The sequence below is a fragment of the Amia ocellicauda genome, chromosome 3 (genome assembly GCF_036373705.1).
Source record: "Amia ocellicauda isolate fAmiCal2 chromosome 3, fAmiCal2.hap1, whole genome shotgun sequence".
Classification (NCBI taxonomy): Eukaryota; Metazoa; Chordata; class Actinopteri; order Amiiformes; family Amiidae; genus Amia; species Amia ocellicauda.
The window spans coordinates 32,054,360-32,196,829 of NC_089852.1; the positions used below are offsets into that span (position 1 = coordinate 32,054,360).

Genomic DNA, 142,470 nt, shown 5'->3' on the forward strand with positions numbered 1-142,470 from the left:
CTGAATCAAATAGCTTTTCAGTAGCAAAGCTCTTTTATTGATCAAGTAGTGCGGTAGCGTCCACACAAGCTACATTTTCCCAAGCATTTCTGAACCTCAAGCTCAAGGCTGAAATACAAGTGCTAAGGATCAGTAAGTGATGCCACCGCCATACACGGACCTGTATGTGGAGCAGACAGAAGCACTTCCGTATGACGGTGACATCATGTACCAATCCTTGTGCTGATGCCTGCGAGTATGTCCTGCTGCAGACCCAGGGACATTGGAATGTGGGAGGAGCAACTGTCAATCATTTAGTATGCAGTCAATCACTTTAGCGGAAATGCTTGTCAATCATATTATATGCAGCCAATCATCTGCAGAAGATACTTGTCAGTAATTTTGATGCAAGAAGAGACTTGTCAGTCATTTTGTATGCGGCCAATCGCCTTTCTCATTTATAAAATAAGGTGGGAGAAAAAAACGAAGAGGAGGGAGGAAACAAATACGTGATGGTGTGTTTCTTTCTGAGAACTGGCATTAATGTTAGTAAATAGTAAATGGATAGCGAGTAGTTTTGAGGTCGTTCATCGGGAGACCCAACTGCATATAAAGCAGCATGTTCCAGAATTTATACAATTAGACAGGTTTGATAACTTGTATATTAATTTTACAATCATTCGCTACATTAACTTTTTTTAAACAATGGAAGTTAGCTTTACGCATGTTATTTTTCTAATTGGACGGGTTTTATAACTTGTATGAGCACGGTGCATTGCTCAGTTAATATAAACAATAACTAATGTAAATATAGAAAAGTGTTAGCAAACTATAAACCCAGATGGCCAATGTTATTACAGGAATAAAAGGACTGATTTCACATTTATGAAAAACATCATGCTTTTATTAGCTGAACATTAAACTGTTACTTACAGTTCATACAATACAGCATGCGTGTGCATTTGTGTGTGTCAAGGTAACACTATCACAGGTCTGTGAGCAACATGCAGATGATGAACAGCTGTCATCTGTCACAACACTCAAGAAGGAACATTTCCATATCTTCTATTTTCTCAAATTTAGTAGACTTATCACTGTTGCAACAATGAATTTGACCAGAAGTGTATATCATATCCTATATTAACCAGAAGGTTTTATTTTATTTGTAATAGAAAATTAGCCTATAACATACTATGTAATGAGGTACATTTGCATGATGCCTGTGACTTTGCTGCAGGGGAATAAAAACACACGAGATTGAGGTTACTTGATGGAAAGATGGCAGAGGGTGAGGACATGTTTTTTTTTTTGCCATGTTGTTGCTGTTTGGAGCAGGTCTTTATTCTTTTGTTACTGTGGTTTGAGCTGAGTTACTGAGTTTTGAGTTAACTTACAGTTTGTCCTGCAAAAGTGCCCAAGTCCAAATTGAGCATACCCATGCAAACACAGGTGCGTACGCACACACATACAAATGAAGATACACACACTCTTGACACCTGGTTTTGTTATTATGTGGAGCACATGTTTTTTTGTTTGTTTGTTTGCAGCTTATTGTTTAATAAACAATTGAACTGAACAATTTTACCTGCCTAAATCTGATTGCAAATATATATATGAAATCATATACCATACCAAACATACCAAATAATTTATTGTTTACAAATTCAGATTTTACTAATATTGTATGTCCCTTACTTCAGACTATGCACTTCTCTGCTGCACACCCTCATAACTCTCCTGCGAATCTGATTCAGTTTCAAGCCATATATGAGGGGATTTAAAAGGGGAGGGATGAGTAGAAATTCCACTGCCAGGAAATTGCGAAGAGCCTGTGGGATGTTCCTTGAACCATATCGACTGTACATTATATCAAAGACCACAGTAATTGTAAAGTTGATTAAACATATTACATGGGGCAAACAGGTCTGCATGAATTTACTAATCTCTTCACTAGACTTTACACAAGCCTTAACAATGTGGATATAAGAATATACAATAAAAAGTGCTTGAGAAACATGTATAAGTATTACAATGTAACTATAGACATTGTTAATAGTTGTGTCTACACAAGACAGCTTTACAATTGACCAGTTTTCACAGTACAGTTTATCAATGTGAGATCCACACAGTGGGAGTCTGTTAGTTAAAAATAGCGCAAATGTTGTTTCACAGAAAGGAAGAATCCAAGAAATCAACAGAAACTTGCTGATAGTTCGAGCTGTCATAATAGAATGATATTGTAAAGGTTTGCATATTGCCACATACCTGTCATAAGCCATTATTATCAAAATGGTAAATTCACACAGAACAGATGTGTAGATCACATTTGCTTGAGTCAAGCATCCAGAGTATGAGATCTGATGAGAGTCAGAGAGGAAGTCAGCCAGGAGTTTAGGATACAGACCAGCAGTTCCATACAGTCCATTGACACACAGGTTACAGAGGAAGATGTACATAGGCTCATGGAGGGTTTTCTCAATAATGATTGTAATGATCAGTGTCATATTGAACAGACATATCAAAAGATAAGCCAAAAGAGTAAAAGCAAAAAATATGTATTTATGAGATGCCGTCTCGTTTAATCCATGGAGTGTGAAGAGTGTAACGCTGGACGAGTTCTGCATTGCAGTAAGGGATGTTCCAGGAATATATAAATAAACCTGTACCTAAAGAAGCAAAGAGTACCAAGGAGTCCCTTCATACATAAGTAGAAGATCAATTAAGTGCAAATACAATAACAATAATACGGTTGCAATATAACAAGCACTGCAATGAACCATAATGTTTGAATTCATTCTGGTCTTCTGTTGTTTCTCTAGATTTTCTACTTGACTGATATGAGTGATGAAAATACATACTTGTTAATCTGTGAAAGGGTTGCTGCAGAGAGAGCATAAGTCTCTGTTCCTTAGTCTGCACTTCAGTGTTACGCTTTATATATAGAGCTCCTTCAGGAGGGAGGCTACTGAGATTTGCAGCCTGAAAACAGACCTTTGAGACTGTGGCTCTGTAATACTGGGTTAATTAGCCAGAGTTAGAAGACATCACAAATAGAATTATTAAAACAAGCTGGGTTTTTATTTACTAGAAAGTGTGTGTATGAAATATAGGTACAGAAGTGTCAGGTTTGTGTAAGAGAAGATATGCCTTTTGAGTATTTCAAATTATCAAAAAATGCACTGTAAATACATAGGATAGAAAAGCAACGTGCAGCTATGTAATATACAGTGGTTAGTCCTGGAGCACCTCATAACATTGACCCACACGCCAATCACAATTAAATTAGATATATTGCTGAGATTTGCATTAGTGTCATGCTGTCTGTCTGCACCTTCCCCAGCTCACCCCCAGATGTCACCCTTCACCTATCTCATGTCATTCAATTATATCTTGCACCTGTTCTTGATTTCCCTCACTCAACTCCCAGTGCATTTAAACACTGCTGAAACCACAGATCATCGCAAAGTCATTGTTTGCTCCTGCATCAATTTCCAAGCCTTGTACCTGTTTCCACGCTCCATTGTGTTTGACCTCTGCCTTTCCTTGACCACGGTTTTTCGGATCTCCTTGTTGTCTTGTTTCTTGGATACCTGACCTTTTTACCTGCCTGATTGTGACTACATTTCTGGATTCCCTGCATTGACCTGTTTACCTGTGACTCGACCTCTGCCTGGATTTGCTATACCTGTCTGCCTGCTCTCTCCGCGCCTGGGTCCCCTTACGCCTGGTCAGTTCACCATGACAGATGTGACAGATGAATTCGCTGGCGCCGCGGACCCAGCAAAGTCCACAGACCTGTACGCAGCCATCTCCTCCCAGGGTTTTTTGCTAGGATGACACAAAGAGATATTAGAAGAGATCGCCACCACTCTGAATCAGCTTGTGTTGCAGTCACAGTCCCATCCAGCACCCACTTCGCCTTCGCTGGTTCATCTTGCAATACCAGAGAAGTATTACGGCTCCCTGGATCGATGCGAGGGTTTTCTCTTACAATGTTCCTTGTACTTCTCCCATCTACCAGCTGCCTTTCCTACTGAGGAGGCAAAAATTGCATTTATGATCACCCTCCTTACTGGAAAAGCCCTGCAATGGGCATTGGCCATCTGGAAACAGAAGGGAGAGATTACCCGGTCCCTGCCAGCCTTTCTTGCACACTTAAAGGTGGTGTTTCATCATCCGGCCGAAGGAAAGACTGCGGGAGAGCAACTCCTTACTTTCCACGAAGGCAGCCTGTCAGCTACAGACTACATTCTGTAGTTTCGTACTCTGGCAGCCAGTAGTGGATGGGACGAGCGAACATTACTTACGGTCTTTCGACAAGGACTACATGCCAACCTACGATCCAAACTAGTCTGTAGAGATGAGAACCTTGGCCTGGAACAACTAATCCAGCTTGCTGTCCGTCTAGACAACCTTCTTAAAACTAGAAGAAAACCGCCCACCTCTGATTATCCTCGCCTGCATCCTGCACCCTCTCACACTCCCACCTTCCAGCCCGGACCCGAAACAATGCAACTTAGCCGAACCCACTTACCTTCTGAAGAAAGACCGAGGAGGTTCCAGCAATGGCTCTGTATGTACTGCGGTCAGTCCAGTCATTTCCGAGGGTCCTATCCTGTCCATCCCAACGCACCCACGGAAGCCCCGGAGAAGAACGTGAGTACTAGACAATGCCCTCTGGTCTCTTCTGGTCAATGTTGTATCTGTGTCAAGCTATTACTGCACTCTGATGGTACAATTGTCTCTGCTCTCATAGACCCTGGGTCAGCAGGCAACTTCATAGACCGAGCATCAGTAACTGGACTACAAATTCCCCTTTCTCCTAACCCCCACTCCGAGACCGAGCCATCAATAATCAGCCAATCGGTTCCGGCCAGGTCTCTCATTCCCTGGTCGGACTCCTACACACAAACAACTCTCTCTTCTGGTCATCGATTCCCTGGGAGTAGATATAATTCTTGGACTTCATTGGCTCACCCACCATAACCCTACCATCTCCTGGACGGGGGGAGAAATCCTCTCCTGGGGGCCTGACTGTTTTTCTCACTGCCTTTCTCTTCCCTGCAGAGCCACCCACATCAAAAGTCCACTGCTGTCCACTCCCGTTGAAGTTCCTTCTGAGTATCAGAGCCTGGCAGCAGTTTTCAGTAAAACCCTGACCTCCCGTCTACCTCCCCATCATCCGTGGGATTGTGCCATTGATCTGCTGTCTGGTCCCACTCCTCCTAGGGGGCGCATATATCCTCTTTCTCTCCCGGAGTCCCAAGTTATGGAGGATTACATGAAGGAAGCCCTGGAGCTGGGCATTATTCGACAGTCTACATCCCCAAAAAGGATGGAGGACTTCGGCCCTGTATTGACTATAGAGGTCTAAATTCAATAACCATAAAAAATCAATACCCTTTGCCCTTGGTGCCCGCTGCCCTGGAACAACTTAGCGACCTGGATCAAAAAACACCAAAGCAGATGTCCTCTCCCGACAGTTCGATAATCAGTCAGTTCCCGTGTCCGCAGAACCCATCCTGCCATCTACATACATTGTGGCTCCCTTTCGCTGGAATATTATGGATCAGATTGATCAAGCTCTCACCACAGAATCAGCCCCGTCTACCTGCCCAGTCAATCGCACGTATGTACCCACCTCAGTCCACCCTCAGTTGCTTGACAGCAGCAATTTAGTCACCCTGCACTGCTGGTTAGGGCAGGGGAGGTCTTGGGGTTACACAGAGATGGATGGGAGGGACACTATGGTCATTGTGGAGCTGACCAGGGGAAAAGCTGCTAGGCCTGCTTTTTGTGCATCCTAAATCCGCCAGAAGGCCTTACCTCGATGAACAGGGGTGGATGGCAGCTGCTCCCAAGATGCAGGGACTTCAATCAGAATGTCCACCAGGAAGAGAAGGGCCATCAGAGGATGCTGCACTGGCTACCCTGAATCATATATGGAACTTGGGGTTACTGCGTCCTCCAAATCCAATCTACAGTGCACTGTAGGGTGACCAGGAATTCTCTTGACAGTGCCAGAGGGGGAAGGAGACAGACTGAGGCAGACATGGCCAAAGCAGGCCTGTCTTCCTCCATTCTCTCCAGTACTCCAAGGCCTCTGTGTCTGAAGCCTGGAGAGAAAGCACTTTGTCAGCCAATGAAGCCACTTCACTCCCACCCATAGAGGTGAGTGGGACCGGTCTTGCTCCGCTAGGGCTGGGGCTGCAGGTGAAGGTGGGGAGCTGGGGCAGCTTGGTTGGCCAGCTGGAGGTGCATCAACTATGCACCGCCAGCATCTGGTTCTACGAGGATGTTGAGACCAACAAGCGATGTGTCGCACGGTAAGCTGCAAGTGCTAGGGACCCTGCGTATGTATCTCGGAAGGGATAGAAATCCTGAAGGGGAGGCTGTGCAGAGGGGATTAGCTGAGTGGAAGGTGGCGAAGGGCTCAAAGAAAACTGTAAGATTGGTGCTGAAGCTGATGCACTGGAACTACTCCACAAGGATAAATGCCCAGAAGCCCATGTCATGTGCCTGAACAGAGAACACAGCTGGAAGCACATGCATATCAAGTAGGAGGAGGAGTCCTCCGGGGCTCTGTGAATGTGGTGCGGACCCAAGCAGGTCACACACGAGGCATGCCTGTCTTCTGGTGGGAGGGTGTTTCACAAAACAGTATATATACAGCATATCAATCAGGCGCATCTACAGTGAAGGAAAAAAGTATTTGAACCCCTGCTGATTTTGTACGTTTGCCCACTGACAAAGAAATTATCAGTCTATAATTTTAATGGTAGGTGTATTTTAAAAGTGAGAGACAGAATAACAACAAAAAAATCCAGAAAAACGCATTTCAAAAAAGTTATACATTGATTTGCATGTTAATGACGGAAATAAGTATTTGACCCCTTCGACTTAGTACTTGGTGGCAAAACCCTTGTTGGCAATCACAGAGGTCAGATGTTTCTTGTAGTTGGCCACCAGGTTTGCACACATCTCAGGAGGGATTTTGTCCCACTCCTCTTTGCAGATCCTCTCCAAGTCATTAAGGTTTCGAGGCTGACGTTTGGCAACTCGAACCTTCAGCTCCCTCCACAGATTGTCTATGGGATTAAGGTCTGGAGACTGGCTAGGCCACTCCAGGACCTTAATGTGCTTCTTCTTGAGCCACTCCTTTGTTGCCTTGGCTATGTGTTTTGGATCATTGTCATGCTGGAATACCCATCCACGACTCATTTTCAATACCCTGGCTGAGGGAAGGAGGTTCTCACCCAAGATTTGACGGTACATGGCCCCATCCATCGTCCCTTTGATGCGGTGCAGTTGTCCTGTCCCCTTAGCAGAAAAACACCCCCAAAGCATAATGTTTCCACCTGTCCCCTTAGCAGAAAAACACCCCCAAAGTCCCCTTAGCAGAAAAACACCCCCAAAGCATAATGTTTCCACCTCCAAGTTTGACGGTGGGGATGGTGTTTTTGGGGTCATAGGCAGCATTCCTCCTCCTCCAAACACGGCGAGTTGAGTTGATGCCAAAGAGCTCGATTTTGGTCTCATCTGACCACAACACTTTCACCCAGTTCTCCTCTGAATCATTCAGATGTTCAGTGGCAAACTTCAGACGGGCCTGTACATGTGCTTTCTTGAGCAGGGGGACCTTGCGTGCGCTGCACGATTTCATTCCTTCACGGCGTAGTGTGTTACCAATTGTTTTCTTGGTGACTATGGTCCCAGCTGCCTTGAGATCATTAACAAGATCCTCGCGTGTAGTTCTGGGCTGATTCTTCACCGTTCTCATGATCATTGAAACTCCACGAGGTGAGATCTTGCATGGAGCCCCAGACCGAGGGAGACTGACAGTTATTTTGTGTTTCTTCCATTTGCGAATAATCGCACCAACTGTTGTCACCTTCTCACCAAGCTGCTTGGCGATGGTCTTGTAGCCCATTCCAGCCTTGTGTAGGTCTACAATCTTGTCCCTGACATCCTTGGACAGCTCTTTGGTCTTGGCCATGGTGGAGAGTTTGGAATCTGATTGATTGATTGCTTCTGTGGACAGGTGTCTTTTATACACTCCCTTTAAGAGAGTGCTCCTAATCTCAGCTCGTTACCTGTATAAAAGACACCTGGGAGCCAGAAATCTTGCTGATTGATAGGGGATCAAATACTTATTTCCCTCATTAACATGCAAATCAATTTATAACTTTTTTGAAATGCGTTTTTCTGGATTTTTTTGTTGTTATTCTGTCTCTCACTGTTAAAATACAACTAACAATAAAATGATAGACTGATCATTTCTTTGTCAGTGGGCAAACGTACAAAATCATCAGGGGATCAAATACTTTTTTCCCTTACTGTATATGAATAGCGAAAGCAAAACAATAAACTTACGGATAGCACGATACGGAGCCCAGTGTCGTGAAAGCAATAATAATAATAATACTCTTAATATATAGTTGGTTATTACTTGCAACTGCAATATTTTTAAGGGGTATCTACTGGATTAATACAAGTATTACTGCCGATAGAAAGTTTTGCATTTTGCTTAGGAGTCCAAAAAGGAGAATCCACAATAGTGAGCAGCAAAAAGAGATTGAGTTACTGTACATCACAATAGAGTAGCAAGCAGTGGAGGGCTGCTTGAGTAACGGTGTACAGTAGCCTATAGATTGCTTTGTTAGACAAACTCGTTCACAGAGGCCCCATAGTAACGACATAGATCCCCTCTCCCATTGGACAGTATCCTCGATTTGAAAGATAACCCTGGTTTGAAAGCATTTCAAAAGTGTCCCTGGTGAAATACTACAAGCATCACATTGAAAGGAGTCATATTTATATTGTGTGTAGTTATGTCACGGATGGTGTTAATTATCTCCTTAATCACCATGAGGAACCCTGGATAATGTTTTATATAAAATGTGTAATGTTTGAAATACTAATATGTCAGTAGAGCCAATTATATTAATTGTCAAGCATGCAAATGTTTTTACTAGTGCTGACGCTGCAGAAGTCACTCCCAGCATCTGCGTCAAGATTTCTGTGGCTTATCTTAAGGTTGGAGAGGTCACCTCATCGTTATTGATCAACAGTTGTTTTAAGGACTATAGGACCAGACCTCTCCCAGTAGAGGAGAGGGCCAGAAACCTGATCTCAAGACAACACTTTGGGAAACATGTGACTGTCCCTGCCCACAGACCCACATGCCATGCATTGTATAAAAAGCTGTTAACTTCTGCTGTTCAGTCTCTGCTGAGGTGGAGAGCTTCCATATCGGGCCCTTCTAGGCCCGGCATGTTAAATAAATACATATTATCCTCTGTGCATCAAGACGTGGGAAAGTGACGACGAGCGACAGCAAATGACGGCAAGCGACGCACCAGGGTCTACCAGCGGTGGATGACCAGAGAAGTGAGACACTGCAGTGGTCATGAGGTTTTCCAACCAGGGGAGGCTAAGTTAACTTATATTGGGAATTTATACCCTTATTTAGGTGTACAGGTGTTGTTTTAGTTGGGAGCTGTCACTGCCATGGACCTGCCCTCTCCCTTTCCTGAAGCCTCCCCCACTCCTGTAGAAAGGGAAAAGAAAGATTACTAAGTCTGAGAGGAACTTGCTTATGAACAGTGACACATATAACCCAGACCTTTTAGGGCCAGTGGAGTTGGGATCCCTTGGAAGACAGATGTTTGTCGGCCTGCTGAAAATGAACCTGTGGGGAGAGAAACATGATTAAAGAAAGATGGAAAGGGAAGTAGAATAGTGGAGAAATAAATCAGTTCTCATCCTGTTCGCAGAAGTGATTCAAACAACTACTGTGTTTTCTGTGATTCTGATCTTCTGCTTTCTTTCTCTCCCCATCTCCTCCCGGAAGCAGTGTTTGGAGCGGCGAAGAAGACAGAGTGGGGAGCTGTATATCAAGACAGGGGTCTACTCCACTGGTTTCCAGGGGGAGATAGCCCTGGTTTGAGTTTCCCTCGCCAGTGGGCATTCGAGTGCATGACTGTGATCGGACCAGGAGGAAGGCAACACAGAGTATGGAGTGGTACATGCAGTCTTCTGGCCAAGGCAAGACTGGGGAGAATCTGGGTTGGACAATTGACCTCCGGTACCGGGTATAAGAGTTTGGGTTACGGTTTGTTTTCTTTATTTGTTGTATTTAGTTGGGCTGGTTTTATAGATAATTTTTATTAGAATATTCAATTGCCCATTTTTATTCTTTTGTTTCATTATTTTTATTTTTGTTTATTGCCCCTAGATTAAAGGCATTTTACAATAGTTTGTACTATTTTTAGGATTTTTGGCCCTCCGAAATACTTGTGCAACATTGTTGTAATAAATTATTTTTCTTTGAAACCACTTGCTTCTCTTGGTGTGTGTGTGCCCGAGATTCAAGCCAAACCTGTGTGGGGAGAGATTGTGAGGCCCCCCTCCTCACCATAATCAAACGGGGGTGGCGTATGCAACAATTATATTACTGAAAATAAGTAATATTAAGTTTCTGTTGGATTACAGAAAGAAACATATAATACCCGATTTCTTCTCTTCTCCTTTTGGCAGCACGACACCATGAGAAGGGTGCGTGATACAGATGCAACTTAGAGGTGGGGGTCTTTGAAGATTGGCTAGGAGCCAATCAGAGGACAGGTATCTTTTGGACTCTGGACAAATAACTAAGCCAGGGTCTACCAGGGCCCCTTTGAATGTAGGAAACTAGATAAAAAGGAAGACGTCTGTTTCCTGCACCAAACCAGAGAGTATAGAATTTGCCATAGAAAAATACATTCTAACAATTAATATCTTCCAGTCCCCACCTTGGGAGGGAAAAATATTCAACAGATGTTTGACCTTTCAGTAAATAATAAAAATATTTACCAAACAAGCTTATTATGTGAGATGAATATCTCATGACGAATGGTGATAACATCACTATAATAAGTACGTATCAGACAACGTAAATAATAAAACATACATATAGTAACAATTAACACAGCTACAGACAAGAAAGTAGCACCTTTAAAAGCAAAATCCCACTAAGAATGTTTGTAAGTTATCTCCATATTTCCATCAGAAATCAAATGTTGTATCCCCTTTGTTCAAACTTTGTTTGAATTTTTAGTTTGAGAAGAATTATTTCAGAATGTTTCAACAATGTTTCAATGTTTCAAAAGGCTCTAACTTCTCTAAAACCTCGGCATCAACAGGTTTCAGGATCTCTGCCAACATAGCCGGCAACGTGGGTGTGAAATTTAAATCTTCTGGAATATAAGGCAAGGTCAGATCACCAATCTTAATTGCACTTCTGGTTTGAACACAGAAAGTGGAGTTAGTTAAGGGACATTCTAAATTGTTGTACAAGTAATAAGAATTGTCTTTTGTAATGCACCACGTGTGATTGCCTACTGGTTAAGCTTGTAAGTACCCTGTTGAAGCCATAGGTACAGCATGTAAGGTTGATAACTTAGTAATGTTATCAACCCTAAACTATAATGATTCTCCAATAACGTCACATGTACACAACACACTAGAGCGATAGGTAATACAAGATTCAGTATGATCAACAACATGCCATGAGGTTCTCATTTGATCTACAGATGGAGATAATTGTGGTTGAGTTACCACTTTTCCATGTGTCCATGTATGACACCTAAGTCATACATATTATGCAGGGACCTCATCACATTTTCAGCTGTATACAATGGCAGAATCAAAACAAATCCTAGAGTATTAGTGTCTTTATTTGGGGTTTCAATTGGTAACACTCTAACAGTTTTCAACAGTTCTGGAAATTCAAGTGGCAGGGATTGACAAGTTTGTACATCATATATATCACAAACTAAATGTCTACTAACTACAGATCCAGTAACACATTATAGAGGTTAAATGAGAGTAACATAAATGGCTACTATTATTAATAAGTAGGAATGAGCATCTGTATAGCAGTTTCTACATCTAAGTCAAGAATATCAACATTCAGAACAAATTTAGGCTTGTAATTCCTATAATGGTTATGGAGTCTCATGGTTATTTGTAAACTATTGCAGCATGAATGGCAACCCCCAGGAAACCAACAAGGAACAACATCATGGTCTTCACTTTCTCTCAGGAACACCTGAAAGATCAAGGGTAGCAGTGATTACTTAACAGTCTTTATCTGATGTGAAACCATTTACGAATATCTTTGCCTTTGTACACAGCTGGACTGGATTTGTCCAGAATGAGGGATGGTCCATACCAATCAGCTTCTAAAGTATGGTGTTTGTGTTTGTAATTTTAAACCATTCATCTGTCACCAATCTGCAGTTCTTCTTCATGAACTTTGGTGTCAAAATATCTATTAATTTGTCTCTGTTTGTGACCTAATTATTTAGCTACAAAGCATTTAATTTGATCTTCACACGCTAAGCAATTTCTTAACCAAGTCACATTAGCAGCTTGCAAAAGAACAGGTTGTTCTTCCAAAGGAAGTAAACAATATCTTGGGACATGCATAAGTCGTCCAGTCATCGCTTGATGTTGTGTAATTCTGGTAGTGGAGTGTGGTTTTGACCGCACTGCCATTAGGCACAGAGGTAAAGCCTCAGCCCACCTTTTTGGATTGTCTTGACACATTTTTTTCAAAAGTGTTTTTAGAGTGTGGTTTCCACGCTCGACTACTCCTGACGATTGAGGGTGGAATGGAATGTGTAATTTCTGGGTGATGCCTAATGCTTGACACATAATTTTCACTACACTGCTTGTGAAATGTGTTCCTCGATCACTATCAATCACCTTTGGTAGTCCCCACCTAGTGAACACATTTTGTATGAGTTTTCGCTACAGTGGCAGCAGTGGCACGCCTACAAGGAAAAGTCTCAATCCACTTTGTAAATTTGTCAAGGATAACCAAAATATACTGGTTATCCTGTGATGTTTTGGCTAAAGGACCAATTAAATCAATTTGAATATGAGTCCAGGGACCTTTCGGCAGAGTTGATAGTCTGAGTTTGGATTTGTGTGTAAGCAGAAATGACAGTGGTTACATGCAGTGGTCATTTTTCATATTCAGCCACCTGTAATATTGTGTAATCTTCTCTATTGTATTTTCTAAAGAAAAATTACATCCTACTGGTGAGTTGTGAAATAGGTCAAAAATATCTGGAGTTAATTGTGAAGGAACACAGACTACAGGGTATTCAGATTGTGGAATGTTTACCATGAGAACCTTGTCAGAATCACCCGCGCCCACTAGAGTAGTTCCCTTTCAAATCAAAAGACAGCCATTACCTAATGGGAAGAGACTTCTGACCTGCCAATCATTGAAAACATGTACCAAAGCTGCCCAATAGGGGCCCAGCTGTCAGGAGAGACCCGCCCCCGGCATCTGTGAAAAGTCTCCTCCTGACTGCAGCTCCCTGCCATTTCTTCTTTCACTTGCCAGTGAATGTGCTGACAGTTTCGCTTGCGATCCTAAAGCTTGAGAAGTGCGCTCCCGTACTCTTCGGAGTTAGGTTCCTCATCGGATTATATCCTTTGATTATTGTTCACTTTCTCTTCGGAGCTCAGACTACGGTCTTTTCCTTTGTATTCTTTGCGTTTTCAGCTTCTCTTGGAGGTAAGTGTGCATTAGGAGTCTTGCTTGGAGCCGACTTTGGTCCCTCTTCTGAGATCTACTGCACGATTTTACCTTCTGTACCATTTTTATTCTTTTACAGATTCAAGTGGCATAGGAAAGGGTAGAGAAGGAGTCTACTCCACGGAGCAGTCTTCCCGCGCTTTTACCGCCCGCTCTATCCTGGGATCACGACCTCTGTCGGTGGATTTTAACCCACTCTACACGCTGAAAACAGCTCTCGACACACCGAGCTCGTCGATCCCTCGACCTTGTCGACATTGACCAACCCCACCAATCCCTCTCCCCTGCTGCTTGACATCGATTAACCTCATCGATCCTACATTTTGTAGGCTACTATAGGAGGTTTATCCCTGCTTTTGCCAAATTGGTGACCCCCTTACATGGCCTGTAGGGACTTCACCCTCAAAGAAAACTGCATCACTCGTCTGGACAGCTGCCTGCCAAGCTTCCTTTGAGTGTCTGAAGGAGAAACAGGTGAGTGCTCTGATTCTTGCATTTGCGGATTCCTCCAAGCCTTTTTGACTATACATGGATGAAAGTTTTGCGGGGTTAGGGGCTGTGTTGTCCCAAATACAAGGGTTGCCGGAAGAGAGTCATTGCATACGCTAGTCACTGCCCCCAGCAGTCGTAGCCCCCAGAGCACAATTATCAACATTACATGTCATTCAAGCTTGAGTTGCTGGCCCTAAAAGGGGCAGTGATCAAGAAATTTAAAGATTACCTGTGAGGCATGACTTTCACAGTATATAATGATTCTAACCCCTTAATACAACTCAGCACTGCTCAGTTGGGGGCAGTGGAACAATGGTGGGTAGCTTAGATTACCAACTTTACTTTTGATATTCGACTAATCAAAATGTTGACCCTTTGTCCAGGTTACCTGGAGAAGTCAATCAGGGGGAGGGTTTATGGGTGCATATGGGGAAGCCCCGGGCCAAGAGAAGACTCCCTTTTGGGCCAGTGGCAGGACGAGGACATGGTGCTGTGGATGGTGAAGGGATGGCTACAAAATGGTGTGTGACCCTCATGTGCTGAATACCAGGGATGACTGGCGGAGGCCAAATGTCTGCTGGCTGAGTGGCCATGGCTACAGTTCCAGGAGGGCTGTATGGTGCGGCACCAACTGATGTCCACGACTGGGGAAGAAACAGTCCAGATCATTGTATCCCAGGGCCAAGAGCTTGACTTGTGGAAAAGGACCATGCAGCCACAGTTCATTCTAGCGGGGGGTGGACCCTGTCAGTACTTCGGACCAGATATTTTTGGCATGGCATGGGGGAGGACTCTGGGCGGCAGTGTGTTCACAGTGCTCCTGGACGACGGTGTGTCCAGAGGGAGAAGCCCCATGAGCTCTGTAGTCTATACTGTTTATTAAGAATAAATATTTTAAAACACATAATTATAATACTCATGATTCAAATTTGTTAAAATTCATTTCTAAATACTAAAGTGATTTAACCAAAATACCTAATAAACTCTAAATAAACATGTATTAAATCAATCAAAACAATTAAATTAGTGAATAAGGGCAAACTGCCAAACCAACAAAACATTCTGGTGCATTTAAAATAATTCAAACAGTCAATGCATTAGACAAACAGAAAAAACAAAACCATCAAATCATTCAAGAACAGAAAAAACAGTGCCATTAAAAGCAATTAATTTTTTTAAATTTTTTTTTAAACAATCAATAATCAGTAAAAGAATAAACGTTCTTGGACTCGGGCTCCAGCAGGGGGAGTATCCGTCCCTGGAGGTGGGGTCCCATCATGGGATCCTGAGCTCCCCCAGATCTTGGATATGCCAGTTCTTGAAGGCGTGATCCTTGCTCCTCTGGTGGATCTCCAGATTGACATGCTCTCTCACTAGGACCATGCCCCTCCGCATGATGACTTTCGGGTCCAGCTCCTGCTTGTTGAAAAGACAGATGTTCCATCCCTCCCACAGGGCCTGGCTTTGTAGAGGCCTACTTCGAGTCCAAAGGCTTGGAGCGACCTGTAGAACAGTCGGGGATCCCACGAGTGCGGCCTTGTGTAATCCATGGCACAGAGGCTGAGTGGTCTCAGGCTGCTGGCAAAGTAAAAGTGGTTAATAAAACTCACTTTCTTGCCAGCAGCCTGGATGTTCTTAACCACATATGCCAGCCCCTGCACCTTAATGAGCCACACAATGTCAAGGAACCCCCTACTTCCATCCAGGGTGCCCTTCACCATCTGCACTCTTTTCAGTGTAAATAAGTGATTTAACTGTAATAAATATTTATTTTGTGTGATTCCCCCCCCACCATATACAATGTCTTTCTGTTTAACAAATGTAAAATAACTAACCGACTCGATTCAGATATTTAAAGTTATATACATATATTTTCCTTGATTCTCTCTGGGATTATCAGAGATGCTGTCACTGCAGGAATCACATTTTAAGTGCGTTCAAAAACAGTCACTCCCTGAGTCACGGCAGAGCATTTTAGAAAGTACTGCATAAAGTACGGAAGCAGAGGAATGGAAAAGCAAATCAAACTCATTAACAGGATGATGCAGCGACCACAGAAGAGAAAGGGGTGGTAACATTTGAAAAATGTCAGCAGCATTCAGAAGAAGGCGTTGCTGCAACCAGGAGAGAGAGGGGGCGGTAACTTTGAAAAAACGTCAGCAACCAGTGGAGAGAAAGGGGTGGAAACATCTGAAAAATGACAGGAGCATTGAAAAAAACACCAACACATCCCAGAGAAAACAGCAGCGACATTTAGAAAATGCGTGGCGGAAACAGGGTCCTGTTGCGGAAATAGGATTCTGTCGCAGAAATAGGATTCTGTGGCGGCAAAGACATATTCCAAGATGCTTGCCTAGCTTCCCATTTCTGCCATTTTTATACCTCGCTCTCGGTGTTTGTCGATTGGACAATCTCTGCTATGTTTAGGGTTACCATGGCTCCAGATTATGCTGGGGTCACACTACATGATTTCAACAATCCGACCCGATTTTGTGAACAGTGCGCAGCTCACACTTAACCACTATTTTGCACCAAATTGATGTCTTTTGCATCGGGAAGGAGCGCGGACACCTTAGCGCTTCAGTACAGGACACACACTTCATCACTGATCTGACATCCTTGTCGTGGTGACCTGCGTCACAGCCTCCACACTCCCCACATCTCGCAGAAACACAGTGTTCCATCCAGAGAAAAGGTCAAAACACACGGACGGGCACATGTACAGGTCACGTTTGTGAAGTGCAGATGTTCACAGTCATGCGCAGATCTGCGCTGCTCCACCAATGGGATCAGTGGATTTCTTTCTGCAGATCTGTGCAAAACTGTGGAAATCTGCCCAACAAGAACACGACCACAAACTGCTGTTGCTGTCCATGTTTGTGAGTCAGACAAACACACAAAGTGGAGAGAAAAGAGAATGAGTGTGAAGACATGGCCATGAGAGCTGCACTGTGAGAGCTGCAGCTGAGCAACAGTCACAGGCTCTATCCATCCCACAGTGTGAGCATCGCATTGTTGGGGTCGAAATTTAGCGCAGACCTGGGTCAATTACAGATACTAATTGGTATTTGAAAATATTATTTTCCCTGTATTAGAGTATATTAAATAACCTGCGCCGAAACAACCATTGGTATTTGAAGTATTTTAATAAATACGTATGGAAATCTTATTCTCCTGTCATGTTTATTCTTCTGTTTCTTTTCTCTTCTTCAGTCAGCTCAGCTCTCATTGGCTGCTGATCACGTCACTCTCCACGATCGGCGCTGATCGAGTCGTAAATATTAAACATGTTTAATAAAGTCATAGCGGCTCAGACGAGCTTATGATCGGATCGGAGGACAGCGATGTATCAGCCCGTCTCTCATTACACGACCATCGGTGGCGGAACGCGCCCTGACCAGGCTGCTTGTGACGATCACATCGGGCTTAAAATCGTGTAGTGTGACCCAGCATTAATCGGAGGACGTGAGACCGAAGGGGATTGGGACTAAATTGAACTACATTAATGTCTAAATTAACCATTTAACTAAATAAATTAATAATAATAATAATAATAATAATAATAATAATAATAATAATAATAATAATAATAAACACTTATTTAAGAGTATTATTAAGCTAATACCCCATTACCAGGATACAGCTCTGCAATTCAATACATCAGTAACTAGGGCTACCATATGGCTCCAGATACTTGTATAGGGACGCTTTGAGACAGAATAGGATTTCCAAATTCCACCTAAACTCAAGTATATTTACCTATAACTTGCATTAGCTAAACCTTTGCTAAGATTAATCGTGTGGTGGAATTGCTACAGAACACAGGGATGTTGCTTTGATCGTATTTACATACTGGCTAATTAAATATTAACAAAATAGAAAGTAAATAGCAACCAGTTGCATTTAATTCTTAGTATAATAAAATGAATTGCTGTTGATGGTAATAGCACCATTATTCATTTTAGTTAAATGGTTAATTTACATATTAATGTAGTTCAATTTAGTCCCAATCCCGTTCGGTCTCACATCCTCCGATTTTTGGAGCCATGGTGACCCTAAACATAACAGAGACTGTCCACAAACACCGAGAGCGATGTGTCAAAATGGCAGAAATGGGAAACTAGGTGAGCGTCTTGGAATATGTCTACTTCCGCCACAGAATCCTATTTCCGCCACACGTTTTCTAAATGTCGCTGCTGTTTTCTCTGGGATGTGTTGGTGTTTTTTTCAATGCTCCTGTAATTTTTCAGATGTTTCCACCCCTTTCTCTCCACTGGTTGCTGACGTTTTTTCAAAGTTACCGCCCCCTCTCTCTCCTGGTTGCAGCAATGCCTTTTTCTGAACGCTGCTGACGTTTTTCAAATGTTACCACCCCTTTCTCTTCTGTGGTCGCTGCAACATCCTGTTAACGAGTTTGATTTGATTTTGCACTCCTCGGCTTCCGTAATAAAGGGTTAAAAGGCTGCATCCCAAATCGCACACTTGCTCCCAACACCGTTCGACAAGTGTGCACTTTGCATGACGTTGTGCTGACATCACAGAGTGTGCACTTGAGTGAGTGAGGGTGTAAGGTGAAGCTAAAAGCGCTCAATGGGACACACTTCAGCATCAGCATTCATTTATTACTTCAGTAATTAAGTAATTGATAGGTGCCAAAAAAAATTTGGCTGAACTTTCTAATCATATATTTAAATCATGATTATATAATAATTGTATATTATCTATCTATATATTATAATTTCCTTGATACATAATTTAGCAATTTCTACAACTGTCTACCTAGCATTACGTTACATTTATATACACCCGCCACAGCCAATTGACTTGTCTCTGCCTGCAAAGAGTTCTGGGACTTCAGCACTAAAACATTTCCACAAAAATGTGCTCTTTTATACACTCCGTCGAAGGGAGCATTGGAGGGCACAAACAGCTCAATTAGGCTCCCTTCACTGGTTCCCTAAGGGATTGGGACACCCCTTAAGAGAAGGAGTGAAATCCACATACAGAAACAATTACAGTTAATATCCGAGTGTATTACAAACTTGCCGAATACGGATTTCACAGTACCCCGGTGCAGTGCCGTGACTAGTTAAAAATAAACTGAAGGATAATAATCAGAGCAATAGCAGCCAATTTTATTAATATTTTATGAAAAACTGGATGGTGTTTCAGGCTGTCGTTTTCTGAATGGTGTGCAGGTCTGTTATACAACAGCTCCGCAGAGACAATCAGTATGAAGGCGAACATGATATAGTTAACGTGTGCCCATTTACAAGTTAAATGAATTAATGCATAAATACAGCAGATCTGGGTTTCCCTCAAAAACATTAAGGACTGGATTAATAAATGCGTCCATAAATCCATAAATGCCATGACTGAAACGTGCACACTTTAGTTCAATTATATCCTGCTATATCGTAGCAGCTGTTACTGTATGATTAATCGTGATTTAGATTCAACTGTAACTTGCTCTTTAAAATAATACAGAAAAAAGTGTTGTTTGCAGTTACAAATCTGTAGTTACAGTAATACATACATATCTACTAGCACATATATTGATGATGATAACAATAATAATAATAATAATAATAATAAATAACAAATATTTATTTGTATTGTTGCACATGAGACTATTGTATTTATTGACATTGGTATTCTACTTACCTTATACTCTCCTTCTGCCTAATGGTGACTTCCTAGAATTACAGAAGACATATAATGAATGGATTTATTAACACATTCATAATACTGAGGCAGAACACTGTACTTTACTTACCTGCTGTTTGTGTCCATTCCAGGAAAGCCATCAGGGACCTGAAGTGAAGACCTTTATAGAGAAAAATAGAATTTTAGTATTTTATATCAGATCACTAGGTTTAAATAAAGGCATTTTATTTTTTTAGGTTTTATCAACTGTTTTACTATGATGTTGAAAGTGTTATTTATTCTGTATTTATTATCTGTATTTAAGCTACAGACTTTGTGCCCTGTCACGTTGCCAGCTCTTTTCTTGTGTTTCTTGTGTATATTGTGTATAATAACAGCAGATTTTTGGAAACTTACCTGTGGCTTACCACTTGTACACAAACAGACCTGTGTGCTCCAAATCATATCAGTTGAACCTGCCCCAACTTGTGTGGATGCAAGTGAAGGACCCATTGAAGGGTGCAGCACCTTGAGCACATATCGCTGCGCGGCAGTACCTCAAGGTTTTATGTCTCTCCAGTCATGTGCTGTGCCCTGTCTATCCTGCTTTATATGTATACAGTTGTTTGTGGTTATGTAGGTATGGCTGCACTGTCACCCTGCTGTGTATAGTTTGTTTGCATTTTACTAGTGGGTGTTGGGAACACAGCAGGGCACACCATCTCACCAATTCAGGCTGTGACTATTAGAGAAGGTTATGCCTGCTCCTGTGAATGCAACATCAGTTATTTGAAAAAGAGAATACTGACCAAAGGTTGCAAGGTCGCTTGAGAATTCATACTCCCAGCAAAGTGGAAGCAGTAGTTTTACAAGCAAGTTTTATGTTTAGGTATTCATTTTACTAGTATGAAACATGTTAACCTTCCTGTAAAAGCACTGTGTGTGGTGACATATGTATGTTAACTATGTTAACTTAAGTGGGTTAAATGATCCTGGAGATTGCTTGTTCCTCCATAATATACCAATTTTCAGTTTGTGGCTCTTCTGTGCATTTAGCACAAAATTCCAACCAGTAGATATTTTTCAAAACTTTTTTTGTTTTATGTTTAAAACACTTTACTGTAATGATGGCGGATAAAGAAACAAAGCAGAATAACACAAAGTGGTCCACATGCATGCTGGGTGATGGGGGGATAGTGCTCTTTCAGAAGAAGGATAAATAAATAAGTTATCAGTGTAATCGTATATTTCCAAATTACATTGTTTAAATTTAATCTGGTCCAATGTCTGCTGACATGACAGTAGCAAATTAGTTTTTTTGTTTTTTTTTGATGGTTTTGAACCTTGTTATATCCATCAACATTTATTTAATAATTGCCAGTATACAAATCAACTGTTTTAATTTAGAAAGGCTATGTGGGGTCATGGTTTAGTATTTTAATGCTTGCGGGGGTTTCCAAGGAGTAGACCCAACCCATCATTGCGAGCACGACAACTAATCATTGTATTTATTATTACTGCAGTATACACAGAACTCAGTGACTGAACACACACACACACTGACTCAGTCTTCAGCATCCCTTCACCTTTTGTTCCCTTTCCCAATGCTCCTCCCCACCACACTGCTTTACCCCATTAACCCATTATTGGATGTGGTGGCATGCTACAGTACTCAGTACCATTGTCAATTTCTATTATCAAGAGAAAAAAAAATGTTGTGATTGTCACGTGACAAACCTTAAAAGGTTTGTAATAACCTCAATCAGTCTGGAGACCGAATGAACGTTTGGACCTTCAAAGACCGCCTTAAATATTTTCCAGCTCTAGCCAATTAACCCAGTATTACAGAGCCACAGTCTCAAAGGTCTGTTTCCAGGCTGCAAATCTCAGTAGCCTCCCTCCTGAAGGAGCTCTATATATAAAGGTTAACACTGAAGTGCAGACTAAGGAACATGGACTCATGTTCTCGCTGCAGCAACCCTTTCTCAGACTTAAAGCTGTGCGTATTTTCATAATTTGTCTCAGTAAAAATAAATTCTATAGAAACAACAGAAGATCTCATTATGGTTCATTGTGATACTTTATATATTCTAACTGTATTATTGTTTTATATTTTCACTTAACTGATCATCTACATATGTATGAAGAGACTTATTGCTACTCTTTGCTTCTTTAGGTAAAGGTTTATTTGAATATTCCTGAAACATCCCTCACTGCAATGCAGAACTCATCCAGTGTTACAGTCTTCACACTCCATGGATTAAACGAGACGGCATCTCATAAATACATATTTTTTGCTTTTACTCTTTTGGCTTATCTTTTGATATGTCTGTTCAATATGACACTGATCATTACAATCATTATTGAGAAAACCCTCCATGAGCCTATGTACATCTTCCTCTGTAACCTGTGTGTCAATGGACTGTATGGAACTGCTGGTCTGTATCCTAAACTCCTGGCTGACTTCCTCTCTGACTCTCATGTGATCTCATACACTGGATGTTTCCTTCAATTATTTGCAATCTACTCTTCTACTTTATGTGAATTTACCATTTTAACAGTGATGGCTTATGACAGGTATGTGGCAATATGCAAACCTTTACAGTACCACTCCATCATGACATCTCTAACTATCATCAAGTTTCTGTTAATTTCTTGGATTTTTCCTTTCTGTGAATCAATAATTGCGTTATTGTTAACTATCAGACTACCACTTTGTGGATCTCACATTGATAAACTCTACTGTGAAAACTGGTCAGTTGTAAAGCTGTCTTGTGTAGACACAACTATTAATAATGTCTATAGTTATGTTTTAATACTTATACATTTCTCTCAAGTCCTTTTTACTGTATATTCTTATGTCCACATTGTTAGGGCTTGTGCAAAGTCTAGTGAAGAGATTAGTAAATTCATGCAGACCTGTTTGCCCCATTTGATATCTTTAATTAACTTTACAATTTCAATGCTCTTTGATATAATGTACAGTCGATATGGTTCAAGGAACATCGCACAGACTCTTCGCAATTTCCTGGCAGTGGAATTTCTACTCATCCCTCCTCTTTTAAATCCCCTCATATACGGCTTGAAGCTGAGTCAGATTCGCAGGAAACTTATGAGGGTGTTCAGCAGAGAAGTACATATTCTTAAGTGAGGGATACCAAATATTAAGAAAAAATGAATTTGTAAAACATAAATTATTTCAAATCTTGCAACAATTTTGTATCCTTTGTCTTATTTAATTTTCACTCTGATTTAAGTGTATTTTTACATAAACATGTACATTTATGTCCTCTATGTGAAAATTTTAGTTACCACTGGTGGTTCAAAATAAAGCTAATAGCTATTGTTAATAAGGATAATAATATTATTATGAGTATTATGGGTTTACAGAGGATTTAAAAAAGGGATCTAAAGCTGTATATATTCAGTTTTGCTTACTACTGTACTGCTTGATTATATTCACATCTTAGTCAGAACAATAATGTTCTGACACACTCTCTCGTGTCTGTGAGACTTTACTGGTCACTTTCCCATCTCAGAATCCTGATCTGATGTCCATTAAGCCACTCTGGGTTTGTCCTAGAACTCTAATATAAATAAAAGTCAGCTGTGTGTTTTATCTCATCAGTTTTAATAAAGTACACTTTGATTTTTAAATTTGACTTGAAGGGGAAAATTATCATATTGACAGCAAAGTAGGCTTAACAACATGCACTTTTTATTGTATATAGTTATTTTCCATTACCTCATTACTTTGCAGAGATGTTAGCAGGGTTGGGGATAGGGTCATTAATATATAGGGTTTGTAACTATACACAATACAAATATGACTCCGGTTGTTGACGTATGTAATGCTAACTATTGTCACACATACAGTCACTCTCAAAATTATTCACCCCCCTTGTACTTTTCCACATTTCATTGTTTTACAACATAAAATCAGAATGGATTTAATCAGTCAATTTAGTCTTGTAGGTTCCAAGTTGAAGAGGCAAAGAGGAAGTTCCTGTGTCTGTGTGACCTTATATACAAACAGGAAGCAGAAAGGCACCTGTTTGAGTGACTGACATAGAGTGATAGAGTACAGAGCAACTGCAACTGGCAGCCATCTTAAGCGTAGCCATCTATCCCTGTTTTTTGTAAACATTACAAATACATTCAACAATATATTTACAATAATATATATCACCAAATGAATTTTAGATATAATTTTGGAAAATGTATTTTGAACTGAATATATTTTACATTGTATTAAATGATGTCCACATATTGAAATAATATATTGCAATATATTTTCTTTCTGTATTGGGTGGACCACAGGTTTAGTGTCGATGTCCAGCTTTGAGGCAGCTTTGATAGAAAAATGTTTTGTATGAGGTACCATGAAAACGGGTTTAGCCCACCCCCTTCGGTGGTGCTCTTGACCAGTGCTTAATTTGTCAATTTTTAGGTCCTGGATCACAGAGTGGTGGCGGATCCAACAAGTGTTCTATCTGTAGAACATCCAAGATAGGGGATAAGAATGACGTTTTCGCCATTGTGGAAGAAAAACCTGGTTGAAAAAGGGGGTTAGACATAGTAATAATAAATAATATAACAATGCAAACAGTAATAAGTACTGATAGCGAAAGCAAGCACACCAGCCAGGGAGCAATCAAATGACAATAAATAGTCTGAGGGCCAGGGGGTGCAGTTTTATATTGTTGAACCCTTCTTGAAAATGAATGTAAATGTTTGTTGAGATAAAGCAAATAGAAACTTTGTTAAAAAGCCAGCTTTGAAGCTTCACATCAGGACATTCCTTCAGTGAGAACTTAGTTTTTACAAACACGAGTGAAGCTTTATAAGAGAATGACATAGAATGTTGTGACTGTTCATCCAATCAAAAGGTGCAAGCCCGAGTCTGCTTGCGATCTGTCTTCCCGGGGAGAGGTGTGGGATCCGCAAACCAGATGGCTTCCTTTGATGTACTCCGAGAAGTCCGGTCCCACAGTCATCATTAACAACTGTCAATCATTATTATGTACAGTGGGGGGGAAAAGTATTTGATCCCCTGCTGATTTTGTACGTTTGCCCACTGACAAAGAAATGATCAGTCTATAATTTCAATGGTAGGTGTATTTTAACAGTGAGAGACAGAATAACAATAACAAAATCCAGAAAAATGCATTTCAAAAAAGTAATAAATTGATTTGCATGTTAATGAGGGAAATAAGTATTTGACCCCTTCGACTTAGTACTTGGTGGCAAAACCCTTGTTGGCAATCAGAGGTCAGACATTTCTTGTAGTTGGCCACCAGGTTTGCACACATCTAAGGAGGGATTTTGTCCCACTCCTCTTTGCAGATCCTTTCCAAGTCATTAAGGTTTCGAGGCTGACATTTGGTAACTCGAACCTTCAGCTCCCTCCACAGATTTTCTATGGGATTAAGGTCTGGAGACTGGCTAGGCCACTCCAGGACCTTAATGTGCTTCTTCTTGAGCCACTCCTTTGTTGCCTTGGCTGTGTGTTTTGGGTCATTGTCATCCTGGAATACCCATCCACGACCCATTTTCAATGCCCTGGCTGAGGGAAGGAGGTTCTCACCCAAGATTTGACGGTACATGGCCCCGTCCATCGTCCCTTTGATTCAGTGCAGTTGTCCTGTCCCCTTAGCAGAAAAACACCCCCAAAGCATAATGTTTCCACCTCCATGTTTGACGGTGGGGATGGTGTTCTTGGGGTCATTCCTCCTCCTCCAAACAAGGCGAGTTGACATGATGCAAAAGAGCTCGATTTTGGTCTCATCTGACCACAACACTTTCACCCAGTTCTCCTCTGAATCATTCAGATGTTCAGTGGCAAACTTCAGACGGGCCTGTACATGTGCTTTCTTGAGCAGGGGGACCTTGTGGTCACTGCAGGATTTCAGTCCTTCATGGCATAGTGTGTTACCAATTATTTTCTTGGTGACTATGGTCCCAGCTGCCTTGAGATCATTAAAAAGATCCTCCCGTGTAGTTCTGGGCTGATTCCTCACCGTTCTCATGATCATTGAAACTCCACGAGGTGAGATCTTGCATTGGAGCCCCAGACCGAGGGAGACTGACAGTTATTTTGTGTTTCTTCCATTTGCGAATAATCGCACCAACTGTTGTCACCTTCTCACCAAGCTGCTTGGCGATGGTCTTGTAGCCCATTCCAGCCTTGTGTAGGTCTACAATCTTGTCCCTGACAACCTTGGACAGCTCTTTGGTCTTGGCCATGGTGGAGAGTTTGGAATCTGATTGATTGATTGATTCTGTGGACAGGTGTCTTTTATACAGGTTACGAGCTGAGATTAGGAGCACTCCCTTTAAGAGAGTGCTCCTAATCTCAGCTCGTTACCTGTATAAAAGACACCTGGGAGCCAGAAATCTTGCTGATTGATAGGGGATCAAATACTTATTTCCCTCATTAACATGCAAATCAATGTATAACTTTTTTGAAATGCGTTTTTATGGATTTTTTTGCTGTTATTCTGTCTCTCACTGTTAAAATACACCTACCATTAAAATTATAGACTGATCATTTCTTTGTCAGTGGGCAAACATACAAAATCAGCAGGGGATCAAATACTTTTTTCCCTCACTGTAACATCTCCTTCCTGGCACGAAAAGCAATTAAATCCACAACAGACTTTTAACAAACAGATGTGGGCTATCTATCCACTATGTGGTCCTTTTATCATAGAGAAGAATTTCTTACAAATGTACCTTATTTACTTTTGCTAGCCTGATCAATCAAATTTGCTCAATTTGTACATGCTATTATTTCTAATGCTAGTATTAATATAAAACATTATATAGTTACTACAAAACACTTTCTTCAACTTTCCAATACAGGTTCTTCAATATATTATTATTATTATTATTATTATTATTATTATTATTATTATTATTATTATTTGTTTCAAAGGCAGACAACCTTGTCCAGGGCAACTTACAAAATATAAGAGCAATACAATGTGCAATAATACAGTGCAATTCAAAGCATAATATATTTTACAAATTCCAATTTACACAAGTAGTAGGAATGTGACTTTCCCACGAAGTGACAGCCGGATGTCCCGCCTCCCGGTACCCATGGACCGGAAGTCCCGCCTTACCTCCGATTGCCCTTTGAACCGGAACCTCTCCTTCCCAGGTTGTAGGGCCCACAGCCACACAGACATCTTGGTAAGGAACAAGATTATCTTGACAACAGGTCACCACTACCCCACCCTGTTGGTGTGGGGGTGTAATGTTTAAGAGGTTAAACTTATTATTATTATTATTATTATTATTATTATTATTATTATTATTATTATTATTATTTTAGGTTATATGTTTTATGATTAGGTTTGGGATGATACAGTGTTAGCAAAATACAATAAATTAAAATAGAATAAGGGGGTGTAATGTTTAAGAGCCTTCCTTGTAGCGATATCGATAACCTAACCTTATGATTAGGTTTGGGATGATACAGTAATACAAATGACACAAATAAATTAAAATAGAAGAAAAAGAAAGGTAAAGACATTCAAAAATGAGACTCGGAGTAAAATATGCATCGATGTCAGTCTTTTATTTTGACAGCTCTAAACATGGCAACAAGGTATCAGGTCAGAAGTAGACAGTGAGATTAGATACTGACACGGGTGACCAATGATCTCCCATCCCCAACACCTACAGCACCCAGGAAGAAACAGCTGAACTGTACTGGACTAGCAACTCCCTCTACTTGTTTATTGGTAAGGGCTGTGGCACAGATCACAGCTATTCTGTCTAGCACAGTGTAGAAATTGGGTTTGGTCATGAAAGGGATAGTATTCTCAAAAGAACTCTGCAGAACTTTTTGGACAGTGGTAAAAGCAGATTCACCAGGTGGTGACTCTTTATACAGCATTCTCTTGAGCACATTGGGGTGGGCCTCCACTAATTTCTCAACTACTGATTTCACATTAGAATCACCAGTTTCATACAAATCACCAATCTTGTGAGCTATTAGAGTCAGGATGACATTTTCAATCAGAGATTCCTCAAACATACGTAAATGTAAGCCCATGGCACCCTGGGGATTCTTTCTCTGAAAAATATAGGGATGAAAATGCAACGTCTTATTGTACAGAAATGCAGAGCATACACAAACAGTATTTTATTTATGTTTGTAAAATACATGGTAATGTAACCCAATACTAATTCCCTGGGTGCTAGTATTGGATCATTCAAAGTCTGAGATCACTAATATATTCAAATACATATAAAATGATCAGCCATAACATTATGACCACTGACAGGTGAAGTGAATAACACTGATCATCTCGTTATCATGGCACCTGTCAGTGGGTGGGATATATTAGGCAGCAAGTGAACATTTTGTTCTCAAAGTTGATGTGTTAGAAGCATAAAAAATGGGCAAGTGTAAGGATCTGAGCGACTTTGACAAAGGCCAAATTGTGATGTCTAGACGACTGGGTCAGAGCTTCTCCAAAACTGCAGTTCTTGTGGGGTGTTCCAGGTCTGCAGTGGTCAGTACCTATCAAAAGTGGTCCAAGGAAGGAAAAGCGGTGAACCGGTGACAGGGTCATGGGCGGCCAAGACTCACTGATGCACGTGGGGAGCAAAGGCTTCCCTGTGTGGTCCGATCCAACAGACAAGCTACTGTAGCTCAAATTGCTGAAAAAGTTAATTCTGATTCTGATAGAAAGGTGTCAGAACACACAGTGTATCGCAGTTTGTTGCTTATGGGTCTGCATAGCCACAGACCAGTCAGGGTGCCCATGCTGACCCCTGTCCACTGCTGAAAGCACCTACAATGGGCATGTTAGCATCAGAACTGGACCACGGAGCAATGGAAGAAGGTGGCCTGGTCTGACGAATCACGAGTTCAAGGTGTTGACTTGGCCTCCAAGTTCCCCTGATCTCAATCCAATCGAGCATCTGTGGGATGTGCTGATCAAACAAGTCCGATCCATGGAGGCCCCACCTCGCAACTTCCAGGACTTAAAGGATCTGCTGCTAACGTCTTGGTGCCAGATACCACAGCACACCTTCAGAGGTATAGTGGAGTCCGTGCCTCGACGGGTCAGGGCTGTTTTGGCGGCCAAAGGGGGACCTAAACAATATTAGGCAGGTGGTCATAATGTTATGGCTGATCAGTGTATTACAATGTCTTGGGTTTCAAAGAAAGGAGGGGGAAGAATAATAAAAAATCTTTCTCTGGAGCTGTGGCAGTTTGTATAAACAAAAAGACACCCGACACATTTAGTTCAGTTTTGTATTGATACAAATAAAAAAATAAAAGGAATACACTTATAGTACGTGTATGTATTTCAATAAGGCCATATATATATTTAAAAAAAAAAACGTATTGCTGCAGCATATATAATGGATGTTGTGCACAACCAAAACAAATAATGTCCAACGGAAGTAAAACTAGTATTGTTCTGTCTTACTTGAAGAGAACAACAGTTTGATCCCATCACGTTGAGAAAACAAGCTGTGAATTTAATGTAGATGCTGATCCGTAAAGAAAGAAATCCTCCCTTTGTAAATTGAATGTCCGCAGCTCCTCTTTGACAACTGAAGATGTGCACATGTGCTCCTATTAATGATGTAGATTATTCAGGTATAACATGAAAAAGGAGAAACAGAGATATTTAAAGTAATTTTCTCCGACTGCACCCGCTACTGGACTTCACTTTACTTTGCAACAACTTACATGTGCTCCTATAGATGAGATGGCATATCATTCATATATGCATTAACAAAAAAAAACAAAAAATGTACTCTTAAGTTCACATAAAAACATACAACAACATTTTTAGAGAAAACATTGCTGGACTGAGATTACTACAGTAATTAACTATATAAACAATTCCAGCACCAATGATATATAAACATACAGATTTATATTTTGCATTTTATATTTCTTAACATGCAAATTGTATACTGTCTTACCTATTAATGATGTAGATTATTCAGGTATAACATGAAAAAGGAGAAACAGAGATATTTAAAGTAATTTTCTCCGACTGCACCCGCTACTGGACTTCACTTTACTTTGCAACAACTTACATGTGCTCCTATAGATGAGATGGCATATCATTCATATATGCATTAACAAAAAAAAACAAAAAATGTACTCTTAAGTTCACATAAAAACATACAACAACATTTTTAGAGAAAACATTGCTGGACTGAGATTACTACAGTAATTAACTATATAAACAATTCCAGCACCAATGATATATAAACATACAGATTTATATTTTGCATTTTATATTTCTTAACATGCAAATTGTATACTGTCTTACCTATTAATGATGTAGATTATTCAGGTATAACATGAAAAAGGAGAAACAGAGATATTTAAAGTAATTTTCTCCGACTGCACCCGCTACTGGACTTCACTTTACTTTGCAACAACTTACGTGTGCTTCTATAGATGAGATGGCGTATCATTCATATAGGTAGGACTGCCGTAAACCATTAGGTTGATGCAATGTGACATAATGTGTGCTTGAAAGCAATTTAAAGTGATATCGCCCCCTTTTGTTTTTCTTCTAAGTAGCGAAACTGCAGGTGGGTTACAGTAAGACTTGTTATTTATAATCTTTTCAACTATTTGCATTACTTTCTCATCCACATTTTCTAACAAGTCACTAAACCATCTTGAAGGTAGAGTGCATGTTTCTAGGCAATGTAAAAGATACTGATTCCTCATAGGGTAAGAGCAACACATAACACAACATTTAACAGGCGTGTGACACTTATTTTGTCACATATAAGAGTTACACTACTCCAGACACTCCCTTGCTCTTAATCTAAAGTTAGAGAGAGGTGATGTAGTTGGCTGGGGTCACCTATCAGACAGGCCTCACATTTATCAACTAATTCACAGCCTATACAATGTCTTAACACAAGGCCAAGACAGGCCTTTACAGTATGTGTCATCACTAGTCTTACATGCTCATCATGGTTTTTACAACTATATCTCACACCTTCCCTGTTTGAATCAAAACTCTTGTTGTTTCTAGCAATGCAAGAACAGAAGCATGCAATGTTCAGTCTTGTTCAGGGTCTTAAAGAGCTGACAGAGGAATCAATATCACTGGTGTCAGGGACTCCATTATTCTAATGAAGAGAAAAGAAAATAACACTTAAAACTGTAATGAGTCTCTGTAAGTAAATAAATACATGACTATAGAAGATTCTATGACCTCTATATTTACCTCTCTTTTCACTGATGGCCCAAGTCCTCCATCGGTGTCAGAGGTGCAATTTTCATCCTCACTCCCATGGTCAGGATCCTTGTCATCATCTACAGACTCATCAGCAGTGTTGACACCTTCATCTTCATCAGACATCTGGGCAGCTTCACTGGGGCTCAGGGGAGGAATTCCTATATCAGACTTTTGTTAAGCATACAAATAAGGAAAAACTTATTTAAATTCAATTTTCTCTGAAATTCATTTACACACTCATACAGTCTAACAACATGTAAACACAGGCATACATCTTTTTTTAAATGCATAAAATTAATTAAACACATTTTTTTCTAAGTATAAATAAAGTCTTACCTCTTTAGTGTCTCCATCTTCAGTCCTTCTAAGTTTTGTGCTCGGTGCCCCAGCATCTTCCTCAGCAAAGTGGGCATTAGGGGTGGTCTTCTTAGCTGGTGTAGACACGCGTGTTCCCCATGTTGTCTCTCACGCTAGGATGCCCAGATACAGATGGGTGTTAAGATAAACTTCATCATGCGGTGGGCGGTTAAGGTGGGGGTCCATCTCATGATTTTGGAAAGTATTCATCGCTATGACAGGGAAATTAATAGGTTTCGGGGTATGGAATTCTATGAAGAATTCAGGTTTGTGAACCTTGATCTTGTAGAATCATACATGGAGTCTGTCCGTATTGTGCATGGGGCCGTGCAGGGGCTTTTAAATGAAATATCACAGAATGTTGGTCCTTATGATTTTGTGCAGTTTAGACTGAGCTCAGCTTCATTAAACAATCCTTTCTATTTAAGTAGGTGCAATCTGGGGGAGTTGGATGCTGCAGATTTCCTAAAGAGCTTAGCTAATTTACCGTAAAGCCACACCGAAATCTTAACAGATGGCAGTTTGAGAATAATGGTGAATGTAATTAGAAATTTGCAAGGTGGTACACAGAGTCTAAAAGGTATTTTGTTTAGCACAGTCGAATCTCTTACAGGCCCAGGAGCGACAACAGCGTTTGTACAACAGGGGAGCCCGGTTACAATCGTTCACACTGGGGGACAAGGTATTGGTGTTACTCCCAACTTCAACATCTAAGCTACTGGCTAAATGGCAAGGACCCTTTGTGGTCACACGCCACTTAACAGGGGGGTGTTGGAGAAACTGAAAATGGCCCCTACTGGGGACAGTTCTATGTCTGTACAGAGAAATCCTATTTCTCCTGAATCAGAGCTTGTTATCTCAATTGGGGGGGCGGTTGCCCCGCGCTAGCTGTGTTATTCGGCAGTTATCAACTGCTCCCGTGTTTCCACGTGTGGCGCATGAGCCGGCTTCTGCGCCCTGTGATGTACAGTGAGGGAAAAAAGTATTTGATCAACTGCTGATTTTGTACGTTTGCCCACTGACAATGAAATTATTAGTCTATAATTTTAATGGTAGGTGTATTTTAACAGTGAGAGACAGAATAACAACAAAAAAATCCAGAAAAACGCATTTCAAAAAAGTTATAAATTGATTTGCATATTAATGAGGGAAATAAGTATTTGATCCCCTATCAATTAGCAAGATTTCTGGCTCCCAGGTGTCTTTTATACAGGTAACGAGCTGAGATTAGGAGCACTCTCTTAAAGGGAGTGTATAAAAGACACCTGTCCACAGAAGCAATCAATCAATCAGATTCCAAACTCTCCACCATGGTCAAGACCAAAGAGCTGTCCCAGGATGTCAGGGACAAGATTGTAGATCTACACAAGGCTGGAATGGGCTACAAGACCATCACCAAGCAGCTTGGTGAGAAGGTGAGAACAGTTGGTGCGATTATTCGCAAATGGAAGAAACACAAAATAACTGTCAGTCTCCCTCGATCTGGGGCTCCATGCAAGTTCTCACCTCGTGGAGTTTCAATGATCATGAGAACGATGAGGAGTCAGCCCAGAACTACACGAGAGGATCTTGTTAATGATCTCAAGGCAGCTGGGACCATAGTCACCAAGAAAACAATTGGTAACACACTACGCCGTGAAGGACTGAAATCCTGCAGCGCCCGCAAGGTCCCCCTGCTCAAGAAAGCACATGTACAGGGCCGTCTGAAGTTTGCCAATGAACATCTGAATGATTCAGAGGAGAACTGGGTGAAAGTGTTGTGGTCAGATGAGACCAAAATCGAGCTCTTTGGCATCAACTCAACTCGCCGTGTTTGGATAAGGAGGAATGCTGCCTATGACCGCAAGAACACCATCCCCACCGTCAAACATGGAGGTGGAAACATTATGCTTTGGGGGTGTTTTTCTGCTAAGGGGACAGGACAACTGCACCGCATCAAAGGGACGATGGACGGGGCCATGTACCGTCAAATCTTGGGTGAGAACTTCCTTCCCTCAGCCAGGGCATTGAAAATGGGTCGTGGATGGGTATTCCAGGATGACAATGACCCAAAACACACAGCCAAAGCAACAAAGGAGTGGCTCAAGAAGAAGCACATTAAGGTCCTGGAGTGGCCTAGCCAGTCTCTAGACCTTAATCCCATAGACAATCTGTGGAGGGAGCTGAAGGTTCGAGTTGCCAAACGTCAGCCTCGAAACCTTAATGACTTGGAGAGGATCTGCAAAGAGGAGTGGGACAAAATCCCTCCTGAGATGTGTGCAAACCTGGTGGCCAACTACAAGAAACATCTGACCTCTGTGATTGCCAACAAGGGTTTTGCCACCAAGTACTAAGTCGAAGGGGTCAAATACTTATTTCCCTCATTAACATGCAAATCAATTTATAACTTTTTTGAAATGCATTTTTCTGGATTCTGTTATTGTTATTCTGTCTCTCACTGCTAAAATACACCTACCATTAAAATTATAGACTGATCATTTCTTTGTCAGTAGGCAAACGTACAAAATCAGCAGGGTATCAAATACTTTTTTCCCTCACTGTATATAGTTAGTTTGTCATTACATGGTCAACCTGGTGTGGCCTTGCTTCTAGCTGTGCTAGTGGAGCAAGTTCCCAGTAAGAGCGCGACTACGGTCCTTGCTCCTGGACGGCTCAGGTGTGGCCCTACGGGGCCCCTGAGGTTACTGTCTGGAGTTGTGTTGCCGAGGCCCCTAGCAGTACACCTCGGGCAGGCTCCCATATCAGCTCACTGCCTTCTCCCTTGCGACGGCTTGGTTATACAGTATCCCCTCCCCCTTGGGCAGTGCTTCCGACTTTAAAGATAATGATAGGTTGCGTATGCAACCCGGTTATCTGAAAAAGGAAGCACTGCCCAAGGGTTGCAATGTCGTGTGGGAGTTCTGACTCCCGGCAAAAGAGGATGAACCTGCATTGGAACCGTTTTATCGAACAGGATGTGGGAAGGGACCTGTTCTGAGTGACGAGTGCAGGGGCCAATGGCAGCTTTGATAGAGTGATGTTTCGATGAGGTTCCTACAGCAGTGCGCAGAAACCCCTCCCCCTTGGGCAGTGCTTCCTTTTTCAGATAACCGGGGTTACATACGCAACCTGTCGTTTGCATGCCAAAGAACATTGTCAGTGGTGTTTAACTATGTTTTGTTTGTTTATCTGTTTTTTGTGATAAGTGTGCTGAACAAAAATGTAACGTGTGATAAACAATGGCATTTGTATGTGTGAATTTATTAACTAGGTATAACCGTAATTCATGTGTATATAATATTTTATTATCATGTTAACAGGCATTACATATATGAGAATTTCAAATTGCCCCTATAGTGTTATTCATACACTGTTCTAACATTGTTTATTTCTGTTAATGACTGATTTAACAATTATGACAGATCCTAAAATGATGCATTCCATTACACATCTGACAGCTCTCATTTACACAAAGCTTAAACAAATACACAGGTCTCGTTCTCCGGTTATTATAACTTTTCACAATCTGCATTACCATGTTGTCATTACTAATTAAAACTTCTTAATACGATTTTAAAATCTGATTATAAGCTAAACCTTTACAGCGCTGTTGTAAAAAATACACACAGTGGTTTCCACATGTTGTGGATAAAGCAATTTGCAACTGCTTGCTGTTATACACTGTTAACTCTGTGTTTGATAGATTTAGAGAAAAAAAGGAGCATTGGGTGGGAATCTGTAAGAATCAAATAATTCACCAATTACTATTATTTTAGGCAATTGGCCCAGAAAAGAATGTTCCTGGTTGCACACATGACTTCATCTGGCCAGACTGAACACCTTCATCTAAACCCGATCTACAGGGTATTTTGCATTAGCCACCTGCAGCGCATGGGCATGACTGAACCTGACAGCGGGAGCCACCCTAACCCTCTTCACAAACAGAGCTGCTGAGAGAATCGTGAGTTTAAAATCTTCAGCGTTGCTCATGAGACAGAACGCTTCTCTGTTATGGGTGAGTTTAATTTTTATATTAACTCAGTTCAGCATTTATTTGTCTTGAAAAAACAGGTCTGCATGAATACATGCCAAAAATTCCAGTTTTAGGCTTCCTGCTGTATAAGCCGCCCTATTTCTGAACCCTAGGTTAGCCCCATTCAGCGTGGTTACTAAGTCAGATAGATCACTGTGTTGTTTAGATCTAAATAGTCTTAGTAGTCCATTCTGGTGATGCAGAATTCCAGTGGTGTGTTATCAGAGAGTGCTGTGAGTGATGGTACCTCAACATAGAAGCTCTTCTCAATGCTGGTCTGTGCGGGGGCCAGCTGAAAAAGTTCAAGTTCAGATTTGGTGCACTCCTCAGAGCTGCAGTGAATGAAAGCCATGTTTAAAATATATCCCCACGACTCCTCTTCTTACCGGCACCGTTTCATTTATGATTGTGTTTTTTCCGAACAGCCCTTCTTTTAACAGGTGCCGGGGGACCTGTGAGCCCTAGTGGTGACGCTCTTTTCCTATTAACACCTCTCCTTATATACATTAGTCCCGAACCCTCTTGTTTCGGAGCATTTATTCTGTTGGTCACGGCACTTGTAACCTGACCGACCACATCTTTAGCTATGTTTGTGGCGGCCAATCTGATGTGTGATTTGACAATTTCTAATCCGCGTCTCAGAAAAGGCATAGCTTTTCTGGATAATACTCTAAATATACCAGCCACCCCCGCACCGTAATGTACCGGCATCCCGGTGAAACCGGGGAGTCCATTACAAGCTTGATACTTGTAGTAGTTCCTGTACATGTACAGGTTCCCATAGTTTTTAACAATAACCATGATTTAAAAGTGGTTGTATCTAACAGGTCGGAAATGCAGCTTCACTATTACCTTTCCATATGCGAATGTGACATGTAATTGATCCATGCTCAGAGGGACATAGTGGGGCTTGTCATACAACAGCCTCACAAACTTGCCTTCTTCCCCTTTTTAGGGGCAGAAGTGGGGCATAAGTGTCTCCCACTAGTTGGTGTTCAATTATATCGGTATATACATACATGTGGTTAAACCCCACAGTGATATCCACAGGATGCAGCGATTCCCCCCACCCCCCCCCACCTCAGGAACGAATCCCAAGACATGTGCAAGTTGACCCCTGGTAAAAAACAATAAAGTAAAATCACCAGAATCACCAAAAAGCCTCACGCTTCTACTAATATAATTGTATTGAAAGTATAACTTGGACGATGTGGAGACTGCTTTGATAGCATTATTCATGGCTGTTAACAATACGTCAATATTTGTATAGTAGCCATGTGATATTTCATAATACCAGTTTGTATCGTTGTCTCAGAAAGCAAGTCAAAGCTCTGGTTCCTGTCAAACATATTGATGGTCATGGGGTAGTGCATCTCCACAATTCCTACCTCCCATTTACCCGATAGATCAATGGATTTGGCTAGATGATCTGTGAAGTTGGAGCTCTTGTTGTTAGGAAATAGCTCCTCTGAGGCGTTACTGGTTAAAGTCAGGTATAATCCATTTTCACTCATCTTTTGAGCCTCTCACAACCCCGGTTCTATGTCTTTCACCTCTGAAGCTTTGATCCAACTACCAGTGTTACGACCCGGCACTTGTGCATTCTGGACGGTGTTGTTGTTTTCTTGTTGGTGCTGTGTTTCTCCCTCTGTCTCTCTCAGGTCTTGGCTCCTCCCTATTCAATCATCCTTGGTCTGTTTGTTTTTCAAGCTGCCGAGAAGGAGATCAAGATTTGACAACTTGAGTTGAAGGCTGAGGAGGTAGCCTTGACTCCGGCTGTGCGATCCTCCTCAGGTGTGTCAGTGTCACCTGTTCAGCCATCCAAAACCTTTGATGTTAGCAGGAATATTGCCTTGGTTCCTCCTTTCAGACACACTGAAGTGGTTTCCTATTTTTGTGTGTTTGAGCATGTTGCAGCTTCTCTTCATTGGCCCAGGGATGTTTGGCCCATCCTGTTACAATGCAAATTAGTGGGTAAGGCTCAAGAGGTTATTTCGGCCCTTTCTCTTGAAGACAGTTTATATTATGATATGGTAAAGGCCACAGTACTGCGGGCATATGAGCTGGTGCCTGAAGCTTACCGGCAGAAGTTCAGGCACCACAAGAAATCCACAAATAGGACTTACGTGGAGTTTGCTCGGGAGAAGGAGACTTTATTTGACAGGTGGTGCACCGTGAGTAAGGCTACTGATTGTATTACAATTCGGGAGTTAATTTTGATGGAAGAATTTAGGAATTGTCTCCCCGAACGCTTGGTAGTTTATCAAAATGAGCAGAAAGTGGCTTCACTGTCGGAGGCCGCCATGTTTGTGGATGAGTTCATCTTAACCCATAAAATGGTATATTCAGCGCTACATACCGAGAATAGGAGTGGAGTGATTAATCCTACTTCACATCCTGGTCGTTCTCTGGTGGTGACTCAAAGCTTGAAAGAGGAGTGGTCCTGCTTTTATTGCCATAGGGTAGGACACTTGATCGCTGATTGTCTTACACTGAAACGAAAACAGCCCCCACCTCTGAGCACTAAACAAACTAAAGGGCTTGGCTTGGTTAACATGGTGAATCAACGTGTAGTGAAAGCACATTATAGCCCTGGTTGTGTTCAGGTTTCCCTCGATCCCACATATGAGCCTTTCATATTTCAGGGTTTAATTTCATTGACCGGTGTCTCAGAAGAGCAACAACGCATCAAGATTTTGTGAGACACTGGTGCTGCACAGTCTCTGATTCTCTCTGTTGCATTGCATTGGTCTGATCAGTCCTACTGTGGTGCGAGTGTATTTGTACAGGGCATAGAAATGGGTCGTGTGCCAGTTCCCCTTCACCAAGTCCACATAGTCTCCGATTTAGTAGTAGGTGTGCAGCCTCGGCTCCCAGTCAATGGTGTGTCCATGATTTTGGGAAATTACATAGCAGGTGGCTGAATAATGCCGGTATTGGAGGTATTGGATACTCCTGATGGGCATTTTTGTTCAGATGCCCTAGCCGTGGATTTTCCTGAAGCGTTCCCCGCTTGCGTGGTTACGCATGCTCAGTCTCGCCGATGGGGGAGTGAGAGTGGTTTAGCCGACATGATGCTCACCCCAGTGTTCACCGGTGATTGTGTCCAATCTCCCCCTCCTGTGCCTTCTGTGTGTCCCAACACAGGGAGTGTGAGTGTGGCTGATAGTACTTGCAAGGTAAAGTTGCCAGCTACTCGCGAGAATCTTATAGCCACTCAGACAAATGATGGTAGCCTTGCCAAATGTTTTTCCCTTGTCACTAATCAGAAAGATGCTAATACTGAGAAAGTAGCTTACTTTCTGGAAAGTGGACTTTTGATGCATAAGTGGATTCCCCGTGCTGGTACCGACACTGACTGGAGTACTGTATTTCAGATTGTTGTCCCTACTGCATTTCGTCAACAGGTTTTGTCCCTGGCTCATGATGTTCCATGGTCCGGTCATTTAGGTGTCACTAAAACATATGACCGTCTTCTATGACATTTCTTTTGGCCGGGCATGAAAGCGGATGTGGTTCAGTATTGCCGTACTTGCCATGTTGGTCAGATAACGGGAAAATCAAACCAAGTCATTCCTCCGGCTCTTCTTTATCCTATTCCCATTATGGGAGAGCCATTTGAGCGAGTGATAATTGATTGTGTTGGCCCCTTACCTAGGACTAAGTCGGTAATAAGTTTTTATTAACAATTATGTGCGCTGCTACATAATTTGTATAAAATTACTGCAAAAACTGCCATAAAAGCGTTAAGTAAATACTTTTCTACTTTTGGTTTTCTGAAAGTAGCCCAGACCGATCAGGGTAATAATTTTATCTCAAAGTTGTTTGAGAGTGTGTTAAAGTCTTTGTCTGAGGTACATAAGATTTCCAGTGCTTATCACCCCGTAAGCCAGACTGCTTTGGAAAGGTGGCACCAGACCTTGAAGTCCATGCTACGAAAATACTGCATGGAAACTGAGAAAGAATGGGATGAGGGGGTTCCATTAGTGGTGTTTGCTGTACATGAGACAGTACAAGAGTCCCTTCGGTTCAGCCCTGCAGAACTAGTTTTTGGACACACATTTCGCAGCCCCTTAAAAGTTCTGAAGGATCAGATTCTAGCGACTGAGTCCGGCTCCAGAAGTGTGTTGGAGTATGTGAGTCAGTTCAGAAAGCGACTACATCACGCATGCGCTCTAGCCAAGGCAGCTCTATAACTCACATGACAATGAAACGTCACTTTGATGTAAAGGCTATTCCACACTCCTTCCAGCCAGGTGACAAAGTCTTAGTTTTGTTGCCCATCTCAGGTTCCTCTCTGTCTGCATGATTCTCGGGTCCCTACTCAACTGAAAAGAAACTGAAGTGAAACTGACTATGTTGTGCAAACTCCAGATAGGAACCGACAGTCTTGTGTCTGTCACATCAAAATGTTAAAGCAATATCATGCTAGAGATGTTTCCCTTATGGACTCTACAGATAGGATTGTAGGGCCCGCTGTCTCTTCTGTTGCCTCTGCTGCTTTAATTTTATGCTCTAACACTGCAAATGATGTTGACGAAGATGGCATGGTGCTGCGTAATGCAACCCAGCAGTGTGCTTGTTTATGCAACACTGAGATGCTGTTGTCTCTCCCATGTAATCACCATTTAGATGGTGAACAAGCCGCTGACATTGTGACTTTGGTAAATGATTTCCCTTATCTTTTTAGTGATGTTCCTACCCGCACCGCACGACTGTCCTGGAGCATGATGTGGACATTGGAGGTGCGGCTCCCGTAAAGCAGCATGTATATCGCGTCAACGTGATAAAAAGGTCTGCTATGAAACAAGAGGGTTCTTATTTACTTGAAAATGGTTTAGCCATGCCTAGTGCTAGTCCATGGAGTTCTCTGTGCATATTGATCCCTAAGCCTGATGGTACATTTAGGTTCTGTACTGACTATAGGAAGGTAAACGCTGTCATGGTGCCTGACTCTCTTCCTTTGCCCTGGTTAGATGATTGTATTGACACCATCGGTTCGGCTAAATTTGTCAGTAAGCTGGACTTGCTAAAAGGCTATTGGCAAGTTCCACTAACACCGTGTGCTTTGGAGATATCTGCATTTATCACCCCTGACCACTTCCTGCAGTATTCTGTTATGGTGTTTAGAATGCGTAATGCTAGTGCCACCTTCCAGCGCCTGGTAAACATTGTACTAGCAGAGGTTTCAAATTGTACAGCCTATTTAGATGATTTAGTGGTTTATTCTGCCACTTGGTCTGACCTTTTAAATTAATTGAAAACAGTTTTTGATTGTTTGGCTAAGGCTTCCTTGACCTTTAACCTAGCCAAGTTTGAGTTTGGTAAAGCGACGGTCACTTATCTAGGTAAGCAGGTTGGTCGGGGTCAAGTTCGTCCTCTTACCACTAAGGTCTCTGTTATTACAGCTTTTCCTCCACCCACCACTCGGTGTGAGCTGCACAGGTTTTTATTGATGGCTGGATATTACCGCTGTTTCTGCAGGAACTTTTCTTCCATGGTTGCCCCTCTGACTAATTTACTTAGCCCGTCTGTCTCTTTTTGTTGGTCACCTGAATATCAGTGGGCTTTTGAAGCAGGTTATGTTGCGTTTTCCCCCTGACACTTTCTACCCCTAGATCCTAGACCAAAAAGGGGGGGAGCTTGTACCACTCAGCCATTTGACTAAAACTTGTTTATTTCTGCAACGACCTCTGAAGTCTAATTTTTTCTGTATATGATAGACTCTGTCAACAGTTGGATTTATCTTTTATAACTCTGCTGTGTAAAACTGTTATTTTATGTCATCACCAGCATATTTTAGTTTGTAAACAGGTCTTACCCAAGGCACACATTCAACAGGCCAACAGGGTGTGGTAGTGGTGACCTGTTGTCAAGATGACCTTGTTCCTTATCAAGATGGCTGACTGGGGAGGAGAGGTTCCAGTTCAAAGTGCAACAAGGGGTAAGGCGGGACTTCCGGTCCATGGGCACCTGGAAGCGGGACTTCCAGGCTGTCACTTTGTGGGAACGTCATATTGCTACTACTTACACAAGTGTATACGAGATATATAGTAAACGATATATGAGGTCTTACATCCTAGATTGTAAAAGCCGATAAGTGCAGACAAGATGTTAGGTCACAGTCAAGAGCCAAGGGAAAGGGAGCATAGTGGAATCAAAATAAACAATACAGGGTTGGGAGCGTTACTTTTAAAAAGTATTCCGTTACAGAATACTGATTTCCTTGTTTTGAAAATAATCTGTAACCTAATCCAATACATTACTCCAAGTCAGTAACGTAATCAGAATACTTTTACATTACTTTTGGAATACTTTTTTTCTGTATTAAAAAACAAAAGCATTTGAGTTGAAGTGAAACAAAATGTACTACACATCCTAATATGGATGACGGATTGAAATTTTGGAAAATCTACAAAAATCTTCTTCTCCAAAACCGCAGATGGGACAGATGTGAAACTTGGTGTGTGAAGTTATGTTATGCCCTATATTCAGATTTGTTCAAGAGAAGTCGATAAGTCACATGGTTTAGCAGCCATATTGGATTGGCCAAAAATCTTCAAAGATCTTCTTCTCCGAAACGGTTGGTCCGATTGATACGAAATTTTGCACACATGATCTTGGCTAGCTCCTCTATCAGATTTGTTCAAGGTTGATTGAAGAAACAAGATGGCCACCATGAGCAAATCAATTTGCAGAGATGGTGAAGTTCCAAATAAATGCATATGCTGCAGTATGGAACTATGTTAGAATATATTGGAATGTATTGATCTCATAAGCAATATAGTGGTCACTGGTCATTATTATTATTATTATTATTATTATACTCTTTTTGTCTAATCTTCCACCAGAATATGTTCAAATGTCTATAACATTTGAACCGCTGGTTAAAAACACACCAAACTTGGCATGGATGTAGGAGTCTATGGTATGGTCACTTGCGGCATAATGTGACACGGTTTGGTAGCCATCTTGTTTGTAGTCCAAACAAAAAATGACAATTTTCAAACATTGTTTTATCAGGAATGATAAATCTTGCATTACTGTGTGTAGCAGCATATACCACAAAGAGCACTGAGGAAAAAACACAAAGCGGCCATCTTGGGCATGTACATCGTAACAACAAAACACTATCAGTCACTTGCAACAGTATTAGAGTGGAAACTATTGTTTTAAACACACAGACACTTCTGCATGGAAATACAAATAGTGTAAACTGAGATGTGTTTGTAGTGAGGGTTGTTTCAGCTGTAGAGAAACCGTGAAGGAAAGCCAGCGAGAAACCGAAAGTGAAAGTAAAAAATATTCTTAAATGTGATTCTCAACACACAGTAATGCAAGGTATTAAAGTAAATACATGAAAATAAACAGTGTTACAACAGCAATGACGTTGCTGAATCTGTAGTGGTGGGTTATTGCTTTCAATTGAAAGTCATTTCAAACTGAGATCACAACGAGTGCATGACTTCCTGTTTATATGTTAACGATGCAACACGGGGGAACACGACTTCGTCCTCTTCTCTCTCAGTGAAATCGTAACTTATGGTGACATGTATACACTCACCTAAAGGATTATTAGGAACACCTGTTCAATTTCTCATTAATGCAATTATCTAACCAACCAATCACATGGCAGTTGCTTCAATGCATTTAGGGGTGTGGTGCTGGTCAAGACAATCTCCTGAACTCCAAACTGAAAGAAAGGTGATTTAAGCAATTTTGAGCGTGGCATGGTTGTTGGTGTCAGACGGGCCGGTCTGAGTATTTCACAATCTGCTCAGTTACTGGGATTTTCACGCACAACCATTTCTAGGGTTTACAAAGAATGGTGTGAAAAGGGGAAAACATCCAGTATGCGGCAGTTCTGTGGGCGAAAATGCCTTGTTGATGCTAGAGGTCAGAGGAGAATGGGCCGACTGATTCAAGCTGATAGAAGAGCAACTTTGACTGAAATAACCACTCGTTACAACAGAGGTATGCAGCAAAGCATTTGTGAAGCCACAACACGTACAACCTTGAGGCGGATGGGCTACAACAGCTGAAGACCCCACCGGGTACCACTCATCTCCACTACAAATAGGAAAAAGAGGCTACAATTTGCACAAGCTCACCAAAATTGGACAGTTGAAGACTGGAAAAATGTTGCCTGGTCTGATGAGTCTCGATTTCTGTTGAGACATTCAGATGGTAGAGTCAGAATTTGGCGTAAACAGAATGAGAACATGGATCCATCATGCCTTGTTACCACTGTGCAGGCTGCTGGTGGTGGTGTAATGGTGTGGGGGATGTTTTCTTGCCACACTTTAGGCCCCTTAGTGCCAATTGGGCATCGTTTAAATGCCACGGCCTACCTGAGCATTGTTTCTGACCATGTCCATCCATTTATGACCACCATGTACCCATCCTCTGATGGCTACTTCCAGCAGGATAATGCACCATGTCACAAAGGTCGAATAATTTCAAATTGGTTTCTTGAACATGACAATGAGTTCACTGTACTAAACTGACCCCCACAGTCACCAGATCTCAACCCAATAGAGCATCTTTGGGATGTGGTGGAACGGTAGCTTCGTGCCCTTGATGTGCATCCCACAAATCTCCATCAACTGCAAGATGCTATCCTATCAATATGGGCCAACATTTCTAAAGAATGCTTTCAGCGCCTTGTTGAATCAATGCAACGTAGAATTAAGGCAGTTCTGAAGGAGAAAGGGGGTCAAACACAGTATTAGTATGGTGTTCCTAATAATCCTTTAGGTGAGTGTATACTGAACTGTGCAGAATCGCTGGCTCTATTCAATAGAGTTGAAAGGGTGAACATAAGACGTGTACTGTCCCAGCAAACATGCCCACATGGGCCCAGCAATGGCCCAACATGGGCAAAGATATTGGCCCATAGCTGGCAGCCATTTTGGGACCCATGTAAATTTGCACATTGGCGCCATTCTGGCCCCAAGTCACTGGCCCAGTGTGGGCTTCTGTTATTGTAGCCCATGTTGGGCCACTGTGGGTCTCATGTGGGCACTACTTAATTTGAATTGCAATAATGTCAAAACATATATGTGTTTATATATAATTGACAATATAATTGTATGTGTATTTCAAGTATAGAGTAATGTGATTTATAACCATTTTACTATAATCCATATATACTTTAAAGGAGTAAGAATACAGTACAGGCTAGTACCTGTACTTCAAGCATACATTTAAAGGTACAGGTACTTGTTAATTGTTAACATTAACAAATTGTTGTTAGTCCATTTATAGTACACTTACATTAAATTATGTTAATAATAACAGTTTACTTCTGAAATAATAATTTCAAATTCATCTAGTCTACTTGCAATCTAAGAACATAAGTATTTTGCATATCTAGTAGTATATAGTATACTTTAAGTTCTCTAAAAATGCAGTTAATTTACAACAAAGGTCTCAGACAGGAGACTGTAGGTGTTAAAGGCTTCCGCCCATATTTATTTACATAGAAACTGAACAAAAATACACAAAAAAGAGTCTCAAGGGCTGAAGAAAACACAAAAAAGAACAGACTGGACTTCACTGCTCTTTATTCCTTAGACTCTCTCTTTTCCTCCCTTTCATCAAAGCACTGTATACAAATTGTAATAAGAATAACAATAATAATAATAATAATAATAATAATAATAATAATAAGAAGAAGAAGAAGAAGAAGAAGAAGAAGAAGAAGAAGAAGAAGAAGAAGAAGAATAGAATTATAACAATCATACTTTTTTACCATATATTATACAATTAAACATATATGGGAACATTTAACAACACAAATTACATTTAAAATAGAATTTTACTCCCCAAAGTTGTAACAATCTGAATTATTAATAATACATAAAAAATCTAACATTTTGTGAAAAGTGTAAGTCACCCTGAAAAGGGTGTGTGCTAAACAAACAAGAATAATAAATAAAAATAACATAGGCCCAGACCAAATAAAAACTTTGACCCATTAGCTCACCCACTCAGAAATTACAAACTCCCCTACAAACCATGGGTTCTCTCTGACAAGCAAAAAAGGTAACCATCATTAGCAGGCTTTGTATGTGGGTGAAGGTTTTTACTTGATTTTGTTATTGCTCCTGCTGCTCCTGCTGTTTTCTCATTGCTTGCAACAGGCGCTTCCGCCTGCCTGATCTCGTGCATTTCTCAGCCATAGCATGGCTGCCATCTCAATTTCAGAGTGATGTGCTGTTTTAGTCAATGGATTACGGTGTACAGCATCTAAAATATCAAATCAATAAAAAAAATGTAATTCGGTCATCTGCCATAATGTTGCTCTCACAGAAGCTGGTGGACACAAACATATTAGAGACTTGTTTTTAGAATGAATTAATACTAAATTATTAAATTAAAAAATCAGACTTGTCAAGTTTACTGATCTGGAAAAGCATGCTATCTCACACTTTCACGTATTTGTAAGCTTAATTCATGCATTTTGAATAAATATGTAAAGATGTAAAATACAGTAGACTGCAGACTTGTATAACTTCAACCAAAAATACAGTGGAATTCCCCAAACCCAACACCATATCACCCCTCTTGTTATCAAGTACTTCAATACTTCTATGTTTATTTCATAATATTCTTAACATAACATTTATTTAACATATCATGCAGGTTTACTAAATATGAATATTAAAATCAAATGTTTTAACTAATGTTAAGGTTCTGCACAGGCAAAGTTGCTCACCAGCAATCACTTTTCAAAGTTTGAGGTCATAAAATTATCTTTTGATACCAAGTCCCTTCCAATTGAATTTGGTTGCTAATTCATTACCAATTAAGGCCGCCATAATTCTGCGGACGGCAGTAGGAAAATCCACCCCACCAATTACTCCAAGGAAGGCAGTCTGACAAAATCAAAAAGAAGAATAGTTGGGGTTAAGTTAAGAGCAAGAATGACCTGTTGCTATAAGCATTCTTGCAAAACTGCAAGTGCTGTGATGTGTTAGTCCTTATATAGTTATTTTTATTATTATTATTTTGGACCCAATTTGGAAAACCTGGTCTCCTTGTCCCCAGCCCAAGTCTGCAGGCACTTGGTCAGCCACAATTGAACCCGAGTTGCAGAGCAAACCGTATAGTCCTGATATACACCCAAAAAATATTCACTGTTTGCACTAAAGCAGAAATTAACTATGGCTTTAAACTTAAGACAGCAATGCTACTTACATGTTCTCCCATAAAGAACATGTTTTTTGATAAGTGTAGATTTATCCCTAATAGTGGTAGGTATAGTATAGTTAACATTTTGCAATGCTAAGTGTGAATGCATTTACATTTAACTGTTATGTTTTTGTTAGCCATATATAATTAGTTTTTTTTAAGTTATTGCTCTTTTTTTATTTGTAGGATTTTTCTACTGGTATATCAAATAACTTTTATCTGCTATCACTCTTTTTATAATGAATATTACCATTTGATCCTTGTAGCTCTTTTCTTCTAAAAGTTGTTCAAGGCTGTCCACATGTTCAAATGTCTTCAGTGGCAAGGAGACATCATCTGGCAGTGCCACCTCAGAACCACTGTTGAACTGCTTTGCTATATTTGCCACCATCCTCTTCAAAATAGCCAGCTCACATTTGATCTCTTCTATGGAGGTCACAAGGTGATGGTCCCTTGCTGCAAAATTCAAAAGGTATTAGCTATCTAATAGTTTTCACTTATGATTGAGTATTGCTCCTAACAAAAACTGTTGAGATAGCAGGCTGTTTGATGTCATCAAATTCAAAAAGCAGTGACAAGATTATTTAATACTGATTTTTTTTTAATCTAAAAAATTGTTTAGTACATTGACCCCAAAGTGCAAAACACAACTGCAAGTTGGAAAACCCAATAACATTAACTCAAAAGGGTACAAACATAAGAAAGCATCTCTGATTAGAGGAAAAACAACCTGTCAATCACTGCTGCAATCAACTTTAGAGTTCTAATTTCTAATTTGTAATTATGCTTTTGAATTTGTTGTGGTGTTTTCAAATTTGCAGTTCTGTATTGCACTTCAGGGTCATCGTAAATAAGGTTAACAGCTTGTTACATTTTACTTTACTAAAGAAAAACTTGAAAATCAAATAAATTGGTAAACTTAAAAAACTTCCAGTTTTTGATTTTGTTCACTTCACATTCTGTTTAAATATGTTGATATGTCCTCAGCCTCATTATGTATTTATTATAATAGTGAACACAGGAGTAATTCTGGACCTGTTTAAGCTGTTTCTGCTACATCATAGTCCATTCTGAAAACTACTGTAAAGAAATATAAATGTTGAAACCTAACTTTTATGGTTGACAAACTGATTTTATATAACGAGAAGTCAAAGAGCTACATAAAACATACCAGTCACTTGCTCAAGTGATGTTCTTCTGGGTGACCTTGGACTCAATGGTGGTGGTGGCTGAATAAGTGGTGGTGATCCACGTGGCAATGACCATGTCCGAGTTGGTGTTGGTGGTGTTGGTGGACATGGTGTCAGTGTTGGTTGTGGTGATAGTGTTGTTGATGGTGAAGGTGGTGGTGGTGGTCGTAGAACAGGAACTGAGTTATTTTTTCTTCCTACCGGTGCACCTTCCTCACTGTCTGAGGATTCGCAATCATATCTTTTATTACGTCTATAAAAAAATAAAAAACAAATAATTATACAACTGTTACTTTCATTATATTACAAGTTCCTATTATGTAAAAAAAAAATTGTCAACCAGACTTATAAGTTGTAAAAATGGTAAATGGGTAATTTCTAAAGCACTGTGACAAGCGTTATTAATGGTTTAATCTACATTTAGCATTGACAAAAAATAATACACCATTCTCTTTAGCAACTGTAAAGTACACTGCAATAAATGCAATAAATTGCACAACTATGTATATTACTTTCTAGATCGTTTATTCCGCTGCAGATCTGACTCCACCTCTGCTTTGGCGGCTTTTCTTCTGGACTTCTCGTAGTCTGCTGCAAGACAAATAATAAGGCATTACCGGATGTAGACACCTAAGTGCGTTTCCTATGGAACTCTATGAAAGTGTCTTTACGCAGACCTATGATTTTAAAACGAGCAGTCCTATATTTGTATGGAAGGATTAGGGGTTTTAAAACGGTTATCTGTTTTGCTGTGGGGAACTAAAAGTTGAACTTTTTTGCCTCACAGACACTCTTGTTCATATGAATCTCTTTGTCCTGTTCAAAGTAATACACTTGCTGCTATACAAATCAACAAAACTAAACAGATAATTTGTGTCAGCTCGGTGAAAAACCTACATAATTAAAGAAGCTTTCTTTCCACTTGGAGAGGGCAGCACTGTGATAAACTGTTAGTCGAGCAAGATATTTTGCAAATCCTTGTGAATAATATGAACTTAACAAATTAACAACAACAAAACCAACAAAAAAAATCTACAGTTTATTTTGTTCTATTTGTGAAGATACACGGATCAAGCAACTTGCTATAATAAAGGGGATTTGGACGCCATGTATTGTTATCCATGTTATTGTCATCACCAGTTTCAATTTCAATGTAACAAGTGAGAAATGTTATGCATCTTGTTTATGCAATTAACACATTATTGACTTCTTACCTTGATATCTATCAGTTTGTAAAAGTTTAAAGGTTTGACACGTGAGGATTTCCTGAACGCACACTCTGTTGAAGAGCACCACATAGCACGCCACGGGTTAGAACTAGTTTATTCAGTTTGTGCGATTTGTTTTTTTTTAGGCTATAAACACGCTGTATGTTGTTATTTTGGTATTATATTAAGTCTTTCATTGTTAAGGTCACAGAACCAGCTAGGATGCACAGGAACTATTTGTAATGTACGTGGATGTATATTAAATTGAGATAGGATAACTTATTACTGCAAATACAAACCATCAATAACGTTTTTGGTTATACTATTTCTGTGCTGCCATTTTGCTTATTATGCTTTCATAAAAATATGTAATTATTAAATCGTATTTATTATAATTATTACAATTTGTATTTTCTACTCGCATGTCAAGCATAATTGTAATTGTTATAATTGTTGCACACATTTCAAAAATAACATCTTACTTTTTTTTAATTTTAAGTTTAGTCCTTTGAAGCAGACAGTACATTGTCCCGTGGTAGGCACATCTTGTAATGTACTTTCATATTTGTTCCATTTTCTTTCTTTGGAAGTGAACAATTGCCTGTACTGCCACGAGTTAAATCCCTGCTCACACACAATGTTGCCACAGCGGCCACAGTTTTAGAGCTGTGTGTTACTGGCTGGGATGCTGACTATATAGCAGCTCCATTCTGATGCTTTTTGTAGAATGGCGCCTGAAGACTCTGTATAGGAAAGTTGAAGAAAGTGTTTTGTGATAATTATATAATGTTTTATATTAATACTAGCAATAGAAATAGCTTGTATTCAGACTGAGCAAATTAGCTTTAGCAGGCTAAGAAAAAGGTCAACAAGGTTAATTTGTTAGAAATTCCTGTTAGTAATAAAAGATCACACAGTGCCGAAATAGCCTACAGCTGTTTGTTGAAAATCTGTTTGTGGACTTAATCATTTCTCCAGATAGGCAGGAACTGTATATGTTAATGATTGATTGACAGTTGTTAAATGACGACCATGGGATCACATCTTCCTGGTGCACATCAAAGACAGACATCTGGTTTTTGGATCCAACAACTCTCCATGGGAAGACAGATCTTAAACAGACTCTGACATTTTGATTGGATGAATGGCCACAATATTCTACGTCATCTTCCTATAAAGCTTCACTCATGTTTGTAAACACTAAGTTCTCACTGAAGGAATTCCTTGACGTAGTGCTTCCAAGCTGGATTGTAAATAAAATTCTATTAGCTCAACATCTTTTCCAATTATTTCCAAGACGGGTTCTACAGCGCTGAATCAGCCGCTCTTTGGCTAGAGACCATAAATAAAAACAATGTTGCAAAAATACTACACGCAGACCCCTTCAGATTCCCTTACACTTGTACACTTTAATGTAAATTATGTATAAGTAATCATTAATCTCTTACTCATTTAAAAAAGTATCGGTAATCAGAGTACTCGTCTGACAGGAGTAACATAACGGAAATACAAGTATCAAAATTCTGTAATCTGATTATAGAACACCGCTACTTGTATTCTATTACTCCCCAACCCTGAAACAATATGAGTACTAGTAAAGCAAGGCAAGTAGAATGACAAAATATTGTATAAGTGCTATCTTACAGAATAGTATATGACTAAATTACAAGTACAGTCTGAAAAGATGTGTCTTGAGTAAGTGCTGGAAGGAGGTCAGGGACTCTGCTATTTTGACTTCAATGGGAAGGTCATTCCACCATTTAGGGGGCAGGGATGAGAAGGAGCGGCTCTGGAGGAAGGAGAGTGCAGAGGAGGCAGAGTTAGTCTTCTGGCACTGGAAGACTGCAGCAGTCTGGAAGGGATATATGGAGAAACGAGGGACTGAAGGTAGCTTGGTGCAGTGTGGTCGAAACAGCAGTAGGTGAGGGTCAATGTCTTGAACTGAATGCGTGCCGGTATCGGGAGCAGAGCAGTGGAGTAGCGTGTGCGAATCGGGAGAGAGAGAATACCAGACGAGCCGTAGAGTTCTGGATGAGCTGAAGCGGGCAAGTAGTAGTTGCAGGCAGGCTGGCCAGGAGGGAGTTGCAGTAGTCCAGGCGGGAGAGGACCAGTGACTGGACAAGCAGCTGAGTCGAGTAGTCAGTGAGGAAGGGACGGATCCGTCTTATGTTGCTCAGGAAGAATTTACAGGTGCGTGTCAGTTTGGTGATGTGCTGAGTGTAGGAGAGCGCAGGATCGATGGTGACTCCTAGATTTTTAGCGGTAGAGGAAGGAGAAAGTGTGGTGGATTCCAAGGGGATCTAGTGCAAGAACAGAACAGAGTGGGGTAACGACTATGCAGGAAAGCACAGAAACAGAGAAGATTAATTCAGGACTGAATAATGACTTAGTGCCGAAAAAAAAATGACATCCGTGGTTTGGCAATATTTTGGATACAGGAGAGAAGATGTGTTACAGACCCAGGTAATTTGCAAGACCTGTCAAACTATTGTTGTGACAAAACAGAGTAACACCACAAATATGTTCCAACACCTGAGACAGCGCCATAAAGAACTATACGAGCAACACAAGTTGACAAAGTCCCTCAACATGAACAAAAGCACATCCCAAATGCATTCCGGACCAGGTGAACAAAAATCGATAACACAGGCATTTCCGATCTGCACACCATACGAGAGGAGCTCAAAAGGGCATAAAGAAATAACTGACGCCATCACATATCATTTATGCAAAGACATGGTGCCCGCGTACATCGTCAGTAAAGCCGGCTTCCAAAAAATGCTAGACACTGGATAAGAGATACCAACTGCCATCGCAAAGTTATTTTTCACGAGTTGCCATCCCTGAAATGTATACCAAATGCAAGGCCGGTGTTGAATCTGAGCTAAAACAAGTGAAATACTATGCAACCACTTCAGATATGTGGTCAAGCAGAACTTCAGAGCCTTATATAAGTTTAACGGTGCACTTATCATTGATGATTTTGAAATTAAAAGTCAATGCTTGCAAACGGCATACTTTCCTGAAGACCACACTGGAGAAAATCTGTCTCAGGTTTTGAGAGATGCTTTGGTTTCCTGGGGACTTTGTGAGGAGCAGCAAGTGTCCCTTTGACTTTGACCCTCACCTACCGCTGTCTTGACCACACTGCACCAAGCTACCTTCAGTCACTCGTCTCTCCATACATCCCCTCCAGACCACTGCGCTCCTCCAGTGCCAGAAGGTTAACTCTGCCTCCTCTCCACTCTCCCTCCTCCAGAGCTGCTCCTTCTCATCCCTGGCCCCTAAGTGGTGGAACGACCTGCCCACTGAAGTCAAAACAGCAGAGTCCTTGACCTCATTCCAGCGCTTACTCAAGATGCATCTCTTCCGACAGCACTTGTAATATTAGTCCTCTTTCCCTGCTAGATAGCACTTCAGCTTATTATGCTCCTCGCGTTCTTGATTGTTTTCCTCCTTGCTCCCTTTCCCGTAGCCCTCGCCTGTAACCCTACATCTTGACAGCACTTAGATTTCACCGTCCAGGATGTAGGAAGTCTCTTAATGTACTTGTGTAAATTGTAAATTGGAATCTGTAAAATGTATTTTGAATTGTTATGTTTTAGCTAAGTTGAACTTGTAATGATTGATGCCTTGTACTTCTCTGTATTTTTGCACTTATGTTGTAAGTCGCCCTGGATAAGGGCATCTGCCAAGAAATAAAAATAATAATAATAATAATAATAAAGTGTCAATCACCACAGATAATGGATCAAACATAGTGAAGGCTGTCACTTTGAACAAATGGACAAGATTACAATGCTTTGGACACAGACTGCATCTTGCAATTGGTATTTTTTTTTTCTTATCTACATTTAAAAGTATATTAGGAATTTATAAGTGAATATTGTAGCAATCATTTATTTATTCCATTTTGTTCATTTCATTACAGTTTCCTTAAAAAATATTGCAAAATGAACCCATATAGTGTAAACAGTCTTTTCTCACGCCGAATTATTTATTTTGCGATTGTATATTATCCTGCTTATTACAATGCTACCTGTAATTGAATGGACATTGATATAGTGGACAATAGTGATTGAAGTAGGATAGATGACCTCAAATTTGCAGTAGTTAAGAAATAGACCGCCATGTGGTGCTATTGACCAATCAGAATAGAGTATTCTAGACAGCCCTGTAAAAATTGCCCTTAATAATCATGTTATTATTAATAAGAAACAGAACCAGGGTGAATTTTAAATATAAACATCAATTTCAAATGTATTTGCTGAAGTACTTTTTTGTTTTAGAACTTTGCAATTTTATCTTGTTTCAAGGTTTGAAGTAAGACCCTTGACACTTTTAATTTAAATGCACATTGTCTTATTTTTTAGAAAATGCAGTTAAGGATGAACCTCACATTTCCTGAGACACAGTCTTGTGCAAAAAGTTGGTGGGGCATTTTTCTCATAGTTGGAAGAAAAAGGTGGCATTAACTGAAGCCCAGGAAGAACTTCAGCTTCCAAAGCATGCACTCATAACAGAGTGTCCAACAAGGTGGGGCTCAAGAAAACAGATGATAGAAAGGGTTTTGGAACAACAGAGGGCACTGTCGCAGGTCCTTTCAGTTGACCATAAAACAAGACACCTGGTGCCACAATGGCAGGACATAGATGTCCTTGAATCTGTGAGCTCACTTCAGGAGTTCACAGATGCTCTGTCCGGCAAGGACTATATCAGTGTGTCATATCTGAAACCAATTCTTCATCTATTCAACACAAAGGTACTGGCTGTGGAGGATGAGGATTCTGACCTGACCAAGACAATAAAATCCAAGATACCTGACTACATCAATAAAAACTATGATGATGAAGATACACAAGAACTGATGGATATGGCATCATTCTTAGATCCAAGATTCAAGACAAGCTACATTGTTGTTGATAAACTTCCAAACATTAAGGCCAGGGTGATGTCTGATATGAAAGAGATTTCATACAAGGTGAGTTGTTGTTTGGGTAAGTTGAGTGGGACAGTCATGCCTTAATACTAGATAAACAGTGTAATATGTATTTTCTATCTGTTCTGTGCATTCTCATAGGATGCAATGAATGCTGAGAGCACTACAGGCAGGGAGAATGTAGACACAGATCTACCTGCATCAGCATAAAAAGCAAAGAAGTCTTTGGGAAGCTTCTTCAAGACTGTCTCAGCCATGCCAGCATCTCTGCAACTTGAAGAAGCAATTGCCTCGGAGGTGAACAGCTACCTGCTTACCTCCTCCATTGACAGTGAGGAAGATCCTCTGCTATGGTGGAAACTACATCAGATATAAGCTTCCCAAGATTGAGCGGGCTTGCACAAAAGTACCTGTGTATTTATGCTACAAGCTCACCATCAGAGAGGGTGTTTAGTACAGGAGGAAATGTGATGACATGTCAGCGTTCATGCTTGAAGCCAGAAATGGTTCACATGCTGGTTTTCTTAGCAAAAAACCTTTAAACCAGTAAAGCAGCTAGTTTCTGTCATTGTTCTAGTCTCTGTTTTTTGAGAGATTGTTCAGTCTGGGTTGTTATTTTGTTTTGGTGGTTTGATTACCTGTATTCTTATTTACACTCACCTAAAGGATTATTAGGAACACCATACTAATACTGTGTTTGACCCCCTTTCGCCTTCAGAACTGCCTTAATTCTACGTGGCATTGATTCAACAAGGTGCTGAAAGCATTCTTTAGAAATGTTGGCCCATATTGATAGGATAGCATCTTGCAGTTGATGGAGATTTGTGGGATGCACATCCAGGGCACGAAGCTCCCGTTCCACCACATCCCAAATATGCTCTATTGGGTTGAGATCTGGTGACTGTGGGGGCCAGTTTAGTACAGTGAACTCATTGTCATGTTCAAGAAACCAATTTGAAATGATTCGACCTTTGTGACATGGTGCTTTATCCTGCTGGAAGTAGCCATCAGAGGATGGGTACATGGTGGTCATAAAGGGATGGACATGGTCAGAAACAATACTCAGGTAGGCCGTGGCATTTAAACGATGCCCAGTTGGCACTAAGGGGCCTAAAGTGTGGCAAGAAAACATCCCCCACACCATTACACCACCACCAGCAGCCTGCACAGTGGTAACAAGGCATGATGGATCCATGTTCTCATTCTGTTTACGCCAAATTCTGACTCTACCATCTGAATGTCTCAACAGAAATCGAGACTCATCAGACCAGGCAACATTTTTCCAGTCTTCAACTGTCCAATTTTGGTGAGCTTGTGCAAATTGTAGCCTCTTTTTCCTATTTGTAGTGGAGATGAGTGGTACCCGGTGGGGTCTTCTGCTGTTGTAGCCCATCCGCCTCAAGGTTGTAAGTGTTGTGGCTTCACAAATGCTTTGCTGCATACCTCGGTTGTAACGAGTGGTTATTTCAGTCAAAGTTGCTCTTCTATCAGCTTGAATCAGTCGGCCCATTCTCCTCTGACCTCTAGCATCAACAAGGCATTTTCGCCCACAGGACTGCCGCATACTGGATGTTTTTCCCTTTTCACACCATTCTTTGTAAACCCTAGAAATGGTTGTGCGTGAAAATCCCAGTAACTGAGCAGATTGTGAAATACTCAGACCGGCCCGTCTGGCACCAACAACCATGCCACGCTCAAAATTGCTTAAATCACCTTTCTTTCCCACTCAGACATTCAGTTTGGAGTTCAGGAGATTGTCTTGACCAGGACCACACCCCTAAATGCATTGAAGCAACTGCCATGTGATTGGTTGGTTAGATAATTGCATTAATGAGAAATTGAACAGGTGTTCCTAATAATCCTTTAGGTGAGTGTATTTTGCCTTATGTCTGTTCGAGAGACATGATGTGACAGCTTTACTAAATGTTTATTTTGCCTTATGTCTGTTCTAGAGACATGATGTGACACCAAAATGCATTTATGAATGTAAAATGTGTGAGTAAGGAAATATTTTGCCAAAATCGCGATTAAAATCGAAATCGAAATATCTGTCAAAAAATCGTGATAGTACGTTTTTGTCCATATTGCACAGCCCTAGTTAGGATCGTTATATTTTCTTCCCTATTTTTGTTTAGATTAGGGTAGGGATTTTATAGTTATGGCCCAGGCCAGTAAAGACATTTTAAATCAGTTGTAGTTTATTAGTAATTGTCCTTCTAATGTATTGTGGTTGTCTTTTTATGGATCTGCTTTCTGCTTTCTGTGAAAATTATACATGAATTGAACGTGGTGTCCTGTTGGTGTGCCGAGATTCAAATGTCTTGTGCGGAGAGAGTGCGGAATGAGTTCTCGGACTCCGTACAAATCAGAGTGGCGTAGTCAGATTTTAAAATGAAGGTGTTTTTTCCCGTGCCACGGGTGCATTGGCACAGGAAAAAACACCTAAATCTATGGGAGGCACAGGCAGTGGCGGCTCTCCCCTTATACTCCAACCCAAATGGCTTCTTCCACCACACGTCAGGGATTGCCGTCTTCTAACCACGGGTTCACCGTCCTCGCCAGCCATTCTCCACCCGCACCAGGAATTGCCATCTTCTAGTCACGGGTGTGCCATCCACTATGCCAGGGAAAGCCGTCTTTGCCACCACCACCACACAATTTCAGCTCCTGTCTCATCCCAGCCCCATACACTGCGCTCTGCTCCCTTCGTCCTGGCTCCAGTCCACAAAAATGCATGTCTTCTTTGTAGATAAGTTAATGCTTATTTTGCCTAAAGTGTGATTTCATTTGACTTTGAAGTAATCTATTTTACAAATTGAAGTTTACTTTATTAAAACTGACATTTATTGTAACATCTGACACAGTGTACCATTCCCTCCTCAGCACAGTGGAAGGCACTGTGGAATGTGTGTTTGTGCTACGGGTTCTAGGACAAACCCAGAGCGGCTTAATGGATGTCAGATCAGGAATCTGAGATGGGAAAGTGACCAGTAAAGTAAAGTCTCACAGACATAAGAGAGTGTTTCAATACGTTATTGTGCTGGTTGAGATGTGAGTATAATCATGCAGTACAGCAGTGACCAAAAACACCACGTATAGAGGTGGACATACAGTGTTCAAATCCTTGTTGCAGCCTCTTTATGAAGTACTAATACTCCATTATTATTGAATACAGTAGCAATTAACTTTATTGAGAAACACTGTTGGTGAGAAAAGTATTCACCAATAGGACATAAATGTATATATTTATGTAACATACACCTTGTTATAAAAACAAAATTAGTAAGAAAAAGTCATGGAAATGGCAATAAAATGATTCAAGATATAAAAAGAATATATGTTTTAGAAATTAAAAAAATTCTGATTTTGGTGTCTCTCAATTCAGAATATGCACATCTCTACTGAACACCCTCATAATCTCCCAGAGCACCCCCAGATCAGCAGGGACACACGCACCCAGGGACACAAATGGAAATTGGGCTTCAAGGCAAACTCCCCAGAAATTTGGTAGAAGCTGAAAGTTTGGGAACATTTAAGAATAGACTGGATAGGATCCTTGGATCACCAAACGAGCACGATGGGTTGAATGGCCTACTCTTGTTTGTAAACTTTCGTATGTTCTTATGTTCTTATAACTCTCCAAATCTGATTCAGTTTCAAGCCATATATAAGGGGATTTAAAAGAGGAGGGATGAGTAGAAATTCCACTGCCACTGTTCCTTGAACCATATCTACTGTACATGACATCAAAAACTATGCTGATTGTGAAGCCGATTAATGAAATCAAATGGGGCAAACAGGTTTGCATGAATTTACTCTTCACTAGACTTTAAACAATCCCTAATAATGTGGAAGTAAGGAAAAACAATAAAAAGGGCTTGATAAACATGTATAAGTATCAAAACGTAACCATAGACATTGTTAATAGTTTTATCTACACATGACAGCTTTACAATTCACCAGTTAGCACAGTATAGTTTGTCAATATGAGATCCACAAAGAGGCAGACTGATAGTTAAGAATAAAGCAATTGTTAATTCACAGAAAGGAAGAATCCAAGAAATCAACAGAAACTTGGTGATAGTTAGAGATGTCATGATACATGGTACTGTAAGGGTTTGCATATTGCCACATACCTGTCATAAGCCATCAGTGTTAAAATGGTAAATTCACATTGAACTGAAGTGTAGATCACATATGCTTGAGTCAAACATCCAGCGTATGAGATCACATGAGAGTCAGAGAGGAAGTCAGACAGGAGTTTAGGGTACAGACCTGCAGTTCCATACAGTCCATTGACACACAGGTTACAGAGGAAGATGTACATAGGCTCATGGAGGGTTTTCTCAATTATGACTGTAATGATCAGTGTCAAATTGAAAAAACATATCAAAAGGTAAGCCAGAAGAGTAAAAGCAAAAAAAAATGTATTTATGAGATGTCGTTTCATTTAATCCATGGAGTGTGAAGACTATAACACTGGACGAGTTCTACATTGCAGTAAGGGATGTATCAGGAATATACAAATAACCCTGTACCTAAAGAAGCAAAGAGTACCAATAAGTCCCTTCAAACGTAAGTAGAAGATCAATTAAGTGGGAAAATAATAACAAAAATACAGTTACAATATAACAAGCACAGCAATGAAGTATAATGTTTGAGTTAAATCTGCTCTTATTTGTTTTTATTTTCTTCATTACTGACACGAATGATGAAAATACTCACAAACATTAATCTATGAAAGGGCTGATGCAGAGAGAGCATGAATCTCTGTTCCTTAGTCTGCACTTCAGTGTAAAGCTTTATATGTAGAGCTCCTTCACGATGGAGGCTACTGAGATTTGAAGCCTGAAAACAGACCTTTGAGACTGTGGCTCTGTAATACTGGAGTTAATTAACCAGAGTTAGAAGATATTACAAATACGATAATTAAAACAAGCTGGGTTCTTATTTCCCACAAAGTGTGTGTATGAAATGTAGGTACAGAAGAGTTAGGTTTGTGTAAGAGATGATATGCCTTTTGAGTATTTCAAATGATCCAAAAATGCACAGTAAATGCTTAGGATAAGAAAGTAACATGCAGTAATTTAATATACAATGGTTAGTGCTGGAACACCTCAATACTGAGATTTTGTTTTTCATAAGGATAGGTTGCAAATGCAATTCATGTCGTTACCGTGGGACCACCGTGAATATATTTGTCTAACAAAGTCGCCTTTAGGCTATTGTATGCTGTCACTTAAGCAGGTCTTGCTTTCCTTCATACTGTGATGCACATTGACACTGTCTCTTTTTGCCAGGACCCAGGGGTCCAGGGGCCTAGGAGGTGGTGGGCATACACGAGGGTGAGTCACCTTTGTTCGAGGCTGGGCCGGAGGGTTGGTATGCCTGCACCAGCCGCCACAAGTGCTCTCTGGCTCATAGAGACTGATCAAACATGGCCTCAATGGTCAGCCTAAGTGTGAAGCCAGATGATTGGTGCATCAATGAGGCATGGCACCCTCCTGTGCTATGACAGGCAAAGCTGGTGTTGTGCTGTCACCAAAACCATCAATGAATGGCCACTGCCCTGCACTCCATGGTAGATCACTCCCACCAGTGGGTCCGCGACCGTAGCAATCTCAAGGGTGAGTCGACTTGGAGTCTTCCGGCTTCCATCAGGCTGGTAATGTACAGAGCCAGCAGGCTCTTCATATTGTGTAGTCTTGCTGACTGCGCACCTGTCCCCTCACACAGTAACGATTTAGTCACTCTGCAAGGCTGTCTAGTGAGTGGTGTTCCGTGGTATGGGGATACACTGGAAAAATGATCAACTAGGGAAGCCACAAGATTTTCCCCATTCCTTCTCCTTTTCAGCAGATATCCAAGACTACCCATCCACCTAGAACAGGGAAATTGTGTCTTGGTTCATAACCTGAGTGAGAGAGGGAGGCCTGGGAAGATTCGTTCATACGTTCATAAACTGTATGTGGTAGTAGGACGGAAAGGTGAAGACAGTCCGGTCTTTGAAGTCAAACCTGAAAGTGGGAATGAGAAAGTCAAAGTACTCCATCAAGTACTCCATACTTGGCAATTGAAGAGAACCTCCCACCAAAAAACAGCAAAGCAAAGGAAAAGAGTAACATCAGGAGACAAAGTTCTGGTCTTTCACACTCTCAGGAACGGTCAGACAGTAAATCTGATTCAGAGGGCTCCCGAGACAGCTACTATGCCTGGCCTACAACAGAGCAATGAGTCCCTACAGTACTGAATCCAGCAGTAGAGGAGTTTCATCCCCAGACAGCAGGAGGTCAGTTACCACAGGCCGCTGTGGAGGATGAGTTTTATCTCCCCACAGGAAAGGAAGTAAACCTGCACTCTGAATCTGACAGTGAACCTGGCACACCTACCTCACCACCACATTCACCTACACACCGGTATCCCAGGCGGGAAAGGCGTTGACCATGGATGCTGATGTATAATGCCTTGGGGCAGCCTACTGTCAAGGATAGAGGGATTGCCAAGAGGGAAATAGAAATTAGACCCCAGTGGCAAGGTCCTCAAAACCATTGGAGACCGTGAGCTTCCAGAGAATAATACACAATACTGACACCCAAACATACACTGATATTATGTATACATGAAGACTATCCAGAAAAAGCTGAACTCTGTGCTGAGGACATGTACCCATGCATTACACAGGATTAGAATGAAAAGAAGAGAAGAAAAAGGAAGACATATTAGCCCTTAGAATGTTGTGAAGTGTTTTTTGGCCAAAATGTAAAAGGTGTAGTTGCATTTGATTCCTATGGTTAAAGGTTGGTCATTGCTCTCTTGCAAAACATACACCAGTTGACCAGTAGCCTACTTGATTATGTAAAATGTCACGGAAGTACCACAGTGCACAGTGGACCATTTGATTGACACCATAGTATTAATTAAAGGGAATAACTAATATGGCAAGGGAATGCACCTTCTGTTAATAGTGTAGGACTAACAGTAAACTGCTCAATTACTGTTACCTGTTTAAGATGCAACCTGGTGATGGTGAGAATACTTACCTGTGTAAAAATGTCGGGACGCCATCTCTTTAAGTAGTGGAGAATGTGAGTATAAAGGCACGCATGCAGGACATTATACGTTGTCAGGGCAAAATATAAGTAAATAGCTTGAGAAAGGTTTGGCTTTTGCCGTTGGTATAACAGTGTCTTCATACTGTATTACAGAGCAATAAAAAAAGGATGAAACACAAGGGGATTATGACAACGAGCAGTAGCCCCTGGGGCGGCCCCGGTGGTTCTGGTATGGAAGAAGGACAGGACCCTCAATTTCTGTGTAGACTAGTGGAATGCCATCACCTACAAGGACACTTACCATCTGCTGCGCATAGAGGAGTTACTGAGCAGCTTAACCGGGGCCGCATGGTACTCTATGCTGGACATGGCTAGTAGATATTGGCAGGTTGCAGTAGACCCGAAAGACAAGAAGAAGATGGCATTCACTACCCCCATGGGTCTTTACGAGTTTAAATGCATGCCCTTTGAGCTATGTAATGCACCAGCCACCTTCCAGATTTTTACGCAAGTGCTTGTTTCTTCAGAAGGATGTGGGATATCTGGGCCACTGGCTAAGCCAGTGCAGAGTGTGACCAGACCAAGAGAATATAGTAGCCTTGGTGGACTGGCCAGCACCCTCTACTGTCAGGGCGTTTCTAAGGTTTGTAGGCTACTATAGGCGGTTTATGCCAACTTGGTGGCCCCCTTACATAGCCTGTAGGGACTTCACCCTAAAAAAAGACTGCATCGATCGTCTGGACAGTTGCCTGCCAAGCCTCCTTTGAGTGTCTGAAAGAGAAACTTGTGAGTGCTCTGACTCTTGCATTTGCAGATTTCTCCAAGCCTTTTTGACTATACATGGATACCAGTTAAGCACGGTTAGGGGCTGTGTTGTCCCTAGTACAAGGGGACTGGGAGCGAGTCATTGCGTACCCCCAAGAGCGCAATTATCAAAATTACAGTTCATTCAAGCTTTATTTGCTGGCCGTAAAAGGGGCGGTGATCGAGAAATTTTAAGATTACCTGTGGGGCATGACTTTCAAGGTATATAATGATAATAACCCCTTAGTACAACACTGCTCGGTTGGGGGCAGTGGACCAACGGTGGGTAGCTTAGATTGCCAACTTTACTTTTGATATTCAACTAATCAAAATGCTGACCTTTTGTCCAGGTTGCCTGGAGAAGTCAATCAGGGGGAGGATTTACGGGTGCAGGCTATGGCTGAGGACACAGACAATCAGGTGGGAAGTCCTAGGCACAGAGAAGACTCCCCGTGCTGAATACCAGGGATGACTGGTAGAGGCCAAATGCCTGAGTGGCAATGGCTACAGATCCAGGAGGGCTGTATGGTCCAGCACCAGCTGATGTCCCCGACTGGGAAAGAAACAGTCCAGATTGTTGTGGCCCAGGGCCAGGAGCATGACATGTGGAAACAGTACCATGCAGCCACGGGTCATGCTAGTGGGGGGTGGACCCTGTCAGTACTGACCAGATACTTTTGGCATGGCATAGGGCTGGGTGGCAGCATGCTCCTGGACGAGGGTGCAGCCAGAGGAGACCCATGAGCTCTATAGTCACCTCCTACCCCCTAGAGCAGGGGTGGCTAACCCTGGTCCTGGAGAGCTGCAGGGTCTACAGGCTTTTGTTCTATCCAGATTGTTAACTGCTTAATTGACCCAATTATGGGTCTTAATTAGGCAAAATGTCTCTGTGTTCAAGGTATCCATTAATTGATAATTTAGAGAGACCTGGAAATCCTGCAGGATTGTGGCTCTCCAGGACCAGGGTTAGCCACCCCTGCCCTAGAGGTAGTTAACTTTGACCATCTGGCATTAGGCTAACCTGATGACCTTATATTTTCCTTATATCTTGGTAATGATTGTTTTGTTTTCGGGATATTCCAGTATGCGAACGGCTATATAGTGATAGGGGTGTTGCATTTGAATCTCAACTGATGGGGGATCTAGCAAATGTTTATGGCATTGGGGAAAACCGAACGAGTTGGGCAACGGGCGTGTGAGCTTTCCAACCAGACCCTGCTCTCTCTGCTTGGGTCAGTGGGTGAGGTGGAACACAGAATCACAGAATTGGTCCATGCCTACAATAACATCACCCATGAGTAACCGGCTACACGCCCTTCTATCTGATATTTGGTTGGAGTGCTCGGCAACCAGTGGATATGACTACGGGAGCCTTGCCGTTGGCTATGCCATGGACGGTGGAAGGGTGGGTGGCTAAGCATCATAGGGGGTTGGCCAAGGCCTATTGTTACGCCTCAGAAAAGCCACACCGGCAACAGGGGCAAGATGGTGCGCGCCACACCCAATGGCCAACAAGCCCCACATTATTACCAGGAGAGAGAGTATGGGTCCATCATTTTCGATGCATGGTACAAGGAAGATTTGCTCCGTGCTTGTTGCCGGATTTGTCCAGAAGGGCTGTATGACGGAGAACTATAAATCGCCGACACCTGCGAGTGTGCTGCCTAGGAGAACCATTGCCTGAGGTGCCTGCCCCTCAGGGTGGGGGTAGCAGAGAAGGGCGGGTCGATGGGGAGGGTGTAGACTTGGCATGGTGGTCTGTTCCCTGGCAGGTGGCGGTTCCTGCCCTTCCTGCGCCTGTAGCATTGGCGGAACCTCCTCTTTGACCAGAGGTAGGCGCCAAAGAGGCTGAAGGGCCTGCAGTGCCAGAAGTGACTTTGGCACCTGAGATAAGTGCTGGGGGTATTGCAGAGCCTGTAGAACCGGAGGTAGTGTTTGCACCTGAGGTGGGTGTTCCGGAGGTTGGGCCACTACGGAGGTCCCAATGGGCCAACCTGGGAGTAAGGCCTCAGTGGTACTGATTACTTTCATCTGCTCCCACTTCTATGTAGACATATGAGCCGGGGTTTATGGAGAGAAGAGGAGAGATTCACATGACCAAGATCAGGATCTCTTGGAAGTGGAGTGAGCGAGTGAACATAGTGCTTTTAAGGCTGGGGGAAGAGGAAGACGGAGAGACACACTATTTCATCCTTGGTGCAGCAAGGAGCTGTTTGCCAGCAGACAAATAAGCCTAGCCACCACTTTGGACCTGTGAGTGGTGGAACAGGACAAGAACGTTTCCATGTCCTAACTGAGACTCACAGACCTTCAAGATAAATGTAGTGGCATTTATACTTATTAACCCTTTGAGCAGTATGAACGTACCAGTACGTTCTCAGTAAGCTCAGGGAGTATTGAACTTCCTTGTCTGTGTTGGTGAAACACTAAATAAACATAATCTGTGTAATCGTATATATTTCCAAAATACATTGTTTAAATTTAATCTGTTCCAATGTCTGCTGACATGACAGTAGCAATTTAGTTTTTTTTATGATGGCTTTGAACCTTATTATATTGTCGTGTTCGTGCAGTTTAAGGGTATCTTGGAGGCGAGGTTTAATTACATCCACACGACAAAGTATCCAATTTGACTCTTTATTAAGTACTGTCACTGACCTGTTGCAGTAGAATAAGGGCAATTTAGAGTGACCAATCAACCTAACCTGCATGTCTTTGGACGGTGGGAGGAAACCCACGCAGACACATACAAAATCCACACAGAGAGGTCCCCCAAGCCAGGACTCAAACCTGGGACCCCAGAGCTGTGAGGCAGCAGCACTAACCACTGCACCACTGTGTATATTGTGTGTAATAACAATAAATGTGTTTACCACTTGCACACAAACAGACTCCTGTGTGCTCCAAATCATATAATTTGGCTACTCCCTGCAATTTCAAACCTGCCCCAACCTCCTTCCAGGGTGTGGTGTGGATGCAAGTGAAGGACCCATTGAAGGGCACAGCACTTTGAGCACAAATCGCTGTGCTTCTGAACAAAGGAGTTATCCGTGAAGTGTCCCTTCCAAAACAGAACAAGGGATTGTATTCCCCCTACTTCCTGGTATCCAAGAAAGACAGTGGTTTCCCCCCTATATATAAAAACATGAAAGAGGAAGGAATGTTTTAATGATGTGTGGACTGGTCTATAGGCAACAATGATAGAATGTTTTGTATGAGGTACCATGGAAACTGGCTTAGGCCCTCACCCTTTGGGCAGTGTTCTCTTTTTCAGATAACCAAGGTTGCATTTGCAAACCATCATTCTGAATGCAACCCTGGTTATCCAAGAAAGAGAAACTGCCCAGAGCTGTGTTGTTGCGTGGAAGTGTAGCTCTGGCAAAAGAAGAAGTATTGGTCACTATTTAAAGCAGACGGAAGAGGTGGTCTGCTAGAATGACACACTCCCCTGGTCCAGTAGGTAGCTTTGAGACATATGATGTTCATACCATGGGTAACTTCAAAGCCCCTCCCCCTCTGGGTAGTTTCTCTTTCTCTGATGACCGGGGTTGCATTCACAAACTATCAATTATTTGAAATACTCAAATTACATATGGTCTTTTTTCAAAAACCTGACATGACTGTACCTACATTTCATACACACAATGGAACCTGAATTTTATTAATAATATATATATATATGTAATATTTTTAGGGCTGTCCCAAAGGGTCAATTTTTACATTTGAAGGTCCAGAACACATTCCTGAACAAAGGTTTGAAGCTTCATTGGTGCTAATTGGCATTTGCATTCACATATGCTACCAGTGTACAGATTTGGACGAAAATCCTACTTTTTAGTTTTTACAGGTAATCCATATAAACAAAGATAAAACATCCCCTTGACATTTAAAATCTGTTATCTTGAACAGTAATGGAACCACATCACTGAGATACAGTATGGCTGCAGACGGTCGTGATGCATCACCTTCTTATCGCGGTGACCCTGAACTTACAGCACTGGCCCATTGCATGCAGAAATCACAAACGGACCTTTCCAAGGGGCCTGGAGCTTGGGACTAAAACCCTTCTTCTTGGTACTGTCCCATAGGTAGACCAAGTCCCCCACACTGTAAGCCTTCTCCTTGGCTCACAGGTCATACGTCTTCTTCTGTCGCACTTGAGCCATGCGGAGATACTGCCAGGCCTTCCTCCAGATTCTGTAGAAATTCTGGAATATCAAGTTCACCACTGTAGCATTAAGGGGGGGTGTATTTTGATAGAGCATCCTAGCCCTGAGCTGGAGCTCTGATCTAAAGAAGATTTCTCCCCCAAAGTTACCAGAATTCCTGAGCTCATCGGCCCATGAACTGTTCTACATCAAAGTGGCAGTCTTGGGAGGATGGCACCTAGAATGGGCCAAATGGCTTGGAATCCCTGCTGTGAAAATGTGTGGGGAATATGGTGTGGAGGTCATAAAACTCTTTGAAGTGGACAAGAGCCAAAATCCCGAAACAGAGCAACGAACCCAGGCAAACCGGCATTTCCAAAAGATGTCATGGATTGACATCAGTCATAAATCAAGCCTCCTCCAATTGGACACTGGGGGCTGAAACCGAAATCCAATCTCACAAACTCAAGAACCAATCGTCTATTGATCTGACAGGTATAAAAAGTAGTGCACAGCACTCTCTCTCTCTCACCTGAACCAGTAACTCGCTGCCACAGCTCAACCTGTAGCTCTGTCACCAGAAACGGAACCGGAAACCAACTAAGTCTTTGCCGGCAACAGAAGAGTTAAACTGGGAGAAGGAGATTGAGCCGTACGAAGAATTATTTTAAAGGACTTTATTAACTAAAGAACTTTAGAAACTGCGCATGCCCGTCTGTACCCATCTGATCAGTGGAGTTTTACAGTTGGACAACTAAGTCGATTGCAATACGAAAGTGTTCAGTCATTTAAATAGCTATTGAGTCTTAAGAAACTTGACCCTTGGAAACGAACAGGGCCCTGCTTTAACTACGGTGGAAAACCCTGCTTGCAAAGAAGATCCTGTGCACACCCTTGGAGCTTTCAAACCAGTGGAAAATCTGTTTGGAAAAAACTCAACTTTCGCGAAACCGGACTGCCTTTGTTCCAAACCACACGGACCTCGTGCTGTGTGTTTTTATCTGATCCCGAGGACAGAGTGGCCTCTCTGCGACGTAGTTCAGATAAGTTGAACAGTTTGGAGTTTATCATTCATGACATTTTGAGAAATCAATTAGAAATGTTATTCTGTGAGTCATAAACTTTAGAATGTGTAATATCATTTAGAATTTTCTTAAATATAAATATAAATAAAATCTGTCAACACCGAGAAATATCTTCTCATTCCTGTTTAACTGTTTAGTCTGAAATTGACACAGGTTAAAAGACACTAGATTATAGGTGGCCCTGCCTATCCTTAATCATTGAACAGTAATCAATTATGGAGAATTGTGGTAAAAAGAAATTATAGAATCTTTCTCTGCACCCAAATGTAAAACTTATTTGACTTAAATACTAACCTGCATTAGTTATTTAATGTCCGACTAACAATACTAATGAGAGACTCACCTTCGTCTTACTAACCAGTATTGTAGTCAATGTGTTTGTAATTTTGTGTAACGTTTTGTGTGTTATCATATGCGATTCCATGGTCTTTGATTTGGTCACGGAAGTGATTTGTCTTTGATTTGTGAATTTTAATTAGTTTTTCCTGTTTTGTATAACTAGTGTGGTGCTACATTTTATCTTTGTTTTTAATACATTTGAGAATTTATATCTTTGGAATTGTTGTCTGCGTCTTCTACAAGATTCTAGGATTCTTGATAAGGTGATACTTAAATTCACTTCTTTAACTGAAATTTATAAGTGTAACTTACGCTACACCACTGTTCTGTTCTGCAGCACACAGTCATATATCCTGGGGCTGATGAACCTCTCAGCCCAACATCAATCTATTTGGTATAAAGCCAGTTATTGAATGTGGCACACTGCGATATGCAGCTGTGAGCAAAGGCAAGTGTTCTTTTGGTTCTGGTCAACGTAACAGCGAATCATCTGTAAAAGTGTATGGTAAAACCGCTCGGCCTGCCTGTTAGAAGTCGACACACCTCCTTAAACAAAAGACTTTCAAAGTTATGCCCTTGATCAGCATGCAGCTCTAGAGGGGACCCAAAGCGTGCAATGAAATCATAGACAAGTTTCTTAGCTGTTTCAGCTCCTTGATCTGGTACAGGAAAAGCTTCAACCCACCTGGTGAACTGATCAATTATGACCAAGATATATCTGTTCCCAGAGACAGATCTAGGGAATGGGCCTAGAATGTCCATATGTAGGCGGTCCATGGGTGCTCCTGCGTGGTAGTGCTGCAGTCTGGCTTTGTTTGTAGGACCAGCCATTTTACGGGCCCTACATTGTGGACACTTTTGAACAAAAAGGCAAAAATCTCCTCCCATCCCGTACCAGTGATAGCGCTGCTGGAGGCATTGAAGAGTTTTCCTTCCTCTAGATGACCAGACTGAGGTGGGTCATGGCAAGCCCGCAAAACTTCGTTTTGTAGTGATAAAGGAACGGGGTAGCCGCAAAGATGAACTAGATCCACCAGCACCCTCCCACCAGTAGTGAAGGACTCCTTGGTGATGCTCAATCTGGGTCCAGCACAGCCAGTACTTCCTTACTGCTGGACGCTCCAGGGCTGCGTTCTCTTTTGTAGGTTAACTCTCCCAATCTGGTGCAGTGGTGAAACTATAGGCTCCTCCTTTGGATAGAGTTCCCCTTGTGTTTGGTTGTTCGATTAAGATGCCTAAACAGACTCCTTTTGGAAGTGCAGATTTTGCAGAGAAGAGGTTACAAACTCTGACTGGGACCCTTGCTCCATGGTAATGACAACACTGCCTGAGGAGAGTCACTCACTGGTTCCAGGACAGTGGGAACTCCAGGTCTAGGATGGTCAACTGTTCCCCAGACAAGGCACTCACATTCCAGAGGCAGAGTGGTGTCCTTTTCTAACACAACCCTTGCCACTGAGTAGTCTGGCCCAGCACCACCAACTATCTGTGTGGGCACTGGCTCCTCTTCAATGTAGACTCTACCACTAGCATGAATAGTAACATTTGCTGTACTTAAGAAATCGAGTCCCAATAGAAGAGGATCATGAATTGGGGCTATATATACATCCCAGTCAAATGTTCTGGTTCCAATCTAGAAAGTCACACTCAAGCCTCCCACAGCAGCCATTTCCTTCCCAGACTCAGCATTGTGGAGGCAGGTCTTTATGAGGCTGGTTTGATCTGCTAAGGAAAGCAACTTGTATGTTTCTTCTGAAATTATAGTAGCTTCTGCTCCAGTATCGACTACAGCGTTAACTGGTAAGCCATTCACAGTGACTTCAATTTTCAAACTGGGGCCCCTACTAGTGGTTCTTCCAACTTGTAGGATGGGTGCCCAGTCCTTATCACTGGTGTGGCCAGCTGCATTGAATGCAGAGTCTGGATCTCCGGGACTGGTTCCTGGCACTTTTCCGTGTTTCAGAGAAGGGGCAAGGCTAGGAAACCGTGCATATTCCTGACGAAAGTGTCCCTCTTCTCCACAGCGAAAACATGGGCCTTTAACAGATCTGCTCGGGCTTGGTGACCGCCCCCTAGCCCTGCTCTCAGTGTATGATGGCTGCCGTGCTGGTCTCCTTCCCCTCTGCATGCCGTCAGTGGCCTCTCCGTGCTGCTTTGGACCTTGCCCTGTGGCCCTTGTGTTCGTCGGGCCAACGGTTGTTGGGTTGAGGAGATTCAGCTTTAGTTGCAGCTTGTCAACTTTATCCATCAAAATGAAGAACTGTTCCTGAGTAACTTAAGGGGCTTCATGTACCCTGCGGGAGGCTGATGGCACCTCGTCAGTCACATCACAATCGATATCTGTCCATGATATACGTCGGGTCCTGTTTTTTAAATCAGCTTCACGGCCAAAAGTAGCCCTATATTTGTGTTCGTGGGTTTCTGCCAGCCTTTGTGCTTCAGCCAGCATCCCTGGTTCTCAGTTCGTGACTTCATAAGCCACTTTCTGATTTTTTTGTCCCTTGAGGAATGCGTCTCATGCTAGCTGGGCCTGTAGCTCCACTCCAGGGTAGGCTAGTGTGACTAGGCAACACACCTCTTCAGTGAACTCTGCAGATGACTCCTTCACCTGTCTCAGTTCTCCTAGCTTCCTGTGAGCTGCAGTAGGGGGGTCCCTTTGTCCAAAGCGCTGTGACAGCTGTTCATTTAAGAGAGGGTAGTCCTCTCTAATGTGTTCAGGAAGGGAGCAAACATAATGAATAGCAGGCCCTCGGAGGCATTCATGCAGTCTGTCCACTCTCTCTGCCCCATTCCAACCATACTTGCATGCTTGGCGTTCAAAAGGAAGAATAAAGGACTCACAGTCTTCTTTCCCATCATAAGTTGCAAGTTTGGCTGTTGGGGCCGCAGAGGCACGTGAGTTGTCCCAGTCATAATAGTTGCTAGGCTGTGGGGGGCACTGTTGTCATGGTTTGTTGGTCCTGCAGAAGTAAAGGGGTTGGGTCTCAATTCAGGTCCTCGGCGCCGCACATCTGCATCAGTAGTGGGGGGCTGTCACCGCTGGAGCATGTTCTTTGGGGGCCTGAGCTGTTTGACCACTGTCGAATAACCTCCAATTCAGCAGCAAACTGGTTGTCAGCAGAAATATTTGATGGCCTGGTTGCACTGCCATAAAACGATAAGGAGGGCACCGGTGAGGCAGGAGTGGCCCCCAAAACATGTACTGGGTGGACAGGGCTGAAGTTAGCTCTTTGTGTTTAATTTATTTTCATCCTTTCCTCTCTTTTTGTTATGTGTCCTTGTTTTTATGTATTTATTTATTTGTCTCCCCTTTTTTATCACAGTATATTTAAGTCTCTAGTACACAGGCAAATGCTGCAATGCAATCAGGGACACAAACAGTTAACAGCTGCTCCCCTTCGTGACGTCGGAGTTGGCTCTGTGCCAATTTCTTGCTGCTTTCGGTGTGGTCTGTCTCCTTTAGATGATGTTACTTCACGTGGAAAGAATGAGCGTCCGTCTCCTTTAAATGACGTAGCTCCACATGCAAAGATAATATCCGTGTATGTTACTCTCTTTACAAACTTGATAAATGATATATATTTTTTTTAAATGCTACAGTCTGAAACGTTACAGCAGCTTCATGCAATATTTATTTCGACTTCCTAATGCACATTGAACATCCCCACGATGACGCCACTTATCGTGTTCGTGCAGTTTAAGGGTATCTTGGAGGCGAGGTTTAATTATATCCACACGACAAAGTATCCAATTTAACTCTTTATTAAGTAGTGTCAATATAGCCACAGACCTGTTGCAGTAGAATAAGGGTAACGCTCTTGCCCCAGTCCAGCATGTAATCAGAGACGTCTAGACTTTTTTCTGGTCTAACAGATATGCTGCCTCTTCCTGAAAGCAATCAACTGAACTCTATTAACTTGGGAACACTAAGGCCACGTTCACGACACTTTTGTGCCGCTAGATTGCAGATGGGAGTCTGCGTGTGACGTCACGGTCTGTGCAGATGGAGCATGGACAGCTTTGACACTGGAGCTGCAGACTCGAGCAGAACAAACATGGAGTTGGTGTTGAGCGAAATCAGTCCTAATCACAGAAGTTAATGCAATCAAAGTTCCCTTCGTGCTGCACCAGTTTCGTACTTTACAGTGTAATCAGAAAATGGGCCATTTACTCAGTTCATATCAGATTAAGTAGCTTTACGATCCATTAATAATCTTTAATTAGTAGAAATCTTTATTCCTAATCATTGTTGGGACACTTAAGGGTTAAATTCTCACATACTGATCAAATTAATTACTACAGACCGTGTTTGTGTGTGTAAAATATTATATATACACTGGTTTCGAATCTACATTAAACCTGTGCATTCAGAGAAATGCACCTGTACAATGTTTTGTATGTATTATTATGGATTTCCTTGCCAGGTGTGCAATTTACAAATTCACATAATACGTGGAAATTATGTTATAATGTATACGTACACCACTGAACATGCATATGTAACAAGTGTATTTTGTTTCTGGTAAAGTGGTTGTGTTTTGTTGTTCTTTTAATTGCAATCGGAGGTCATTAATTCGAACTGTGACTTTAAGACGGAGCACATGTAGAAATTACCCAGTAATCCCTCAGTTGTGTTATGTTAATACTGAGGGGAGAGAACATGTGAGACCATCTGCATGTGCCAGTTTTCATTTTATTTTCTGTTAAAACAGGCACAAATAAAGCCAGACTTCATCAATGAATCGATGTCCGTGTGGTGTGTGAAGCAGCGTAATGAAGGGTCCCGTAGCAGCTGCAGTGTCGCCTCTGCTATACATAGGCCTATTATTTTATTGTTGGACTGTCAATCTTTAAAATATTATATTTCTGTTGCACTTACCTAGCATGAAATTAATAAGATCCTTCATGACTCAAGGGTGATTCACACCCCCTGACTAGGTGGTGCTGCCCATGCAGGGAGCTGTGTGTCTGATTGAAACATACGTCTTTCTCACACAGCACTCATTTGTTGTTTTGTAGGCGTGGCTGCACCAGCGCAATACCTCTTGAGAAGCTGCGCAGCTGTGCAGACTTTGTAGCCTGTGGATGCGTCGTCTTGTGACATCTTTTCCGGCTGTGTTCATGCAGACAGGTAACTTGGACAGTTTCGTCGCAGAGTATGCGAAAAGTCTGTGCAGACTCGGTAAAGTATGCGTGTCGTGAACGCGGCCTAACTCTCTATGGGACCTCCCACATTACACAAAATACGCAACCATACATTGGCCAACTACCAGGTAGGTCCCACATAATAACATGCACTGAGTGCAACAAACCCGCGTAACAATATCCATCAACATTTATTTAATAAATGTGCAGTATACAAATCAAATGTTTTAATTTAGAAAGGCTATGTGGGGTCATGGTTTAGTATTGTAATCCTTGTGGGGGTTTCCAAGGAGTAGACTAGGGTTGGCAGTGCTCCGGGTTTGCTGGCTCTGGCTCCGGAGTGGCTCCAGAGGTTCAGCTCCAGCTCCAGGCTGGCTCCGGAGCTGATGGAGACCCCCTGCTCCAGCTCCAGGCCAGCTCCAGCAGCCCCAGCTCCAGCTCTGGAGTGGCTCTGGTGCAGCTCCACACTGCTGCTCCAGCTCCGTCTGCTTTTAACCAGCTCCGGCTATGGAGCCACAAAAAACAGTGCAAACTAGGATGTGAACGTTATAAATAATTATTCCTTTTTTACTTCTTTTATGTAAATAACTGTTTAACAAAACCAAAATATTAATAACAAACATCTGTTTAAACATTCAAACATGAAAAAGTAGAAACTAGAAACTAAAGTAGATGTCTGTGGCAATTAGGGTTGCCAGCCGGCCAGTATTTTAGCGGACTATCCGGCATTTGTACACTACATGGTCAACGATATGTGAACACCCCTTCTAATTACTGTGTTTGGCATGTGGGAGACTCTGAGACCAAGTAGAGGAAGATTCTATGGTCTGATGAGACCAAAATAGAGCTTTCCGGACTCAACGCTAAGCGCTACATTTGGTGAAGGCCTAACACCACACATCATCCTGAGAACACCATCCCTACCGTGAAGCATGGTGGTGGCAACATTATGTAAAATGGATGCAGCAAAGTACAGAGAAATCCTGTAAAAAACCTGCTGAAGTCTGCAAGAGACCTGGGACTTGGGAGAAGATTAATCTTCCAGCAGGGCAATGACCCCAAACATACAGCCAAAGCCACACTGGAGTGCCTTAAAAATAAAAAGGTCAATGTCCTGGAGTGGCCCAGTCAAAGCTCGAACCTCAATCCAATTGAGAATATGTGGAAAGAGTTGAACATTTCTGTTCACCAAAGGCCCCATCCAACTTGATGGAGCTTGAGCAATTTTGCAAAGACGAATGATCAAACATTGCTGTGTCCAGATGTGCAAAGCTGGTAGTGACTTACACATAGACTCATGGCTGTAATTGCTGTCAAAGCTGCCTCTACCAAATATTGACTGAAGGGGTGATTACTTATGCATTCATTAATTTTCTGTTTTGTATTTGTAATTAATTTAGAAAAAAATGCAGATCATATTTTTCACTTTAACATTATGGACATTTTCGGTGTTGATTACATATTGACTGATTAAATCCAACTGATTTCATGTAAACACAATGACATGTGGAAAAGACCAAGAGGGGTGAATACTTTTGAGAGCCACTAAAATCAAGCCACACAGCAATCTCCTTAGACAAGCATTGGCAGTAGAATGAACTTTACTGAGAGTTCACTGACTTTCAAAGTGGCATCGTCATAGGATACCCTGCTAGATCTGCCCTGGTGAGCTGTAAGTGCTGTTATTGTTAAGAGGAAACATCTAGGAGCAACAACAGCTCAGCTGCGAAGTGGTCAGCCACATAAGCTCACAGAACAGGACTGTTGAGTGCTGAAGTACGTAGCGCATAAAAATAGTCTTTCGTTGGTTGCAACAATCACTTCCGAGTGCCAAACTGCCTCTGGAAGCAATGTCAGCAGAAGAACTGTTTGTCAGGAGTTTCATGAAATTGGTTTCCATGGCCGAGCAGTAGAGGTCTTCACGGGTCCAGAAATGTGTGCCCGAACCCGAAGAGACCCGGAAATGTGCTATCCGGAACCGACCCAGACCCATCTATTACTTGAAAGTTTGGACCTGGACCCGTGCAGAACCGAGAAGTGCCGTAAATGTATTACCTGGAACCGACTCGGACCCATCTATTATTTGAAATCTGGACCCGGACCCGGCCGGGACACACAGACCCGATTGAACCCGATTGGCACAGATCCCACAGCTAATTGCTATTGTGAAAATAAGTTGTGAAAATAAAACTTTGTGTCTTACCTAATGTACCGTTAGTAGCTTCTCACCTGTACCTGACCGTGATGCATACAATCCATCCTCCTTACCAAGAAAGTTGGTAAAATAACATCCATGTTGTTCCTCTCTTGCTGATTGAAAGCGCATGTATAATCCACTCATTATTTTAGCTTCAAAAGTCCACTTGCTGTCACGGTGGTGGATGACAAACGCAACTTTGCAGCTTTGCAGTTTTTTTGTATGTCGCATAATACTTCCACTGTTTTCCCTTTTGAACTATAGAACATAAGAACATAGGAACATAAGACCATAAGAACATAAGAAAGTTTACAAACGAGAGGGGGCCATTCGACCCATCGTGCTCGTTTGGTGTTCATTAATATCTAAGTGATTCAAGGATGCTATCCAGACTATTTTTAAATGTTCCCAAATTTTCAGCTTCAACCACATCGCTGGGGAGTTTGTTCCAGATTCTGACAACTCTCTGTGTGAATAAGTGTCTTCTGTTTTCCATCTTGAATGCCTTGAAGCCCAATTTCCATTTGTGTCCCCGGGTGCGTGTGTCCCTGCTGATCTGGAAAAGCTCCTCTGGTAGTTTCCTCTGTTTCAGGGTGAAAAGGTTCCTTTCTGTACTTGGCAGCAGTGTTTATATTCCTCAAAACTTTCCATGAGAAGGTCTTGCTCAGTCAGACTGAAAAACGTTGCTATGTTTGGATGTCATCTTTGCTGCAGATCATTGTGTCAGTGCTCTGCAATTCTCCCTTTTGAGGCAGCATATGCATGAGCAATTATTTTGATTTCTTAAGTGGAATCTAGTTAAACAGACAATTTTAGCCTCTATTCCAGTGGTTCTCAACCCTGGTCCTGCTGTTTTTTGTTCCCTCCAAGCTCTCAATTACTTAATTGAACCCTTAATTGAAATAATATGTTCCTAAATCAGAGCCTTTTCATTATTTTAAACAGTAGGCATTTTAAGTTAAGTGTAAAATGTAATAAGGAATTTATTAATAATCTTGTTAATTTTATTAATCAACCAATCAGTTACACACTTTAAAGACAAGTGTAAAGTCAACATGGAGCAATACAGAACTGAATACAGAACCTTAAGTAGTTGAGAGCTTGGTTGGAACAATAAACAGCAGAGTTGTGGGTCCTCCAGGACCAGATTTCAGAACCACTGCTTTATTCGCTGTGGATGAATGGAGATAGCCTGACTTCAATTATCGGGTTAACATAATCCAGCTAAGGTTTGATTAACCTGAATTAGTTACAAGGTTACTGAATTCCTGCTACAATTAATAGGGCCCTGTATGGGGTATTACTGCTGTTACTGTTGTGTGAAGGAAAATGATGAAGAATACAGAAGGCTGGCTTGAACTTCGTGAACCACAATTGTTTATGTGGCTTTGAATAAGCGGGTTGTCTTTGTTTTGAACTATAATGATACAAGTGCATGCAAGTGACATTTTAATATGAAGTTGATTGGTGTGCTTGTTTTATCCTTACCCTGGTTAGTATGCATATATGTGGTGATTGTCAAAATACATGTGAAATACTGATGCTTCTGTAATTGCTGATGGTGGATTTAAAATGTAATCTGAACAATATACAGAGGTGTACACATCCTGTTTGTGTATTGATAAAGGAATTATGTCCCTTGCATTTTGACTATTTTAGGGTGGTGGGTGGTTGTTGTTAATGTATGGGGCAAGGGCTTTGGGATATGGTAACACTAAAACATTTTAATTTGGAAACTGCATACAATTCCATTAACACTTAATTGAATTAACTAAATTAACGCATTGTTAAAGGTTTGTTTTACACTAATCCATTGTGCTGTTGTTGGTAATAACTGTTTGTGCTAACATTGTGCTGTTCTATGCTAATTGTGCTGTTTTGTTGAATAACAGCTAAAAGAGAGAACACAGGCCAACTACTTCACTTGGACACCTATGGACATTTCAATGTATAAGGAACTATTCGAATGGCCTTTGTGTTATTTGTGGTCTATGATATTGTGGTACATGTCTTGTTGGCCTATGATGTTACAGGGTGCAGCTGACCCATCGTCAGAGCTTACGGTGGTGCAGTGGGCCCTGGGTTCCTCCTGGTGCAGGACAATGCCCGGCCTCATGTGGCCAGAGTGTGTAGGCAGTTCCTGAATGACGAAGGCATTGATGCAATTGACTGGCCCTCATGTTCCCCAGACCTGAATCCAATTGAGAACCTTTGTGACATTATGTATCAGTGCATCCGATGCCGCCAAGTAGTGCCACAGACTGTCCAGGAGCTCACTGATGCCCTGATCCAGGTCTGGGAGGAAATCCCCCAGGACACCATCCGCCGTCTCATCAGGAGCATGCCCAGACATTGTCGGGAGTTCATACAGGCATGTGGGGGCCATACACACTACTGAGTCACATTATGAGTTGCCGTTATTAAATGAAACGCAAGTTGGAACAGCCTGCGATTTCAATTGTTTACTTTGATTTTCGGTGTGAGTTTGAATCCAGCCCTCAATTGGTTGGTGATTTTGGTTTCCATTGACCATTGTTACATCATATTGTTCTCAACAAATTACATAATGTACAGTAAAGATTTTGATCTTTAATATATTTCGTTCATCGAGATTCAATTTCTGATTTAAGTGTTCCCTTAATTTTTTTTAGCAGTGTATCATCTCTCATTATCCTGTTTTACTTTAAGGAATGTTATCATAAAATATCACTGTGTGTAATTTGTGATGAATTACAGTTGTTGCATTTGTAATATGATCAATATTCTGCAACTAACTAGTGTTAGCCTGAAATTGATATAGTGACTACAGTGTCAGGTTTGCAGAATGATTGCCTTCCTGGATGAACTCATCCAAGAAGGCTTCATTTGTGAACGTTGTCAACAGGTTGAAATCCTACAGATCAAGGTTCATGATCTTGAGGCTCAGCTTGTTGATCTGCACTGTATTAGGGATATGGAAGAATTGGTCAATCAGCCCATGAGAGAGATGGTGTGCACGCCAAAACCTAGGAGAGTTGAGACCTCAGAGCAGGACAGTGTAGAGAACTGCTGGGTTACAGTAGGTCGTAACCGCAGAACAGGGCGTGCACAACCCCTAGAGACACCCCAAGAGCTAGAATTGCCCAACAGGTTCCAACTGCTGGACACCGAGTTGGACAATGACAGCTCAGAGGGTAATGGGGGGGCAGCTGAGCACCAGAGCACCATGGTGCCCACTACTAGTATAGTGTGCTCTAGTGATAAGGAGACCCGCATGGTATCTTGCTTGCCTGGTGCTCAGGTTGCAGATCTCCCTAAACTAGTAGACGGGCTACTGGCCAAAGCCGGGGGAAATCCACTGGTCATGGTCCACATTGGAACCAATGACATAGGAAAAGGTAGGACAGAGGTTCTGCAAGACAAATTTAAAGAGTTAGGAACAAAACTAAAGAGCAGAACCTCCACGGTAGTTATCTCCGAAATACTTCCGGTACCACGTGCCAGGCCAGGGAGACAGGCAGAGATTAGAAAATCTTTCTTCTGGGATAGATGGGACCTGTACAAACCGGACGGTCTACATCTAAACAGAAGGGGGGCTAATGCATTGGGAGAGTGTATGGGGAGAGAAATTGAGAATCATTTAAACTAGGAACCAGGGGGGCAGGGAGCTCTGACAATGGGCGATGTTCCTCTAAGGAAAGAAAACAAAGGGAGCCCACTAGTAGGAAAGTCCTGAAATGTTTGTACCTCAATGCCAGGAGTATAAGGAACAAGATGTTGGACTTAGAAGCCACAGTGCTGGCATGTGACTATGATGTCGTAGGAGTGACAGAAACATGGCTTACAGAAAACGATGTGGATGAATACAAGTTATAAGGATACACACAGTTTAGGAGAGACACGCAAAATCGAAGAGGAGGTGGGGTAGCATTATACGGAACAGAATCTTTGTGGGTGAAACTTTTGGACAAGAGATGTGGAGGATTAGTGGTAGGAGTGATTTACAAACCACCCAACTCAGATATTCAGCAAGATGTTACATTGTACAGTGTAATCAGGACTGCATGTAGCAAGGATGTGGCTGTTATAATGGGGGATTTCAATTTCCCAAACATAGACTGGGAAAGCCCAGTTGGGACTACAGAAGCAGAAATGAAATGGTTGAGATGGTAAATGACTGCTTTCTAACTCAATTTGTCAGGGAACCAACCAGAGAGTGTGCATGCATTGACTTGATATTTTCATATGACCAAGATTCAGAGGGACACTAGTTAGAGAACCAATGGCAAATTGTGATCACAACATGGTTAGCTTTTAGGCATTCTTTCAAAAAACAAGGCCCAAGTCTAAAACAATGGTCTACAATTTCAGAAAAGCAAACCTTGAAGGTATGAGGTGGCACTTAGAAGAGGTAGACTGGAGCACACTGGATACAGATTCAGTTGAAAATGGATGGTTATATTTTAAGAATATACTTCTTGAGGTTCAGGAGAAATTTGTTCCAAAACTTAGCAAATTGAGGACCAAAAAACAGTGGCAAAAATGGTTTAATAGAGGTATGCAAAAAATATCAAGAGGAAGAAAATGTTGTATAGTGCATACAAAAGGGACGGAGACAAAACAAAATACATAGAATATGTTGAGCTGCAAAGAGATTTTAAGACAGGGATCAGGAAAGCAAAGAGGGAAATAAAAAGAAACATAGCTCTTGGAGCTAAAACTAATGCAAAGAGCTTTTTTCAATACTACAACAGCAAGAGGACAATAAGGGAGGAAGTGAGACAGATAATGGGCAAAAATGGAGGTATCTTGGAAAATGAACAAGATGTAGCAAATGTTCTAAATGAGTATTTCACAGAGGTTTTTACAAAAGAAAAGACAGATAACATGCCACAGGTTAACAATCAGTCCAGGCAAATCTTAAGAGAGATCAGGATAAATGAGGAGGAGGTACTGTCTCCAGTCAATCAGTCTCACCTGCATCACCTGTAAAATGTTGGAAAAAATTATTAGACAGAAAATAGAGGAACATCTTATTGAAAACCATATTCTTGGAGATAGTCAACATGAGTTTAGACGATGCAGATCATGTCTTACTAACTTTTTGAACATGCAACTGCAGCTGTAGATCATGTGAAAGCATATGATATGATATACTTAGATTTTCAGAAAGCTTTTGAAAAGGTTCCACACCAAAGACTGATCCTCAAATTGGAAGCTGTAGGCATTCTGGGTAATGTAAGTAGATGGATTATGAACTGGTTGATATATAGGAAACAGAGGGTGTCGTTTAGAGGAGTCGCTTCTAACTGGAGTGAGGTTGTTAGTGGAGTTCCACAGGGATCAGTACTAGGGCCTTTGCTTTTTCTAATCTATATTAATGATCTGGACTCTGGGATAGTTATCAAACTTGTCAAATTTGCTGATGATACCAAAATAGGTGGCTCAGCAGATACAATCTCGGCAGCACAGGCTATTCAAAGGGGACTTAGATAACATTCGGTTGTGGGCCGACACCTGGCAGATGAAATTTAATGTGGACAAGTTCAAGGTAATACACGCAGGTAACAAAAATGACGACTATAATTACACTATGGGAGGAATAGAAATAGATGATGTATCGCATGAGAAAGACCTAGGAGTCTATGTGGACTCCTCACTTTCTCCATCCAAACAGTGTGGGGAAGCAATAAAAAAGGCAAACAGAATGTTAGGGTATATTGTAAAAAGTGTAGAATTTAAAACAAGGGAAGTAATGTTAAGACTGTACAATGCGCTAGTTAGACCTCATCTGGAATATTGTGTACAGTTCTGGGCACCACACTTCAAGAAGGATATTGCTGCTCTAGAGGCAGTTCAGAGGAGAGCAACCAGACTTATTCCAGGTCTGAAGAGAAAGTCCTACTCGGAGAGACTGAGGGAACTGAACCTTTTCACCCTGGAATAGAGGAGACTACGTGGGGACTTGATCCAAGTCTTTAAAATCATGAAGGGCATCAACCACATCAAACCAGAGGAGCTTTTCCAGATCAGCAGGGACACACGCACCCGGGGACACAAATGGAAATTGGGCTTCAAGGCACTTAAAACGGAAAACAGGAGACGCTTCTTTACACAGAGAGTAGTCACAATCTGAAACAAACTCCCCAGCAAACTACACATCGTCTCTGTCTTGTGTATGTTTAGTTAGAATCAGGATTATCTATCAATAATGTCACGTCTGCGCACCGGAGGTCCGGCTGCGCTTTCGGTTTCAGTTTCATTCACAAGAAGAGCCTTTTAAAAATAATAGTCATGTTTATATAGTGCTATATATATTCCGACTGCTTGCTGTATTGTTTTTTTGTCCACAGGGCTTTTTCCTCCATAGCAGGAGCGCTAGCAGCGGCAGTAAAATCGTGTGTCGTAAGAGATCTCGCCCCCTTTTGAGGGGCTCCTCCGCTGTACGAGATCTCGCTCTCTCAGTCCATGCTGTCTAGCACACCGTCTGCTTCTGTGGGCGCAACCACAGTTCCGCTCCATCAGAGCAGTTCACCTCCCAGGCCTGTCCAACACGGCGGTGGACCTCCTCTCTCGGGGAGGCCCCCCAGTCTCGGAATGGCGCCTCCACCCGCTTGTTGTACAACAACCGTGGATCCGGTTCGGCAGGGCGGACGTGGATTTCTTTGCCTCGGCAGAGTCCACACACTGCCCACTATGGTTCTCCGTCCAAGACCGCTCAGGAACCCTAGGGATCGACGCGCTAGCTCACAAGTGGCCGCGCTGTCTCCTTTACGCGTTCCCACCGTTCCCCCTTCTCCCGGTGGTCCTGGAGAAGGTCAGGAGAGAACGAGCGACAGATCGCGGACCTGATCGCCCTCCTCCACGGAGAGCCTTGGCAGCTCCCAGTGAGAGCGGACTTGTTGTCCCAGGTGCAGGGCACGCTTTGGCACCCCAATCCGGGCCTCCTCCAGCTCTGGGCCTGGCCCCTGAGCAGGAGCGATTGATTGCCTGGGGTCTGTCGGATGCGGTAGTTGCCACTATTCAGTCGGCGAGAGCTCCCTGTACGAGGTCGCAGTATTCCTACCACTGGTGGAAGTTTAGCACCTGCTGCCAAGACGGTGGTCAAGACCCAATTAATTGCCCCAATGGGGTCATATTGCAATTTCTACAAGAGCTGTTGGACCAGGGCAAGTCCCCATCCACGCTCAAAGTGTATCTGGCGGCCATCTCAACATGTCATGTTCGGATTGATGGCGAGCCTCCGGGATCTCATTTTCTGGCTGTGCAGTTTCTGAAGGGAGCTCGACGGCTACGGCCTCCTCGAACCCTTTCACTGCCCGCATGGCGCCTTGATGTAGTGCTGGACGCATTTTCCCAAGCCCCATTTGAGCCACTGAACTCAGCTAAGCTGATGCTGGTGTCACTTAAGACTGCGTTTTTGCTGGCAATCACCTCTGCAAAACGCATGAGCGAGTTACATGCCCTGTCCGTATACCCATCGTGTGTCCGCTTTGCGGGAGATGGCTCCAGGGTCACACTACGGCCTAACCCTGCGTTCCTCCCGAAAGAGCTGTCTCCATTTCATGTCAACAGGCCTACTGAGTTGATGGCTTTTCATCCTCCTCCCTTCGCTTCAGAGCAAGAGAGTCGGCTTCACCTGCTCTGCCCGGTGCGGGCCCTCAGGTGCTATTTGGAACGCACTAAGGACATTCGGCGCTCAGACCAACTGTTTGTGTCTTATGGAGCGTGGACACAGGGCCAGGCGCTTTCAAAGCAGCGCCTCTCGCATTGGATTGTGGACACCATTACCATGGCCTACGAGTCTACCAGGACCCCGGTGCCTGATCACCTGGTGGCCCACTCGACTCGAGGCATTGCCACATTGTGGGCCCTTTTTCAAGGTGCCCCCTCGGCAGACATTTGTGCGGCTGCAGCTTGGGCCTCACCGCTTATATTTGCCCGGTTCTACAGGTTGGATGTGACGGGACCGGTTCCTTCCTTTGGGAACCCGGTTTTGGCTGCAGTCGAGCCCCAGTAGCCTGCAGGCTCTGGCTCCTGCCTTTCCTCTCCCAGTCTGAACCTGTAAGTGCATCCTTAGGGAGCTAGTGAACCGTGTATTTCCCTTCCACCGGACTATGCCTTCCAGTCGAGCACCCACACGAGCTACTCCTGGATGTATAGACAGCCCTGTCGATGTGTTCCCGGGGCTTGTCGTGCGGCCTACAGGCATGTTGCCTTACGAGGCCGCCCTGTATATAGTTCGTTCATTGTAATTGTGTCGCGGTGGTGCATGCGTTGGCCTGTACCCCGCTCTGTGTATTGGTCAGCAGGTCTGTGGCCCACTCTGGCTGTATTATGCCATAGAGCAGGGGACCGCTGCTGTTGTCCTCCAGCGGAGGGCACTAGAGTTCTCCAGTGCCCCGCTGTGTACATAGTTCATTTATTCACACGGTAGAGCTGTAGTTGTCCTGCGACAGGTGTCAACTGCTCCTGTGTTCCACGTGTGGCGCATGAGCCAGCTCCTGCACCCCGTGATGTATATATGTGTATATATGTATTATGTGTTAAACAGCAGGACTGTGGCTCCATTCTAAAATTGTAGAATGGAGTTTACTTCCGCTGTTCCCAGCTGACGGCACTTGAGTTCGCTGCCTCGCTGTGTATATAGTTCCTTTGTTAACACAGTAGAGCTAATGTTGCCTTACGTTAGCCGGTCTAACCAGCGGGTGTCAACTGCTCCTGTGTTCCATGGGCGGTGCATGACTTCGTTCCTGCGCCCCGTGGTGTATATAGTTCGTGTGTACGAAATCTAAATTGTCAGCATAATGGAGCTCTTCCACTCTGTACTGTTTAGTCGAGTTGGATGCTCTTGTGCTGCACGCTGACACCATGAAGGTCTTGCTGTCATGCAATATATATGTATTGTGTATTGTTCAGCTCAGCTACTCTGTTGACTAGCCAGCTATGTATTATATTGTATTTTTCTCATTGGGTCTGTGGCCCCGCTCCTATTGGATCAGGGGACCACTCCCATGATATTGCGCGGAGTACGCACAAGTGCTTGATTGCCCGCATCAGACATTGTGCAAGTAGATTACGGCCTTGCTCCTAGCTGCACTAGTAGAGCAGACGGCCTTGCTATTGTAAGCGGAGGGCGTAAGAGTTAACCTCTGTAGCCCCCCTTCGTATATGCTGATTGCAGACAGTTCCCGGTAGAGCGTGACTATGGTCCTCACTCTTGGACGGCTCAGGTGTGGCCCTACGGGGCCCCCGAGGTTACTGTCTGGAGTTGTGTTGCTGAGGTCCCCTAGCGGTGCACCTCGGGGCAGGCTCCCTTATCAGCTCGCTGCCTCCTCCCTTGCGACGGTTTTGTTATACAGTAACCCCTCCCCCTTGGGCAGTGCTTCCAACGAAAGATTGCGTATGCAACCCCGGTTATGTGAAAAAGGAAGCACTGTCCAAGGGTTGCAAGGTCGCACGGGAGTCCAAGCTCCCGGCAAAAGAGGATGAACATTTTATAGAACAGGAAGGGGGAAGGGAACTGTTCTGAGTGACGAGCGCAGGGGCCAATGGCAGCTTTGATAGAGTGACGTTTCGATCGGATTCCCGCGGAAGTACGCAGAAACCCCTCCCCCTTGGGCAGTGCTTCCTTTTTCACATAACCGGGGTTGCATACGCAACCTATCGGTCTTCCACATGGCATGCAATGACAGTATAATAAGATACAAGCAGGCCCTGTCCTCGGCTAGGTCTGCCTACTACTCCAATTTAATAGAGACGCATAAGAATAACCTGTGTTTTCTTTTTAATACAATAGCGACACTTACTAACCAGCAGGTAAAGCCTTCAGAGGTTATCCCCCCCAATTTCACCTGTAGTGACTTCATGGATCATTTCAATAGCAAAGTTAACAGCATTAGAAAACAGATAGAACAGGAAACATACACAGATACTATAGCCAACACATGCAGTCCTTCACAGCCCCTGCCTACCTTGGATTCGTTTAACGTAGTAAATCACCAGGAATTGGTCTCCTTAATTACTAAAATGAAAACAACAACCTGCGCACTAGACCCTATACCCACTAAACTGCTAAAACAATCTCTGCCATTAATTATTCACAGAATACACAATATTATTAATGTCTCTTTATCCTCAGGATCTGTTCCTGATTCATTTAAAATAGCTGTAATTAAACCACTTCTTAAGAAACCCAGTGCCGACCCTAACCAACTTAAACACTATCGACCTATCTCAAACCTTCCCTTCCTTTCTAAGGTTCTAGAGAAAGTAGGTGCAAACCAACTGCAAGCTTTTTTAACCAATAATCATCTTTATGAAGAACTTCAATCAGGCTTACGTTCTGGCCATAGTACAGAAACGGCCCTGTTAAAAGTATTGAATTACCTGTTTCAGTCCTCCGATGTAGGGCACGCCAGGGTTATTATTTTATTAGACTTAAGTGCGGCTTTTGACACAATCGACCACAAAATCTTGTTACACCGCTTAGAAAACCGTATTGGCCTATCTTGCAATGTGCTTTCATGGTTTAAATCATATATGTCAAACAGACTCCAATATGTACAGATTAACGAGAACCACTCAAATTTAACTGAGGTTAAGTACGGAGTCCCACAGGGCTCAGTCCTCGGACCTATACTTTTTTCATTATACATGCTCCCTTTAGGTGATATCATTCGACGACATAATATTAACTTTCACAGTTACGCGGATGACACAATTATATCTGTCAGTAAATCCTAACAACACCATAGACCTAGAAAAACTAATTAAAACATGGATGACAAAAACATTTCTTATGCTTAATTCTGACAAAACAGAAGTCATAATTTTAGGAGACAAAAATCGAACTGTTCATCATGCACTAACAAAACTGAGTAATGATAACTTTAATTTCTCCCCTAAGGAGATGGCACGAAACCTGGGTGTCATCTGTGATCATAATCTATCTTTTGAATCACACATTCAGAATGTGTCGAGATCTTCCTTTCTCCAGCTTAGAAACATTGCTAAACTAAGACAATTCCTCTCATTACAGGACACTGAGAAATTGATACACGCATTTGTTACATCTAGATTGGATTACTGCAATGCCATTCTGTCAGGCAGCACAAACAGAGCTATTTCTGCACTTCAGTTAGTCCAAAATGCTGCTGCAAGAATCCTAACAAAAACTAAAAAACATGAACACATCACTCCAGTATTGGCTTCTCTTCACTGGCTGCCCGTGCACTACAGGATAGACTTTAAAGTGCTCTTATTAACATTTAAAGCACTAAAGGGACTGGCACCTCCCTACTTAAAAGATCTTCTTATGGAATACACTCCAGGTCAGCCATTGAGATCACAGGAAGCCGGTTACTTAGCGCTCCCTAAAATACACGAGAAATGCACAGGAGGTAGAGCATTCAGTTATAGGGCCCTGTGGAACGATCTTCCAGCCAATGTAAGAGATGCCCCCTCTGTCTTAGCCTTTAAATCACGTCTGAAGACTCATCTGTTTAGTCTCTGTTTTTCTAGCCCATAGTGCCGCCAGTGTGCCATGGACATGCAATTGCACAACTGTCTTTGGAAATGCCTGCACTACATGACCAGTATCTGATCACGACTGCCCTCTTGTCTTCCAGCAACAGCCTCCTCTGAGGGTCCAACGAGGCACCTCGTCCCCCACCATGGAAGTCTGATGAGGCACAACCCATCCCAGAAGCACCTCACCAAGAAGGGTCAACGGGGCATCCACACCCAAGGTTTGACGAGCCATCGCAACCCAAAGCCTGTTGATGGTCCAAACCCTCCACCCCCAATGGCCAGCGAGAGGCCTCCTCCAGAGGGAAGAGCACAGCCAGCAGCACCGATAAAGAACTTTCTGATCTCCTTGCTGCTGTAATAACTATACTGCCTGGAGGGGAGGCAACCATTAGGCCTAGGCCCTAAGCCGTGGACCCCCAGAGATTAATTTTTTCCTACATGCCATCCATAGGAGTTTTTTGTTTTTCTCTCCTCCGTGCCTAAGTGGTTTATTTACTTAAATGTTCACTCACTTTATTCTAGATCATGTAAAATGTTTACAGGTCTATATTTGATTTTATTGTATTTATGTTTTTTATTTTGCTATACGTTTGTTGTATGTTTACCAGTCTGTAAAGCGCTCTGTGGCTACCCTGCGAAGGGCGCTATACAAATAAAAATTGATTGATTGATTGATTGATTGTTCTCCGGAGACAGGCAGTCAGGAACACTTGTCTGAGGTTTTTCTAAAAAATATACATGCATGACGTCAATGAGGTAGTTCAAACTTTATCACAGACTTCTTTGTATTTAGAACTCTATATAACCTTGAAAGAGAGAGGGGCTTTTCCTAAAATCGACTACACCGACATTGCACTGAACCTGGCCCAGCAAGAGCAATACGCAAAGCTGAAATGTCCATAATTTACACAATCTCACTGCAATAATATAGAAAGAATATATTTGGTATCTACGAAGAGCACTGTCCCACATCATGAGTATGGCAAATGAACCAAAAATGTACTGTAAGTGAATAGAATAGGAAAACAACTTGAATTATAGTCACTTAATATACAGTGGTTAGGCCTGGGGCACCTCAAAACATTTACCCACCACCTGCCAATCACACGTGAAGAAGTCAGTGAATGACAGCTGGTTTGCATTAGGTACTTTAGAATGAAGAATCCACTGTCAAATAAAAGCCACCATAGTGTTGGAATTCTAACACGTGATTTATGTGTGGAGAAAAAGAGCATAACAAATACTGGATTCTGCCGAGTGATTTTAATTGTAACATGAAATACAGTTTTAATGATAGAAAGATTAAACTTGTTCAATAACAAAAAATATAGTTTGATTTTTATAACCCTGCTTATAGAACTGAAAGCATTGGACAGGTGTCCCTGAATACAAGCATCACATTGGAAGGTGTCTTATTTTTCTGTTCTGTTTCTGTTTTTCACTCCTCAGCACAGTGGAAGGCTCTGTTGAATGCGTGTTTGTGCAATGAGTTCTAGGACAAACCCAGTTTGATCAGATCAGGATTCTGAGATGGGAAAGTGACCAGTAAAGAATGAGACCAGTGAGAATATCATTAAGCAGTACAACACTGAGCTAAAGCTAAATGTATACAGGTGGAAATCCTTGTTGTAGACACTGTATTAAGACATAATACTCCATTATTATTTTATGTATTCTATACAATAGCAAGTAAATGTAGTGAAACATTACATTGTTGTAAAATAGTTATTCTGTAAAATATAGTTCTGATAGCAAATTAAAAGTTATGACAAGTCAAGTAAAAAGGACATGAAGGTATTCCAATATATTAAAATAATGTATGTTTTACAAATTCAGATGTTGCTAATATTTAGTGTCTCTCACCTCAGAATATGTACTTTTCTGCTGAACACCCTCATAACTCTCCTGTGAATCTGACTCAGTTTTAAGCCATATATGAGGGGATTTAAAAGAGGAGGGATGACTAAAATTTCCACTGCCAGGAAATTACGAAGAGCCTGTGGCATGTTCATTGAACCATATCGACTGTACAATACATCAAAAAGAATGGCAATGATAAAGTTGATTAAAGATATCAAATGGGGTAAACAGGTCTGCATGAATTTACTCATCTCGTCACTAGACTTTATACAAGACCTAACAATGTGGATATAAGAATATATTATAAAAAGCATTGCAAACAAATTAAATAATATAGCAATATATACATAGACAGTGTTAATAGTTGTGTCTACACAAGATAGTTTTATAACTGACCAGGTATCGCAGTACAATTTGTTAATATCAGATCTACACAGAGGCAGCCTGATAGTTAAGAATATTGGAATTGTGGTTTCACAGAAAGGAAGAATCCAAGAAATCAACAGAAACTTGCTCATAGTTAGAGATGTCATGATAGAGTGGTACTGTAAAGGTTTGCATATTGCCACATACCTGTCAAAAGCCATCGATGATAAAATGGTTAATTCACATGCAACAGAAGAGTAGATTACAAATATCTGAAGGAAACATCCAGAGTATGAGATCACATGAGAGTCAGAGAGGAAGTCAGCCAGGAGTTTAGGATACAGACCAGCAGTTCCATACAGTCCATTGACACACAGGTTACAGAGGAAGATGTACATAGGCTCATGGAGGGTTTTCTCAATAATGATTGTAATGATCAGTGTCAAATTGAAAAGCCATATCAATAGGTAAGCCAGAAGAGTAAAAGCAAAAAATATGTATTTATGAGATGCCGTCTCGTTCAATTCATGGAGTGTGAAGACTGCAACACTGGACGAGTTCTGCATTGCAGTAAGGTATGTTTCAGGAATATACAAATAACCCTGTACCTAAAGAAGCAAAGAGTACTAATAAGTCCCTTCAAACGTAAGTAGAAGATCAATTAAGTGGGAAAATAATAACAAAAATACAGTTACAATATAACAAGCACAGCAATGAAGTATAATGTTTGAGTTAAATCTGCTCTTATTTGTTTTTATTTTCTTCATTACTGACATGAATTATGAAAATACTCACAGACATTAATCTGTGAAAGTGTTCCTGTAGAGAGAGCATGACTCAATGTTTCTTAATCTGCACTTTAGTGTTAAGCTTTATATAGAGAGCTCCTGCAGGATGGAGGCTACTGAGATTTGAAGCCTGAAAACAGACCTTTGAGACTGTGGCTCTGTAATACTGGGTTAATTAGCCAGAGTGTGAAACATTACAAATAAGATGATGAAAAGAAGCCAGGTTTTTATTTCCCACAAAATGTGTGTATTAAATTAAGATACAGTACTGTCAGGTTTGTGTAGGAGACAATATGCCTTCTAGTCTATAGGCTGTACGCTCTATAGTTTAGGTTCATTCCCGTAATCGTGGGTCCAAAAACGAACGTTTGTAAAATATTCTATACATACTATTTAATGGTGAGTCTCAAAGTTCTCCATGTGATTTCTGCCAGTTTTTTTTTAATTCCGCCTAAAATGTTGAACTATATTTATTGACTTCTCACACTTGAAACATACTGGTAGAATCACTGCGCCTGCGCTCTACCTGATCAGAGGGCTGTATTGATTGAGTTATCACGTAGAGGGGTGAGATTAGAGCAAAGATGGCTGCACCTGTGGGTGAGTGTGACTCTCCTAAACAAAAAGGAAAACACAAGAAACAGTCTGATTATATGTGTATCATGCATGTCAACAGAGTGGTGAATGAAGGAATACAGCCTCTTACAGCAGAATGCTGCAGTAAAGTACTCAAAAGCACCCTGAAATGGATAGAATGTCATGCTTGATTCTACAGAAACTGGCACCAATGAAGGTGATTTCATTGAATCAAATAAGATCGGCTTTCACCTGACATGCTATAGACGATTCAAAGGCAAGAAAAAGATAATAAGTGATGACATTTTTTTACCACAGGGGTCTGTAACCCATGGATGTCATCATAGGGATCCAGTCTTGTCATTGGGACCCCTTTTTACCATGAGCTTTTCCTCACCAGGGACAATTCATCATGAGTGACATGTCAATCACCAATTGACATGATCTTCACCTACTTGATTTAGATAGAATATTTCTTAATGTCCTACAAATCCAAAACAGTCTTCAAGTCGCAAGCACTGCCCAAAGGGGAGGGGTTTCTGCACACTTCCATAGGATCCCAATCGAAACGTCACTCTATGAAATCTGCCATTGGCCCCTGCGCTCGTCACTCAGAACAGGTCCCTACCTACTTCCTGTTCTATATAACGTGATGTCAGCACAGGTTCGTCCTCTTTTGCCATGTGAGCACTCTGTGTCGGTGTTTGTACAACCCCAATTACAAAAAAGTTGGGACAGTATGGAAATAAAAAAAACAAACAAAAAGAGTCATTTGAAAATTCTATTCACCCTGTACTATATTGAAAACACATTATTAACATATTATTTGATGTTTTACTTTGTGAATTTAATTTATTTTTGAAAATATACACTCATTTCAAATCTGATGACTGCAACACACTCCAAAAAAGTTGGGACAGTCGACTGCTTACCACTGTGTAACATCACCTTTTCTTTTAATAACACTTATTAAGCGTTTGGGCACTGAAGACACCAGTTGGTTAAGTTTAGCAAGCAGAATTTTCCCCCATTCATCCATTATGCATTTCTTCAGCTGTGCAACTGTACGGGGCTTTCGTAGCCTTATTTTGCGTTTCATAATGCGCAACACATTCTCAATCAGAGACAGGTCAGGACTGCAGGCAGGCCATGCTAGGACCTGCACTCTCTGCTTACACAACCATGCGCTTGTAATCCAGGTAGAATGTGGTTTGGTGTTGTCCTGCTGGAAAATGCAGGGACGTCCCTGGAAAAGACAACGTCTGGATGGCAGCATATGTTGCTCCAAAATGTGTACATATCTTTCTGCATTAATGGTGCACAAGTTACCCATGTCATGGTCACTGACACACCCCCATACCATGACAGATGCTGGCTTTTGGACCTGATGCTGATAACAGCTTGGATGGTCCTTTTCCTCTTTGGCCCGGAGAACACGATGGCTGTTTTGTCCAAAAACTATTTGAAATGTTGACTCGTTGGACCACAAAACACGATTCCACTGTGCTACTGTCCATCTCAGATGAGACCAAGCCCAGAGAAGTCGGCGGTGCTTCTGGACAGTGTTGATGTATGGCTTCTACTTTGTTTCTTATATACTATGATTACACGATTGCCTCACCTGTTTCACATCACCTTCTTATTTCAACTTGTCACATCGCTATTTGTCCTAAATTGCTCCTGTCCCAACTTTTTGGGAACCTGTTGCATGCATCAATTTTACAACTGTTTACATGATCTTATATTCCAGTAATACATATTGGGAGGAATACTTACAAAATTAATCAGTATGTAAATCATATGCACACCAGGTGAATATACACTCACCTAAAGGATTATTAGGAACACCTGTTCAATTTCTCATTAATGCAATTATCTAACCAACCAATCACATGGCAGTTGCTTCAATGCATTTAGGGGTGTGGTCCTGGTCAAGACAATCTCCTGAACTCCAAACTGAATGTCTGAATGGGAAAGAAAGGTGATTTAAGCAATTTTGAATGTGGCATGGTTGTTGGTGCCAGACGGGCCGGTCTGAGTATTTCACAATCTGCTCAGTTACTGGGATTTTCACGCACAACCATTTCTAGGGTTTACAAAGAATGGTGTGAAAAGGGAAAAACATCCAGTATGCGGCAGTCCTGTGGGCGAAAATGCCTTGTTGATGCTAGAGGTCAGAGGAGAATGGGCCGACTGATTCAAGCTGATAGAAGAGCAACTTTGACTGAAATAACCACTCGTTACAACCGAGGTATGCAGCAAAGCATTTGTGAAGCCACAACACGTACAACCTTGAGGCGGATGGGCTACAACAGCAGAAGACCCCACCGGGTACCACTCATCTCCACTACAAATAGGAAAAAGAGGCTACAATTTGCACAAGCTCACCAAAATTGGACAGTTGAAGACTGGAAAAATGTTGCCTGGTCTGATGAGTCTCGATTTCTGTTGAGACATTCAGATGGTAGAGTCAGAATTTGGCGTAAACAGAATGAGAACATGGATCCATCATGCCTTGTTACCACTGTGCAGGCTGGTGGTGGTGGTGTAATGGTGTGGGGGATGTTTTCTTGGCACACTTTAGGCCCCTTAGTGCCAATTGGGCATCGTTTAAATGCCACGGCCTACCTGAGCATTGTTTCTGACCATGTCCATCCCTTTATGACCACCATGTACCCATCCTCTGATGGCTACTTCCAGCAGGATAATGCACCATGTCACAAAGGTCGAATCATTTCAAATTGGTTTCTTGAACATGACAATGAGTTCACTGTACTAAACTGGCCCCCACAGTCACCAGATCTCAACCCAATAGAGCATCTTTGGGATGTGGTGGAACGGGAGCTTCGTGCCCTGGATGTGCATCCCACAAATCTCCATCAACTGCAAGATGCTATCCTATCAATATGGGCCAACATGTCTAAAGAATGCTTTCAGCACCTTGTTGAATCAATGCCACGTAGAATTAAGGCAGTTCTGAAGGTGAAAGGGGGTCAAACACAGTATTAGTATGGTGTTCCTAATAATCCTTTAGGTGAGTGTATATTGTGGGTAGTCACTCAATGTAAGTTTTGTTGTTGTAATGTATGCATTTATTTTAACTAGTCCCCTGCTGGTATATTAACATTTGACAAAGGAATGGCATATTGCACAATTGTGTAACTTTAGGTATTGCCTGATGACCTTGAAATTAAAAAGATGCAGGTAGCGAACAGAAAGTGTTTGTGAGAGCGAGAGATGGGGAGGAGGGGGTGTGATTAAAATAGGGCTATAGCACAATTATTGCAACATTATATTTTACAACATAAAACAGAGGAATTATCCCTCAATTGTGATGGTGTTAACTGATGAAACAGATGACTGACAGTCTGACACAGGTGAAAGTGACACCTTTGATTAATGATTAATGACTGTGTCAATTGTGGCCATTTAGTAAAATAGTCCAAGTGACGAATATGTACCGGTTGCCCCAGACTGAGCGTGGGAAGGGGCCCAGGACATTCACAGCAACTCTCTCCATAGGTCCCCCTCCTTGATGCTGCTGTAACATGGCATGGGAATGATCCTGGGGGCCCTTACGACGACACTGTCCCCAGTAGAATGTCTTTCAGAGTTTTTGCAACCCCAAAATGGCCAATCCCTGGAGCCCCATGCTGCATGGCTAGCACTTCGTCCCTCAGTGTCTTGGGGACTACCACCTGCCATCGTGTCTCCCCTGACGCTGGTTCCACCCATTGAATCTGCAGCACTCTGTCGCGAAGGGCAACCCTGGCCATTGAGCCCAAAGCCCTTTTATCTCCTGCGACATGGAGGCTACTTCCTCCCAGGCTGGTCTCTGTTGCACCTCTAGCCACTGTAGAATGGTGTGCAGGTCAGGGTATTGGTCCTGGTGTGTCCTCCAGTCAGCCACCTCCAATTGCCCTAACAATCTACACTGCATTTCCTCTTGCCCAATCACCCCAGTATCCCTCTCCTCCCTGTAGTCACAGTACTTACAGCCTTCTTGAGCACAGGGACGATGGGAAAGGGCATCTGCATTTTGGTGTTTTGTTCCAGCACGGTGCTCCACAGTATTCTGGAATGCCTGTAGCTGTTCAATCCACCTTGCCACTCGCCCCTGCGGGCTTACGGAAGGTCATCAGCCACTGTAGAGCAGCATGGTGAACGGCAGCCTGCATGAGTAATATTTTAAGTGGGGTACAGAGTCCACTGCCGTCAGTAGTTCCCTTCTGGTGATTCAATAATTCCGTTCTGCCTTATTGAAAGACCAGCTGTAGTAAGCCTCCACTTTTTCCCCCTCAGGTGAATGTTGCTCATGCACTACCCCAACTCCCTCATCACTGACATCTGTATCAAGCACGAAAGAGAGCTGATGGTCGGGAGGTGTGAGCACAGGGACCTGGCACAGAGCATTCTTCAGGGTATCAAATGCCTCCTGTCTGTCTGCTGTCCACTGAAATGGCTCATCCTTCCAAAGCAGGCTGTGCAAGGGGGCGGCAAAAATAGCAAAACCCTGCACAAACCTTCGATAATAGGAGGCAAGACCAAGGAAAGCCCGAACCTGGCGTGAGCTGACTGGAGGGGGCCAGTCTCTGACTGCAGCAATTTTATACGTTTCTGTCATGATCCCTGTGATCCCTCACCCTGTGTCCCAGGAAGGACACCTCCCTCTGCATTAGGTGGCACTTCTCTGGATGCAACTTCAGCACAGCATCTGTAACTCTCTGAAGCACCCCTCGTAGCAAGGCCAAGGCTGTATCGAATGTGCCTCAATGAACAAGAAGGTCATCCAGGTACACAAGGCAATGCATGGGGGACACCCCCCACAGCACCTTCTCCATTAGTCTCTTGAAAGTAGCACGTTGCAGAACCCAAATGGCATTGCTCTGAACTGCCATAACACCCAACTTGTCGAGAAGGGACAAGCTGTGGGGGCAAGGGTGACCAGCCAGTACCTGTTGCAGAAGTCCAGGGATGAGAACCACTTCGACCCAGCCACTAGGTCTAGTGACTCATCGATGCGGGAAAGCGGATTTGAGTCCTTTGTGGTCAAAGCGTTTAGGAGACAATAGTCAATGCAGAACCGCAACTGGCCACCATTCTTTGTCACCATGACCACAGGTGAAGTCCATGGGCTGTCAGATGGTTCAATAACTCTGGCAGCCTTCATCTCCTCCAGTATCTGGTCTGCAGCCTCCCGGTGGGCAAGAGGTTTGCATCGTGGGCATTGCCTGACTGGGCGGGCATCCCCTGTGTCAATCTGGTGCTACACCAGATGCATCCTTCCTACATCACTGGGTGATGTGGCAAAACTATGGCGGAATTGAAAGAGCAGCTCCCACAATTGCTTCCGTTGCTCCAGGCTCAGCTCCTCACAGTTCCGCTGCCACAGTGCAGTCACGGTAGCAATGACTGGGTCCGCTGCCTCTGCTGGGGGAATGAACAAAGGCTGGGGAGAAGAGATAGGGGGGAACAGGGGATAAAATTAATACATGTCTGTAGAAACCCCTCCACCTTCTCTCGAGAGTTCTGGAAGCCATGCCGGGAGTGGGACAATGAGTCGGGAGCAAGCAACCCTTCTCCATGCAGTGTGATTAGCATGCTTCGGGTTGAAGCAAGGCAGCAGGCAGTGTCACTGGTGGTGGGGCTGTGGAACTGTGGCAAGACAGAGCAGGAGAGGTAGGGGCCCGAGGGGAGGCCTTGTTTCCCCCTCGCGACCTAGTGTGTTCAAGGGCTGTCCGCTTCAGCTGGACAAAGTCAGCCTCCCATCCCCCTGGCAGGCAGGTGAGCTCCCCTGGTGAGGACAGATCCAACTTAGAACCTCCTTTGAAACTCAGTGTCCCAGATTGCAAATCCAACTGTCCTCCGACAAATCGGAGGATGTCCAGTCCCAAGATACACAGGTCCCACACATCTGCAACCCATACAGGGTGGTACATAGTCTTTCCTCCTACCTCAATAGCAAACCTCCCCTTCCCAATCATCGGGGCTACCTCTCCCGTCACTGTGCTCAGATGTACAGTCCCCTCTGGCAGCACATCAGGGCGAACTAAGGTGACGGTGGAGCCGGTGTCGGGTCTTTAATCTTTATAACAGCATGGCAATAGTCTTCAACAGAGGTCCGACCTACCAGCACCGGAGGTCTAAAGGAAGTAGCGTTGGTGGTGTTCGAATATTGTGCAGTCGGGCCTGTGGAGATGGTTGGTGCCCTTGGGACTGGAGGTGGGGCCAGTGCTGTCCCTGCCCCGGGGTGTTTCCCTGCTTTCTGGGGGAGGAAGTAGAGTCAGGCACTCCTTCCACTAGGCAAAAGTGTTGTATGTGGCCTGGTGCACCACAACGCCAGCAGAGCCATGTGTGGGGGTCTGTCATGGGGGCTGATGGCTTTGGTGCTGCCTTCAACAGGGCAACAATTTTTGTACTGTCATCCTGTACATTCACCTCAGCTTCCTCCAGGCAACGGACTGGGAGTGTGTGTGCTTGTAAGTGTCCAGGCAGCTTCCATTCCACTGGTGTCCTTCCTGCAGCCTGGTACCCCTCGCCTTCCTCCAGCACCTCATCTATCCGCTCCCAGTGGGCCAATGCGAGCTCTAAGGAGACCAGGGCAATGAGACTAACTTGGCGGTGCAGAGCAGCAGGGGTAAGGCCTCTGAGGAAAGCTTCAGTGGCCAGGTCTTCTTGTACCTCTGGGGCAAAGTGAGGATAGCCCCTCCTAGTGAGGTATCATATGTCAGCAGCAAACACCCCCAGTTTTTCCTCAGGTTGCTGGAAACGTGTGTCCAGCCGCTGACGTAAGCCTGTGGCAGGCTCCACCTTCCCATAATGCTGATCCAGGGCAGAAACAATGGCCAGATAATCTGACAATTTTTCCTCACCGAGGTCATGAGGGCCTGCAGAGCCTCTCCCCCCAAGGCTGCTGCCAGCTGTCCTGCCTCTTCCAGTGGGCCCCATCCATTGATTCACGCCACCATCTCGAATCTGGCCTTGTATGCTTCCCAGGGAAAATGGCCATCATAATGTCCTGCCTTCAGTGCACACTCAATGACAAGTCTCTCCCACTCTTCAGCCCCTTGATACTCTTTTACAATATTTTCACTCTCCCTGCTGCGGACAGAGCAGCATTCAGTATTCAGTTACAGTTTTGTAATCAGTAAACTGCATTTGCAATAGCGGTTTAACTTTCAAAAAGATTTTGCTGGTAAAACACTTTACTGCACTAATTGCACTAATTTCTCCTTATCAGTCCAGTTACTATTTCTGGCTTCCATTTCAAATTGTTTCTTAAAATCCTGACAACTTTCCTTACTAGTATAATGCAAAGCTGTGTGCGAACAAGCTGCCACTTCCTCCTCTTCTCCTCCCCTCTCACTATTTCTTAATGGTGTCAGTCTTGCTGCCATCCTCCTTTGTGATCTGTGCTTCCCCCTCTGTGATCCTACGATATTTTTTTCCATCTACGAGAGTCCTCTGTATTTCATCTCAAACTTTCTCCATCTCCTTGTTGTCTTTCATCCCTGTGTTAACTCTTGCTGAATCTCCATTTTCAAAAATGGTGAAAGTTCTTGCTATCCCGATTCCGACACCAATGTGATGACTGAAGCATTTTAGTTAATAAGGACACAACACTACTAGCTCCAACACGAAACTGCTTTTATTGGATTCAAACCACGGCCCCTATTATGGCTAAGGCCACGCCAAAAAGAACAAAACCTATACACAGTAAAAGCAGCTAAAACTAACACACCCGGCCATTCTCCAAACCCGGATGTTTTTTCCTCTTCTTCACCTAAGACGTTCCATCCCCAAGACAGACACAAACAGACATAGAACAAAAGTCCTTTCAAGGTCTGCCCGGGTCACTACATAATGTAAGACCAAATTGTACAATGAAAACTAGATATAAAGTGCAATTTTACAGGAGAGTTGAGCCACGCAGGGGATTAGCAACTGAATAGGTGTGCCTTGAGTAATCACCGGAAGGCGGTCAAGGACTCTGTCGTCTGACTTAGGAACTTAGGGGTCAGGGTCTGAAGGCAGCTTGATGCAGTCTGGTTGAGACTACGGTAGGTGAGGGTCAATGTCTTGAACTCAATGCGAGCCGTGATCGGGATCCAGTGGAAGGAGCGCAGCAGTGTAGTAGTGTGTGCGAATAAGTGCATAGGATAGGAAAGCAATTTTCATTTTAGTAATTAAAAATACACTGGTTGGGCCTGGATCACCTCATAACAATGACCCACTTGCATATCACAGGTGAAGAAGCCAGTGCTTGATAGCTGGATTGCATTAGGTACTGTACATTGAAGAATCCTCTGTGAAATGAAAGCCACTATCTAGTGTTAGAATTCTAACATGTGAATGGCGTGTAAAACCATGGGTTACTTTCTGTCTTGGGGGTTGGTAAGTAGAGAGACAGTAAGAAGGGATGAGGAGATCATTAATGGGACGAGAAAGGAAGATCTGGGCATCATTTGCATAGATGTGGTAGGAGATCCCATGGAATGTGATGAAGGGGGACCAAAGAGCAGGTGTAGAGAGAGAACAGGAGGGGGCCCAGGACAGAGCCTCAGGGGCACACCTGAATTGAAAGCATTTGAAAAGTGTCCTGTCTGAAATACTACAAGCATCACAGTACCCCCAACTCTGATTACATCTCTGCTAAGTAATAAGGTCATAAAAATTAACTATACAAATAAAAGGCAGATGTATTTTTGTGGATAAGACAATGCTTATCTCAAACAGTAATCTTTTATTTTTTATTTTAGAAGCACACAGTTCATGTAAAGGTATTGATTTAACTGGCAAGAAACATGTTAACCTTCCAGTAAAAGCACCTTACTCATAATAAACTATGCACTGTGACGTTAATGAGTCAAAGTTAGAAAGTATTTTTAAAAATAAGATGTATAAAACAAACCAGGATGCTTTTTCCACAGGGTGTGTGTATAAGGTGCTTTTTCAAAAGGGGTTGTGAAAAAGCAATATGTCTTTCGAGTGAAACGGAGAAATGTACTCCCTCGATAGACAGACGGACAAGAAATACTCAGGGTCAGATTTAATTAGAATAATATCAAAGTAGTTTAATCAACTATAACAAAGTTCTGGAGCAGGCAGTTAGGAAGTCTGTTCCAGATTGTGAAGAAATGTCTCCTGTTATACATCTTGAATGCCTTGAAGCCCAATTTCCATTTGTGTCTCCGGGTGCGTGTGTCCCTGCTGATCTGGAAATGCTCCTCTGGTTTGATGTGTTCGATGCATTTCATTCTTTTGAAGACTTGAATCAAGTCCCCACATAGTCTCCTCTGTTCCAGGGTGAAAAGGTTCAGTTCCCTCAGTCTCTCCGAGTAGGACTTTCCCTTCAGACCTGGAATAAGTCTGGTTGTTCTCCTCTGAACTGCCTCTAGAGCAGCGATATCTTTCTTGAAGTGTGGTGCCCAGAACTGTACACAGTATTCCAGATGAGGTCTAACTAGTGCATTGTACAGTCTTAACATTACTTCCCATGTTTTAAATTCTACACTTTTGACAATATACCCTAACATTCTGTTTGCCTTTTTTATTGCTTCCCCACATTGATTGGATGGAGAAAGTGAGGAGTCCACATAGACTCATTTTCATGCATTACTTCCTCTAGTTCTATTCCTCCCATAGTGTAATTATAGTGAACATATTTGTTACCTGCATGTAATACCTTGCACTTGTCCACATTGAATTTCATCTGCCAGGTGTCAATAACTGCATATTATCTAAGTCCCTTTGAATAGCCTGTGCTGCCAATATTGTATCTGCTGAGCCACCTATTTTTGTATCATCTGCAAATTTGACAAGTTTGCTAACTATCCTAGAGTCCAGATCATTAATATAGAAAAATCAAAGGCCCTAATACTGATCCCTGTGGAACTCCACTAACAACTGTGGGGGGAAAATATTAACATCCTATCCTGCCTTTGTTGTTGGTGTGCTGTTACTCCTAACTTGGTTATCAACAGCTCACATTCCTTTCTTGCAATGCATTATCTGCAAATTACCTTCCAATGGAACTGGCAATTCAGAGGTTAATGATTATTATTCATGAGTATTGATTATAATATGGATGAGATGGGAAGGCTTAGTTTAGAATAGCCAATTAAATCACTGATAGTTAGGCCTATACATAATTTCCCTAATTTCTTTAAGTATTGTTGGAAATATACCATCTGGCCCAGGTGATTTGTTTGTTTTTAATTCTGCTAGTCCCTTTAGTACCTCCTCCTCAGTGCTTAATTTGTAAATCCGAAGGTGCCGGATCGCAAAGTGTATATGAGAGCAGAGGTTTAACGAGGCAGACGACCGTAAAAAAGCATGAGAGCCGGGGGGGGTTACAGTAAAAAAACGTGAGAGCGGGAGGGGGGGGGGATTACGGAAAAAAAAACATGAGAGCGGGGGGGGTTGACGGTAAAAAAAACGTGAGAGCAAGGGGGGGTTGCGATAGGATCGGCGTAAATACACTGACACTCAAAACCCGAGATCCGGCAGGGATTAAGCACTGGGGATCCCCCAAAACAGGTGCTGGATCGAAATTCGGAGGTTCCGGCACAAATTAAGCCCCGCTCCTCCTCATTTATCCTGATCTCTCTTAGGGTTTTACTGGACTGGTTGTTAACCTGTGGTATGTTATCCGTATTTTCTTTTGTAAAAACCTCTGTGAAATACTCATTTAGAACATTTGCCACATCTTGTTAATTTTCCAAGATACTTCCATTTTTGCCTTTTATCTGTTTCACTTCCTCCTTTATTGACCTCTTGGTGTTGTAGTATTGAAAAAAACTCTTTGCATTAGTTTTAGCCCCAAGAGCTATGTTTCTTTTTATTTCCCTCTTTGCTTTCCTGATCCCTCTCTTAAGATCTCTTTGCATGTGCTATACAACATTTTCTTTCTCTTGATTTTTTTGCATACTTCTATTAAACCATAGCCAATGTTTCTTGGTCCTCAAGTTTTGGTAAAGATTTCTCTTGGTCATTTAAAAAGATCAAGTCAATGCATCTCTCTGGTTGATTCCCTGACAAATCAAGTTAGAAAGCAGTCTTTTGCCACCTCAACCATTTCTATTTCTGCTTGTGTAGTCCCAACTGGGCTTTCCCAGTCTATGTTTGGGAAATTTAAATCCCCCATTATAACAGCCACATCCTTGCTACATGCAGTCCTGATTACACTGTACAATGCAACATCTTTCTGAATATCTGAATTGGGTGGTCTGTAACAGACTCCTACCACTAATCCTCCGGATCTCTTGTTGAAAAGTTTAACCCACAAAGATTCTGTTTCCTTACTAGGATCTAATTTAAGTTCTTCTGCCTCAAAGTCATTTTTCACATATAATGCTACCCCATTTCCTCTTTGATTTTGCCTGTCTCTCCTAAACTGTATGTATCCTTCTAACTTGTATTCATCCCCATCGTTTTCTGTAAGCCATGTTTCCGTCACTCCTACGACATCATAGTCACATGTCAGCACTGTGGCTTCTAAGTTCAACATCTTGTTCCTTATACTCCTGGCATTGAGGTAAAAACATTGCAGGTCATTCCTACTAGTAGTTTCCCTTAGTTTCCTTAGTGGAACATCTCCCATTGTCAGAACTTCCTGCCCCCCTGGTCCCTAGTTTAAAAGATTCTCAAATACTCTGCACATATGCTTTCCCAATGCATTAGCCCCCTTCTGTTTAGATGTAGACCGTCCAGTTTTTACAGGTCCCATCCATCCCAGAAGAAAGACCAATGCTCCATACATCTAAAACCCTCTTCCATACACCAAGATTTCAACCATGTGTTAAATTTTCTAATCTCTGCCTGTCTCCCTGGCTTGGCACGTGGAGGTTCTTCTCTTTAGTTTCTTTCCTAACTCTTAAATTTTTATTGCAGAACCTCTGCCCTACCTTTTCCTATGTCATTGGTTCCAATGTGGACCATGACCAGAATGGCTTTGGCCAGTAGCCCATCCACTAATTTAGGGAGATCTGCAACCTGAGCACCAGGCAGGCAAGATACCATGTGGGTCTCCTTGTCACTAGAACTCACTGTGTGATCTACACCTCTAAGAATTGATTCTCCTACTATAACTACCTCCTTCTTCTGGGGGGGAGTGGGCACCACGGTGCTCTGGTGCTCAACTGCCCTCCCATCACCCTCGGATCCATCACTGTCCAACTTGGTGTCCAGCAGTTGGAACCTGTTAGGCATTTATAGCTCTTGGGATGTCTCTAAGGCTTGTGTGCGCCCTTTTCTGCGGTTACGACCTACTGTAACCTAGCAGTTCTGTACACTTTCCTGCTCTAAGCTCTCAACTCTCCTAGGTTTTGAGGTGCACATAATCTCTCTCATCGGGTGATTGATTAATTGTTGACTAATACATCACTAATACAGCACAGATCAACAAACTGGGGCTCAAGATCATGGACCTTGATCACTAGGATTTCAACATGCCAACAACGTTCACAAATGAAATCATCTTGGATGAGTTCATCCAGGAAGGCAATCATTCTGCAAACCTGACACTGTAGGGGCCACATGCTTCTAAATGTTACAGTTTTTTTCAGTCTCTTGGTTCCTGTTCCCTAGTCAACTGCTTAACCTAGGAAAACAACAAGATGGCTGCCTCTCACGTGTACTCTCCTGTGTCTGTCTGTGGCAACTTGGTCAAGAAGCTGCTTAAAGTAGCTTTTGAAACTGTGACCCACCTGCTAAAGATGCACAGATGTTGAATCTCTGGCAGACCAGTGTACTGCACTGATGTACTTGGAAGGAGGTGGAGGCAGATATGTATTAATTTAAATTCTCTTTATTATTATTTTTACTTGAAACCTAAGCTGAGAACAAAACATAACTTTGACAAATCACTAATCACACTTAACAAAATTGTATTTAATAGCATTTTCATTTTTTGTAAGTATTTTATTTCTTCTACTAATACAGTTTTGTTAAGTGTGATAAGTGGGTTGTCAGCGTTTGGATCTGATCACAGCCTTAAAAGGTTAACAAGTGTTTTAAATGCCGACTGCTTAATAAGTCAATTTAAAAGAATGTACTGATAAGTAATCTGTGCCCTAATATAATCAAATGTTACCAGTACTTGCAGGCATTTAGGATTAAATCAAATAACAGTATGGCACAACAAAGTAATCAAGTTCTTCCATGACATACGAAACTTGCAAATCAAATGGCCTGTAATACTTAAGATATTTCACTTCAAACACAAAATAAGTTTCTGTATTGTTCATACCAATTCTAAAAACATTAAAGTGTTCATCAAACAAAAAGTTTCAAGTACAAGTGCTTGTTCATCCTGGATTACAATGGAAATGTTGTAAAATACTGGCAACTCAAGGCTTACTTTACCGCAAACTAGTAAATCCTGACAATATTCAGTTCCATAGTACTTCACAGTTAACTGTCAATACATCTGTATCAATGCCAACATTCCATTTTTGGGCAATGATGGAACCCCCCTTCATTTTACTTAAAAGTCTCATCTTCCCTGGACCACAGTCAAATCTCTGGAACTTGTACGTTTTCCAATGGTATGCAACATAAGCCTGGTGCTTCTTAACTAGGGATTTTGTTACATTTTGTTCAGGGTTCCCACGGAAATCAGATTTTTTTTTCCATGACTTTTCCATGATCATTTTCTGATTTTCCATGACTAAATTATTAATTTGTTTAAAACAAAAATGCTGGAAAGTTGGAAATGTACACAAAAGATCATGAGGATATTGATAAACAATAGGAAAAAAACACACAATCAGCTTTTGTCATAACGGCCTCCTCCACCCCTTACAGCCACCCAATTCACCCACTTTAATTAAAAATGCTACCATCAACTAATAAACACAAAGATGTAAATGCAAAATTAAACCTAGTTCTATCTGATCAATGTATATGTAGTATAAATGTTAATTACAGTAGAAACTATACAAAACAACATTAACAATCTGTATTTTAATGATTTTAGCAGTAATTCTGAATTGCCTTGAATATAAACTACTATAAATCAACTTAATTAATAAAAACATATATTCAAACATTACGATATACAAATGGTCAGTTCAGTAGGGGCCTACAGTAATCCTTTCCAGTACGCTGCTTTTAGACGACTGCTTTGTTTTAAACTTGAAAGCTTTTGATTATTATTTTTTCTTTCTTTCAAAAAATGAATAATGATTTTCACCAATAGATTACCAGGTTTTTGTATTTGAGGAGTTTGGATTTTACTGATTTATACCCATTTCAAAACACACTCAATATTATTTTCAGTTTCTTTTTGGTAATTATTTTTATGAAATACTACTTCACAAGCTTGTTTGATATTATGACATTATCTTGTCAGCACACACATCAAAGCTGTTCTGCAGTGTACAACTCACACAGATGTTTGATGTTGTTTAAAATCGCGCGCTATGATTGGCTCACATACGGAGGTCGGTAAGCATTGTGGCATTGAGTGCAGTGCTCATGCTGACAGAATAAAGCAGCATGTAGAAAGTAAATGGCACAAAAAACTCAGCAAAAGTGAGCTTTGGGATAAACAGTGTATATTAGTAACTTTTGTAGAACTTGTTTGTGGTTTTGAAATAAAAAAATATTTGTTGAATAGAACAATATATATTGTTATTATTTACTTGATTTTAAATAAATATGCATATCATACATTTGGCTACTTAATTTAAATGCAACGGACACTTCAGAAAGTTTGAGCATTTAATGTAGGCAGTGTTACTCAACCCAGATCCTGACAAACCACTGTTTCTTCTAATGTTCACTCACCTGCACTTTCAGCTCTCAGTTATTTAAGCAAACCTGTAATTGAACAAATTAAGTGATTAATTAGACATCTCCTGTTATTTTCACCTCTCATGTGTTGGTTTCAATTAAGCAAGTGAGCGCTCTGTTAGAACAAAAACCAGCAGACATAGGGGTTCGCCAGGACCAGTGTTGAGAATACACCACATGTGTAGTAATTGTCAAATTTTTCTAATGCATCTTGTGTAATGTAGCATAAAATGATGCTGAAAACAAGCTGAAATTAAGTCTGAAAACAATTTATGATGTTCTGCAATGAGATGTTTCAAATAAACCAAACCTTCTGTTAAAGGAGAGAACACAATATTCACAATTTGTATTAACAGCAGGAGCAGTTGCCAGTATTAATCACTTCTGTCTACAAGATCACCAAAAATGAAGGGAACATTATGCAGTAAACACCATGACATAACATGTATTCCTGAATTATTACTGCTATCATCTAATTTAACTCCCAATGGATGATTTCTTCTTTCCAAGTATCCATAATTGTAACTCTGAATTCTGTCATGCACATTTTGAGCTGAAATAAAGTTTTCCAGTAGATACTTAAACATCAGTTTCAGCTCATATTGTGCAACCCCTTCCAGAATATTGTGCATTATATCTGCAGCAAAGTTTTCACTAGTATGGAAATACTGCAAAGTGTTTAACAAGCAAGTTTGCTTAACACCAAATACAGATGAACATGTTGGATTTTCCAAGACCTGTTTACAGTGATCTACATGCAAGTCTTTTGTTCTCAAAACTACACCCGGGTCATCTTCATGAAACTTCAGAATCTACAATATTTTGCACTAAAATATTCTACAAAGCCAAATAAAGTTCAAGATTGTCTCCAGTTACCTGTACAACTGTACCATGGATTGCAAAAATCAAAAGAGGGAACCCTAATCCCATCAGTTTCTAGTATTTTTAATGTAATTAATGACTGGCTCCAGTATTGAATTAAACCCATATTTTGTAATATCTTGTGTGAAAAAGTGCTACCAAATGAATGTTAATTAAAACTGAATGAAATTTGAGGTACATTTCTCAAAATAAAATAAAGTAGTCTAATTTGTGTATCCCTCATTTAGATCCCCATAGATTTGCAGTTTCAAAGTCATCATAATAAAGTTGAATTTGTAAGGCATCATTTTCCCTGGAAAAAAGAACATGACTCCTCCAGTATGATCCATCATTCAAATAATAATAAACATCATCTCTATCTTTGTAGGTGGACTGAACCATATATACATCCAAACCAGTTCCTGCCTACAATCAAAATATATATTTATTATGCATATAATAGACTGATGCAAACTACATGTTCTCATTTCATTCAGTTCATACCAATACAAATAAAACATATCTGATAATGGCACTCAACTAAAATGTATTTAAAAGCAGGCAACCTTGTTTATTGTAGAACACTACTAAATCATTTTTTGAAAAGTCACCCATAACCCTCTGTTGACCAAGTTTAGAGGCTACCAGAGTAGTAATAAAAACATGCCAGAGATTGTAAAAATATACTACCTACAATGTTTTGTCTATTAGCATGGTTTCTTGCATCAAATCAATATTGATGTGTGTTGTAATACAGAAGATGGTGGTGTTTATACAATTAATGTAGAGAGAGTGCATTGAAGTTGGTCAAACAGTTACTCCTGAGTAAGATCAGCAGTTTTGATCAAATGTACTTGATATGTTCATGGTTAGGTGGGGTTATGCCTTGTTAACAGACTTACTTCCTTCGCCTCTTCAGGATCATATGGTTTATGGGTTTTTTTTATAGGGAGGCTCCTGAGTATTACTTTCCAAAATAACAGTGTCATCTGAGTCAGAAAATGAAGATGAAAGTGGTGTATTTGATACCAAGCTACAGGAGGCATTCATATGCAACCCTGTTCCTAAAAATAAAGAAACTAATATTATTTTTAAAATATAACATGTTTTTTTATAAAATCAGAAACTCACAGCCTTAACAGATTCATGAGTTACAATATAGTGTTACCTCTTTGTAACACTATTGTTGTGGTCCATAATGAAGAGACTGCATTATTTGTGTTTAGCCTTATTACAAATATTGCCATTTTTGTAAATTGTGTTATAACTGATGTTACACTATAACATTGTTATAAAGGGGGTAGTACTGTATGTGTATGTTATGGGAATCAAAGTCTAAACCTCATCAACTTTAGTCCCAGAATCATAATATAACGGTATTTGTTCTTCAGTATGAATGCCAAACTTTAAAAATACTTTTTTAAGGGGGGGGGGGGGGGGGTAAAAAAGTCTACCAGAGCAAACCCCATAGTATTATAAATTGTATTAACATGTAAACTTAAACAGTAAAACAACATACTTGTATCCAATCTCAATTCTGTGCTTTAGCCTTATTCAGTTCTTGAACAAAAAATACAGAATAGGTTAATAATGTATATTTCATTATTTATTCCTCCTGTCACAGTCCATGTGGACATGGGAACAGGGGACCCAAATGCGGTGCATGGTAGAAGTGGTCAAATGTCAGCAGGACAGGGCAATCAAAGGTTAGGTAAAGATGTGGTTGTGGTCACAGGCAAGGGTCGGGCAGTCAGGCAAACAGGGAGTCAAAGAAAGTCCAAAGTCTTTTTGACAAGTTGCCACAGGGGGAGACAGGAGAGTATAGGTGAGAGGTGGCCATCTTGTTGTTTGACTAGTTTCAGACCTTAGCATCTTAGAATTGCTCATTTTGTTTTAAGTTTGCCTTAATTGACATTAGCATTGTCTGTAGTTTGCCTAAACTGAAGTCAATTAAGTTCAGCTGCTGAGTTGGTGAAAGTAAACGGGTTGGAGAAGGGAGATTTTGTCTAGGACTAGCAGGAATTCTGTTGCAGGAGGAGCCAGGTGGGGCCAGTTAGGTGTGAATTGGGGGTAGGTAGACAAAAGCTACTTAAAGCAGCTGTTGAGAAAGAGCTGTGCTGTTTCTCGCTGACAAAAGTTAGGCAGTTGACTAACAGCAGGAACCAAGAGACGTATAAAGAAAAAAAAAAAAAGTAACATTTAGAAGCATGTGGCCACTACAGTGTCAGGTTTGCAGAATGATTGCCTTCCTGGATGAACTCATCCAAGAAGGCTTCATTTGTGAACGTTGTCGGCAGGTTGAATTCCTAGAGATCAAGGTTCGTGATCTTGAGGCTCAGCTTGTCGATCTGCGCTGTATTAGGGATATAGAAGAATTGGTCAATCAGCCCATGAGAGAGATGGTGTGCATGCCAAAACCTAGGAGAGTTGAGACCTTAGAGCAGGACAGCGTAGAGCACTGCTGGGTTACAGTAGGTCGTAACCGCAGAAAAGGGCGTGCACAACCCCTAGAGACACCCCAAGAGCTTGAATTGCCCAACAGGTTCCAACTGCTGGACACTGAGCTGGACAGTGAAAGCTCAGAGGGTGATGGGGGGGCAGTTGAGCACCAGAGCACCATGGTGCCCACTCCCCCCCAGAAGAAGGAGGTAGTTATAGTAGGAGACTCAATTCTTAGAGGTGTAGATCACACAGTGTGTTCTAGTGACAAGGAGACCCGCATAGTATCTTGCCTGCCTGGTGCTCAGGTTGCAGATCTCCCTAAACTAGTAGACGGGCTACTGGCCAAAGCCAGGGGGAATCCACTGGTCATGGTCCACATTGGAACCAATGACATAGGAAAAGGTAGCACAGAGGTTCTGCAATACAAATTTAAAGAGTTAGGAACAAAACAAAAGAGCAGAACCTCCACGGTAGTTTTCTCTGAAATACTTCCGGTACCACGTGCCAGGCCAGGGAGACAGGCAGAGATTAGAAAGTTTAACACGTGGTTGAACGCTTGGTGTAGGGAAGAGGGGTTTAGGTTTATGGAGCATTGGTCTTTCTTCTGGGATAGATGGGACCTGTACAAACCGTACAGTCTACATCTAAACAGAAGGGGGGCTAATGCATTGGGAGAGCAGTGAAATTGAGAATCATTTAAACTAGGAACCAGGGGGACAGGGAGCTCTGACAATGGGAGATGTTCCACTAAGGAAAGAAAACCAAGGGAAACTGCTAGTAGGAAAGTCCTGAAATGTTTGTACCTCAATGCCAGGAGTATAAGGAACAAGATGTTAGACTTGGAAGCCACAGTGCTGGCGTGTGACTATGATGTTGTAGGAGTAACGGAAACATGACTTACACAAAATGATGGGGATGAATACAAGTTGGAAGGATACACATAGTTTAGGAGAGACAGGCAAAATTGAAGAGGGGGTGGGGTAGCATTATATGTGAAAAATGACATTGAGGCAGAAGAACTTGTATTAGATCCCAGTAACGGAACAGAATCTTTGTGGGTGAAACTTTTGAACAAGAGATCTGGAGGATTAGCGGTAGGAGTGTGTTACAGGCCACCAAACTCAGATATTCAGAAAGATGCTGCATTGTACAGTGTAATCAGGACTGCATGTTGCAAGGATGTGGCTGTTATAATGGGGGATTTCAATTTCCCAAACTTAGACTGGGAAAGCCCAGTGGGGACTACAGAAGCAGAAATGGAAATGGTTGAGATGGTAAATGACTGCTTTCTAACTCAATTTGTCAGGGAACCAACCAGAGAGAGCGCATGTATTGACTTGATCTTTTCAAATGACCAAGATAGAGTCAGGGGGACAATAGTTAGAGAACCAATGGCAAATTGTGATCACAATATGGTTAGCTTTGTAGCATTCTTTCAAAAAACAAGGTCCAAGTCTAAAACAATGGTCTACAATTTTAGAAAAACAAACCTTGAAGGTATGAGACGGCACTTAGAAGAGGTAGACTGGAGCACATTGGATACAGAGTCAGTTGAAAATGGATGGGTATATTTTAAGAATATACTACTTGAGGCTCAGGAGCAATTTGTACCAAAACTTAGCAAATTGAGGAACAAAAAACACTGGCCAAAATGGTTTAATAGAGGTATGCAAAAAAATATAAAGAGGAAGAAAATGTTGTATAGCGCATACAAAAGGGATGGTGATGAAACAAATACATAGAATATGTTGAGCTGCAAAGAGATCTTAAGAAAAGGATCAGGAAAGCAAAGAGGGAAATAGAAAGAAACATAGCTCTTGGAGCTAAAACCAATGCAAAGAGCTTTTTTCAATATTACAACAGCAAGCGGTCAATAAAGGAGGAGGTGAAATAGATAAAGGGCAAAAATGGAGGTATCTTGGAAAACGAACAAGATGTGGCAAATATTCTAAATGAGTATTTCACAGACGTTTTTACAAAAGAAAAAACAGATGACATGCCACAGGTTGACAATCAGTCCAGTCAAACCCTAAGAGAGATCAGGATAAATGTGGAGGAGGTACTAAAGGGACTAGCAGAATTAAAAACAAACAAATCACCTGGGCCAGATGGGATATTTCCAACAGTACTTAAAGAAATGAGGGAAATTATTTATAGGCCGCTAACTCGATTATTCCAAATGACACTTAGAACAGGGGATGTGCCAACTGACTGGAAGATAGCAAATGTCATACCAATCCACAAGAAAGGGGACAAAACTGAGCTAGGAAATTACAGACCAATCAGTCTCACCTGCATCACCTGTAAAATGTTGGAAGAAATGATTAGACAGAAAATAGAGGAGCATCTTAATGAAAACCATATTCTTGGAGATAGTCAACATGGGTTTAGACGAGGCAGATCATGTCTTACTAATTTATTAGAATTTTTTGAACATGCAACTGCAGCTGTAGATCACGTGAAAGCATATGATATGATATACTTAGATTTCCAAAAAGCTATGTTTAGAATAGTCAAAACATATCACAATTTAGAGATACATCAGTAAAACTGATTTATAAATGGTACTTATAAGCTTACCTTATAGGTAGAGCTATAACATTGAAGTATAGTATATTTAATTAAATAGCATTATAAGATGTTTAATAGCAGCAAAATAAATGGCATGGCAGATTATGATAATAGATTGATGTCGGCGTGAAAATGTCATGTTATAATACCTTTTATTAAGTATGTTTTTAAATATATCATAACGTGTTATAGCAAAACAGTTGTAAATAAAAATGCCTAATAATATATGTATAATGTGTAATAATAATCATATAACAATTAATAACATAATTAATAACGTGTTAATAGATTGTTTATAATGGACACTTAAAATAAAGTGTTACCTTATTTTCTTTCTGATCTCCTCAGACAACTCTCTGCTTTGCTTTCTCTTGTCCATGTTAAGTGAGGTGCACACAATGATACCAAACTGCACAGTGACTACTTTCCTCCATTTAAATAGGCTGAATGACTGATTACAAGATTGGAGACATGTGTGATACTAATTAAAGAAACTAATTAATTTGGAATATCACTATAATCCAGTTATTTATTATCTTTTCTAAGTGTACCAACAAATGTGTCCAGGCCATTTTAGAATATCTTTGTAGAATGAGCAGTAATTCATCTCTTTTCACAGCTACTTATTCTATGATATACCAAAGGCATGCAAGTATATATGATGCGATAGCTTTTAATTTAATCATTTTTCAGGAGGAATGAAGCATTATTTCAATGAGCTGTAAGGGTACCAACAAATTTGAGCATGTCTGTATATCACTGATTGTGCAACGAGATTGTAACTGAGTGGTCCGCTAGAGAGAAAATGGCAGCCACCTATTCATTCAAAAAATCCCAATTTTCATAAATATATCTTCACTTCAGTCTATTTGCGACATTTGCCGTAGTATTGGGTTTCTTTCACAGTATGCTTTGGGTCATTGTCCATCTGCACTGTGAAGTGCTGTCCAATGAGTTTTGAAGCATTTGGCTGAATCTGAGCAGATAATATAGCCTTAAACACTTCAGAATTCATCCTGCTGCTTTTGTCAGCAGTCACATCATCAATAAATACAAGGGACCAGTTCGCTTGGCAACCATACATGCCCATGCCATAACATGTTTCACAGATTAAGTGGTATGCTTCAGATCATGAGTAATTCCTTTTCTTCTCCATACTCTTCTCTTTCCATCAAGTTGAGCTTTGTCTCATCTGTCCATAGGATGTTGTTCAGAACTGTACAGGGTTCTTTAGATGTTTGGCAAACTGTAATTTGGTCTTCCTGTTTCCTGTTTACATCTTGTGGTAAACCCTCTGTATTTACTCTGGTGAAGTCTTGATTGTTGACTTTGACACAGATACGCCTACTCCTTGGAGGTTGTTCTTGATCTGGCCAACTCTTGCAAAGGAGTTTTTCTTCACCAGGGAAAGAATTCTTCATCCACCACAGTTATTTTCCGTGGTCTTCCGAGCCTTTTGGTGTTCCTGAGCTCACCAGTGCATTCTTACTTTTTAAAAATGTACCAAATAGTTGATTTGGCCACATCTTATGTTTTTGCTATCTCTGATTGTTTTGTTTTGATTTCTAAGGCAAAACTGAAGGCAAAATGCCTCAAGAACAAGCAGGAACTAAAGACAGCTGCTGTACAGGCCTGACAGAGCATCACCAGGGAAGAAACCCAGCATCTGGTGATGTCTATTGGTTCCAGACTTCAGGCAGTCATTGACTGCAATGGATTTGCCACCACTTATTGAAACTAACAATTTAATTCATTATTATATTGGTTTGTCCAATTACATTTGAGCCCCTAAAATTCGGGTGACCACATATAAAAATGGGTGAAAATCCTACACCGTTCACCCAGTTTGGATGTAACTACCCTCAAATTAAAGATTAAAGTCTACACTTAAATAACATATTATTTTCTTTCAAATCCATTGTGGTGGCATACAGAGCCAAAATGATGAAAATTGTGTCCTTGTCCAAATATTTATGAACCTAACTTTATATAGAGCTCCTTAAGGAGGTAGGCTACTGAGATTTCCAGCCTGAAAACAGACATTTGAGACTGTGGCTCTATGAAAACTGTTAATGAGTCCAAGTTAGAAAGCATTTTTGTTTTTTAAAGTTTGCTTTCTTCACAAGCTGTGTATATAAGGTGCATGTACAAAAGTGTCAAGTGTATGTAAAAAAGTTATATGCCTTTTGAGTGAAAGGAAGAATGTTACTCCCTGAATAGATAGTTAGATAAGAAATACTCAGGGTCAGATTTAATTAGAATATTAACAGAGTAGTTTATTCAACTGTAATGAAGTGTTCAGTCAGGAAGTTTTTCTAAAGAACATACTAGCATAAAGAGGTAGCCCAAACTTTATCACAGACTTAGTTGAAAGACAGAGTTGTTATTCTAAAAACAGTTACACAGACACTGGACTGAACCTGGCCTACCCAGAGCAATACACAAAGCTGAAATGCACATAGTTTACACACACTTGCTGCAATATTAATACAAATATATTTGGCATCTACACAGGACACTGTCCCACATCATTAGTATGGCAAATTAACCAAAAATGCACTGTAAGTGAATAGAATAGGAAAACAACTTGAGTCACTTAACATACAGTGGTTAGGCCTGGGGCACCTCATAACATATACCCACCATCTGCCAATCACACGTGATGAAGACAGTGCATGATAGCTGGTTTGCATTAAGTACTGTACAATGAAGAATCCGCTGTGAAATAAAAGCCACCATAGTATTGGAAGTCTAACGTGATTAGTTTAGAGAAAGAGCATGACAAATGAAATACTGGTTCTGCAGAGTGATTTTAATTGAGGAACATGAAATACAGTTTTAATTATAGAAAGATTAAACTTGTTCAATAACAAAAAGTATAGTTTGATTTTTATAACCCTGCTTACAGGACTGAAAGCATTGGAAAGGTGTCCCTGTTAGAATACAACAAGCTTTACAATACAACTACTAAGTAATAAGGTCATGGAAATTAACAATACAAAGAAATTCAGGAGTCTTAAGTGAATGCTTATTTTGTCACCAAAATGATTAATTTGACTTTAAAGTAAACTGTTTAACAAATTGAATAAACTGATGACATAAAATACATGGCTGAATGTATGTTACCATTTGACACAGTGTACCAATCCCTCCTCAGCACAGTGGAAGGCTCTGTTGAATGTGTGTTTGTGCAATGAGTTCTAGGACAAACCCAGATTTATCAGATCAGGATTCTGAGATGGGAAAGTGACCAGTAAAGAATGAGACCAGTGAGAATATAATTTAGCAGTACAGCAGTGAGCTAAAGCTAAATGTATACAGGTGAAAATCCAGTGTTCAAATATTTTTTGTAGACACTGTATTAAGATCTAATACTCCATTATTATTGTATTTATTGTATACAATAGCAATTAAATGTATTGAAAATTAATGTCAATATCATATCTTTTCACCTATATGACATTGTTGTAAAATACATTTATTCCATAAAATATACTTCTGAGAGCAAATTAAAAGTTATGACAAGTCAAGTAAAAAGGACACGAATGTATTCCAAGATATGAAAATAATGTATGTTTTACAAATTCAGATGTTGCTAATATTTAGTGTCTCTCACTTCAGAATATGTACTTTTCTACTGAACATCCTCATAACTCTCCTGCGAATCTGACTCAATTTTAAGCCATATATGAGGGGATTTAAAAGAGGAGGGATGACTAGAAATTCCACTGCCAGGAAATTACGAAGAGCCTGTGGCATGTTCATTGACCCATATCGACTGTACAATACATCAAAAAGAATGGCAATGGTAAAGTTGATTAAAGATATCAAATGCGGTAAACAGGTCTGCATGAATTTACTCCTCTCTTCACTAGACTTTATACAAGCCCTAACAATGTGTGTATAAGAATATATGATAAAAAGGGTTGCAAACAAATTAAATAATAAAGCAATATATACATAGACATTGTTAACAGTTGTGTCTACACAAGATAGTTTTATAACTGACCAGGTATCACAGTACAGTTTGTTAATATCAGATCTACACAGAGGCAGTCTCATAGTTAACAATATTGGAATTGTGGTTTCACAGAATGGAAGAATCCAAGAAATTAACAGAAACTTGCTCATAGTTAGAGATGTCATGATAGAGTGGTACTGTAAAGGTTTGCATATTGCCACATACCTGTCATAAGCCATCAATGTTAAAATGGTTAATTCACATGCAACAGAAGAGTAGATTACAAATATCTGAAGGAAACATCCAGCGTATGAGATCACATGAGAGTCAGAGAGGAAGTCAGACAGGAGTTTAGGATACAGACCAGCAGTTCCGTACAGTCCATTGACACACAGGTTACAGAGGAAGATGTACATAGGCTCATGGAGGGTTTTCTCAATGATGATTGTAATGATCAGTGTCAAATTGAAAAGCCATATCAAAAGGTAAGCCAGAAGAGTAAAAGCAAAATAGATGTATTCATGAGATGCCGTCTCATTTAATCCATGGAGTGTGAAGACTGTAACACTGGATGAGTTTTGCATTGCAGTAAGAGATGTTTCAGGAAAATACAAATAACCCTGTACCTAAAGAAGCAAAGAGCACCAATAAGTCCCTCCATACATCAGTAGAAGATCAATTAAGTGGAAATATAATAACAATAATACAGTTACAAAATAACAAGCACTGCAATGAAACATAATGTTAGAGTTAACTCCAGTCTTCCTGTTGTTTTTATTTTCTTCATTACTGACATGAATGATGAAAATACTCACAGACGTTAATCTGTGAAAGGGTTGCTGCAGAGAGACCATGAGTCGATGTTTCTTAATCTGCACTTTAGTGTTAAGCTTTATATATAGAGCTCCTTCAGGAGGGAGGCTACTGAGATTTGCAGCCTGAAAACAGACCTTTGAGACTGCGGCTCTGTAATACTGGGTTAATTAGCCATTGTGAAAACATTACAAATAAGATGATGAAAAGAAGCCGGGTTTTTATTTCCCACAAAATGTGTGTATGAAATTAAGGTACAGTACTGTCAGGTTTGTGTAGGAGACAATATGCCTTTTAGTCTATAGGCTGTACGCTCTATTGTTTAGGTTCGTTCCCATCATTGTGGGTCCACAAAATGAACAGTTGTAAAATATTCTATACATACTATTTAATGGTGAATCTCAAAGTTCTAGGCGTGATTTCTGCCAGTTTTTTTTTAATTCTGACTAAAATGTTGAACTATATTTATTGACTTCTCACGCTCGAAACATACAGGTAGAATCACTACGCCCATGCTCTAGATAATCAGAGGGCTGTATTGATTGAGATCTCACGTAGAGGGGCGAGATCAGAGCAAAGATGGCTGTGTCTGTGGGCGAGTGTGACTCTCCTAAACAAAAAGGAAAACGCTGGAAGCAGTTTGATTATATGTGTATGTTGCATGTCAACAGAGTGGTGAATGAAGGAATACAGCCTCTTAAAGCAGAACGCTGCAGTAGTTGAAAGCACCCTGATATGGACAGAATTTGAAGGAGTTTACCAGACATTAGCTAAAGTGGAATGTAAATACAATGTTAATGAAGACTGCTGGTCATGCTAGATTCTACAGAAACTGGAGCCAATGAAGGTGATTTCATTGAATCAAATAAGATTGACTTTCACCTGACATGCTATAGAAGATTCATAATGCAAATCATACGACGTTATTTTGGCAAATATATGATGAAATGCATATACCTTCCTAACTGAGAAATTTAGGCTTGTGCTAAAGGACTTAAGGAGACTGCTTTGAAGCTCTGTGTTTTACGAGAGGCCTGTGATCACCAAAGTACGACAGATAACACTTCCATGCTGGAAGGACCCCCCAACTGACAAATGGGCTGCCATGCCTCGTCTCCAGAGAGACTAGAACCACATTCCAATTGAAGACTTATTTTGTGAAACACAGACATTCAAGGTACTTTATATATTCCATAGACCAGGGCAACAAACCCAAATACAAACTACATGCTGCTAACAGAAGTGTTACCCAGCTTCTTCCTCAGTTTGATAACAAACAATAAAAGGTGACTTAAAACTAAAGTTAATGACACTTCAGAACCAAAACATGCTCAAGCCATGTTTGGTCTTAAAAGAAAGCCCATTAGCTAAAACAATCATTGGACAATTTATATTTCACATACAATGCAACATTAACATTTGGTAAAAGAAGTATTCACACATCCTAATTGATCCTCCACTGACATGGGCATCAGACTAGCCCTCCCCTGGGATTCCAAGAAGACTCATATTTAACATTACTGAGAAAGAACACCTGGCTTATTTGGTATCAACTGTAAGGTCATGCTTGAGGGACTTGAAAATGTAATTGATAGAACTAAAACTTGACAATATAGAGAGTTAGAAACTCTAGGTAACATTTGAACCATTTTCACATTCCCCAAAGCCATCACACCCCCAATACACATTCTGTAGGAATCAAGGGAGAGGAATGGCAAAGACTGCTTCAATTCGAATTTCAATTTTATTACCCCAAACCTGAACAATCAGAAGTTTGGAAGGAAAGAGATTAGAATCTCTTTGTCTAAAATGTATAAAAACAGAAAGTTAAAACTAGCAATTTGGAGTGGCACAATTGGGAGTGGAGTGGAACAACCTGGAAGAAGAAACCAGGGAGATGAAATCAAGGAAGACTGAACGGAACCAGACCCAGAAATTCTCCACCAAAAACCTGAAAGCTTTGCAACCGTCCTCAAGTCGACACAGTCTGCTAGCCCTCCCCGCTTTCACCCATCTGCATAACTGAATTTCAGTAAACCACATAGGTAGTATATTTCGTGTACTAGTCAAGAATTAGGTAAACCACAATTACATAAAACCTAGTTGTGTATGAGATCTAAATTGTAGGAACGGGTAGCGTAATCATAATACTTGTTTGTTATTTTACATGTTGTATGCCTCGAGTCAAAACCCAGGTAGTGGGTAGATCTCCTCTCAATCTTTCTTTTAATATTATCCACCCTGCTTGTCTCTATCCTATCTTTGCAAATACATGTTGTCTATTCATATTTTTAATAAACATATATCCTATTTGAACGAAACAGCCTCAAGGCCAATTCATGCAGATCAACCTCACTGCTAATCTGAATTCGTATTAGTAAAGTATTGTGGTATCAACCCGGTCTCGTTTTCAGAAGACTCGACTGCTGTGGGTTGTATGTGTGGGGGGTCACTAGATAAAAGGACTTTATTCAGCAATTATTATTTCTTCTGATATCAATACCAGATAAAACGGAAACTCTAGTTTAAAGTCCTAGGCCAATCGAAAGTAAAGCAAAATCGAAACAATAACTGTAATGATAAATTAAAACAATTTGTCCATTGCAACATTTTGGCTGTATCTTATGAGATCAGCATCCTTTCATTTCACCAAACTATTTACAATAGGCAAGAAAAACATAATGAGCGCTGACATTGTTTTTTACCACAGGGGTCTGTAACCTGTGGATGTCATCATAGGGATGTCGTCTTTTCATCTGGGCTCCTTTCCACCATGAGCTTTTCCTCACCAGGGACAATTCGTCACGAGTGACAATTCATCACCAATTGACATGTTCGTCACCTATTTGATTTAGATAGAATATTTCTTAATGTCCTGCAATTCCAAAAGTCTTTTATTAAATCCTACAGTTATCCATGGCAGTTGTAGTCTGGTTTTCAACTCTTTAATTTCACCCCTTTTTATTGCTAACTCTAATGCATCTCTTGTTTATATGGGGGTGCGTTCACCTCGCGCAGACTGTCCTCATTCTGCACAGAATATGATAATTTATTTAATGAAAGCTCAGCCTGTCCACAGTAAATGTGAAGGGAAACTGTTTACATGATCTTATATTCCAGTAATACATATTGGGAGGAATACTTACAACATGAAACAGCATGTAAATGTAATGTGCAGCACACCAGGTGAATATTTATTGTGGGCGGTCACTCAATGCAAGTTTTGTTGTTGTATTAGATGCATTTATTTTAACTAGTCGCCTGCTGGTATATTACCATTTAACAAAGGAATGGCATATTGCCTGATTACCTTAAAATAAAAAAGATGCAGGTAGGAAACAGAAAGTGTTTGAGAGAGAGAGAGGGAGAGAGAGATGGGGGGGTATGATTAACATAGGGCTATAGCACAATTATTGCAACATTATATTTTACAACGTAAAACAGTTTATACATATTATTTTTATTAAACTTGATATTTGCATCTTTTACTTTTTACTTTTGTAAAGTACTGCAATAAAAATAATGCCAGCGGGCGGGTTTTCATGCCTAAAGTCAAAGATTTGATGCTCTCCACTTTGTCAATGTATGGACTGTGAAAATTGTGAAGATACTCCAGAGGAATTATCCCTCGATTCTGATGGTGTTAATTGAAACAGATGACTGACAGTCTGACACAGGTGAAAGTGACACCTTTGATTAATGACTGTGTCAATTGTGGCCATTTAGTAAAACAGTCCAGAGCGACCAAGACATACCGGTTGCCCCGGACTGAGCATGGGAAGGGGCCCAGGACGTCCACAGCAACTCTCTCCATAGGTGCCCCTACCTCACACTGCTGTAACGGGACGTGGGAATAATCCTGGGGGCCCTTATGAGCAACGCAATCGACACAGCGACGACAGTGGTCCTCAACATCACGACCATACTGTCCCCAGTAGAATGTCTATCGGAGCCGCCCTAATGTTTTTGCAACCCCAAAATGGCCAAAGCCTGGAGCCCCATACTGCATGGCTAGCACTTTGTCCCTCGGTGTCTTGGGGACAACCACGTGCCATCATGCCTCCCCTGATGCTGATTCCACCCATCGCCTCTGCAGCAATCCCTCGCGAAGGGCCAACCCTGGCCATTGAGCCCAAAGCCCTTTTATCTCTTGTGACATGGGGGCCACTTCCTCCCAGGCTGGTCTCTGTTGCACCTCTAGCCACTGCAGAATGGTGTGCAGGTCAGGGTCTTGGTCCTGGTGCATCCTCCAATCAGCCACATCCAATTGCCCTAACAATCTACACTGCATTTCCTCCTGACCAATCACCCCAGTATCCCTCACCTCCCTGTAGTCACAGTACTTATAGCCTTCTTGAGCACAGGGATGACAGGATAGGGCATCCACATTTTGGTGTTTTGTTCCAGCACGGTGCTCCACACTATACTGGAAGGCCTATAGCTGTTCAATCCACCTGGCCACTTGTCCCTACGGCTCATGGAAGGTCTTCAGCCACTGTAGAGCAGCATGGTCTGTGCGGATGGTGACCGGCAGCCTGCATAAGTAATATTTAAAGTGGCGTACAGAGTCCACTACAGCCAGTAGTTCCCTTCTGGTGACACAGTAATTCCATTCTGCCTTGTTGAAAGACCGGCTATAGTAAGCCACCACTTTATCCCCCTCAGGTGACCGTTGCATGAGCACTACCCCAACCCCCTCATCACTGACATCTGTATCAAGCATGAACAGGAGCTCAGGGTCAGGAGGAGCAAGCACAGGGGCCTGGCACAGAGCATTCTTCAGGGCATCAAATGCCTCCTGTCTGTCTGCTGTCCAGTGAAATGGCTCATCCTTCCATAGGAGGCTGTGCAGGGGGTCGGCAAGAGTAGCAAAACCCTGCACAAACCTTCGATAATAGGAGGCAAGACGAAGGAAAGCCCGGACCTGGCGTGGGCTGACTTAAGGGGGCCAGTCTCTGACTGTAGCGATTTAATCTGCTTCCGAGATGATCCCCTGCGCACTCACCCTGTGTTCCAGGAAGGACACCTCCCTCCACATTAGGTGGCACTTCTCTGGATGCAACTTCAGCCCAGCATTTATAACTCTCTAAAGCACCTCTCGTAGTGAAGCCAAAGCTGTATCGAATGTGCCTCCATGAATGAGAAGGTCATCCAGGTACACAAGGCAATGTGTGGGGGACACCCCCCACAGCACCTTCTCCATTAGTCTCTCGAAAGTAACAGGCATGTTGCAGACCCCAAATGGCATGACTCTGAACTGCCATAACCCCCAACCTGTCGAGAAGGCAGTCTTGGGGCGAACTGTGGGGGCAAGGGTGACCTGCCAGTACCCGCTGTGGAAGTCCAGGGATGAGAACTACATAAACCCAGCCACAAGGTCTAGTGACTCATCAATGCAGGGAAGCGGATACGAGTCCTTTGTGGTCACAGCGTTTAGGAGACGATAGTCAATGCAGAACCGCCACTGGCCACCCTTCTTTGGCACCATGACCACAGGTGAAGTCCATTTGCTGTCAGATGGTTCAATAACTCAAGCAGCCTTCTTCTCCTCTAGTATCTAGTCTGTAGCTTCCCGGCAGGCAAGAGCTATGTGTCGCGGGCATTGCCTGACTGGGCGGGCATCCCCTGTGCTGCACCAGATGCATCCTTCCTACATCACTGGGTGATGTGGGAAAACTGTGGTGGAACTGAAAGAGCAACTTCCACAATTGCTTATGTTGCTCCAGGCTCAGCTCCTCACAGTTCCGCTGCCACAGTGCAGTCACGGTAGCAATGACCAGGTCCGCTGCCTCTGTTGAGGGAATGAACGAAGGCTGGGGAGAAGTGATAGGGGAGAAAAGGGGAGGAAATGAAGACATGTCTGTAGAAACCCCTCCACCTTCTTTTGAGCGTTCTGGAAGCCATGCCAGGAGTGGGACAACAAGTCAGGAGGGAGCAACCCTTCTCCAAACAGTGTGATTAGCCTGCTTTGGTTGAGGCAAGGCAGCAGGCAGTGTCACTGGTGGTGGGGCTGTGGAACTGTGGCAAGACAGAGGAGAGGTAGGGGTCCGAGGGGAGGCCTTGTTTCCCCCTCACGACCTAGTGTGTCCAGGGGCCATCAACTTCAGCTGCACAAAGTCAACCTCCTGTCCCCCTGGCAGGAAGGTGAGATTCCGTGGTGAGGACAGATCCAACTTAGAACCTTTGAAACTCAATGTCCCAGATTGCGACAAATCGGAGGACGTCCAGTCCCAAGATACAGTCCCCCGCACATCTGCAACCCATACAGGGTGGTACACAGTCTTTCCTGCTACCTCAATAGCAAACCTCCCCTTCCCAATCATCAGGCCACTACTCCCATCACTGTGCTCAGATGTACAGTTGTGAGTTCCAACTGTGTCCCCTCTGGTAGCACATCAGGGTGAACTAGGGTGATGGTGGACCCAGTGTCGATCAAGGCTTTGCATGGGACTCCTGCAATCTTTATAACAGCATGGTAATAGTCTCTGACAGAGGTCCGACCTACCAGCACCGGGGGCCTAAAGGACGTAGCGTTGGCATTCAAATATTGTGCAGTCGGGCCTGTTGAGATGGTCGGCGCCCTTGGGACTGGAGGTAGGGCCAGTGCTGTCCCATTTACACTGGCCCTGGGGCGTTTCCCAGCTTGGGGGAGGAAGTAGAGCCAGGTGCTCCTTCCACTGGGCAAAAGCATTGTATGTGGCCTGGTGCACCACACCGCCTGGGCCAGTGCGAGCTCTAAGGAGACCGAGGCAATGAGACGAACTTGGTGGCACAGAGCAGCTGGGGTAAGGCCTCTGAGGAAAACTTCAGTGGCCTGGTCTTCTTAAACCTTTGGGGCAAAGTGAGGTTAGCCCTTCCTACCCAGGTATTGTATGTCAGCAGAAAACACCCCCAGTTTTTCCTCAGGTTGTCAGAAACGTGTGGCCAATAGCTGACTAAGCCATGTAAGCCTGTGGCAGGCTCCACCTTCCTATAACGCCGCTCCAGGGCAGAAACAATGGCCTGATAATCTGCCAATTCTTTCTCACCGAGGTCAAGGAGGGCATGCAGCACCTCTCCCTCCAAGGCTGCTGCCATCTGTTCTGCCGTTTCCAGTGGGCCCTATCTGTTGATTCGCTCTACCATCTGGAATCTGATCTTGTATGCTTGCCAGGGAGAATGGCTATGATAACATCCTGCCTTCAGTGAACTCACAATGACAGGTCTCTCCCACTCTTCAGCCCCTTGATACTCTTTTACATTATTTTCATTCTCCCTACTGCGGCCTATCCAAGATATTCTCCAAGCACTCACATTTATCCAGGTATTCAGTTACAGTTTTGTAATCAGTATACTGCATTTCCAATAGCGTTTTTTTTGCTGGTAAAACACTTTACTGCACTAATTGCACTAATTTCTCCTTATCAGTCCAGTTATTATTTCTGGCTTCCGTTTCAAATTGTTTCTTAAAATCCTGACAACTTTCCTTACCAGTATAATTCAAAGCTGTGTGCAAACAGGCTTCCACTTCCTCCTCTTCTCCTCCCCTCTGACTATTTGTTAATGGTGTCAGTGTTGCTGCCATCCTCCTTTGTGATCTGTGCTTCCCCCTCTGTGATCCTCCAATATTTTTTCCATCTGCCACACGTCTTCTGTGTTTCTTCTCAAATTTTCTCCCTCTCCTTGTTTCCGTCATCCCTCTTTATTAAGCGCTGTGTAAACTCACCGAAATGCGCTGCATCTTCAACAACACATAATTCTTGCTGTATCTCCATCTTCAACAACGGCAAAAGTTCTTTCTATCCCGATTCTGACACCAATGTGATGACTGCTGTGTTTTAGTTCATAAGGACACAACACTACTAGCTCCAACACGAAAGAGCTTTTATTGGATTCAAACCGCTGCCCCTATTATGGCTGAGGCCACGCCAAAAAGAACAAAACCTATGCACAGTAAAAGCAGATAAAACTAACACACCCAGCACACGTGCCATTCTCTAAACCCGGATGTTTTTTCCTCTTCTTCACCTAAGACCTCTGACCCCCATGACATCCCACCCACAGTTGGATAGGCAGCTTAGAATCCACCCCCTCCCACACAGCATGACCAGTCTCAGGCTGCGACCCCCCCCTAGGAATAACACTTCTGTGAGGCGAGGGAGCTTAACCCAGAAATATATACACTTGAAAATGCACAAGACAGACACAGAGATAGAACAAAAGTCCTTTCAAGGTCTGTCCAGGTTGCTACATAATGTAAGAGCAAATTGTACTATGAAAACTAGACATGAAGTGCAATTTTACAGGAGAGCTGAGCCACACAGGTAAAGCCTGCTGGCCCTTTACCTGGCCCAGTTGGCAGAGGTCCCGGACCCAGTCACTGCATCACAGGTCCCACCCCCTATCAGAGAGATAGCAGTGGCGGCCGACCTGCTGGTCAATGTGATGCATCACGACGCAAAGGCAACTGGCACGCCACCAGCTCTGGCTGTCACAAGCAAGACGAGTGCCTGTCACGAACAGGACCCACCTCCTAGATGCGCCCATATCACCGGGCTTTACTTTTGGCCCCTCCATGGAGGAGATGCTGACGAGCACTACCCAGGAGAGGGAAAAGTCCTTGCAGCAAGCCACGGTCTATCCGGTTACACCCTCGGCCCTGCCTCGCAGGCAGCCTTCAGGAGCTCAAGGTCTCTCGACCTTGGCTCCCAGGCAGCAGCCCATGCAGCAATCCCCCCCCTGCTGATCTTCGAACCAGCAGGCAGGCGCCCCACATGGCAGCCAGGCCTTACATCGTGACCCCCGGTAGTCCGGCATGACATGCATCAAGAGAAAGGCTGGCGGACCTCCGCCCCCTCCCCCTACTGCGCCTCGACCCTGTGATATTCCAGCGGTCTCTGGCCCACCCGTACACCTCCCAGCAACTCCAAACTATAACAGCGTAGTTGCAGGCCCGTCCACACCCTTTCTGAGACGTGGTGTGGCCGTGAGTGAGGCACCCGTGGCAGTGTGTGGCACTTTGCGTCAAGATCGCCGCGCTCCTGGAGAAGCGAGCAATTTGCGAAGCGCCCCCACTGTGGCAGCATGGGGGATTCTCATTCCCACACTTCCTAGTTCCCACGGAAAGTGGCGGTTTCTGCCCCATCTTGGATTGGAGACACCTGAAGCGCCACCTCAGGGTGATGCACTTCAGCACGCTCAGCCTGCGAACCATGTCCTAGGCTGTCAGGCCCGGTGACTGGTTCATTTCAGTGGATCTGAAAGTTGCTTACTTTCACATCCCTATTGCGCAGGTGCACGGGAAGTTCCTCCGCTTTGCCTAAGAGGGCCGAGCGTTCGAGTTTGCTGTTCCCCCCTTCAGCCTGTCACTAGCCCCACACTTTTTCCAAGTGCATGGACGTTGTGTTCGGCCCCTTGTGTTGCCAGGGGCTCCATGTCTTCAATTATGCGCTGGCGTCAGTAAGAGTTGTCTCTATACACGCATGTCTCTCTCTCTCTAATGACTGAGAGCTTGCATCAGGGTGTCCCCTTGCAAGAGGCTGCTGGGCCTTCTAGCGGTAGCATCACAGACCCTTCCCCTCGGCCTCCTCCGAATGAGGACGCTGCAGCGGTGGTTCGAGTCTTATGCGATTATGTATGCCGAGTCACAGTCAATCTGACGTGCTGGAAGGCATTCCGTTGGTGGCAGAGCCCTCACAATTTGACCCTCAGTGTACCCCTGGGGCCAGTCTACCACCGAGCAGTTATGAAGACAGACGCCTCCAAGCAGGGTTGGGGAGCAGTCTGCGATGGATGTGGAGTCCGAGGCAGGTGGACGGAGCCAGCACAGGCCCTCCATATCAACGTCCTGGAGTTACAAGCATTACTCCTCAGATTGATTATAGTAGGGGACTTTGGCTTTGAGCATTACTACGACATTGGATTAGGGACTGGCTTGTTTGCTGTTCATCTAGTTTGTGTTTTCAATAGTTACATGTGTAGATAGGGACCTGTTTATGTGTGTTTAGTTTAGGCTCGAGAGGATGTAGGGCAGTGGTCCGCAAAGTCATGCCCGGTGGCATTTTTGTGCCCGCGAAACGTGTCTGCTGTGCCCGCGATGCTTCTTCTAAAGTTTCTTGAGGCGAAAAAGCAACAAAAGATTTTTATTCTAAAAAAAAAAAAATCCAATCATGTAATGCAAAAATGAAACAAAAATGTGCAGCGTAGTGACAGATCCAGTAGATAAAGTTTAAGATTTACATGTCTGTGGAACAGGCACTGAAGTCCAGCAAAATAACGGACCTTTGGTTGCAGTTACCAAAATAAAAATACAGCTATTGGGGTCCGCAGCTTTAAAGATCGTCTGCACATTCACAAGCACATATTTATGCAGGGACACTGCCCTTCAAGACGGAAAACAGGAGACACTTCTTCACACAGAGTCGTCACAATCTGAACAAACTCCCCAGCAATGTGGTTGAATCTGAAAATGTGGGAACATTTAAAAATAGACTGGATAGTATCCTTGGATAACTTAGTTATTAATGGATACCAAATGACCATGATGACTTTCTTAAGTGTCCTATCCAGATCAAGTCAATGCATGCGCTCTCTCTGCTTGGTTCCCTGACAAATTGAGTTAGAAAGCAGTCATTTACCTCAACAACTTCTATTTCTGCTTCTGTAGTCCCAAATGGGCTTTCCCAGTCTATGTTTGGGAAATTGAAATCCCCCATGATAACAGCCACATCCTTGCTACATGCAGTCCTGATTACACTGTACAATGCAACATCTTTCTGAATATCTGAGTTGGGTGGTCTGTAACACACTCCTACCACTAATCCTCCAGATCTTTTATTCAAAAGTTTGACACACAAAGATTCTGTTTCATTACTAGGATCTATTTTGAGTTCTTCTGCCTCAATGTCATTTCTGACATATAATGCTACCCCACCACCTCTTCAGTTTTGCCTGTCTCTCCAAAACTGTGTGTATCCTTTCAACTTGTATTCATCCCCATCATTTGCTGTAAGCCATGTTTCTGTCACTCCTACAACATCATAGTCACCTGCCAGCACTGTGGCTTCTAGGTCTAACATCTTGTTCCTGGCATTTAGGTACAGACATTTCAGGACTTTCCTACTAGCAGTTTCCCTTGGTTTTCTTTCCTTAGTGGAACATCTCCCATTGTCAGAACTCCCTGCCCCCCCCCGGTCCCTAGTTTAAAAGATTCTCAATTACTCTGCACATATGCTTTCCCAATGCATTAGCCCCCTTCTGTTTAGATGTAGATCGTCTGGTCTGTACAGGTTCCATCTATCCCAGAAGAAAGACCAATGCTCCATAAATCTAAAACACTCTTTCCTACAACAAGATGTTAAACTTTCTAATCTCTGCCTGTCTCCCTGGCCATGCACGTGGTACCAGATGTATTTCAGAGAAAACTACCGTGGAGGTTCTGCTCTTTAGTTTAATTCCTAACTTTGTCTTGCAGAACCTCTGCCCTACCTTCTCCTATGTCATTGGTTCCAATGTGGACCATGACCAGTGGATTCCCCCCAGCTTTGGCCAGTAGCCCATCCACTAGTTTAGGGAGATCTGCAACCTGAGCACCAGGCAGGCAAGATACCATGCGGGTCTCCATATCACTAGAACACACGGTGCGAATTGATTCTCCTACTATAACTACCTCCCTGTTCTGGGGGGAGTGGGCACCATGGTGCTCTGGTGCTCAACTGCCCTCCCGTCACCCTCAGAACTGTCACTGTCCAACTTGGTGTCCAGCAGTTGGAACATGTTGGGCATTTCTAGCTCTTGGCATGTCTCTAAGGGTTATGCGTTCTCTACTAAGTTCTCCCAGCAGTTCTCTACACTTTCCTGCTCTAAGGTCTAAACTCTCCTAGGTTTTGGTGTGCAGACCATCTCTCTCATGGGCTGATTAACTAATTCTTCTATATCACTAATACAGCACAGATCAACAAGCTGAGCCCCGGACCGGATCACAGACCTTGATCTCTAGGAATTCAACATGCCGACAACGTTCACAAATGAAATCTTCTTGGATGAGTTAATCCAGGGAGGCAATCATTCTGCAAACCTGACACTGTAGGGGCCACATGCTTCTAAATTTAGTAAGTTGTTGGTGCCCTAAACACTGTTTCTTGTTTTTGTTCCCCTAATTCAACTGCTTGACCATTTTGTTTTGTTACCAAGAAACAGCACAGCTTAAATAACTTTGTGTTCAGCTTCTCACACAAGCTGTGACTCACTGACTAAACCTCCAGATTCCCAGACTAGGTTACCTTTCCTTCAATCTAGTCTAACCACACAACATCTGGACTGAATTAACTACAATTAAGGCAAACTAGGAATACGATTTACTTCAATTAAGGCAAATCTAAAAACAAGATTAGGAATGCTAAGACATTCTGAAAGTAAAAACACAACAAAATAGCTCTCTCTCTCTCACCTGTGCTGTGTCTGACTTGGGTAACTCCCAAACACTTCTATAACTGAAAGCACATTAAAAAAAAAAAGCCTAATTTAAATGGCTCATTTGAAACTCAGGATTTTAAGTCACCAACTTTAAAACACTTAAAATAATTTGCAATGGAGTAATTTGCACATCCTCCTTTTAAATCTTTATTTTATTCTGTTTGTGTCTATTTGTTAATAGTACTTTTATTTTGTGTTCTGTAGTTCTACTGTTTGAACAATAAAACAATTTGTAAAGTGAATTTGAAGTTCTTAAAGAATTTCGGAACAACGTCCCCCCTCCACCCCAGCCACTGCAACCCCCCGAAAATTGCCCCTTGCCCCCCAAGCCACCCCTCCAAGACCCTCCCCCGCCCTCGCTGGTAATATTGGGCTCTGTGGTAAATTCTTAATTTGTAAATGGAGTAAAAGTCACTGGCACAGCCCTATTTAAAACAAAATTATAAGATTGAAAGCATTTCAGAGGTGTCCCTGGTGAAATACTACAAAGATCACATTGAAATTAGTCTTATTTTTCTATTTAATGTTGTTACAATAGCTATACACTAAGTAATAACGTAATAAAAAATAAGTATGGATAAACTCATGCGTCCTCATCTTGGATATGCTAATGCTTTTTTTAAATGTAACATAATTAATTTTAATTTTAACTCAACTACTTTACAAATTAAAGGTTACTTTAATCAAATTCATTTGATGAAACACTGAGATTAATTGTAAAATTAACATTTATTTTAACATCTGACATGATATTATACCATTCCATCTTTGAGTACATTATGCTGGTTGAGATGTGCATAGCTAATCCTGCAAAAACAGACAGCACTTCATTGTCCAAAATTAAATACATCAGGGTTTTAATATAATGTTCAAATGCTTTTTGTAGTCCCTGTAAAAATACCAAATTATCACAATTACATAAATCTCAAAATATCACATGAGCAATTAACAATACATTACACAATTGTGTTTAGTGTTAATAGAAACTGCATGGGGCTGAACATGTTTGGATATAGGATATGCATATATAAATATGGAAAATTCACATATAGATAACACATTTTTATATATGGGAATTTATGTATTTTACAAATTATTACTTGACTGCTATCAATCAATGTAGAGTATCTACTTTTCTGCCAAATACCCTCATCTCTCATTTCAGAATATGGACATCTCTGCTGAACACCCTCATAACTCTCCTGCGAATCTGACTCAGTTTTAAGCCGTATATGAGGGGATTTAAAAGAGGAGGAATGACTAGAAATTCCATGGCCATGAAATTGCGGAGAGACTGTGGGATGTTCTTTGAACCATATCGACTGTACATTGCATCAAACACTGTGCTGATAGTGAAGTTGATTAAAGATATCAAATGGGGCAAACATGTCTCCATGAATTTACTAATTTCTTCACTAGACTTTACACAAGCCCTAACAATCTGCATATAAGAATATATTATAAAAAAGGCCTGTGACACATGAAGAATTATTGTAATATATCCATAGACATTGTTAAGGGTTGTGTCTACACAAGACAGCTTTGCAACTGACCAGTTATCACAGTAGAGTTTATGAATGTGAGATCCACATAGAGGCAATCGGATTGCTACCAAAACTACAAGTAGCATTTCGCAGAAAGAAAAGAGACAAGAAATTAATAGTATTTTGCCAACAGTCAGAGGAGTCATGACACTGTGGTATTGTAAGGGTCTGCATATTGCCACATACCTGTCGTAAGCCATCACTGGTAAAATGGTAAATTCATACATAACAGATGAGTAGATTACTAATATCTGAAACAAACATCCAGCATATGAGATCACATGAGAGTCAGACAGGAAGTCAGCCAGGAGTTTAGGATACAGACCAGCAGTTCCATACAGTCCAGTGACACACAGGTTACAGAGGAAGACGTACATAGGCTCATGGAGGGATTTCTCAATGATGATTGTAATGATCAGTGTCAAATTGAAAAAAGGATCAATATATAAACAAGAAGTGTAAAAGCAAAAAAGACGTGTTGATGAGATTTTGTCTCTTCTAACCCATAAAGTGTGAAGACTGCAAGGCCGGACGAGTTCTCCATAGCAGACAGAGATGTTAAAACCTGAACGAATGAACATGAACTGTCCTTTATGGTAAATGTACAGGTACTGGCTTACATGCAACTTACCAAAGCCTTTGTGTTCCAGATCAGGGCAAACAAACAGAGCTCAGAAACAACAAGATTGATTGAAGCAGTCTCTTAGAAAACCTCACTGATGTCCTTGATTTCACAACTCCTTGAAAGTAGGTATGCTGTTTCCCATCTGAACACATAAACTATAAATGTTACAATTGTTTCAGGAATATACAAATCAGCCTGTATCTAAAGAAGCAAAGAGTTCCAATAAGTAATTCTATATATAAGTAAAAGATCAATTAAGTGGAAATATAATAACAATAATACAGTTACAATATAACAAGCACCATAATGAACCATCATTTTTAACTCTGTTCTCCTGTTTTCTGCACTTCAGTGTTAAGCTTTATATATAAAGCTCCTTCAGGAGGGAGGCTACTGAGATGTGAAGCCTGAAAACAGACCTTTGAGACTGTGGCTCTGTAATACTGTGTTAATTAGCCAGAGTTTGAAACCATTACAAATAAGCAGTTCCTCCCCCCCACACACACAAAATGGTGTGTATATAAAATGTACAGTAGGTACAGCAGTGTCAAGCTTGAACATTTATAATGACCAACAAAAGTGCTCTGTAGATCCATAGGAGCCAATCAGTGTCTGAAATTGAAGAGAAACCGGAGGGTGTAATGCCTCAATGTACTCTAAATAATAGAACAAATAAACAATTGGAGATAATAAAATAAATCATGGAATCATTTTGTTTAAGAAAATGTAGCCCCTTAAGCTGACAAACCCCTCTTGTACTCTTAAAAGGGCACCAAATCTGTGTGCTTCTCTTTAATCCCATGTGTACTCTTCACTGTTGTGTTGTTTGCCAAGTGTTCTCTGATATGAAAAAATCTTAAATGAGGGAGTGGGGGGTTCTTGGTCTGAGTAGGGATACAAAATCTCAGAAAATATTGACAATTATGACATATTCTGGAACCAAACACTCTACACTGATCAAAACAAGACCATCCACGTTTTGGTAGAAGCAACACACACCCTTAGAGAGCTCAACATGTCAAGATGGAAAACTCTGTTTACATTTTATGATTTTACATAATTGGATCTGAACTTCTCTGTGTTTGATAGAACATCAAGTGATATATATACTGAATTAATTGTTAGGTTGTTCTGAACATAACAAGCATATTTGCAAAGAAATCATAATGGAGTGATCTTTGACAGTCTGAATGAGACTCCACCCCCCCATGTAGCAGACAGCACATTTCCCCCCCGAGGCTCTGAATGACTGTGGGTGACACAGAAACTGTAAATCGGATGTGTCTGAGAATGAAACGTGATGGTAGCCAAGAAAATAAGCTTTCAAACGATGTGTGCATTGTAGGAATACAGTGTAACTTCTATGCACAGGTGTTGCGCTTAACACTGCCAAATAATGCTTAAGAGGGTGTAGTAACACAATATATAACTCTGAAATGTACATTATTTTTCAGTTTTTAGTAACCTAACCTCTGGCAGTTTACTGCTTACCTTTGTACCATTTCAAGTATATATATCAAGTTCCAATCTATCAATTGAAATTTGACTCATATATCAAAAGTTGACACATATATATCAGATTCCGTTGTGTATCATATATATATATATATATATATATATATATATATATATATATATATATATATATATATATCGAAATCTGATATGTTTGTGATTGGTTTGTTTTGATTTCTAAGGCAAAATGCCCCAAGAACAAGCAGGAACTAAAGACAGCTTTAGACAGCTAAAGACAGTGCAGGCCTGGGAGAGCATCACCAGGGAAGAAACCCAGCATCTGGTGATGTATATGGGTTCCAGACTTCAGGCAGTCATTGACTGCAAAGGATTTGCCACCAAGTTTTGAAACTCACCATTTAATTCATTATGTTAGTTTGTCCAATTACTTTAATCCCCTAAAATTGGGGGGACCACATATAAAAATGGGTGTAAATCCTACACCGTTCACCCAATTTGGATGTAACTACCCTCAAATTAAAGATGAAAGTCTACACTTAAAGCACATCTTATTTCCTTTCAAATCTATTGTGGTGATGTACAGAGCCAAAATGATGAAAAATGTGTCCTTGTCCAAATATGTATGGACCTCAATGTAAGTCAAACTTTGATATATATGAGTCAAACATTGATATATATGAGAGTTTCAAAATTGCTGGCGCTGCAATAGTTTTAATAAACCTTAAATGCAGGGTGCCTTATCCCAGGGAGTTTATATGAAACAGATTATACTCTAATGGAAAACCATCCAGGAGGGATGGACATGTAAGAGAATTTCATATGCTTGTTTTTTCAATCTAAATAAATAGTTGAACTGAAAACTCATAGGTCAATTGGTTTCGAGGGAAGAGGGAAGATGCGGTCAAGACACAGATGTGCAATAATCATTAATTTGTGACAAAAATAGAAAACTAATATCATTCAATTATATTACTGAAAATAAGTAATATTAAGCTCCTGCTGGATTACAGAAAGGATAGGATATTACCCCTATTCTCCTATTTTCCTCACAGGACAGCTTAGGTCAGTCTGGTCATGTCAGCAGCATGTCTCTCTCTCTCTTCCTCCTGCTCTTCTTCTTCTTGTCTGCATCTTCTCTTTCTTCTTTGTTCTCTTTGTCCATTCCTTCTTTTATAAGGTTTCTATTTAACCAATCACATTTTGCCAACATCACACCTTGGTTTGGGTGTGTGATACAAATACTTTGATATAGCAATAAGAAACCTAACTGCTTGGCCTCTTTGAGGTGTTTGTCCTTGTACTCTTATTTCTAGTTTAACTGCTAGCAGGGCCCCTTGGAATCTAAGGAACTAGGCAAAAAGAGGGAGATGTCCGTTTCTTGTATCAAACCAGACAGCAAGATATTTCCCATAGAAATATATATTCTAACAAATAATATCTTACAGTCCCCACCTTGGGAGGGAAAAACATTCAACAGATGTTTGACCTTTCAGTAAATAATACAATAATATAAAAATAATGCAGAACAAAAAAAAAAAAAAAAATTAAAACAGGAATTACAAAATACAAATAAACATTTAGTCAATTAACCTGTTCTATGTAGTTGTGAGGTAGATTGGATTTAAAAAGCTTATTACGTGAAACTAATGTCTCACGCCGAATGGTGATAACATCACTATAATAAGTACATATTAGAGGACATAGGAAATAAACATACACATAGTAACAAATAACACAGATAAGAAAGTAGCACCTTTAAAAGCAAAATCCCACCAAGAATGCTTGTAAGTGATCTCCATATTTCCATCAGAAATCAAATGTTGTACCCCCTGTTGAACTGTTTTGTGATTTTGTGATATAATTCTTCTAAAAAAAAAATATATATATATATATATATATAAGAATTATGCTAGAAAGTTTCAACAAAGGCTCCATATTCTATAAAACCTTTGCATCAACAGGTTTCAGGATCTCTGCAAATATAGCTGTAACGTGGATGCAAAATTTAAGTCTTGCGGAATAAAAGGCAAGGTCAGATCACCAATCTTAATTGCACTTCTGGTTTGAACACAGAAAGTGGAGTTAGTTATTCGACATTCGAAATTATTGTACAAATAATAACGGTTTGTTGTAATGCACCACGTGTGATTGCCTACTAGTCGTGCTTGCAAATATCCTATTTTATCCACAGGTACAGCATGTAAGGTTGATAACTTGGTTATATCATTAACCCTAAACTGTAATGAATCTCCAGTAACGTAACATGTACACAACATAGTAGAGCAATAGGTAATACAACATTCAGTAACATCCACAACATGCCATGAGGTTCTCATTTGACCTACAAATGGAGGTAATTGTCGTAGAGTTAATACTTTTCCATGTGTAATAATACCTAAATCATACATAATATGCAGGAACTTCATCACATGTTCAGCTGTATACAAAATAAAAACAAAACCTATAGTCTTAGTGTCTATATGTGGTTTCAATTGGTAACACTAACAGTTTTCAACAGTTATAGAAATTCAAGTGGCAGGGATTGACAAGTTTGTGCATCATATACATCACAAACCAAGTGTCTACTAACTACAGATCCAGTAACACATATTATAGAGTTTAAATGAGGATAACACACATGGATACAATTACAGCAGTTTCTACATCTAAGTCAGATTATCAATATTCAGAACAAATTTTAGGCTTGCAATTCCCATAATGGTTATGTAGTCTCATGGTTGTTTGTAAACTATTGCAGCATCAATGGCAACCCCCAGGAAACCAACGAGGAATAGCATCATGGTCTCCATTTTCTCTCAGGAACACCTGAAAGATCAAGGGTAGCAGTGATCACTTAACAGTTTTTATCTGATTGATGTGAAACCATTTAAGAGTATCTTTGCCTTTTTCCTGAATTTTGACTTTGTACACTGCTGGACTTAATTTGTCCACAATGAGGAATGGTCCATACCAATCGGCTTCTAAGGTATGGCGTTTGTGTTTGTAATTTCGAACCATACATATTTTGTATGAGAGTTTTCGCTACAGTGGCAGCAGTGGCACGCCTGCAAGGAAAAGCCTCAAATCCACTTTGTGAATTTGTCAAGCATAACCAAAATATACTGGTTTCCCTGTGATGTTTTGGCTAAATGAAATCAATTTGAATATGAGTCCAGGGACCTTCCGGTGGAGTTGATAGTCTGAGTTTGGATTTGTGTGTGAAAGGTGCAGGATTCACCTGTAAGCAGACAAGACAGTGGTTACATGCAGTGGTCATGTCAGCTTTCATAGTCAGCCACCAGTAGTACTGTGTAAACTTCTCTAGTGTCTTTTCTACAGAAAAATGACCTCCTACTGGTGAGTTGTGAAATAGGTCAAAAATATCTGGAGCTAATTGTGAGGGAACACAGACTACAAGGTATTCAGATTGTGGAATGTTTACCATGAGGACCTTGTCAGAATCACCCGCACCCACTAGAGTAGTTTTGTGAGACCAAAACATAGGTTGTGGAAGCGGTTTCTCCTGCAAATGCCAGTGAATATTAGTTTGGATGTCTGAATCTAATTTTTGAATCTCAAAAAGAGACTGTGAGTTCACCAAGGCAGAGACATTTTTATTGGTAGGCAATGGATCTGGCAAATGCCACGGACCACAGTGTCTAGCAGCAAATTTAGCACACCGATCAGCTTCATCATTTCTGATATGATGTTCACCTCTATGATCCTTTCTCACATGGGCCTTAACTTTCAAAACAGCAATTTTGCCTGGTCTCGACTGAATAGAAGACCAAATATGCTGTAGTAAGGTAGCATGTTTCAAGGGACGACCATCTGATGATCAGAAATAGTTTTTGGCATAGAGAGGTAGCAAGGTACATGCAGTAACAACATAAGCACTATCTGTGTAAATATCTGCAGAATCATCAGTTATCCTAAGGGCTTCTAGCAAAGCTGCCAATTCAGAATATTGTGACAATTGTCCTGGACAAGAAAATTTAACAGTGTACTCAGGGAACAAAACTGCAAAACCTGCTAGCAATCTACCAGAGTTCTTACAAATGTATGCTGATCCATCAATATACACATTCGGAACCTGTGAACGCGGCTCAAAAACAAAAGGATTAGGCAAAATATCAGTGTCAGGCAATGGACACTCATGTGGTTTACCCTGCATAAGCAACATTTGTGGAATCAATGTGGTTCGTTTACAATCAAGGTCTAAGTCACGTTGCAACTTTAACAAAGTCCAATGCGAAAGTCTCTGTGATGAAACTAACGTATCTGTGGGCTTCAATAACAAGTTCAGTGGAGTATGCGGTGTGTGTAGCACCACTTTGTTCAGTCCTGTAATATAAGTGAAATGTTTCACTGCCCAAAAAGTCGCTAACAAGTGTCTAGTGCACGTATCATACTGTCTCTCAACACCCTGAAGACACCGTGAAGCGAAGGCTACTGGTTTCAGCACACCGTGGCGTTCTTGACAAAGCACGGCAGTCAGTGCTTCTTTGGAGGAGCCCACCTCTTGATGAAAAGGTAGTGTAGGGTTTGGAGTTAGCAGCACAGTAGCTTGCACCAATGCTCGTTTTAACTGTTCAACGGCTTTAGTGTGGTTCTCTGTCCAAGTTTCAGTACTGTAGAAATCTTCAGGCACCTCTTTTCTCAAAAGTTCATATAGTGGCTTTGCAAAAGTAGCAAACTCTGGAATAAAGTCTCTTTGGTATCCCATCAAACCTAGGAAAGAACGCAATGCAGTTTTAGTGACAGGCAAACGCAACTTTGTGATTAGCTGAACCTTGGCATTGTCAGGTGATTTCCCCTCTGGAGTGAGAGTAACCCCTAGATATGAAACAGAGTCTCGAAACAATTGCACTTTCTTTGGGTTGATTTTCAAACCTGCTTGTGAAAGGAGACTTAAGAGTTCATCAAAGAGCTGAACATGTTCTTCTTCTGTAGTTGTAGCAAGCAGTAGATCATCAACATATTGGACAAGGCACTCAGGTCTGGAAAAACCTTTTATAGCCTCAGCCATCCGCTTGTGAAAAATGGTTGGAGAATTATGCAAACCTTGCGGTAAGTGAGTCCATGTGTATTGCTGATTGTCAAAAGTGAAAGCAAATTTGTATTGGCAATTTTGAGCAAGTAGAACACTCCAGAAACCATTGGAAATGTCCAGCACTGTGAGGACCTTACTGTCAGTTGGGACACGGGACAGTAGAGTGGCAGTGTCTCTTCCAATCGGTGCACAGGTAGGTGTCACAGCGTTGAGTCGCCTGTAGTCCACAGTCAGTCTCTAGGATCTGTCTGGCTTCCGCACAGGCCAAATAGGAGAGTTTGTTGTAGAAGTACAATGTCTTATGACTCCTTGCTGTAACAGAGAACTAATAACAGTTGCAACAGATTCGTGACTTTCAGTGGGGATCCCATATTGTTTTTGAAATTTGTGAGGAGGACCATTGATGTCTTCCTCCTGACCCACATTACCACAATCATGCTTATGCCTGGCAAACACATCAGAGTATTTTGCTATTATTTGCCTCACTGCATAATTTTCATTGAATGGAAGCGATAATTCAACTGGTGACTTAATAGCACATACTGCATGTGAATCACTAACAGTGTACACAACATTTCTGCCTCTGTTAAACCAAATCTGATTATTAGCGTAATCAAGTATTACACCTTCTCTTCTCAAGACATCCGAACCAATAATTGACTGACCCTCAGGTAAAGGCATTAATATAGAAGACCAAGTTGTTTAATAATCACCTATTTTCAAATTACATTTTATACCCTTCATAGCAGTAGTCATGTCTCCCTTAAACCCAGATACATTAGCTGTAATACCTGTAGATAATGTGTGTGTGTGTGTGTGGAGATTGAGCATGTAGGACAGATACAGAAGCACCAGTGTCTAAGAGCATGCATTGCTGTGGGCCTCAGTCAACAGCTGCTTTTATGATCGGCCTGTTCCATCTGTCCCGGTAGAGCTTCGTTTCTACCTTCAGGGAGGCCACACACCCCTATGCGTGCTGTGCATGGGCTGCTTTCCCCATGAGATCAGTGCGCAGTTGTTGCACTTCCTGACGCAGGAGCTGTAGCTCTTTCTGCGGATACAGGGGAGGAGTTGAGTACTGAGGAGGAGCCGGTGCTGCCTTTGACTCATCATAGATGGGAGGAGTCATGTTAGGCACCACCCCTCGGGGTATCCCGGCCTGTCTGTTTAATTTGGGGTCAGTGTGAGTCTGATCTCCAGCGCGGTCACTTCTGCCCCTGTTACGCTTGTAACCAGAGTTAAGTTTCTTTTCCCTATGAGGATTATGAGGGGGACAACGCCCATAGTCAGGCTCAGTGTTTAAGAAAACATGAGGCCCCTCGACCTGGAATAGTTTTTCACGGGATTCTTTTTCAGTTTTCCCCTTATTATCAATTTTAACACATTTCCAAGCTCCTTGTTTCACTAATTCCTGTGCTCTGCAAATTTTAAGAAACAAATTCTCCCAATCCTCGGTTGCATCAGCTGAGATGCCCAGGATTGCTTTCAAATCAGGGTGTAATCCATGTAAAAAGGATTTCTTAAACTGTTCATCATATATATCATCATCAATTGTATCCAGAAACAAATAGAGAGCTCATTTTCTCAGAGCATATGCCCTTACATGTTCGCCTTTTCTCTGTGTTGCAGAATAAAATTTACTTCCCCAATCTGCTGCATTCCAGCCACAAGCTTCGCCTATTAACTCTAAGACCTCCATCCACGCAGTCGCTCTCCCCACTTCATCAACACTTAACAGGGATCTTAAAGTCGGAGAACAAGCAGCTAAAACTATTGTTTTCCAATGCAGGTCGTTCAGTTGTGGGTGTAACTGAATGCAAGATAAAAGTGGAATTATTAATTCCTCTCAATCTGTCTCTAGAGTAATTGGACCCAAATCATCTTTGAATGCTCTCAGTTCCAGAGCAGTCAGACGCTTAGTTGTCTGAGGCTCATTACTGACTTGAGGATCATCAGAACTGTCTGTGTTTTCTGAATGACTTCGTCTTCTCGTACTTTCATGTATTGAACTCGGCTCTGTGTCGCTCGTCCTTAACATTCTGCGTTTCACTGCAGCCCGAGTGCGAACCACACAGACGGGAGCGGATTCAGGATTGAATTCACAGTCCCACGCCTCTCTCTCTAGCTCTTCCCAATATTCATCATCATCAGAGTCCAGTTCAGGACAACACGGACCTCAGACAGCTGCAATGATAGCAGTTTTCATGCCTAGTTTGGTTTTTAAGCGCATTACTAGCTGTTTACACGCAGTGTGATTACTTTGGGAAACTTTGGTTGCAGTGTGTCTGAGAGCTGCCTGGCAATCATTGAACTGTTGCTGTAAAGTGCGATTCTCTTTTCTCAGACTCTCACTGTCAGATCTGCGCTGCTCTTTATCGAAACAGGCAGCAGCTGCGATCACAGCAATATTGCTCACTGTCTGCATCTGAAGTTTCAACTCTGCATTTTGTAAAAGCAGGGCAGATTTCTCATCGCTAACAAGTTTCAATTTAGTTTCTACCTCGGTAGAATGATCAGATAAGATCTTAACACACTGAGCTAACCCATACAGAGCAGCTAATTTCAGTTGTGACTTCTTCACTTCTTCGTGTGTTAACTCCGCTAAACAGGACTCTAGGTTCTGTAATAAAGTGCTCACACACTTCTTTATCGCGTTTTTAATTCGGTCCTTATGGACACACCGGCTTGCCTTCTGACACAGATGATCCATGTTTGCCTCTGTTTACAGAAGGTAACTTTTCAATCACTCGCCCACACTTCATGTGGTTTTCCTCCTTGGAGATGAAATCACTACACACTCCTAAGGTCAATGATCAGTTCATACAATCCCGGCTATGCTGACGACACCGTTACGCGAGGTTCGTCTTTCAGGCAAGAGTCGGATATTCAGCGCTATTCTGTCAATGCATGCACATTAATACTCTAGAGCAATCTGTGACTTGTAGCAAATATCCGTCATCTCCCCGTACTGGCCACCACTCTGTAAGAGAATTTGGAAATGCTTGGTTTTTCAGTCAATCTAAATAAATAGTTGAACTGAAAACGCATAGGTCAATTGGTTTCTCTTTTAAGATTATTTTTAGAGGGAAGATGCGGTCAAGACACAGATGTGCAATAATCATTTATTTTGACAAAAATAGGAAACTAATATCATTCAATTGTATTACTGAAAATAAGTAATATTAAGCTTCTGCTGGATTACAGTAAGAAACAGATAATACCCATTTTCTTCTTTCTCCTCACAGTACAGCTTATAGGCCAGTCTGGTCAGGCAGGAAGCGGTGTGTCTCTCTCTGTCTCTCCTCTCCAGCTCTGTCTTGTGTCTCATTGCAGGATGAAGAAGTTAAGAGAACTCAAATTCTCATTGTTTTCCCTTTCATAAGGTTTCCTTCCAACCAATAGCATTTTGCCACCACCATGACTTGGGTGCCTTATGCTAAAGTAATTTAGGAGTGGGGGTCATTTCGAATTTGGCTAGGAGCCAATCAGAGGACAGGGCCCTTTTGGTCTCTGGTCATAAAGATAGGGTTACCAGGGCTACCAGGGCTACCAGGGAACTTAGATAAAAGGGAGGAGGTCTGTTTCCTCTACCAAACCAGATGGTATAGAATTTCCCATAGAAAAATATATTCTAACAAATAATATCTTACAGAATCAACGTATACATTTGTTTAGTAGGCCATGTGAGGCCATTTTTCAAATTTGAAAGCTGCGAGATTTATGTTTAATTTGTGATTTAGTTTGTTCTCTATGGTGATTAAACACTTTAAATGTTTAAAATATGTCTTTTGACCTATTTTGTCAAACATAACTTCATTAAATGTGTTTAGCTGTGCTAATAATTATTTTAAAAATATTAAATCTATCTGTTAGTATAAACTAGAAGAAATGGATTCTAATTTAAAATAAAATGAAGGTATATGTTATATAGTCTGTTGTTCAATGCATTACTGCATTAAACACTAGTGCAAAAAATAACTTCTCAGTCAAAAAACACCTGCAAGGCCTGGATGAGATCGAGCCTCAGCCAGGTAAGAAAAAGTAATGCAAAAGTAACGTAACACATTACTTTCCATAACAAGTAACTAAGTAACGCAATTAGTTCCTTTTTTAGGGAGTAACTCAATATTGTAAAGCATTACTTTTAAAAGTAACTTTCCCCAACACTGTCTATAACGGTTATTACTTTTTGTTGTTCAGAGAGACTCCGCTCAGGTGGAGATCTTCCATGTCGGGGCCTTCCAGGCCGGGCACGTTAAATAAATACATTATCCTCTGTGCTTCAAGACTTCAATTCTTTACTGGATTCTTCACTATGTAAACATTGATTAAAGCAGTCTATTAGAACACCTCATTGATGTCCTTGATATCACAATTCCTTGAAAATAGTTATACTGTTTCCCAGCTGAACACATAAACTAAAAACATTACAAGTGACACAGGGGTTTAAACCATGCTCCCCTGCACTGCAAGTGAGTGTTAGCTCATCACAAAGGAGTCAGACCTACTCATCTGTAAATACGTCTCCACTGCCAGACTTGTTACAGGCGGCTCGTCTGGGGTCCCTCTTTACCCACCGATTGACACTATAGAGTAGTTTTAACATCAATGGACAGGAATACATATTAAGTGTCTAAAACAGAAAAGAGTACCAGTAAGATCCTGCATCTATAATCAAGAGATCAATCAAGTGGAAGAATAAAAATAACAGATACCCAAACACAGTGAGAATGCAATAGTCACTGCAGTGAAACATGATGCTTGAGTGAATGTTGTACCCCTCTTCTTCCCCAATAATAAGGGTGAATATATTCACATACTGTTTATTATTCTATGTAGGAGTTGCTGCAGGGAGGGAATACATCCATGTTTCTTAAGCTGAACTACAGTGCTTAGCTTTCTATAGCTCCTTCAGGATGGAGGCTACTGAATTTTTCAAACTGAAAACAATCCTTTGAGACTGTGGCACTGTGGCATAATTGCTAATGAGTATAATTTATAAAGCATTTTTAAAAATAATATGTAAAAAATAATCCATGTTTCTTCTTCCAGAGGGTGTGTGTATAAGATGCGTGTATAAAACTGTAAAATGTATGTGATAAAGCAATATGCCTTTTATGTGAAAGGGAGACATTTACTACCTATCTCCACTCTGCGCTAAAGACTGTTTGTCCTCATTACACCAGTAGCACACTGATTTGATTTTATCATGTATGATATTGACTTGCATTTGGCAGCTCCCAAATCATTATTTTGTAAAAACATAAGTTAATAAATGATACATCATATCTTATAAAGGTTTATTCATAATTCATACATGAGATTATTAATGGTTCCTAACTGTTTTATAAACTATTAACCAATCATGTATTCATTATACCGTAATATAATGTGTTACAGTTCAAAGTTTAAAAAAAGAGCATAAAAAAATTAAAAAGTGGATTGTGATAAATAAAAAATAAATAAACACAACATAATAAGTTGTGTCTTTTTTCTCTGCCAATTCTGAACCACTTATGCAGAAAGGGGGATGAAAATTAACTATACAAGGAAAAGGCAGGAGTCTTTATAGATAAACAAATGGTTGTTTTGTCAACAACATAATTCATTTGACTTTAAAGTCAACTGTTTTACAAACTGAAGAAACCGATGATATAAAATACATGGCTGAGTTTTACAATTGACATTAATTTGCGCATCTGACACTGTGTACCATTCCCTCCTCAGCACAGTGGATTACGTGTTTGTGCTACAAGTTCTAGGACAAACCCAAAGTGGCTTAATGGACATCAGATCAGGATTCGGAGATGGGAAAGTGACCAGTAAAGTCTCACAGACTTGAGTGATTGTTTCAGTTTATTATTGTGATGGTTGAGATGTGAGTATAATCAAGCAGTTCAGCAGTGAGCAAAAGTTAAGTGTATACAGTTGGAAATTCAGTGTTCAAATCCTTGCCCTGGTCCAACTGTCGCTCGTTCTCTCCTGAACTTCTCCAGGACCACCGGGAGAAGGGGGAACGGTGGGAACGCGTAAAGGAGACAGTACGGCCACGTGTGGGCTAGCGCGTCGATCCCCTAGGGTTCCTGAGCGGTCTTGGACGGAGAACCATAGTGGGCAGTGTGTGGACTCTGCCGAGGCAAAGAGA

General features: G+C 41.7%; 4 protein-coding genes and 2 pseudogenes across 4 annotated transcripts; 1 reads left to right on the forward strand and 5 right to left on the reverse strand.

The window, feature by feature from the left end:
• Nucleotides 1-1,670: 1,670 nt before the first annotated feature.
• Nucleotides 1,671-2,621, reverse strand: LOC136747313 (olfactory receptor 52J3-like). The gene has a single exon (XM_066700251.1). The coding sequence runs from the start codon at nucleotides 2,601-2,603 to the stop codon at nucleotides 1,671-1,673; it is 933 nt and encodes a 310-aa protein (XP_066556348.1). The 5' UTR covers nucleotides 2,604-2,621.
• Nucleotides 2,622-21,929: 19,308 nt separating this feature from the next.
• LOC136746543 (olfactory receptor 13D1-like) lies at nucleotides 21,930-22,862 on the forward strand. The gene has a single exon (XM_066699115.1). The coding sequence runs from the start codon at nucleotides 21,930-21,932 to the stop codon at nucleotides 22,860-22,862; it is 933 nt and encodes a 310-aa protein (XP_066555212.1).
• Nucleotides 22,863-57,480: 34,618 nt separating this feature from the next.
• On the reverse strand, nucleotides 57,481-61,280 carry LOC136745058 (olfactory receptor 4K14-like; annotated as a pseudogene).
• Nucleotides 61,281-72,673: 11,393 nt separating this feature from the next.
• LOC136745484 (olfactory receptor 52J3-like) lies at nucleotides 72,674-88,932 on the reverse strand. Its single transcript, XM_066698839.1, has 2 exons — nucleotides 88,018-88,932; nucleotides 72,674-72,937 (listed from the first exon to the last, which is right to left on the reverse strand). Exons 1-2 carry the CDS (start codon nucleotides 88,930-88,932, stop codon nucleotides 72,674-72,676), a joined length of 1,179 nt encoding a protein of 392 aa, XP_066554936.1.
• Nucleotides 88,933-114,012: 25,080 nt separating this feature from the next.
• LOC136746542 (olfactory receptor 4K14-like) lies at nucleotides 114,013-114,945 on the reverse strand. Its single transcript, XM_066699114.1, has one exon. The coding sequence runs from the start codon at nucleotides 114,943-114,945 to the stop codon at nucleotides 114,013-114,015; it is 933 nt and encodes a 310-aa protein (XP_066555211.1).
• Nucleotides 114,946-128,783: 13,838 nt separating this feature from the next.
• LOC136745936 (olfactory receptor 52B2-like) lies at nucleotides 128,784-129,715 on the reverse strand (annotated as a pseudogene).
• Nucleotides 129,716-142,470: the final 12,755 nt, after the last annotated feature.

Coding starts and splice junctions, on each gene's coding strand:
- LOC136747313 (XM_066700251.1), bottom strand. CDS start 2,603: ATGCAGAACTCGTCCAGCGTTACACTCTTCACACTCCATGGATTAAAC.
- LOC136746543 (XM_066699115.1), top strand. CDS start 21,930: ATGCAGAACTCATCCAGTGTTACAGTCTTCACACTCCATGGATTAAAC.
- LOC136745484 (XM_066698839.1), bottom strand. CDS start 88,932: ATGCAGAACTCGTCCAGTGTTGCAGTCTTCACACTCCATGAATTGAAC. Junction 72,938..88,017: donor TGAGGGTGTTCAGCAGAAAA/GTACATATTCTG, acceptor GTGGCTCCATAG/CCGGAGCTGGTTAAAAGCAG.
- LOC136746542 (XM_066699114.1), bottom strand. CDS start 114,945: ATGCAAAACTCATCCAGTGTTACAGTCTTCACACTCCATGGATTAAAT.